The sequence below is a fragment of the Rhinoderma darwinii genome, chromosome 3, assembly GCF_050947455.1.
Source record: "Rhinoderma darwinii isolate aRhiDar2 chromosome 3, aRhiDar2.hap1, whole genome shotgun sequence".
NCBI lineage: Eukaryota > Metazoa > Chordata > Amphibia > Anura > Rhinodermatidae > Rhinoderma > Rhinoderma darwinii.
In genome coordinates, this window is record NC_134689.1 from 98,004,717 (window position 1) to 98,148,895 (window position 144,179).

General features: G+C 42.3%; 2 protein-coding genes and 1 long non-coding RNA gene across 4 annotated transcripts in view; 2 read left to right on the plus strand and 1 right to left on the minus strand.

Moving 5' to 3' along the window:
- The first annotated feature begins 1,742 nt into the window (after positions 1 to 1,742).
- CREBRF (CREB3 regulatory factor) lies at positions 1,743 to 60,631 on the plus strand. Of its 2 annotated transcripts, none has more exons than XM_075856508.1 (9): positions 1,743 to 1,871; positions 22,887 to 23,063; positions 29,428 to 29,553; positions 29,998 to 31,102; positions 33,895 to 34,089; positions 34,540 to 34,729; positions 47,359 to 47,432; positions 47,605 to 47,727; positions 49,264 to 60,631. In XM_075856508.1, the coding sequence occupies exons 2-9, from the start codon at positions 22,956 to 22,958 to the stop codon at positions 49,377 to 49,379; spliced, it is 2,037 nt and encodes a 678-aa protein (XP_075712623.1). In that variant the 5' UTR covers positions 1,743 to 1,871; positions 22,887 to 22,955; the 3' UTR covers positions 49,380 to 60,631. The 2 variants fall into 2 exon arrangements, with proteins under 2 accessions (XP_075712623.1, XP_075712624.1); XM_075856509.1 differs by lacking the exon at positions 1,743 to 1,871 and adding an exon at positions 3,894 to 3,967.
- A 28,617-nt stretch (positions 60,632 to 89,248) lies between these two features.
- On the plus strand, positions 89,249 to 108,959 carry BNIP1 (BCL2 interacting protein 1). Its single transcript, XM_075856510.1, has 6 exons — positions 89,249 to 89,347; positions 90,892 to 90,984; positions 94,354 to 94,445; positions 97,320 to 97,421; positions 98,084 to 98,202; positions 108,421 to 108,959. Exons 1-6 carry the CDS (start codon positions 89,264 to 89,266, stop codon positions 108,612 to 108,614), a joined length of 684 nt encoding a protein of 227 aa, XP_075712625.1. The 5' UTR covers positions 89,249 to 89,263; the 3' UTR covers positions 108,615 to 108,959.
- The window catches only part of LOC142749012 (uncharacterized), a 118,894-nt gene continuing 72,802 nt past the window's right edge, over positions 98,088 to 144,179 (minus strand). The window contains exons 2-3 of the long non-coding RNA XR_012882355.1: positions 130,196 to 130,376; positions 98,088 to 98,233 (exon numbers count right to left, since the gene is read on the minus strand). This is a non-coding gene — a long non-coding RNA (uncharacterized LOC142749012). The remainder of the gene's footprint in view (positions 98,234 to 130,195; positions 130,377 to 144,179) is intronic.

A 144,179-nucleotide genomic window follows, 5' to 3' on the forward strand; every position in this document is an offset into this window, starting at 1 on the left:
CGTTATTATTTATGCACTGTATAGTGGTATTATTTATGCACTATATAGCAGTATTATTTTTGCACTATATAGCGTTATTATTTATGCACTGTATAGTGGTATTATTTATGCACTATATAGCAGTATTATTTTTGCACTATATAGCGTTATTATTTATGCACTATATAGCGTTATTATTTTTGCACTATATAGCGTTATTATTTATGCACTATATAGTGGTATTATTTATGCACTATATAGCGGTATTATTTTTGCACTATATAGCGGTATTATTTATGCACTATATAGCAGTATTATTTTTGCACTATATAGCGTTATTATTTATGCGCTATATAGCGTTACTATTTTTGCACTATATAGCGTTATTATTTATGCACTGTATAGAGGTATTATTTATGCACTATATAGCAGTATTATTTTTGCACTATATAGCGTTATTTATGCACTATATAGCGTTATTATTTTTGCACTATATAGCGTTATTATTTATGCACTGTATAGTGGTACTATTTATGCATTATATAGCGTTATTATTTTTGCACTATATAGCGTTATTATTTATTCACTATATAGTGTTATTATTTATGCACTATATAGCGGTATTATTTTTGCACTATATAGCGTTATTATTTATGCACTATATAGCGTTATTATTTTTGCACTATATAGCGGTATTATTTTTGCACTATATAGCGGTATTATTTTTGCACTATATAGCGTTATTATTTATACACTATATAGCGTTATTATTTATGCACTATATAGTGATATTATTGGCGAGCTGTATAGCGGTATTATTTTTGCACTTTATAGTGGTATTATTTATACACTATATAGCAGTAATATTTATACACTATATAGAAGTATTTTTTTATGCACTATATAGTATTATTTTTGCACTATATAGTGATATTATTGGTGAGCTGTATCGCAATTTCATTCAAAACTCCATCAGATTGACAAATCTGATCCTCAAATATAATGTTATAACTGTTGGGTGTCCTGACTGTTAATAGCCAAGTTGATTGATTTGGCAGTGCATAGAATACAATGGCTCCTATTGTATTCTCTGGACTGATACGCCTAGGTTCTTAAATTCACCAAACTATAGATTTAGATAGATGTTAATGTGCATGTATTTATGTGCCCAGTGTTTTTGAACGGCATAAATGGGCAGAGCTTGGGTTGTGTGACTGGCGGAGAGAACGGTCAGTACTAATAATAGCGGTTCTAGAGAAATCTCCCATTATCTAGATAGAATGTAGCCCCCTCCCCCCTCCTCGCCATGTAAATGAATGAATTGTGACCCCTCCCACCGAGGGATTCCCCTTTTCACACACAGCGGGATCAGGTATGGCAGTGCCAGCATGCTGTAGGATAACACTTGGCATCTCGCTGGGGCAAATTACACTGCATATAATATTAGAGCACGGGTGTCTTTTACTAGCGCTGAACACACCTCCCCTTCCCCTAAACTGCTGCTGACGCATAACAGACGCACAATGTGAGGGAGCAGTGCGGGGCTGCTGGTGTGCACCGAATAAGGGTAAGTACCCCGGGATCTCTGCTGCCCTCTCTTCCTGCTCAGGACTCTGCTTCACTTACACCCCCCCCCCCCCTCCTTCCCCTTATATTTCCACCCCTGACAGCTGGACCGCTGATTGGACAGACTCTGGTACCAAGCGGCGTTGATTGGTTATCCTCCTGGTCACATGGGCAAGGAGTCACGCGCTTTCCGGGAACCCGTCAGGAAGGAAATAAACAAAACAAAGCAGAAAGCATGGAGACCGTCCGGGGGGATGAGCGGCGACGGCAGCAGAGAGGCGGCTGACAGGGCACACCGGGCACGGCCTGAACACCTCTGGCGACGGGTGAGTGCATATGATGGCGGTGCCAGTTACCTGCACGCTGGTAGGGTGGGGGCAGAGCGCGCAGTGTGACCCTGGGTCATGCATGTACTGGGTCTGCATGTAGGCACGGCAGGGAGGCAGCTGGAGTCAGGTGTAGGGGGCGTGGTGCACCATTCATAGAAAGCCACTGACGGTGCGGGTGACAGTGGTGTCTCTGGCGGGTTTCCCTGCATTCATTGCTGGGACTACCCGGGATAATGACCTCTGCACACAGGAGATGTGCTACTAGTGTGAACAGAACTCCACAGGGTTCTCAGGTGTGTTGTGTGCGCTTCCCTCTATATATGTGTATCACAGCAGGAGTCCCTAGGTACAGGGGTGGGCAGCTCATGTCAGGGCTCCCCTAGGTTGGCATGTTGTTGTGGGCGCCCGGCCTGTTGTTTACATGCAGTAATGGCAGTGCAGGGGGTGTGTTGCTGGGTAGAGGGCTCTGCATGTCCAGGGGGTGTGAGCTCTGAGGGGAGGAGCCTTGTGTTTTACATAACCGCCCTTGCTAGCTCCTGTTCCTGGCCCCAAGTTTGCTGTGATGATGTGGGGGGAGGAGGTGGCAGCGGCGGCTCTCCCCTCTCCCTCCCGCCCCTTACATTGAATGGAGCAGGAGATTGTTTATGTGTCGGCTCACAGTAACTTTGCTGTAAGGAAGAGGGCGGGAGCGTAGAGTTGATTGATCGTGTATACTGACCATTTGGAGTTCTTTCTGCAAGCCTGCCGTCCAATCAGCGTCCGCTTTAGGTCTGACGTTACGTTAGGCTGCGTCTTAGCTGGAGCTGAGGCCATGTTGGCTGTGTACACCAGAAAGGGGTGTGTATGCAGCGCTGCTTGTTATGTTTATGTCTCTGGGTCCGGTGCAGCATTGCTGGGCTCCCCTGTCATTTACAGTCATTCTTGTAATGCCCCAATCCGCTGGTTTAACCGCCCCTTGTGTATTATGGTCATAGATCTGCAGTGCCAAACTTACTGTGGTGGTCTAATATGCACCTAGTCCTTCTCCAATCCTATAGGGTATGTTCACAGCTGTGTAGTACTTGGCATGTTTCATGGTAAAGAAAAGGTTGCTCAAAACTAGCTGCCCTTATTGTGTCTGTATAGATTGTCACTTTCTAGTGTTGATATTATTGGTAAATATTTTGCTTTAGTTTGTTGTTCTTTACAATTGTCTAAACAACAACAAATAGTTCTGAAAAGGTCATCTAGAGTAAATACAAGCCAGTGCTCGATCAATGCAGTCATTTTACATTGTGATCCAAATAAAATGTGCATAATAGATCAGGTAAGAACCGTTACATCAGTATACAGTAAATGTCAAGTGTCGGGGCCCATACACCCAGCAGGACCATGTGTACAGAGCCGGTAGGGGTGGCACATGGAGTTCTTCCAATTTCAGACCTGTAGGCCTTGCGTGTGCCGCCGTGTGGTTCTTCTGCTCCCCAAGAAGTATGGCTTTTGTAAGGGCATATTCACACGTGGTGGATTTTGTTGCAGAAATATCTGTAACTGACGATCTGTGAAACCATCCCATTCAGATGAACTGGAATCGGCGTGAATTTTCAACCGTGTGAACATGGCCTAAAAGGAACCTCTCAGCATTATTGAGCCCTCAAAAATGCTGACAGCCCCATATACAAGGTGGGGAGCAGCATAACCACTGCTATTTTGTCGGGCATGCGAGTTGCACGACCAAGAAATCTACGTTGTGATGTCTCCGACACAGTGATCGCGATTACCACACTATGCTGAAAATGGCAGGTCTAGCGGTTTCCTGATTTAACGCTAGATCCGTCACTCAGAGGGGAGAGCGGAGTTCATTGGAACGCTAAACACTTGCGGCGACGCGGACGTTGAAGTGTAGATTTGTCAGTCGTGCGACTTGCTTGGCTGACAACACCGGTCTGGTAACGTTGTACTCCTTACCATGTAGATGGCGCTGTCTGCAGTTTTGAGGGCTCAATGCTGCTGACAGTTAACTTTCAAATTATCTACTCAGAAAAATGATAAATTTTATTTGGACTTTTTTTGTTTTTTAAATAAATTTGTTGACAGAAGAACAGGTTTACGAGGTAACAACCAATACAGGTGAACTTACTGTTGTCATTTTTGCAAAAATATCCTCCGTATGCAGAGGCGCAGCAGCACGGGCCAGGGGGAGCGCTCACCTGAAAACACTGGACTCCTAATGCTGTATTCTTTGATAGTTCCTCTTGCACACGACCGAGTTCGGGCCTGGAAAATCTGGCCGACACGGACCGTTTTTCACGGCCCGAACTCGGTTGTGTGCAAGAGGTGTTAGGCTACATTCAGACGAGCGTGTCCGATTTGCGCGTGTAAAAAATGCAGTGGTTATTTTTCTACATTTCATATCCGTGCGCTTTGCGTGTAGCATGAGTTTTTAACTTCTTTGCAGGCACTTCCTTTTTTTGTTTCTCTTTAAATTCTCTGCATTTCTATGTAATTGCTGCGTGAAACACGGACAGCACACGGATGTGCGTCCGTGTGCGGTCTGTGGTTTTCATGCACCCATTGACTTCAATGGGCGACACGGTGCGTGAAAATAGTTTTTAAGGTAAATCCTTGTATGACCTTTTCATAAGAGTGAGTTTTGGTGGATCTGACTGCTGCGACACCCCCTTCCCTTCTTTCTTTAGGCCCAGTCACACGACCGTAAAAAAAACTCCGTAATTGTGGACTGCAATTACGGACCCGCCCGATTCTATTGGCTGCGGACACCTTTCCGTACCGCTACGGATAGGTGTCCGTGATGTAGAACCGTGCCGGGAATTATGGAGCGTGTCCTACTTTTACTATGTATGGGAGCATGGCACGAAAATGCGGCCTTCGGAAGCCGGTCGTGCTCCCAATCGCGGGCCAGGATTACGGGCATGGCCGTGTACATGAGGCCTTACTCATGAGAATCCCGATTTTTGGTAGATAGATGGCTGCACCTGCATGATGACTCTCCATCGAAGTGTGTGGAAGTGACTGAAACTTCCAAGTGAGAGCAATAGGATTATGGAAGACGAGGGTGGATGACCGTTTAAATGGGTTATTTAAGTCATGAAACCTTATGGCCTAGATAACCGTTTATGGCACTTATTTTTATTTGTAAACTGTGTCGGAATTGGCGCCAAAAAATAGTCCCAAATCTCCCTTCAATGATTTCAATATTTATTTTTTTCCCCGGGATGTTTTTGACCTATCTCGGACCAAATTTTATTTTTTAAATAAATTAAAAAGCAACATGCCTTATCTTGGAGCGGTTTCCGTGGCAAAAAGCTCGACCTCAAAGGGGGTTTCCAGTCCCTAAAAATTGATGGCCTATCACTCTGGGTGCGACTGCCGGGACCCCCGCTGGTCTACTGTTTTGAAGGGGCCGCAGCACTCCTACGAGAGTTGCGTCCTTTGTTCCGGTCACTGCTCGTACTGTGAATCGCCGACACATCAGTTGCGGCGGTTCACAGTATTATATCCTCCCATTCACTTCAATGGGATAAGGTTATAATACTGTGAACTGCCGCTACTGCTGTGTCCGTGATTCACAATACGAGCAGTGACCGTAATGAAGGGGAAGCATAGCTCCTACGTGTGCTGCGGCCCCTTGAAAACCGCTGTCTTGGCAGTCGCACCCTGAGCGATCAGCTATTGATGTCCTTTCCTGAGGATACCACGAAAAAAAGATTTTCCACAGCACTGGACCACAAATGGGTCCACGCCTCGACTGGAGCTGGTCCACAGTCCTCAATATCAGGCAAACAGAAATAGACAGAGGCAGCACTTCCAAAAATAACAGCTTTGAACCATCCGTGTGATGTTTCAGTCCGACTGGACCTTTCTCAAGCTTGAGAAAGGTCCAGTCGGACTGAAACGTCGCATGGGTGATTAAAAGCTGGTGCTTTCCTGAGGATAGGCCATCAATTCTTAGGGACTGGAAAACCCCTTTAATAGACTAATATTCATCAGATCCCTTAGCAAAACTTTTTTGACTATAAGGCCTTATTCATACGGACGTGTCCGTTTTGCGTGCGCAAAGAAACGCAGCGTTTTGCGTGCTCAAAAGGTCCGGGTGTCATCAGCATATGGTGCCTGGGTGCGTGATTTTCGCGCAGCCGGCATCATGATGACACTCTGGTTTTCTGTTTACAAACCGAAAAGCACGTGGTGCTTTTCTGGTTTCATTCATAGCTTTTACTGCTGTTGCGCGAATCACGTGCAGCACCCGGAAGTGCTTCCTTGTGCCGAGTGCGATTTGCACGCACCCATTGACTTCAATCGGTGCGTGCAGCGTGAAACACGGCCAAATATAGGACATGTCGTGCGTTTCATGCAGCGGACATGCATACCCTTAAATGCTAATCCTGAAAAAAACAAGCCCTCGTATGACAATGTCAACAGAAAAAAATTAAAAGTGGTGGCTGTTGGGGTATGACTATGAAAAAAATTGCAGCGTCCTGAAGGCCAGAATAGGCTGCGTCCTTAAAGGGGTTTTCCAGGGACACACAATTTTTAGAGTAACGCCCTGTCTACTAATTGAATAAACTTCCTAATTTACAGTCTGTATTAAATACGGCAGCTTATCTTCCTATTGACCCTCCTGTGCCCGGCCGGAAGTTCTGCTTTGCATGCAAGTGGTTTTTTTCCTTCGACGCAGGCTGAGCTACACTGTTTCTGTAAGGCCTTATTCACATGAACGTGTGAGTTTTGTTTGCGCAAAAAAGCAGCGTTTTGCGTTCGTTGCAGTTCCGTGTGTCATCAGTGAATGATGCGTGGCTGCGTGATTTTCACGCATATGCCATGCTTATGACACGTGGTTTTGATGTTTAGAAAAATAAATGAAGGAAGTGCTTTTATTTTTTCCTTCATTTCTTTATCTACTGTTGTGCGAATCACGCGCGACACACAGAAGTGCTACCGTGTGCCCTGCGCGATTTTCACGCACCCATTGACTACAATGGGGTGCGTGATGCGTGAAAAACGCCCAAGTATAGGACATGTCATGAGTTTTACGCAGCGGACACGCTACGTGAAAATCACTGACAGTCTGAACGTCCTCATAGCCTTACATAGGTCCGTGCGACACACGTGATTCTCACGCGCGTATCACGGACGTAATACACATTCGTGTGAAAAAGGCCTTCGTATCATATAACTATGACCGTTACGGAAACAGCGTAGCTCGCATGCTACGCTGACACCGTAACTGGCATTCACTACTATGGGACTTACGGAAACAGAGTAGTTCAGAGATTCACACACTTCATCACAACATAGAGCAGTAGAACAGGGTTTAGGGGGCCCCGTTCTAGAGATAGGTGCGGGTCCCAGAGGTGGATTTATCATAAATGTCGCTGATGGGGAAAAACCCTTTAAAGGGGTATTCCCATGTTAGGGCTTGTCCCCACATAACGCAATTGCTGCAGAAAATTTCTACAGCAATGCCGCATAAACTAGCAGGATTTCTGTTGCGGAAAGACCGCACCATTCCCTGCGTTTTGTACTGCAGAAAATGGTTCAGATTTTGCTGCTTCTTTCTGAATTCTACGAGATGGTGACATCTCTTCTGCAAAACGCACCAATTCCGTTCACTTTCCGCAGCAGGAATTGACATGCTGAGGTACGAAAAACACGCACCGCAGGTACATTTTCTGCAGCTTGTGGGTGAGATTTGTTAAACCTCCCCACTTTGCTGCTACTGTATTCTGCTGCGTATTTTCTGTCCAATTCCAGACGGAAAAGACGCCGCAATTCCGCTTCGTGTTGCCAAGTCCTTTTTACATTTAGGATATGCCATAAATGTCTGATAGATGTGGGTTCCAGCTCTGGGACTCGCACCTATATCGAGAACGGGGGTCATCTGACCCCTGTTTGGCATGGTGTGTTTCCAAGATCTGGGCCCCCCATCTATCAGACATTTATGGCATATCCTGTTTGCCCGACTTAAGTCAACCGAAACAACTTTGGTACTGCGCAACTCTATTATGCGACAGTCATCCTTCCGTTTATTTTTAGCATTTGCAGAGACACAATTTATGATCACTTCCGATATAAAACAATACTTTTTTTAGAGGACCTGTAACTCTCTTGACAGAGCAACAGCACAGCGCAAAATTCCTACAAAAGGTACGTCAGCAAATTTCAAGGGGACTACAATTATTTACTAAAACCGATATCTCCGGAGAGCTTACGGGCGTTTTTCATGGCCAATTTGCATTTGTGCGGGACCAGTTTTCACAGATCCCTCATAGACCATGTCTGTATGTGAGAAGCGATATGAAGGGGAGTGTGAATGAGACATTAGAGAGTGAAGGTTGTGAGGAGGTTGAAACCTTGTGGGTGGAATTTCAAAGGAAGGTAAACACTGAAAAAATTACTTTTGGTGTAATCTATAGACCCCCCAATATAACTGAGGAGATGGAAGGTCAGCTATATAAACAGATGGAGCGGGCTGCACAGGCGGGTACTGTAGTGATAATGGGAGATTTTAATTTCCGGGATATTAATTGGTGTCATGGTTCAGCTTCAACTGCAAAGGGGAGACATTTCCTCAACCTGTTGCAGGAAAATTTTATGGGCCAGTTTGTGGAAGACCCGACTAGAGGTGAAGCTCTGTTGGATCTGATCATTTCTAATAATGCAGAGCTTGTTGGGAATGTCAATATTCGTGAAAACCTCAGTAACGGTGATCACAATATAGTTACATTTTACCTATACTGTAAAAAACAAACACAGGCTGGGAGGGCAAAAACACTTAGTTTTAAGAAGGCCAATTTCCCCAGGATGAGGGCTGCAATTCAGGATATGGACTGGGAAGAACTAATGTCAAATAATGGTACAAATGATAAATGGGAGATTTTCAAATCTACTTTGAGTAATTATAGTGCCAAATTTATCCCTTATATGTAACCAGTATAAACGACTAAAATTAAATCCCACATGGCTTACACCTTCTGTGAAAGGGGCAATACATGACAAAAAAAGGGCATTTGAAAAATACAAATCTGAGGGTACAGCTGTAGCCTTTGTAAAATATAAAGAGCTTAATAAAATCTGTAAAAAGGTAATAAAATCAGCAAAAATACATAATGAAAGGCAGGTGGCCAAGGATAGTAAAACAAATCCCCAAAAATTCTTCAAGTATATAAATGCAAAAAAGCCAAGGTCTGAACATGTAGGACCCCTAGATAGTGGTAACGGGGAGTTGGTCACAGGGGATCAAGAGAAGGCAGAGTTACTAAATGGGTTCTTCCGCTCTGTATATACAACAGAAGAAAGAGCAGCTGATGTAGCCGGTGCCAGTGCTGTTAATATATCAGTTGATATACTGAATTGGATGAATGTAGATATGGTGCAAGCTAAATAAAATAAATGTACAAAAGGCCCCGGGACCAGATGGGTTACACCCTAGAGTTCTTAAGGAGCTTAGTTCAGTTATTTCTGTCCCTCTCTTCATAGTATTTAGAGATTCTCTCGTGACTGGTATAGTGCCAAGGGACTGGCGCAGGGCAAATGTGGTGCCTATTTTCAAAAAGGGCTCTAGGTCTTCGCTGGGTAGTTATAGACCAGTAAGCTTAACATCAATTGTGGGGAAAATGTTTGAGGGGCTATTGAGGGACTATATACAGGATTATGTGACAAAAAATAGTATTATGTGACAGCCAAGGACCGAAGCTGTCAAACCAACCTGATCTGTTTTTATGAAGAGGTGAGCAGAAGGCTAGACAGAGGGGCCGCTGTGGATATAGTGTTTTTGGGCTTTGCAAAGGCATTTGACACTGTCCCTCATAAACGTCTAATGGGTAAATTAAAGGCATGGTGTTGCCCGAAAAACATGTTTTTTTTTTTAAAATTTAAACATTTAGTGTGTGGGTGATTAAACATTGTTCAAATTTTTTTTATTTTTTTCGCGAGTCAGGAAATATTATAAATTTTTTCTAATTTATAATACTACCCATTTTTGGTCACTAGATGGAGCTAGTTCCCAAAATTGCAGCATTGCAACATTGGGTTAAAAGTTCTCGCTCTAGTGAGCTCTCAGCATCCCCCCCTCCTTTATCCTGGCTAGTGCCGGGATAAACGAGGGGTTTGAAAGGTTTAACCTCCTACACTGTGTGTCGCCATTTTTTGAGGTATCCCACAGTGTAGTAGGTTTACATACAGTAGTAAACACACACAAACACTAACATACATTGAAATCTCTTACCTGCTCCTGCCGCCGCGGCTCCCTCCGGCCCGTCCGCTTCCTTTGCTGCCGCTGTTCCATGTGCACAAGTCCGGAAGCCGCGACCGGAAGTAGTAATATTACTGTCCGGCCGCGACTTCCGGTCCACAGGAAAATGGCGCCGGACGGCGCCAATTTCGAATAGGACTGTGTGGGAGCGGCGCATGCGCAGTTCCCACACAGACGCCGTACACGGCAGTCAATGGGACGGGAGCCGTTCGCAGTCCCTATGGGACTGTGGCTGCCGTATTCCATGTCTGTGTGTGTCGTTAATCGACACACACAGAAATGGAACAAAAAATGGCAGCCCCCATAGGGAAGAAAAAGTGTAAAAATAAGAAACAGTAAAACACAAACACACAAATGAATATAAACGTTTTTATTAAAGCACTAACATCTTTAACATATAAAAAAATTATTTGTGATGACACTATTCCTTTAAGGACTATAGGTTTGGAAAGTATAGTTTGTAATTGGATTGAGAATTGGCTCAAGGACCGTATCCAGAGAGTTGTGGTCAATGATTCCTACTCTGAATGGTCCCCGGTTATAAGTGGTGTACCCCAGGGTTCAGTGCTGGGACCACTATTATTCAACTTATTTATTAATGATATAGAGGATGGGATTAATAGCACTATTTCTAATTTTGCAGATGACCCCAACCTATGTTGTAATGTTCAGTCTATGGAAGATGTTCGTGAATTGCAAGTGTTGTTTGGGCATCCACTTGGCAAATTAAGTTTAATGTAGATAAATGTAAAGTTATGCACCTGAGTACGAACAACCTGCATGCATCATATGTCCTAGGGGGAGCTACACTGGCGGATTCACTTGTTGAGAAGGATCTGGGTGTACTTGTAAATCATAAACTAAATAACAGCATGCAATGTCAATCAGCTGCTTCAAAGGCCAGCAAGATATTGTCGTGTATTAAAAGAGGCATGGACTCGCGGGACAGGGATATAATATTACCACTTTACAAAGCATTAGTGAGGCCGCATCTAGAATATGCAGTTCAGTTCTGGGCTCCAGTTCATAGAAAGGATGCCCTGGAGTTGGAAGAAATACAAAGAAGAGCAACAAAACTAATAAGGGGCATAGAGAATCTAAGTTATGAGGAAAGATTAAAAGAACAAAACCTATTTAGCCTTGAAAAAAGACGACTAAGGGGGGACATGATTAACTTATATAAATATATTAATGGCACATACAAAAAATATGGTGAAATCCTGTTCTATGTAAAACCCCCTCAAAAAACAAGGGGGCACTCCCTCCGTCTGGAGAAAAAAAGGTTCAATCTGCAGAGGCGACAAGCCTTCTTTACTGTGAGAACTGTGAATCTATGGAATAGCCTACCGCAGGAGCTGGTCACAGCAGGGACAGTAGATGGCTTTAAAAAAGGGCTTAGATAATTTCCTAGAACAAAAAAATATTAGCTCCTATGTGTAGAAATTTTTTACTTCCCCTTTCCCATCCCTTGGTTGACCTTGATGGACATGTGACTTTTTTTTTTTTTTTTTTTTCAACCGTACAAACTATGTATGTAACCTGAGTCTTTTGAGGGATCTGTGAAAATGGGCAAAAATAGGACATGTCTTTGTGCGATTTCACCGTTTGTTTGAATAATACTTTTTACAAAAGTAAGTTTGAATCTTATGTAAAAAAAACAATGAGGGAGATTTATCAAAACTGGTGAAAAGGAAAAGTATATTAGTTGCCCATCAAATCTGGTTCAAGCTCTCATTTTTCAGAGGTAATTTGAAATATGACAGAAGCAATCTGGTTGGTTGCTATAGGCAACTATTCCACTTTTCCTTTGTACTAGTTTTGATCTCCCCCAATAAGTCACATGTGCATCAATGTTCTCCATAGCATCCAACCAGATTCCATCTTTCTTTCGTTTTCCGGGGTTAAAAATGAAAGCTGTTATCTGATTGGTTTCTATGGGCAACATTGCACCAGTTTATCTTCACAGTTATGCCTGAGGCCCTGTGTGTGAACCTGGACTTCTTGCCAGTGCTATATTCCAGGTAGCACAACTGCTTGGCTTGCAGGAGGCTGTGTACTTGGCCTGTCCTTTCTCTTCTCTATTATTCTCCCTGTCAGTAAAGATATGAAAAGGACACAAGTCAATAAAAGTGCCATTTTAAATCCTTGTAGAAATGTAAAGTAGTTGTCCCAATAAGACAAGCCCATTGCATATACCCTGTTAGGGCGCATGAACTTTTACCCCTAAATTAGTTGAGAGGAGAGTTGCTAACAAAGAGCATCTATGGCAGTTATTACTGCTTGAAGATTCAGGGTCAAAGCCTGCGGCTGCACTATATTCCTGCGTTCATACGGAGCGGAATTGATGTGGGTTTTCCTTCTCGATTTGTGGGCAGAAAATCTGCAGCGTATTACGTAGCGGCAAAGATGAGATTTTAACAAATATCATTCACACATTGCAGAAAACTTCCGTGTAGAATTTGACCTGCAATACAGATTTTTAAATCTACGGACTGATCAACTATCGCAGATTTTCAGCGTTTTTTGCCCACGGCTGTTGAATCTAATGCAAAAACCTCTTCAAAAAAACTTTCAAAATGAGCGCTGCTCTTTTTTTCTGCGAGCGGCCAATAGCCGCCAGGGGGAAAAAAAAAAAGCCTCTACTTCCCATTGAAATCAATGATAGATTATTTGTAAACCTTCCTGGGGTGATTTAGGTTGTATGATCAAGAATCCATGTTTTACTTCTCCCGATGCTGCAATCAAAGATGTCCAGGAGGCGGCTTCTTCATGTGTAGTGCTTTCTGCCCTGAAAGCTCCCCATCCTCTCCTCTCTGCTCTAAATGTTGGCTCTAGCTTTCGATCTGGAGACCACTAGAGGCATCACTCAGAGCAGAGGGGAGAGGTGAGTATAGTTTTTTTGTTTTTTTTTTGTCGGCTGTTATTTTTTTAAGCGTTAAATCCACCCAAAAATCGTTACGAAAATAAGCACGGTTTGGTGCAGAGTAGGCCATGCTATGGTATAGCAATAAATACTAAGGGGGGCATGTATTAACCTTTCTATGCCATTTTTCTAGCGTAAAAGAATTGCAAAAAGCCCAAAAGTTGCAATTTGGGAGGTAAATTGTGACTTTTGCCCATTTTAAGCTACTCACACTTTTGGAAAAGGAGGCATAGCTTCGCGAAAGGGGGCAGGGCCACCAACAGATTTACTATAATTTACACCAGAAATTGCGGAAATCTACACCTTGCTCCTAGCTAGTGTAGATTTTACTCTCTGGCTTATAGAAAGATAGAGGCCCATATCGGCCCCGTGTCTTGCCTTCCCCCGATCAGACTACCGACCCATCATACTATCCCCCTTCCCTTCCCCATCAGACAATAAAATTTGGAAAAAATAAATATGTACTCGCCTCACCGCTACACTTCTCCCATCAGGCTCTCACAGCAGGCCACTCTGGTACTGACGCCGGGCAGCGGCAGGACGTTATATGTGATGCAGCACTTAGGGCGTTGAGTTCTACATCACATATAAGGCCCTGACACTACTCCGAATACCTTGTATGAGCCACGGCCTGCTGTGAGAGCCTGTGGAGAGAAGCAGAGCGGCGAGATGATTGTTTTTTTTTTTTTGTGGATTGTCCCCAGCCGCGGTTGTGGCGCACTATTGACCGAAAGATATGTTAAAAGGTGTTTGCCTCTTAAGAAATGTGTCACATCTTACTCCAGCGAACTGTTTCATATGCCAGTCTTAATAAATCTTCCCCAAACTCTATTGTGACCTTGTCTTTATTCCTAGGCTGTACTCCTGTTATAATAAAGACTATTTTGGCATCATCGATCTAGAGCACCGTCTAGGAATAAAGACCAGCGTAATTGTTACGTTATCCCAATAGATAAAAACAACCACGGCTTTTAAGAAATTTGACTGTTATATACCATTACAGTCAATGGAGACTAAGCTCTGTTTTTATGAAAGTTATTCTGTTAATTATATGTACCCCGGGGCGTGGCTTTGGCATGGCGGTGTGAGGACGCATTTTCTTGAAGCTCCGGACTTGACCCACAGAAAAACACCCAAAAGGGCTCACTTACCCGGTCCTTGTGAACGATGACGAAGGGGAGGCATCGCAAGAGCCTCTCGGTCACTCCTGGCACCTCGTCCATCGGCAGGTTCCTTTGCTCCAGGCATGACGGATCATCTCCGCGGCGCTCCTCCATTCCACCTTCAGACCGCAGTCGGACCCCGCCAGCACGTGGGCGCTCGCCGACTTACTGCTCCTCCGGGCCGGCGAGTATCGACTGCCACTCCCAGGTCCACAACCCCATAATGGCGACTCCGGAGGTAGGTCAGGGCTCAGATGCAATGCCTGGATCGTCTCCTCCGGCCCTGGCGGATGACTTTCCCCCCTCCAGCCCGTCTATGCCAAGACAGGACGCTGACCGAAAGGCAGGGCGGTTCCGGCGCCATTTTCTTTTGCCGCCCCGTGGCAATCTCCCCCAGTGGACTGGATGGAGCTCAGTCAGGGGACGACAGCCATTTTGAGTGGGCCGCTCACGCCATCAGCGGTTTCGGGGGACCGTCAGACAGTCCTTTCTCCGGGTCCTCTCCCCTCCATGAAACGGACCCTGGTGGAATTTTGGGAAATGGTGCGGGTGTTTCCCACCAAATCTGAACTGGCTTTACGCCTCTCCTGGCTGGAAGAGAAGCATGATAAGGCTATTGGTGCTGTCTCACAGGAGGTACGTTCATTGGCCACACGGGTGGGGACATTGGAGCGCCAGAATTCTGTTTACTCCATGGACATCTCGGTCCTTTCTCAGACCTTGGACACTCAATCTACCCAAATGCGAGACTTTTCCTTACACTTGGATGATGTGGAAAACGGGGAGACGGAACAATTTGCAACTGAGAGGCATATCGGAATCTGTGCTTCCGGAAGGCCTATATGAAGCAGTGACACGTATCTTTAACAAGCTCCTGTATGGACCATGTGATATGGCCATTGAGATAGACAGGGTGCATAGACTGGCTGGCATCCGGGCCAGAGATGGTAACCACCCGCGGGATGTCATATGCAGAGTACACTTTTACAAACAAAAGAAAGTCATTGCACGGAGAGCCTGAGAGAAGGGGGCCATTCCCTTAAATGATTTCGAGGTTATCGTCTTGCCAGATGTTTCTAGATTGACTCTCTACATGCGTAGGGCTGTCTGCCCCTTGCTGGAGGCTACTAAAGAGGCGGGCGCTACCTACAGGTGGGGCCATCCCTTCCACATCATACTCTGCAGACCGTGGCATTCGTTTGCTGTTCGTTCTCCAGATGAGCTGGAGGAGGCCTTTCGGTTCCTGGAGATCTCCCCAGTGCGGCTACCGGATTGGACAGAGCCCCCAGCATCGCTCTTTCCCAGAGGCGGACCCTACCCTCATCCTGTGCGCCCGATTCTGCCTCGCTCCAGAGACAGGCCAGCCGAGATGCGGACCCCAGGGCGGAGTTCCCCACGCAGAGACTGACTTACCACATTATAACTGTATAGTCTAGTTCCCACCATTGGAGCCTCGGTCATGGTTTGAATGTTATTTGTGCTTATCATTTCTTTGCAGTATTACATAGTTACATAGTTACATAGTTAGTACGGCTGAAAAAAGACACATGTCCATCAAGTTCAACCAAGGGAAGGGAAAAGGGAAGGAAAAATTTCTACACATAGGAGCTAATATTTTTTTGTTCTAGGAAATTATCTAACCCTTTTTTAAAGCCATCTACTGTCCCTGCTGTGACCAGCTCCTGCGGTAGGCTATTCCATAAATTCACAGTTCTCACTGTAAAGAAGCCTTGTCGCCTCTGCAGCTTGAACCTTTTTTTCTCCAGACGGAGGGAGTGCCCCCTTGTTTTTTGAGGGGGTTTTACAAGGAACAGGATTTCACCATATTTTTTGTATGTGCCATTAATATATTTATATAAGTTAATCATGTCCCCCCTTAGTCTTCTTTTTTCAAGGCTAAATAGGTTTAATTCTTTCAATCTTTCCTCATAACTTAAATTCTCCATGCCCCTTATTAGCTTCGTTGCTCTTCTTTGTATTTTTTCCAACTCCAGGGCATCCTTTCTATGAACTGGAGCCCAGAACTGAACTGCATATTCTAGATGAGGCCTCACTAATGCTTTGTAAAGTGGTAATATTACATCCCTGTCCCGCGAGTCCATGCCTCTTTTAATACACGACAATATCCTGCTGGCCTTTGAAGCAGCTGATTGACACTGCATGCTGTTATTGAGTTTATGATTTACAAGTACACCCAGATCCTTCTCAACAAGTGAATCCGCCAGTGTAGCGCCCCCTAGGACATATGATGCATGCAGGTTGTTGGTACCAAGATGCATAACTTTACATTTATCTACATTAAACTTCATTTGCCAAGGGGACGCCCAAACACTTAGTTTGTTTAAATCTGCCTGTAATTCATGAACATCTTCCATAGTCTGAACTATATTACATAGCTTGGTGTCATCTGCAAAAATAGAAATAGTGCTATTAATCCCTTCCTCTATATCATTAATAAATAAGTTGAATAATAGTGGTCCCAGCACTGAACCCTGGGGTACACCACTTTATAACCGGGGACCATTCTGCATCTTCAAGAGATGCAGATGTTTGTATTGGTGGTGATCTTGAACGGGACTTTCTGTACAGTTTGCTGGTCTGGGGGTTTATTTATTGGGGGAATCTGCATCAGTTTAGGCAAGTAGGGGCAGAGTGGTCCACACAGTAGTTAGCCGGTTGAGTCCGGAGTTTCATTGAGCTTAATTTGATATTCCTAGTCTATTTTTGTAATTCTTTGAGGAACTGTTTCTTTCGCGCCGCTGTCATTCTTCGTTCCCCATTAGGGTTCCATGTTGTGTCGTGGTCAGAGGGTATTTTTCCTTCTGAGGACGAGATAACACATTACGAGTTGTTGAGGGGTTTTGTACTCCGCTACTAGTGGGGCTGTGTTGCTCCATTTCTCTGTTACGTCTGTCCCCTTTAAGGGGTCTTGTTCTTTCTACCTTCCCTTCCCACCTCCTGTCTTCTCCTCCCTCTCCTATTATGTCTAACATAACCATTGTCTCCCAGAATGCGCAGGGTCTGAATATCCTGGAATAGAGGTCCCCCATTCTCTGTTTTCTCTGGAAGAAAAAAGCGCAAGTGGCATTTCTTCAGGAGACCCACTTCCTGGCTGATTGTATACCGAAGCTTACGGACTCTCATTATACGGAAGGGTATCCTATTTTGTCCCCTGATTCTAAGACTAAAGGAGTCTCCATCCTGATTTCACGCTCTCTCCCTTGGGAACATGTGGAGACTCGCACAGATGGAGCGGGAAGGTATCTTTTCGTGAAAGGTAGGCTGGCTAACACTCTGTTCACACTGGCCTCGTATTATCTCCCGAACACTGGTCAGGTTGCCTTCCTGGAGAAGATGTTGGTGGAGTTGGATGACTTTCTGGAAGGTACTCTAATACTGGGAGGGGATTTAAATGTCCTCTTGGATCCTACATTAGACTCCTCACGCGGGCACACGTCATTATCTAGATCAGCTCGCCGCCGTTTACGTCGGCTGTTGCATGATCACCAATTGGATGATATGTGGCGGCTCATGCATTCATCGACAAAAGACTATACTTTCTTTTCGGCTCCCCATAACTCATATTCCAGATTAGACTATTTCTTTCTACGACATTCACATCTTTCTGGCCTCACATCAGCCTCCATAGATGATATCACCTTCTCTGATCATGCTCTTATCATTCTTACCCTCTCACTCCCAACGGTCCACCCTCGCTCCTGGCAGTGGCGCTTAGATGAATCGCTCCGGCAGGATTCGACGGTGGTGTTGGACATTCGCAGGGACCTCCAGGAGTATTTTGCCACAAATGTTTCTCCGGAGGTTGAACCGCTTTGCGTTTAGGAGGTGCTTAAGTGTGTAGTTCGCGGCTTCTTCATTCATATTGGTTCTAAACTAAAGAAGGAGCGGACTGCACACTTGTTGGATCTCTTGTCTCGCATACATATGTTGGAACAGTCCCAGAAGGCCTCCCTGGACCGGGTTGTGGGGGCGGAACTGGGGCAGCTGAGAGTTCAAGTTCGTTCGCTTTGCATTTCCAAGGCTAGGGCCTCCCTAGTTAAATTCAGACGGCAATTTTACGAATTTAGTAATCTACCTGGTAGGACACTGGCGCGAGCTCTTAGGAAAACCCGTTCTCGTACCTATGTTCCTCAAATTCAAGCTTCCCACAATAGATGTTTGCAACTTCCCCATGACATTTCGGAGGCCTTCCGTGCCTATTACCACTCCCTTTATAATCTTCCTCAGGCCTCTCCATCTCCGGATGGGGGGAGCCATATGGAGAGGATTGAGGAGTATCTCCGCTCCTCAATGATGAAATGTATACCCCAGGAGGCTATAGCTGTTCTGGAGGCTCCTATTTCACCGGAGGAGTTGTCGTGGGCATTTAAGGACTCGCCAGCGGGGAAGGCACTGGGCCCTGATGGCCTACCTTTGCAATACTATAAGGCCTGCTCGGACCTGCTCTCGCCCCATTTCCTACACTCTTTCAACTCACTTACTGAGGAGAGTCCCCTTTCTCCAGATACACTGAGGGCCTACATTACGGTGATACCCAAAGAGGGGAAGGACCCATCCATGTGCCAAAATTATCGCCCCATATCTTTATTAAACGTAGATCTAAAGCTGTTTGCGAAGATTCTGGCCCATAGGATGACTCCACTGCTACATAATGTTATACATAATGACCAGGTGGGCTTCATGCCTCTTAGGGAAACTCGGGATAATACCATGCAGGCAAGTAATTTAATATACCAAGCTGCTGCCTCGGCTCTGCCCACGTTCTTTCTATCCACAGATGCGGGGAAGGCCTTTGACAGGGTCAACTGGGACTTTATGCTGGCCACCTTGCGGCATATTGGACTGGGCACTCATAAGATGCAATGGATTTCGAGCCTCTACTCCTTTCCCTCGGCCCGGGTTAAGGTTAATGGTAATTTTTCCTCCCCACTCGCTACCTCTAATGGTACGAGACAAGGTTGTCCCTTGTCCCCCTTAATTTTCAGTTTATGCTTGGAGCCCTTTTTGTGCCATATTGGCTCCAATCCTGACATAGCAGGTGTATCTTAGGGAGGAAGGTCCCATAAGGTCTCAGCATATGCGGACGACCTTCTCTTTTTTTTCTTTTTTTTTTTTCTTCCTGCGCCCAGGATCTCCTTGCCCAATCTGATGGCGGAGATGAGTAGATACTCGAAATTGTCCAACTTCAAGATTAACTACCAGAAGTCGGAGGCTCTCAATATCTCGTTGCCACAGTCTCTGGTGGACGATCTGTCTGAGTCCTCCTTTAAATGGGCTAGAGATTCGCTTAAATATTTGGGGGTCCGGCTTTCCAGTGATCTGTCTCACCTTTATGTGAACTACCCTCCACTCCTTCAACGTGTAAAGAGTGATTTGGATTCCTGGACGACGGGCACCTTTACCTGGTTTGGTAGGTGTGCAATATTTAAAATGAACATTTTAAAGCAGATTTTGCACCTCTTCCAGGCCCTGCCGGTTCACATCCCCCGCCCTTTCTTTCAAGCACTGCTGTCTTTAGTCCATAGATTCATATGGGTGGGGAAACCAGCCCGTATAGCCCGTTCCATGCTTTTTCGTGCTAGGTGTGACGGCGGTGTTGGTCTTCCGGACTTTGTTTCCTACCATCAGGCCTCACACTTGTCACAAATTTTGGACTGTTTTAGACATACTGAGGTTTAACAGTAGGTGTCAATGGAACAGACCTTTCTTGCTGTCCCATTGCAGGCACTGCCTTGGTTGGGCAAACATGTCCGTCTATCGGCGCGGACTCACCCGACTATTGGACCCACATTGGCGGTTGGGTCCCGGCTCTTTCCCCGGAAAGAGATCTCCCCGTCTCCCTCCCCCTTGAGGGCAGGTAAGGGACATGCTGCTCATTTACAGGGTGGGACCTGGATGATTAGCCCACAGTTAGCGTCTCCTTTACCTCCTGGCAGGTCACTCAGTTGAGACATTTTCTCGCGTCCTTACCGAACCCCTCGGAATATACGCGGGATAGTTCCCCTTTCGAGCTTCTTTGCACGGGCACATTGCGTCACTCACTGTCCAGACTTTATGCTCTACTGATCTCTACATCCAATCTTCCCAAACCTTCCTACTTGCTTAGCTGGGAGAGGGACTTGGGTATAGCATTTACCTCGGAATATAAGGATCGATTGTTCACTATGACACATAAATCCTCCATGGCTAGCAGATTTCATGAGGTGGGATTTAAGATCTTGTCGCGATGGTATAGAGTGCCTTCCAGATTTCATGCGATGATCCCATCGATCTCACCGTTGTGTTGGAGATGTAGAGACCATGTGGGCACAATTTTACACATCTTTTGGGATTGCCCACAGTAGACAGATTTCTGGTCGGAGGTGTGGCGCATCTTCTCCAAATTTACGGATTTCCCCCTCCCGCGCTCTCCTGCCTTTTTCCTGCTCCATCTGTGTGATGTTCCATTATCTACGTACCGACGTTCATCTGGTGAATGCGGCTAGAGCGTGCGTTCCTGTGCTGTGGAGACAATCTGGTCCTCCGTCGGTGGGCATGTGGTTCGGCAAGATCCAGGAGATTATGAGAATGGAGGATCTCACGGCATCCATGAGTGGGACTCATACTAAATTCCTCAAAACGTGGCATCACTGTATCAGATTTCAACCTTCTGTGGAGTTTAGGACCATTATGGCCTCTTGAGTGGAATTCCTAGGCCTAGTAGTTTGTCAGGTTTTTCTTTCTTTCTCTCCTTTCTTTCTCTCCTTTCTTTCTCTCCTTTCTTTCTCTCCTTTCTTTCTCTCCTTTCTTTCTTCTTTCTTTCTTTCTTTCTCTCCTTTCTTTCTTTCTTTCTTCTTTCTTTCTTTCTTTCTTTCTTTCTTTCTTTCTTTCTTTCTTTCTTTCTTTCTCTCCTTTCTTTCTTTCTCTCCTTTCTTTCTTTCTCTCCTTTCTTTCTTTCTTTCTTTCTTTCTTTCTTTCTTTCTTTCTTTCTTTCTTTCTTTCTTCTTTCTTTCTTTCTTCCTTCTCTCCTTTCTTTCTTTCTTTCTTTCTTTCTTTCTTTCTTTCTTTCTTTCTTTCTTTTCTTCTTTTCTTTCTTTCTTTCTTTCTTTCTTTCTCTTTCTTCTCTTTCTTTTCTTCTTTCTTTCTTTCTTTCTTTCTCCTTCTTTCTTTCTTTCTTTCTTTCTTTCTTCCTTTCTTTCTTTCTTTCTTTCTTTCTTTCTTTCTTTCTTTCTCTCCTTTCTTTCTTTCTCTCTCTTTCTTTCTTTTTTTCTTTCTCTCCTTTCTTTCTTTCTCTCCTTTCTTTCTTTCGCTCCTTTCTCTCTTTCTTTCTCGATGCATAAGAAGTCTATTTCAATAATGATTTCAGCTCGGTGTGGTTGTTTTTCTCGTACTTACTGTAGTTGCATATACTGGCCTGTGAGCCGATGTCTGTGCTAGGTCTGCACTATCTTATTTGTGTTTTTGGAAAACGGAAAATAAAAGAATTTGAAAGCATATGTACCCCAAAATGGTACCAATAAAAAATACAACTTCTCCCACTAAACAAAAAAAAAAGCCCACTTACGGCTACATCCACAGGAAAACAGAGCTTTGATTCCCGGAATGTTGCGACACAAAGATTTTTATTTCCCATGAAAAAATACTTTTTTATTGTGCAGAAGTCTTTAAAAGATCAAATACTGTATAAATTCGGTGTCGCCTTATTCGCAACTCAGAATAAAGTTAGTCTATGTAAATGTTTGATATGGTGTGCGTGTTATTTTTATTTACTTTTTAATAAAATTGTATATGTGTGTTTTAAAAAAACTCTGAATACATTTTATTTAAAAATTATTTTTACTTTTTAAGATACAGCTGCTGTGTATTCTATATACAGAGGAGCTGTATCTAGCGCTATTCACTGAATACGTCGGTCCCGCGGACCTGACGGATTCAGTGACAGCGGTTGCATCCACCTGTAATCGATCACATTTAAGTTCATAACTGTCAGAGCCACTGAGGACCCGCTATTCACTGAATTTGTCGGGTCCGTGGGACTGACTGATTCTGTGAGTAGCGCTACATACAGCTGCTCTGCATAGAGAATACAGAGCAGCTGTATATTAAAAATAATTTTTAATAAAGTATTTACAAAGTTTATTAAGACACACTAACAAACATTTTACATAGATTTTAACATATGGAACTAAGGAACTCTGCTACACCAGTTGTAGGGGATGCTTTTCTTAAAAAAATATATTACAAGTTATTGATTCTAGATTCCGGAGATGGGACAATGATCCAGGGATTTATTCTTATTGCCATAATTAATGTCGGGGAGGAATTTTTTTCCCCCAAATATGGGGCAATTGGATTGTTTTTTTTGTTTTTGTTTTGTCAAGCTTATTAACTAAATATTCATGTTACTCATACCACATGGCAAATAGCGTAAACAAAAAAAAATCCCAAGAAACAATGGAGTATTTTAAATGTATATCTGAAAACTGCATGTCTCCCTTTTTCATACATTGAATAAAAACCAAAATACCCCTTTTTTGCTCTGCTATTCATGTTTTTGTTATCTTTTATTATTATTATTATTATTATTATTATTATTATTATTATTATTATTATTATTCTTCACCAAGAGTTCTTACCATAACCGTATTGTCACTCTTTTTTTTTTCTCTCAGGAGCTGTATGTGAAACAGGCTCTGGGTGAAGTGCCTGTGATTCCCTTGTAAATCGCTACTCTTCAATGTATGTATACTTTTCTTGATACTGAAAAGAAGCTGGTTAGAAGGTCTTCGGAGAATAAGAACACACATTTAGGACTTGGTCTGGAAGAACCTGACTTTGAGATGCCTCTGGTGAGTTTTTATTGTTGTATACACAGTGCAGAGGATTGATAACTCTATAGTACTATTATGGTGTCTTGTAATTTTAAGTGTGTAAAGTTGTCTATCCACTTATCAGATGTTGGGATGTATACACACACTTTGCGGTCATATCACCGGTTTTGCTGAGATTTTCACAAAACACCACGGTTGTGCTGTGATTTTGCATACTTGTATACTTAGTTAGTTTTAAAACTTCTGACTTGTCTGTGCTTTAAAAAAACCTCCATCTTGATTTCTAAGATTTCCCTACTTTCTCTTCCTCTCTGCTTTGCTATCAATCCCATGATTCTTCAGCACAGCATCACATGACCTGCTAAAGACAATACCATTTCTGCATACTGGGGGACACTAATTATCATTCTCTCTAAATTCTCCTAAATAAGCTGAGAAATTATAAGTATACAGACAGGGAGGCTGCACTATATTCTTCTACATTATACCTGTGTGACCGGAACCTGTTTTGAGTATTAGTGGTAGCTGCGTAGGTAGGGAACTGTTGGGAGGAAAGAAAAAAAAAAAGTATCAGTGGTAGCTGATGATAGAAGTTGTCGTCGTCCCCCCCCCCCCCCCCCCACCCCACTGTGCAAAACTAGTGTGGTACAGGAACTGCTGAAGCCTGTGATGGGTGACACATAGATCTCCATAGACTCAAGCAGAGAAAGCGTGTCACCGAGCCTGATACACACAGCTGCTAAGCAACCATCCCAGGTTGATATATAGAGCGAGAACCAGCAAGAAAAATAACAGGTGACAGACTGACACATGGAATACCATAACGGTACACATGGGAATGTTTTTAATTTTGGCTGCAGTGTGCCTTTACATCTCGATTCTGCGTGCCAGAGACACTCAGGACCCGCTGACACCGAACCGGTCAGTCGGACTGACCTGACGGATACAGGCCTCAGCGCACGATACAGCTGCTGTGTATCCCGGATACAAAATAGTCGTATCTGAAAAAGTTAAAATAATTTTTAATGAAAAGTAATTACAAAGGGGCAGCAAACGCACTGCTACACTTTTTTTTCTTTTTTTTTTTAATAAAAGGTATACATGGCCTTTAACCTTAGTTAAAGGGGGTGTCCCACAATGAAATATTACACTTTTCTGTTCGATCACAAAAATGTTTTAATTGAAATAATAATAATAAAAAACGAAAAAAATTCTCCTGTGTCACTCTAGATATTGCTGTTACATACTTGTTATGGCACCCCAGGGTATTCTTTTTATTACCTCAGAATGTCCACCTGATGTGTCCAGTACCGGTAGACACACAAGCACAGGCAGGTTATTTTATTGTGCAGACGAGCTAATAAGAATTGGTGCACTAGAAGAGGCTTCTTCTCAGCAGCACTGGACATATTTGGTGTATATTCTTAGTTATTAAAACAACACCAGGGAGCGCCATAAAAAGTATCTAACCGCAGCGTTTAGACACGAGCATTTTTACAAAATTCTTAAATTGAAAACTCCAATTGGAAAATTTATGTTTTGTGTGATCTAACAGATGTTGTCGTTGTGGAACAACCCTTTTAAGTACCACCCTACTATATAAAACATGACAATATTGACTTGTATTAGAGGAATGTAGATTAGTATATTTTTGTTTTACAATCTGTCTTTCTGGGGTTTGCCACATTTTAAAGAGAACCTTTTACCTGCCCATACACGTGCAGCATGTAGTGGGCAGGGCTGCACAAACCCTGGGGCACTTTAAATTTGTCTCCTACCCTCCTCCGTTATTTAGATATCGGTGCCGTTATATTTGGCACCCGATATTTAAATAACCCCCTGAACTGTCAACCGGGTGTGTAATAGCAAGGGGGTGTGTAACATTGCTGTGAAGAGAAATGTGCCGAGGCACAGAAGTCCCAGTTTCCCAGCCACCAGTCGATTAGTGTCAGTAAAGGCAGTTAAAATATAACTTTTATTAATGTATCAAACAGACAGACAACAATGAAGAGTTAAAATTGTATCAAGAGACGGCCAGTATGTATCACAGGAGTCAATGTGCATGCACCCAGCACGTCGCTGGACGCAGTGAAAGAGACTGATTCGGCAGCTGCAGACTGCCGTGCATAGGAACAGTCCCACACGAGTAGAGGCAATGACTGGGCCGTCAGTGATTTATTAAAATGGCGATAGCCCCCCCGACATGTTTCGCTGCAGAAGCAGCGTCCTCAGGGGATAACACGGGGCTAATGGGTAATTGGCATTAGCCCCGTGTTATCCCCTGAGGACTGTTCCTATGCACGGCAGTCTGCAGCTGCCGAATCAGTCTCTTTCACTGCGTCCAGCGACGTGCTGGGTGCATGCACATTGACTCCTGTGATACATACTGGCCGTCTCTTGATACAATTTTAACTCTTCATTGTTGTCTGTCTGTTTGATACATTAATAAAAGTTATATTTTAACTGCCTTTACTGACACTAATCGACTGGTGGCTGGGAAACTGGGACTTCTGTGCCTCGGCACATTTCTCTTCATTGTTTATTCATCCCTGCCAGCCACTAGGGGGTCTCTCTTTTGCTTTTTCATGTAACATTGCTGTGACACTGTCCAATCCGCTGCAGACAGTGCCACAGCAAGAGCTGGAGAGAGGAGAGTGTGAGCGCGCAGCTCGGAGCTGTGTGCACATGTGCAGGACAAGACAGTGTGATCTCTCGCGAGAGATCAGTCTTGTTCTTGCCTACCAAGAGCTGGAGAGAGGAGAACGTGTGCACACGCAGATGGGAGCTCTGCGCGCATGTGGTTGCACGCTGTCACTCACTCTTCAGCTCTCGGCAGACAAGCACAAGACTGCGATCTCTCGAGAGATCGCACAGTCTTGTCCTTGTCTGCCAAGAGCTGAGGAGTGAGAGCGTGCGCGCACAGCCCCAAACTCCTCTCTAGCTCTTGCTGTGGCACTGTCCTTATCTGATTGGACAGTGTCACAGCGATGTTACACGCCCCATTGAACGTTCAGGGGGGTTATTTAAATATCGGGTGCCAAATATAACCGCACCAATATCTAAACGGAGGAGGGTAGGAGAAAAATGTAAAGTGCCCCAGGGTTTGTGCTGCCCTGCCCATTACATGCACTCAGCTGCACATGTATGGGGAGGTGAAAGGTTCTCCAACAGAATCCTAGAGCAGTACTGTGCTTTGTATATGACTACAGCTGCTCACAATTGGAGCTCATATGTCCAGTCATATTCATTAAAGCTGAATGGAAAGCTAACATTTATCTCTAGTGTTTAGTTCCCTAGTTTATTGACCTATCTTGCACATTTTTTCTTGGAATTTTTGCGCTAAAGATGAAAATTGGTAAACGGAGTCAGAGTAGTTCACGAAAACTTTTCCCTGGCTGTAGCCCTTTATCTGCAGCACGGTTCCCACCGAAAAGTTTCGGCCTGGGGACTCAATATTCCTTCCCACACACGCGTGGGAAATAATGGCCGTACCCAAGCCGCAGGCATAGGGGGAGACCACATGATAGGGGAAATAGGAAGGGGAGGAGCCGTGGGACACGAGGCTGGGTTAGACGGTGCTTTGAGCGCTGGTCTCACCGGAAGGAGCAAGCTGAGCAGTTGTCCCGCCCTTCCACCTTAATTTTTGGTGCTTATCTTAATTTTGATGTGCTGATAGTCACTTGGGGGTGGGGAATAGTATAGTTTTTCTTTTGTTTATTATTGTGTGCTTTACTCTGTTTTTAGTATGGTGTCATGGCGGGTTTGGGGGTTCTTGGAGTTGGTTAAATTTGGTGGGGGAGGGATTCATAGTAGGGTTAGTCCCTCCAAAATTATGTTTATGGTGAATCTGGCTTATTTGGGCTCCTGCTCGGTGGGGTCCTGAGGAGTAAATACATTTTGAAGTCTAGCCATCTGCGCTTGGTCACAGTGCCCCGGCGCCTTTTCTGAGCTTCAAGGACCTCCTTCCCAATTTTGCCATGGAAGTGAATGTTCTCACGCGAATGAGGTTAGAATGGGCTTGCGTGAAAAGGTTACATTTTTGGTTATTTATTTTTGGTTATTTATTGGGTATGTTATTTATTGACTTATTTTTTTTGTTTGTTAATAAAATGGCTGCTGTGGCCAATTCAATCCAAGTGAAAGTCTGTGGTTTATTGGGCTAATTAGAGTGTTAAAGACCGAACTGAACTCTATTGTCCCTTGTCATGGAGCGCTCTGCCGCTTTTTTTTTTTATCTCTTATGCTAGTTTATTTCCAACCAAATAAATAACTGCAAAATAAAAACCTTTTCAACCCCTTAACGACGAGCGACCAATATATCCGTCACCAGCAGGTGTAAGATCCCGCATAGTGACTGATTGGGTGGGTACTGCCAGTGTACCCACGCGATCAGTGGCAGGCGCACGGCTATTATACACAGCCTTGCTCCTGCCGTAACTGACAGCGGCATCTAGTGTGTTTGACAGGGGGAGGGAGCTCCCTCTGTCACCACATCAGCGCCCCTGCAAAGAAATCGCAGGGTGCCGTTGGTTTTCCATGACAGCCGGGGCCAAACAAAGGCCCCCAGGTCTGCCTTCAGCATCTGCTTCTTAGCCCATGCCAGAGGCATGGCCTAATAGATTGCCTGTTTTACACAGACCGGCAATAATGCTTTGGTATACGAAGTATACCAAAACATTATATAAGCGATCAGCAGATCGCATGGTGAAGTCCCCTAGTGGGCCAAATTTTTTTTTTTATTTAAAACCGTTAAATAAAGTTGACAAATATTATTTTTTTTTTTAAAAACTTTTTCCCCAAAAAGTAGTTTTATTTAGTAAAAGTGTAAAAAAAATAAAAAAGTATGTACAGTGTCCAAAAAAAAACCACAAAAAACAATGGCAAAATTCCTTTTTTTTCTCCCATTACCGCCATAAAAAATAAAAGTTAATCAAGAAGTCCCATGTACTCCAAAATACTACCAATGAAAACGACACCTTGTCCCGCAAAAAAACAAGCCCACCCACTGCTACATCGACGGAAAAAAAAGTTACGGCTCTTGAAATGCTGCGATGCAAAAACAAGTAGATTTTTTTTTTTTTTTCTTAAAGGGTTTTTGTTTTGCAAACCTAGGAAAATATAAAACTTCTACTTATTTGGTTTCCCCATAATCGTGCCGACCCATAGAATAAAGGTAACATGTTATTTATGCCGCATGGTGAACAGTGTAACTTTATAACGTAAAAAACAATGCTGTAATAGACGCTTATTTTCAATTCTTTCCTAAAATAAAGTTTATAAAAGTTAATCCATATATTATATACACCCAAAAATTATGCAATTGAAAAATACAACTCGTCCCGCAAAAAAACAAGCCCTTATACGGCTATGTCAACGGAATAAAAAAAGAAGTTACGACTCTTAGAATGCAACAGTGAAAAAACAAAAAATAATGGTCATCGACGCACAAAATGATCTGGTCGTTAAGGGGTTAAAGAGGCTCTGTCACCAGATTTTGCAACCCCTATCTGCTATTGCAGCAGATAGGCGCTGCAATGTAGATTACAGTAACGTTTTTATTTTTAAAAAACGAGCATTTTTGGCCAAGTTATGACCATTTTTGTAGTTATGCAAATGAGGCTTGCAAAAGTCCAAGTGGGTGTGTTTAAAAGTTAAAGTCCAAGTGGGCGTGTATTATGTGCGTACATCGGGGCGTGTTTACTACTTTTACTAGCTGGGCGCTCTGATGAGAAGTATCATCCACTTCTCTTCAGAACGCCCAGCTTCTGCCAGATCACGCTGTGACGTCACTCACAGGTCCTGCATCGTGTCAGACGAGCGAGGACACATCGGCACCAGAGGCTTCAGTTGATTCTGCAGCAGCATCGGCGTTAGCAGGTAAGTCGATGTAGCTACTTACCTGCAAACGCTGATGCTGCTGCAGAATCAACTGTAGCCTCTGGTGCCGATGTGTCCTCGCTCGTCTGACACGATGCAGGACCTGTGAGTGACGTCACAGCGTGATCTGGCAGAAGCTGGGCGTTCTGAAGAGAAGTGGATGATACTTCTCATCAGAGTGCCCAGCTAGTAAAAGTAGTAAACACGCCCCGATGTACGCACATAATACACGCCCACTTGGACTTTAACTTTTAAACACACCCACTTGGACTTTTGCAAGCCTCATTTGCATAACTACAAAAATGGTCATAACTTGGCCAAAAATGCTCGTTTTTTAAAAATAAAAACGTTACTGTAATCTACATTGAAGCGCCTATCTGCTGCAATAGCAGATAGGGGTTGCAAAATCTGGTGACAGAGCCTCTTTAAAGAAGTTTGGAGTTTTTGTTTGCTTGTATTATTGACACTTTTTTTTTTTTTTAAATATTTTATATCCCTCTTTTAGCCAAGTGTTAGTGGAATGGATCCTCCTTTTGGGGACGCTTTTCGCAGTCCAGCATTTGCCGAGCAGACTTTAATGAGCACAGAACTTCTGGCTAACAGCTCCGACCCAGACTTCATGTATGAATTGGTAAGCTACAGGGATCCACTGCCGCCACTATCTGTTGGGTATGAAAGCCATTTTGGATACACCGCGCTAGGAGTGATTAAAATAATTTTACAGATGTGATGTTTAAATGAAATGTCTTTTACATACAAACTAATAGAATTGTATTTAATGTATTCATATTTACATAGACTTCTTCAGTATGCCAATTCTTGTTTCAATGCCTTGAAGCATAACCAGCCCTTCATTTGAACATTGTTTATGATTGTGATAGGTGATTTATGTTGATACTACAACTGCTAGTATGCCTCGTCAGCCAGAGGTTGGCAGAGCATTCTGGGAGCTGTAGTGTCATAATAGCTGGTGTGCCATAGCTTGCTTACTACTACTTTAAAATATACTTATGATAGAAATGCTCCAATGGGTAAGCCATATTCTTACAGATCTATGTCTTATGTTTCTCCTCAGGATCAAGAGTTGGGTTACCAACAGAGCCCAACAGATAACTTTCTAATGCTGGAAGACTGCAAAGATTTGGAAACCTTGGACTCTTTTGCTGACATCCTGGGCAATAGTCCAGCCCTATCTTCTCACTGGGAGCAGTGGGACACCTATTGTGAGGATTTAACCAAGTATACAAAACTTACAAGTTATGATATATGGGGCACCAAGGAGGTCGATTACCTTGGCTTGGATGACTTTTCAAGTCCCTATCAAGATGAGGAGGTCATCAGTAAAACGCCCACTCTTGCTCAGCTTAACAGTGAGGATTCACAGTCAGTGGTTGACTCCTTTTGTTATACAGAAGGCTTGCTAGGAGCTAAAGCTACATTTCTTCCAGGAAAGAAAGTGTCATCTGGAAGGGTTACAGCTCCAGTTAGCGCTTCTAAGACTTCTATTGCGGAAATGCCATCAGCTGATTGCCCCCTAAAAGCTGCCAAGGCAGCTGCAAGTACACAGATGGTGGCCAAGACTAATATTTCTTGTGAGGAGAAGATCAATATTCATGTGGAGTGCAAGGACTATGTAAAAAAAGCCAAGGTAAAGATCAGCACGGTACTTCCTACACGACCGACAAGCACAGTGGTTGCACTAGACGCAGCCAAAGAGAACACGTGTTTTTGTGGCGCAATGGCCAAAAAGCAGGAAAGGACAATTGGTGAGACCTCAGTAGGTCTCAAAAGCTGTGCCATCTTGCCTTTCAGAGAGACTCAAAAGCTATTTTGCCCACCTCAGAATGTGGTAACGATTAGTGCGGTGGAAGGGAATGTTACTGTCTCAGCTTCTGTGCCTGACCCCTCACAAAAGGAGGAACACAACTACTCTCTCTTTGTCTCAGAAGGACTTACAGAGTCAGTCAAGAGTGAAGGACCACAAGGTGAAGGAGAAGACGATGCGGAGGTTGATTTGGATGAAGAAGATCATGATGAGGGGTTTGGTAGTGAGCATGAACTCTCTGAAAATGAAGAAGAGGAGGAGGAGGAAGAAGAAGAAGAAGAAGAGGAGGAGGAGGAAGAAGAAGAAGACTTTGAGGATGATAAAGATGATATTAGTGACACCTTCTCTGAACCAGGTAATAAATCAGCTGTTCTATTTTAAATCTACATGTTAATATTCTGTCCTGAGAGAGATGGGAATACCCCATTAAAGGGTTTTCCAGTTACAAGAAACTGGTGGCCTATCCTCCGCTGTTTTGAAGGGGCCACAGCGCTTATGCGAGTGCTGCTTTGCCTTCTTTCCTTACCTGCTCCGTACTGTGAATTAAATGTCAATTGAATGGGAGAAGGCTGTAAAACTATGAACCGCCGCTACAAGTGTGTAGGTGATTCGCAGTAAGAGCAGTGGCTGGAATAGAGGGAAAGCAGTACTCGCTTAAGCTCCGCGGCCCCTTCAAAATAGCTGATTGGTGGGGGTATTTGATGAGATATCTGATGAGATATTGATGACCTATCCTGAGGATAAGCCATCAATTTCTTGTACCTTTTGAAACGTCTTTAATAAGACATTTATGACATCTACTGGGGATGCCATAAATATGTAATAGGTGCTCTGGTCACCCAATCTCCGCCCTTCCCCTGCTACTCCCCTTACAGACGCTTGCCTGATCCCTTGCCGGTCTCTGTTCTACCGGCTTCAGCGATGACTAGTCAACACTACATGTCATCACAGCAGCCAATCAATGGCCATAGTGGTGACTTCCGTAGTATTGACAGGCCACTGATACTGCCAGTGATTGGCTGCAGTGGTCTCATTATCGTTAAAGCTGGAAGAACAGAGACAGGCAGGGATCAGGAAAGAATCAGCACGAGAGTGATAGTTATTACTTTTTTTGTTACCATTATAGCCATTTATGCTGTTTGGCAAAAAATTTATTATATGATAAGTTCTAGGCTTAACATCATCCAACATACAATAAATTTTGTTAACTGCATAACTGTGTTTAAAGTGAGTGTGCAATACTTGAAATGGGTACCCTATAGGCCATATTTTATTGGTTCCTCAAGGAATGCAATTGCTCTAGACTCGAAATGATAGGACTTCAGAACTTTGTAAAGTTGCTATTTTTTAGATGCATTGGGACAATAAAAAAATAATTGGTTGTGAATGTGTACGTACCCTTTAAGTCATAACTTTCTAGTATCACTTTCTGCTTCTAACACCTATTATTGTAATAGGCACATGGTAGACATTACTAAGTTAGTGTTATTCTTTGTTGCATGATGCTCATTACCTGTCGTAGAATACCAGTTTTAGGATGAATTTTTTTGCTGAATATTTTAATGCCCATTGCCTACTATTAAAATAAGCACATTGGTAATTTCAATATGATGTGGGTGCCAGTGTATCCGGCCTTGATCCAGGGTCCAAGTCACACACACCATAGAAGAAACGATCGCATTACCCGTGTAGATAGATACGTTTCATCCCTCTCACAGGGACTTTCTCAAGAGAGATGAAACATTGAGAGAGATGAAACATTGCAAGTCTTCAAATTCCTGTAATGCTGCAATCTTTTCTTCTAAAATATATCTATTATACATTATATGGACAAAATTATTGGGACCCCTACAGAAGCTTTTATGACCTCTCATTCTAAAGCCATAGTTATTAATATGGAGGGCCTTTCTTCTAAAACTATTCCCACAAAGTTGGAAGCACACAATTGTCCAAAATGTCTTGGTATACTGAAACCTTTCCCTTCAATGGTACTGAGGGGACTAGGTCTACCCCATAAAAACAACCCCATAGAATTATTCCTCGTCCACCAAACTTTACAGTTGGTGCAATGCAGTCAGGTAGGTAACGTTCTCCTGGCATTTGCCAAACCCAGACTCTTCCTACAGACTGCCAGATAGAGAAACATGATTCATCACTGGACAGAACACGTTCCCACTGCTCCAGAGACCAGTGGCTTTGTGCTTTACAACACTCCATCCGACACGTGGCATTGTGCTTAGTGATGTAAGGCTTGTATGCAGCTGCTCGGACGTGGAAACCCATGCCATGATGCTCCCAGCACGCAGTTTTTGTAACGGGTGTTCATGCCAGGGGTGATTTGTAACGCTGCGGCGATTGGGTCAGCAGAGCGTTGGCGACTTTTATCCACTATATGCGTGAGCGCTTGGTGACCCTGCTCTGTAACTGTACATGGTCTGCCACTTCGTGGCTGAGTAGCTGTGGTTCCTAAATGCTTCCTCTTTTCAATAACCTCTCGCAGTTTATCATGGAATATCTAGGAGTGAAGAAATTTCACAAACTGACTTGCAATGATGGCATGCTATTACAGTACCACGCTGGCATTCAGTGAGCTCTTTTTAAAATGGCCCATTCTTTAACAAATATTTGTAAAGGCAGACTGCATGGCGAGGCGCTTGTTTTTATACACCTGAGGCAATGGGACTGCATGAAATGGCAGAATTTCATGATTAAGAGGTGTGTCCCAATACTTTTGTCCATATAGTTTATGTACGGCCATACATACACACATACATAACCTCTGTTCTGGAAACCCCACTCTGAGAACAGACCCAATTTGATCATCACTCAGTGCGCCTTTACCAGACCTCTGACTTGGAGATAAAGAACCATTATTTTAGTTTTGCCCCCACCCCCTTCCCATAATGTGGACTTTTCTAACGAAGTGAAGTGTGTGCCTTTTTAAACAGAAACTCTGTGAGGTGCAGCTTCAGTCAATAGCGGCAGCTGCTCTTTCCTATGGTGTTAAGGACCTATAGTTAGAAACTTGTATTTGAAGGACCAGACTGAAAGAATGGCCCTGGTATGTTATATGACCCCCAGTAGGTCTGTTTGGATGTATCTCCTGCTTTAACATACATTTTTATTTATTTTTTTATTTTATTTTAGGTTATGAAAATGATTCAGTTGATGACTTAAAAGGGATAACTGCTGTGTCATCGAGAAAACGAGGAAAACGGCGGTACTTCTGGGAATACAGTGAGCAACTAATGCCTTCTCAACAGGAAGGGATGCAGAGACCATCTGAGTGGAATAGAGAGACTCTGCCCAGTAATTTGTACCAGAAAAATGGCTTGCATCACGGTAAGTATTTTTGCCAGCAGTGTAGTACGTGCCTTCATCTTATCTAGTTTACCATTTCTATGGTTGTAATAGGCTGGGTCATGCCATTTTAACGTGCAATCATTGGTAGATGCTTAGAATTCTTATCGGGAAGTGATTACTGGAAAGCAGTGACAAACTAAAGATGTGGATTGTCTAACAGAATAAATGAAACCTATAAAATTATTATGGCAAAATTCGAGTGCCGGGTCTGTTAACATATAAGATGAGATCAGCTGATGATCGGGTGATTGCTGACCTGTTTACATTATGCAGTGATCGGGAACGAGCGTTGGCCCATCATTTCCCCGTGAAAGGGCCTTTTTTGTATTTCTGTAAGATTTTTATTCTTGACCTATGTTTGTGTGCAATGTATTTTCTGACCGGTGTACTAGTATTGTTCCTAGTGACCTTTTAGTGTTATGTTGACAGGCAAATACACTGTGAAGAAGTCTCGCAGAACCGATGTGGAAGACTTAACTCCCAACCCAAAAAAACTTCTACAGATTGGAGGAGAGCTCCGTAAACTAAATAAAGTGATAAGTGACCTGACGCCTGTGTCCGAGCTTCCTGTAACTGCCAGGCCTCGCTCTCGAAAAGAGAAAAATAAACTGGCTTCCAGGTAACCTATCCCGTAATGTACAGTAACTGAATATTATGTTGCTGTAATATAGTTGTTGTTTTTTTTTGTCAATTTATTTCTAGAACTTCAAGTTAAAAAAGGCAAAATAAACTATTCCAAAGAAACCTAGTCCATATAAATGCAAATTTGTAATTATCTCTTTGTAATTTCTGACTGGTAAAAGGAAGAATGTGGCTGTATGCAGCAGTGAAAGGGTAAGAAATAATACAACCATGTGGAATCCTTTGGAGTTCTCAAAGTGTATGCCGAAGTGAAACAAAAAAAGAACACGGCGCCAAACTTGCGGTATCAATATATAATGCGCGGAGAAAAAACAATATATGCTCACCTCCAAGGATGTAAATTACCGGCATGTAATTCGTGATAGAGAAGCTGCTGCCAATCCCAACGCAAACTCCCAAGGGGTTGCCAAAATGGTAGAAATACAGGAAGAAAAAACGGGATACACGGCGCTGCTTAATAAGAAAGGTTTAATGACGATAATTGCTACGCGTTTCGATACCGGACCGGCATCTTCATCAGGCATATCATGAGAGTAGTAAAAAAACACACATATATATACACAAAAGTACAAGTGAAAAGTAAGTTCATTGGACCAGTTCAGACCAGCCTCCTGGCCAAAAACCGCCAAAACCTGCAGGTCAAAGTTCAGAAATGTCAGAAAAAATAAAAACAGTAAACAATAAAATTGGAGTGAATAAAAGTCACAAATGGGTTGCTAGCAGATAATGAATGACATAAAATGACATACAGGGCCATATTTGCTACAGTAACTGGACGAACCAGGGGGTTCTGTTCAGTCACAGGGCAGCAGGGAAATGCTGCACTCAATGCAAACAGTATATTGTACATAAAGAGGTTTTATTTGTGGTATGCGGAAGGAATAAGTAGTCTGAAGTTGTAAGGGGGATAGTGAGCTATTGCAAGTGTCAAAAGAAAAAACTGTACGAGATCTTTCATAGCGCGCATACTGGCGCGTTGTCATGGCAACCATAAACAAATGCATGCCGGAAGAGAGGGGAAATGTGTTGGAACACATGGTGAAGCGCAGAGAGCGCAAGGGGGAAGTTATACACAAGGGCAAATTGAGCCAGCAATTAGCTGGAGTATATCTGCTACTTATATCATAAATACAGCTAATAGACATACTAGTAATGGTGTGTGCTGTATATATTTATAACATGACGGAATAAAACTAATAAAATGATAAAATGAGGAATATGTATAACCTCAACATCGGATAGCTCTGGAAATATTAGTGCATGTATAAATCTCAATGTGGATAGTACAATGCAAAAAATGGATGAAATATATGAAAATTTAAAATTAGGTTAATATAGACCTTAAGAAAATTAGTAATTAATACACCATCGAAGAAATTAGTAATTAATAAAAAACAATAGAATTAATAATTAATAGGCTGTCCATAAAATTGATAAATTACAACACATGGAAAAAAATGTTTGACATTAATCCAAAGCGGACTCCGTAATATCATTAAGGCCATTAGGAAATAAGGTCGCCAATTTATATATCCAATAATTTTCTCTTTGCTTTAATCTAATAAATCTATTAGATATATCAAGGGGTATTTTTTCAATGGGAGTCACAGTGATAGAATCAAAATTGCATTTATGTTCAGTAGCACAGTGGCGGGACACGCTATGTTTTTCGAACCCAGTCCTAACATTAAATCTATGTTTATTGACTCTACATCTAAGGGTTTGGGTGGTACGACCCACATATTGTCGATTGCATGCACATTGTAACAAGTAGATAACATAGTCACTACCACAGTTGAGAAAGCTTTTTATCGGAAAACTTTCATTAGTAATTATGGAAGTGAAGTGCGTTTTTTTGTTTGAAATATTTAGACAACAGAGACATCTGGATTTCCCACAACGATACGACCCGTTAATGATTAATGATGTTTTTGGATGGTCTTGGGTAATTTTATGCAGTTTGCTCGGCGCTATCATGTTTCTTAAAGTTTTTGCCCTTCTATATGTGATCCTAGGCCTAATGGGAAGGATACTTTTCATGTATTGGTCATTTATTAGGATGTGCCAGTGCTTTAGAAGTATAGAATTAATTAATTTACTCCCTTTATTAAAGGTAGTGATAAAATTACAATTAAAATCGGTTGGTTTCACAACTGCCCGGGATGTGGGGTTGATACATTCAGATTGTGTTAGCGCCTTTGCTCTAGACTCTGCTCCCTTGATTAAACTGGTTGGAAAGTTTTTTTGTTTAAATCTTTTTTTCAGAATATTACATTCAACGAAGAAATCTTTATCGCTAGTGCAATTTTTTCTTATTCGTTTGAATTGGCCAAACGGTACATTTTTTAGCCATGGACGGTAATGTGCACTTTTAAAATCTAGATAGCTGTTAACGTCAACTCCTTTAAAATGTGTCTTAGTATTTAAGAGGCGGCCATTTTTTTCAATTGTTAGGTCTAAAAAATCTATTCGTTCAAGAGACGAAGTATGCGTAAGTGTTATACCAAAATTGTTATTATTGAGGTGGCTTACCCAATCTAAAATCACAGTTGGATTGCCTTTAATGATGAAAAAAAGGTCATCTATATAGCGTTTATAGAAAATAATATTTTCCTTGAAATTATGGTCACCGTATATATAAAGGTCTTCAAAGGCCCCCATGTACAGGTTAGCGTACGATGGGGCAAATCTTGACCCCATCGCACAGCCCTTTACTTGTCTGTAAAATTTGCCCTCAAAAGTAAATACATTGTGTTTAAGTATAAAATCAATACAGTCCATTAAAAAATTGATCTGATTATTCGGGAAAAGGGGGTTAGAGGTTAAATAAGTTAGAGACGCTTGCATGCTGAGATCATGTGGGATATTTGTACAAAGTGATGTCACATCTGCAGTAAAAAACCATAGATCCGTAAAATCGTGGGTGGTTTGCAGTTTATAGAGCTCTCTGATTAGATGGGTAGAATCTTTAAGGTAAGACGGTAGTTTAACCACATGTGTTTGGAGGTGAATATCTATAAAATGTGATAGGTTGCTGGTTAATGACCCAATCCCTGAAATAATGGGTCTACCAGGGGGATTTGATAGGGATTTGTGAATCTTTGGTAAATGATAAAGAAATGGAATGGTGGGAAAAGGAACGGTTAAAAATGTTTTCTCTTTTTTATTTATAGTCTGATCGGTATAGGCCGTTTCAATGAGTGATTTATATTTAAGTAGAAATGTTGGTATTGGGTTGTGCTGCAGTTTCTCGTAGAAGTTTATATCAGACAGTAGTCTGTAGGCCTCATTGGTATAGTCATCACGATCCTGAATTATAATCCCGCCACCCTTATCGGCAGATCGTATCACTATTTGGTGATTTTTTTGTAAACTTTTTAGTGCAATGCGTTCAAACTTAGTGAGGTTGTCTATGGAGTAAATTGGTTGCTCTATGGTCTTGAAGTCATTACTGACCAAATTGTAAAATGTTTCTAGTGCCGGTCCACGATGGTGGAGGGGATAGAATGAAGATCTAGGGTGGACATCCACACTAACAGATTTGGGAATGTGAGTGGATGAGGTCAAATTTTGTGTGAGCTCTGGTGATGTCATTACTGGAGATAATGCGAAATGACGTAGAAGTGTGAGTCTACGCATAAACCTATTAAGGTCCATAAAAACCTCAAAGCCATCTGGTGCGGTGGTGGGACAAAAAGAGAGACCCTTGGAGAGTAAACTAGTCTCGTTAACATTTAGGATATATTTAGATAGATTAAAAAGTTTTACAGTTTCTGCTTGTATTTCTTTGGGAGAAGGGGGAGGTTTGTGTCTGCCCCCTCTACATCCTCTGACTCTTCCTCCAATTTTCTTTTTGATGTGATCTTTTGTATTTTTGGGAAGAAGGCTGTAATTGTTTGTGATTTTGGACTTTTTAAGATGGGCAGAAGGATATCTCGTGATTGGGAGATCGGGGTAATTGGAGGTCTGGTGAACTGTGGTGGAAGTCCTAAAAAAGACACTGTTGCCAGAGTGTTGTCAAAAATGGGCTCAGGGCCATCCGTGGTGGTATTATGTAGGAATGACACAACATGTGGACTAATAACCTGAACCAGATCGTCATGTGTGGTTAAATTCAACATGGATGATGGAAGTGGTGATGTAATATCAATTTCTATAGAGTCATTAAACAAGGGGGATTCAAATGACCGTTCAAAGGGAGTGTCTGGAACAAGATTAAAAAGTTTCAGATGTGCCTCTAAATTGGCGGATTTAAAAGCGTATTGGGGTATTGGTCCCAAATGATTGGTGCATGTAATTTTCGTCAAATTTGAATTAATTGAATTTTGAGGGTCTGTGCCAATTGAATGTATGGATTGTTGGTGATGTAAATGGTTAATTGGGATGGAGACAGGTTTGGAAATGTGGAGAGGGGTAAAGGGTCTAATGTTAGAACTAATATTATTGGATATATTGGTGTTTTTGTTTATGTTCATATGGACAGGTGGGGTTGGTACATTCATAATTGTATTTTTTATTTTGCTAGTGTCGGTCATAGATGTTAAATCACAATTGGCAACTTGTTTAGGTTTAGAGCGCTTGAATGAATAGGATGATTTGCCGAAAGGAGTATTTAGCTTATTTGCATGGGGGTCCATATGCGGACGCTTGATAGGGAGGGGTTTGGAGGTCCAATCACCCAATTTATTATCCATGTAATCCGCTCTATCTCTTTTTAGTTTTTTCATTTTTTTACCAATGATATCTCTTTCAAATACATACAAGCGATCAATGGTTGACAATTCCAATTTTTTGTAATCAGGAATATCAGAGAAGCGGCACAACTGCTCGCTTAGCTCATCAATCTTGTTAGATAATTCAGCACAAATACTTGTTCTCTTTTTGTGCAAACAATTAATAAACCCAGCATTGCTATGTTCCAATGCCTTGAGCCATTCAGTGTAAAACATGCTATCATCCAGGTATGGGGTATTGAAGCAGACCCTGAGGCCCCTAGGGGCTATTTTTTCGGACAGGTAAATGGAAAACGAAGGCAGCCAGTGTCAAAGGGTCTCCGGAACGAAAGCCCCAAAAATCCTCAATGGCGGGATCCAAGCCACCCAAATAGGGTATGAGGTACTATTTGGGTGGCTTGGATCCCGCCATTGAGGATTTTTGGGGCTTTCGTTCCGGAGACCCTTTGACACTGGCTGCCTTCGTTTTCCATTTTCCATTGCAATCATGATGAACTTTATCAATGAAAGAGCAACCACACGGGATTGTCTCATCGCACAGCTTACGACAATGGACTTCCCTGATGATCGTGCCACACCAGTGAGTAACACTACTACTAATATTGAGGATGTAAAGAAAATGACGGATTTATTTCTGCTATTGGAAGACACATTGAAAGAGGAAGCTTTTCTCAACATTGACTGTCGTTTCTTAGACATTTACCTGTCCGAAAAAATAGCCCCTAGGGGCCTCAGGGTCTGCTTCAATACCCCATACCTGGATGATAGCATGTTTTACACTGAATGGCTCAAGGCATTGGAACATAGCAATGCTGGGTTTATTAATTGTTTGCACAAAAAGAGAACAAGTATTTGTGCTGAATTATCTAACAAGATTGATGAGCTAAGCGAGCAGTTGTGCCGCTTCTCTGATATTCCTGATTACAAAAAATTGGAATTGTCAACCATTGATCGCTTGTATGTATTTGAAAGAGATATCATTGGTAAAAAAATGAAAAAACTAAAAAGAGAGCGGATTACATGGATAATAAATTGGGTGATTGGACCTCCAAACCCCTCCCTATCAAGCGTCCGCATATGGACCCCCATGCAAATAAGCTAAATACTCCTTTCGGCAAATCATCCTATTCATTCAAGCGCTCTAAACCTAAACAAGTTGCCAATTGTGATTTAACATCTATGACCGACACTAGCAAAATAAAAAATACAATTATGAATGTACCAACCCCACCTGTCCATATGAACATAAACAAAAACACCAATATATCCAATAATATTAGTTCTAACATTAGACCCTTTACCCCTCTCCACATTTCCAAACCTGTCTCCATCCCAATTAACCATTTACATCACCAACAATCCATACATTCAATTGGCACAGACCCTCAAAATTCAATTAATTCAAATTTGACGAAAATTACATGCACCAATCATTTGGGACCAATACCCCAATACGCTTTTAAATCCGCCAATTTAGAGGCACATCTGAAACTTTTTAATCTTGTTCCAGACACTCCCTTTGAACGGTCATTTGAATCCCCCTTGTTTAATGACTCTATAGAAATTGATATTACATCACCACTTCCATCATCCATGTTGAATTTAACCACACATGACGATCTGGTTCAGGTTATTAGTCCACATGTTGTGTCATTCCTACATAATACCACCACGGATGGCCCTGAGCCCATTTTTGACAACACTCTGGCAACAGTGTCTTTTTTAGGACTTCCACCACAGTTCACCAGACCTCCAATTACCCCGATCTCCCAATCACGAGATATCCTTCTGCCCATCTTAAAAAGTCCAAAATCACAAACAATTACAGCCTTCTTCCCAAAAATACAAAAGATCACATCAAAAAGAAAATTGGAGGAAGAGTCAGAGGATGTAGAGGGGGCAGACACAAACCTCCCCCTTCTCCCAAAGAAATACAAGCAGAAACTGTAAAACTTTTTAATCTATCTAAATATATCCTAAATGTTAACGAGACTAGTTTACTCTCCAAGGGTCTCTCTTTTTGTCCCACCACCGCACCAGATGGCTTTGAGGTTTTTATGGACCTTAATAGGTTTATGCGTAGACTCACACTTCTACGTCATTTCGCATTATCTCCAGTAATGACATCACCAGAGCTCACACAAAATTTGACCTCATCCACTCACATTCCCAAATCTGTTAGTGTGGATGTCCACCCTAGATCTTCATTCTATCCCCTCCACCATCGTGGACCGGCACTAGAAACATTTTACAATTTGGTCAGTAATGACTTCAAGACCATAGAGCAACCAATTTACTCCATAGACAACCTCACTAAGTTTGAACGCATTGCACTAAAAAGTTTACAAAAAAATCACCAAATAGTGATACGATCTGCCGATAAGGGTGGTGGGATTATAATTCAGGATCGTGATGACTATACCAATGAGGCCTACAGACTACTGTCTGATATAAACTTCTACGAGAAACTGCAGCACAACCCAATACCAACATTTCTACTTAAATATAAATCACTCATTGAAACGGCCTATACCGATCAGACTATAAATAAAAAAGAGAAAACATTTTTAACCGTTCCTTTTCCCACCATTCCATTTCTTTATCATTTACCAAAGATTCACAAATCCCTATCAAATCCCCCTGGTAGACCCATTATTTCAGGGATTGGGTCATTAACCAGCAACCTATCACATTTTATAGATATTCACCTCCAAACACATGTGGTTAAACTACCGTCTTACCTTAAAGATTCTACCCATCTAATCAGAGAGCTCTATAAACTGCAAACCACCCACGATTTTACGGATCTATGGTTTTTTACTGCAGATGTGACATCACTTTATACAAATATCCCACATGATCTCGGCATGCAAGCGTCTCTAACTTATTTAACCTCTAACCCCCTTTTCCCGAATAATCAGATCAATTTTTTAATGGACTGTATTGATTTTATACTTAAACACAATGTATTTACTTTTGAGGGCAAATTTTACAGACAAGTAAAGGGCTGTGCGATGGGGTCAAGATTTGCCCCATCGTACGCTAACCTGTACATGGGGGCCTTTGAAGACCTTTATATATACGGTGACCATAATTTCAAGGAAAATATTATTTTCTATAAACGCTATATAGATGACCTTTTTTTCATCATTAAAGGCAATCCAACTGTGATTTTAGATTGGGTAAGCCACCTCAATAATAACAATTTTGGTATAACACTTACGCATACTTCGTCTCTTGAACGAATAGATTTTTTAGACCTAACAATTGAAAAAAATGGCCGCCTCTTAAATACTAAGACACATTTTAAAGGAGTTGACGTTAACAGCTATCTAGATTTTAAAAGTGCACATTACCGTCCATGGCTAAAAAATGTACCGTTTGGCCAATTCAAACGAATAAGAAAAAATTGCACTAGCGATAAAGATTTCTTCGTTGAATGTAATATTCTGAAAAAAAGATTTAAACAAAAAAACTTTCCAACCAGTTTAATCAAGGGAGCAGAGTCTAGAGCAAAGGCGCTAACACAATCTGAATGTATCAACCCCACATCCCGGGCAGTTGTGAAACCAACCGATTTTAATTGTAATTTTATCACTACCTTTAATAAAGGGAGTAAATTAATTAATTCTATACTTCTAAAGCACTGGCACATCCTAATAAATGACCAATACATGAAAAGTATCCTTCCCATTAGGCCTAGGATCACATATAGAAGGGCAAAAACTTTAAGAAACATGATAGCGCCGAGCAAACTGCATAAAATTACCCAAGACCATCCAAAAACATCATTAATCATTAACGGGTCGTATCGTTGTGGGAAATCCAGATGTCTCTGTTGTCTAAATATTTCAAACAAAAAAACGCACTTCACTTCCATAATTACTAATGAAAGTTTTCCGATAAAAAGCTTTCTCAACTGTGGTAGTGACTATGTTATCTACTTGTTACAATGTGCATGCAATCGACAATATGTGGGTCGTACCACCCAAACCCTTAGATGTAGAGTCAATAAACATAGATTTAATGTTAGGACTGGGTTCGAAAAACATAGCGTGTCCCGCCACTGTGCTACTGAACATAAATGCAATTTTGATTCTATCACTGTGACTCCCATTGAAAAAATACCCCTTGATATATCTAATAGATTTATTAGATTAAAGCAAAGAGAAAATTATTGGATATATAAATTGGCGACCTTATTTCCTAATGGCCTTAATGATATTACGGAGTCCGCTTTGGATTAATGTCAAACATTTTTTTCCATGTGTTGTAATTTATCAATTTTATGGACAGCCTATTAATTATTAATTCTATTGTTTTTTATTAATTACTAATTTCTTCGATGGTGTATTAATTACTAATTTTCTTAAGGTCTATATTAACCTAATTTTAAATTTTCATATATTTCATCCATTTTTTGCATTGTACTATCCACATTGAGATTTATACATGCACTAATATTTCCAGAGCTATCCGATGTTGAGGTTATACATATTCCTCATTTTATCATTTTATTAGTTTTATTCCGTCATGTTATAAATATATACAGCACACACCATTACTAGTATGTCTATTAGCTGTATTTATGATATAAGTAGCAGATATACTCCAGCTAATTGCTGGCTCAATTTGCCCTTGTGTATAACTTCCCCCTTGCGCTCTCTGCGCTTCACCATGTGTTCCAACACATTTCCCCTCTCTTCCGGCATGCATTTGTTTATGGTTGCCATGACAACGCGCCAGTATGCGCGCTATGAAAGATCTCGTACAGTTTTTTCTTTTGACACTTGCAATAGCTCACTATCCCCCTTACAACTTCAGACTACTTATTCCTTCCGCATACCACAAATAAAACCTCTTTATGTACAATATACTGTTTGCATTGAGTGCAGCATTTCCCTGCTGCCCTGTGACTGAACAGAACCCCCTGGTTCGTCCAGTTACTGTAGCAAATATGGCCCTGTATGTCATTTTATGTCATTCATTATCTGCTAGCAACCCATTTGTGACTTTTATTCACTCCAATTTTATTGTTTACTGTTTTTATTTTTTCTGACATTTCTGAACTTTGACCTGCAGGTTTTGGCGGTTTTTGGCCAGGAGGCTGGTCTGAACTGGTCCAATGAACTTACTTTTCACTTGTACTTTTGTGTATATATATGTGTGTTTTTTTTACTACTCTCATGATATGCCTGATGAAGATGCCGGTCCGGTATCGAAACGCGTAGCAATTATCGTCATTAAACCTTTCTTATTAAGCAGCGCCGTGTATCCCGTTTTTTCTTCCTGTATTTCTACCAAAGTGTATGCCGACCTTTCAACGCAATTGTACATGCCTTTTATATAAACTTAATCTCCATAAAACGAATGTAGTAAATACATTGTATTACTATTTCATGCGAATCCTGAATTACAGCCTGTATTATACCCCATAGTGGCATTCACATTTCTTCGGGCTTCAGAGCTAAAACCTCTCTTTGCTTACTCGTTGCCTACACAGAGTTTGCTCTTGTGATCTTCATTCTGGAAAATTTAATTTTAATCACTTTCAAAGGCCTATTAAATTTTGTGACGCCTCTTTCTAACTGACTCTAATGCATTATAGGAGCTCCGCTAAGCATCTAGGGGTATATCTGTCAACTAGCTTGTCAACTGTTTCCAATAGCAACTAGCAGCATTTTAAATACTTTGCGCTATGGTTCAGGCTGTAATTAAGGATCAGAGTTGCTAAACTTTTTATATAGATTACATTAATATATAAACTCTAAAATGGTGATTAGTAGTGAATATATTCTTTTAAAGTCAATTTTGCTTTTGTCAATGAGTTAAATAAGCACATAGAGGATTTTGTTTCACATCACATGTTGGTTCACGTAAGTATGTATGTAGCTAATTTTTGTTAACCCCTTAGTGACCAGCCCATTTTAGGCCCTAATGACCAAGCTATTTTATTCGTTTTTCTATAGTCGCATTCAAAGAGCTATAGCTTTTTTATTTTTTCGTCTACATAGCTGTATGAGGACTTGTTTTTTGCGGGATTAGTTGTGCTTTTTAATGGCACCATTTTTGGGTACATATAATTTTTATATTAACTTTTATTAACCTTTTTGGGGGGAATTATAAAAAAAACCTGAAATTCCGCCATTGATCTATGCGTTTTTAAATTGACGCCGTTCACTATGCGACGTAAATAACATGTTACCTTTATTCTATGGGTCGGTACGATTACGGCGATACCACATATGTAGAGGTTTTTTTATGTTTTACGACTTTTGCACAATAAAAACACTTTTGAACTAAAATTATTTGCTTTTGCATCGTCGCTTTCAAAGAGCCGTAATTTTTTTATTTTTTCATCAATGTAGTGATTTTTTGGGCTTGTTTTCTGCGGGACAAGACGTAGTTTTGAATGGTACTGTATTGGGGAGCATGGGACTTATTGATTCATTTTTATTATGACTTTTTTGGGGGGCAATGGAAAAAAATGGCAATTTCGCCATGGTTTTTTGTGTTTTTTTTTTATGGTGTTCACTTTGCGGTTTAAATTACCTATTAACTTTATTAATGGAGTCATTACGGTTCGCGGCGATACCACATATGTGTACTTTTTTGTTTGTTTACACTTTTACTAAATAAAACCACTTTTTATGGAAAATAATGGTTTTATTTATTTTTTTACTGTACTTTTTATTAATAATCTTTATTTCACTTTGATGACTTATTTTATTAGTCCCACTAGGGGACTTTACTGTGCGATATTCCGATCGCTGCTATAATGCTCTGGTATACTTCGTATACCAGAGCATTATTGCCTGTCAGTGTAAATCTGACAGGCAATCTGTTAGGACGTGCCTCCGGCGCGTCCTAACAGGAATATGTCCAGGGCAGACCTGGGGGCTTTTATCAAGCCCACGGCTGCCATGACACCCCATCGGAGACCCGCGATTTCATTTGCGGGCCGCCGATGGGTGACAGAGGGAGCGCACTCCCTCTGTAAACAAAGTTAAATGCTGCGGTCGCTATTGACGGCGGCATTTAACGGGTTAAACGGCCGCGATCGAAGTAAACTTCGATCGCGGGCGTTGGAGCAGGAGCTCAGCTGTCATCAGACAGCAGAGCCCCGGCTCCTGCCTGCACGGGAGACCCGTGCAGGACTTAGACTAGGCTGACGTGAAAAGGCGTCAGCCTAGCCTAAAGCCCATTAGTGAATCACGTGAAAAGGCGTATTGGTGGTCACTAAGGGGTTAAATATCCATTTGTTAAAACAGTACGGTATGTATACGGAAGGATGGACCTCCCTATACCTTGCTAAACACCCCCCAACTGAGTTTCATAGCACTTTTATGCCTTAGGCTGGATTCACACGAGCATGTTTGGTCCGTAAAGGACGGAACATATTTCGGCCACAAGTACCGGACCGAACACAGTGCAGGGAGCCGGGCTCCTAGCATCATAGTTATGTACGATGCTAGGAGTCCCTGCCTCTCCGTGGATCTACTGTCCTGTACTGAAAACATGATTACAGTACGGGACAGTTGTCCTGCAGCGAGGCAGGGACTCCTAGCATCGTACATAAGTATGATGCTAGGAGCCCGGCTCCCTGCACTGTGTTCGGTCCGGGACTTGCGGCCGAAATACGTTCCGTCCTTTACGGACCAAACATGCTCGTGTGAATCCAGCCTTACTGTTGACGTGTTCCTGCATCTGCCCTAATGGTGTTCTAATAATCGCACTCCAGGATATACACTATGCTGTAATGTTCTCAGTGCATGTGGAGTGTGCTTTTCTCCTTTTTCTGACATACATTGAATTCATTTGTGATATGACTAGAGAATTTTTTTGCTATATTTTGCTCATCTTTCTAATGCAGAGCTTGCCGGCTAAAGAAGAAGGCACAGTATGAAGCCAATAAAGTTAAGCTGTGGGGCCTGAATACAGAATACGGTAAGTGCATAATACCATTGTATTGCAAATTGAGATTCTGAATAATACATTTGCTGTGTCTAGATCATTATACCAGACCGTAAAAATAACACAAACTGGATTTATTTATTTTTGATCAGTACGTTTGCACTACTGGATCATATATATATTTTTAATATATTCCATTTTACAGATAATTTGCTATTTGTGATCAATTCAATCAAACAAGAGATCATGACTCGTATGCAAATTCCATGGGAGGAATGGTCAGCAAGCATGGAACAGAAACTGGATAACCTTATTAAGGATCCTCTTGGTATGTGTCTGCCGGTATTTACATTTCACCCAGCAGTTTTTGTTTCAATTCAGACAAAAAAAAGGCTATAGTAGATAACCACATCTATTGCCTGTAGTTCGACTAAAGCATCACCGCCTCAGTAGATGCTGCCACATCAGCTGTAGCCGTACCGGTGTTTTGGACTGACCTGTTCACAATATCTTTGGCCACTATAGTCCGCTTCAATGGCCTCCAGCCACACTGTACCAATCCCATAAAGTGGCTATAGGCCATATTGGCTTTTCTGAGTCACTGTATTTTATAATGGCACTTTGGTAGGGATGTAGAGCATTGTAGTGTAAACAATATTTTATATTGAGGTAGAATTTTACCACCAAAGGTGTAGAAGAGTTTTCCAGTTCTACTTGTTGTTTTCTGACATTGTAAAGGTTGACTTTGATAGACATGTCCGTTTTTGGGTTGATAAAGAACAATTTTCAACAGAAGCTGCGCCTTGTAGACTTCTCACTTATTAGGATCATTCACTTTTTTACAGCCTCAAACTTTGTACCTCTCTCTGATATAGCATTTTCATATTCAGAGGTCAATAGAGAGTATGCCCGGAACATTACATTTGTCACTTCATTTATACTCAGGCTCCTTTAAAGGGATTGTCCAATTTAGAAATCCCTTCTTCATATACCCTATTAAGCAATTCAGAGTTAATAGAGTGGGTCCCCTGTTCAGGGTCCTCATCTCTTGACCAGAGTGGATAGCAGTTACCAAAAGCTTCCATTGCTTTCAGGAGAACCTGTCCTGTCCTGTGTTACACAGACAACCTATTGATTTGATAAGACCCTGTGTAATGCCTAATTTCCCCTTTGGTGGCAGTGCACGGAAATTGACTAGTTAGGCTTCGTTCACATCTCCGTCAGGGTCCCGTTGTGACTTTCCGTCTGAGCTTTTTGTCTGAACGGGACCCTGACTGAAACAAACGGAAACCATAGGTTTCCGTTTGCCTCAACATTGATTTCAATGGTGATTGATCCGGTGCCAATGGTTTTAATTTGTCTCAGTTATGCAAGGGTTCCGTCGTTTTGACATAGGAAACTTTATCTGCTTTTTTTTTTTTTAAGGCGCCCTTCTAACAAGTAGGGATTGTCCAAAGCCCTTTAAAAAAACAAAAAACTTTTCCAATAACTAAACTAGTCCCTGATTTACACATTTCTCTAATATGACAAATAGGTAATAGCTTTGAGCAGCGAGGGTGTAGTGATGACATTTGTATGATAATACAAATATTTAGTTGTGCAGATTTATTGGCCATTTATTTTTTTTCTCACCGCCTTCCAAGAGCCATAACTTTGGGGTACATGCAATTTATTTACTTTTTTTCCCATTTTATTCCATATTTTGAGGTGAGTCGAGGTGACCAAAAAAATGGCAATTTTGAGGTTTTTCTTTTTTTATGCAGAATAAATAATTTAAAATTGCAATACTAGGTATTTTTAGTAGAAGTGCAAACCGTGTTCAAAGTAGATATTGAATTTATAAAACTGTGTTGTTTTTTTTCAGGTTCATCAGTAGCAGGCCAGACATCTGAATTTGTAAATCAGGTTTTGGAAAAAACTTCAGAGGGTGATCCCACTGGTGGCCTAGTGGGACTCCGTCTACCCACTTCAAAGGTGTGACGCCTTCTCTTCACGACAAGTGCGGATGTCTCCTCATCCCATGTCTTCTTCCAAGTCTGCACTAAAAAAAACCCTATTCAATTTTGCATGTATATCCTCTCATCATCTGTTATGATTATATTTAGCAGGTTTGTTGGGTGGGATAAGCAAACTGACATGCTGACAAGTGCGAGCACCCATTGCATGGAACTCTGTGTCATCACTATGTCTGGTTGGTAGTGACTACTTGTTCATAGAGTACTATTGGCAGCAATTCTATCATTGCCATAGAATATATATTCAATTTATATGTGCAAAAAAAAAATAGGCAACCTGTATTGTTATTGTAGTGTTTTGTTTGTCTTAGAGTCAGAAACAGATTTTTGATTTTTTTTCTTTTTAAGTTCACATAGTTTTGAGCTAATGCCAAAATTAGCTGGATTAAGCTTCAGACACAAAATAAGCCACTATCTGAAATGGGGGTTAAAGACATTGATTCCTGTTCTAAATACAGAACTTTAATGCAGGTTCTCTGCACTAAATGATGCAGTAGAAGTGCAAATGTAAAAAAAGTGGCTTTACATAAAACGTGTATCTGTTGATAAAATAACATTGCGATAGCCGATAGTTTGTCGCAAGTGGAACTATGATCTTAAATGACTTATCTTTGTGCCTTGTAATTTGCGGAGTGAAAAATACTCTTCTACAGCTTAAAGCCGTTAAGGATTTTTTGTATGCTTTAAAATGTTCTAAGATATTTTAAACCTTGTAGTGTAGTGGCCTAAGATGCATAGTTTGGTGCATATTTATCGGGTTAAGCTTATATGTTAAAAAAAAAAATCCTTGTGACTTCCTCTTTTTTCCGAATATACATAGGAACATGTTGAAAATGTAGATATGTGCCACAGAGTCTGTGAATTGTAATAGAAACATAAAAAGGTAAAAAAAAAAAAACATTAAAAAAAGCAACAAAAGAGTAAAAAAAAAACAGAAAAAGGTGGCTCTTGAACTATAAGCCGCACTTTTTTTCCTTGTTCTTTTTCTTCTCTTTGGTACTTTAACTTGGAAAAGAGAGAAACAAAAATTGCACATTACTTTGATTGTTTTCTTTTTTGTTTTGTACCAAAGAAAAACACATTGAGGTGGCAGACTGCCAGTCAAAGTAAAGATTTGCACAGCTTATAAGATACTGTAATGAATGTAAAAAATATAAATATATAAATATAAAACTGAGGTCAGCGGAATTCTGGGATAGCTAGGGAATTTAATAAACTGTGAATTTTTTTGTTGTTTTTTGTAGTGGTCCAATTTTGAGTCTCAATACGTACATATGGAGGGTGCATTCACATTCTTGTGTCTACATTCAAGAGACTGATTTCCCTTTGTAGATAAACGAAGACTATAACTTTTATTAAGATATTGAATTTTCAGATTTTGGAGGATAGGTGGAGCTGCTACATTTCATTTATCTAGTTTAACTTCCAGAATCTGATATATTCCATCCTAGCCTATAACAAAATGAATATATAAATATAAATAAATATATCTATTTTTGCTATTGTAACATGCACCTGAATATATATTCTTCAGACTGAAGGGAAAAGAAAGAAATTTAGATATTGTAATATTTGCCAATTTTATTTTATTTTTCCTTAATGTTCTTGATCCTTCAGAGCATGACCTGATATGAAAGATTAAAATGTTTCAGAAGTTAAAAAAAAAAATAGATTTTATATTTTTGTACTAGTTCTGCAGGAATTGCTTCTTTGGATGTTAGGGGTTTGAATTTTATTTCATGTTAGTAAATGTGTATTTTTTTTTTCTTTTTTTTTTTTTCATTTTTATCCTGCATGTAGTATGTTTTTAGATGCATGGAGTGTAATAGTTGCATTAGGGGAATGGTTCATTAAACAAAAAAACAAACAAAAAAAACATTGAAGTCTTTTAGTTTAGTCTGTTCTGGCTCAGCCTGGATCAGTCTGTCATTTAGCTCACTAGCTCTACCAGTTCTCTTAGTTTGGATTAATCTCTGCCCCTTAAAGCAGAAGGCAGGGTCTGTGTTTCCATTTCAAGCCCATGTATCTTTAGTGTAGTTGCATTCTGTTCCCATTTAGTAGTATATATTATTGAATTATATGCCATAAAGGTTAAGTGATGTTGTGGATTATTTATTTTTTTCTTTAATATGATGTCCTATGGTACTGTGGTCGTTGTAACGCCAAAAAGAGAGATTGCTCCCTAAGATGTGCCTTACATATTTTGTAAATTTGGGGGTTCATTTTGTTTAAGATCTTAATGATGTCTTAATCATTTAATGATATGTGCTATGAAGAAATATCCATCACTTTTTTTTTTTTTTTTTCTTCTTCTTACATTTTGTTTGCCTTGTAAACACCAGGTATGTAGAATACAGGCGTGGTATATGATAGAGCTGGTATCAATATGTTAAACGAAGTATTCGGGTACATAGGGATAGTTGGTTGAAGTTTATCATTTTGCTTTCTCCTTAGTAAATGGTGCGTTGTGGTAATAGTGGACCTTGCAATAGTGATATCTCGATCAGTGTGAACTTTTGTGCCGCTGCACTTTAGCCATATAGCCATAGCAAGCTGTAGATCGAGTAAAGTGGTCTGTTGTGAGACTAATGTTCAGGTGAACTTCATTTTGGTTAATAATGTTTGGGTTCTACTTAAAGCTCGTTTTATACAGCAATATTTTTGGTCTGTTTTAGGGTGTATTCAAACGGTGCGGTTAAAACCGTGTAAACACATCCGAAAACCTCATTAGTTTTTTTTAGAGTGATTTGGAATCAAATTGAGGTAAAAATGCATGCGGTTTTAACAGCACATCAACCACAACGTTGGGAAGCACCCATAGGATCTTTTCACACCACAACCTGGATGTTTCAGTGGTATACGTCCAGGAACGTTTCCCAACGTATCTGCCGGACGCATATCCTTGACGTTTACAATTGTACACCATACAATTGCCTATGTCACCCATTGAGTATAGTATACAGCGTGGTATACGTTTCTTACAGGGTTCCTGTGTATTGAAAATCGGAGTTGGCTATGTTTTTCAATACATTGAAAAAATAAATATAAAAATCGGGGCCATTGAAATCCTAGAATATGTTCCGTGAATACATCAAGAGTATTTGCCGGCGTATACACCAGACGTACACCACAAGAGCCCCTTACCTTTGATGATATATTTTTGTTTCTAAAATGTGTTCGATACATGTGGAAACCAGCACGGATTTCCAGAATGAAAGGGTTCTCTAGAACCTTAAGCGCCTTTAGCATTGATCAGATTTCTGTTCCTAGAAATCAACACATTATAAAGAAATGGTCATTCACATCCGTGACCGCGGGCTTAGAAGGTGTTGTTCTATGGAGAGTCCTTTCATCTGGATTTCATCAGCGGTGGTCTGAAAACACAGGGTTCACCAAGATCATGATCTTCTATGACTGGATTTTCTCTTTAAGCATGTACTGATGGTGAAGAAGGATACACTGGGGTTGTATTCAAACAAATGTTTGAGCCCTCAATCCTGTGCCATGTTATGTGTCTACTACAGCAGTTGATGGCATTCACATCGCCTACCATATTGATACCAAAACCTAATGCACTTACTTTAAAAGTATTTTTTTAAACAAAGCCTGTTATTTTTAAGATTTACGGTGTTCTAAGTTTATGACCAATTCCTCTCCGAAGGCCCCAGGCTTGCTAGATGCAGGATAAAAGTTTTTTTGATGGTGCTCAGATAGTACAGAGCGAAATAGCTGACCATGCACAATGCAATGTTTCTCATGATTTGGCAACGTTTCTACTGTACCGACGGACATTGTTCACTTTCACATTGTACAAATGGTTGTTTCACAAGATCAGAATAGCCGATCTTACATGAAACTATTTTCCAGTACATTATCAATGCAAGCAATAATGTTCCATTGCAGGCAGTGGGCATTTAATCTATTGCTTCTACATACTTTAGAAACCAGCAACTGATAAGTAGTAACACAGAAAGGTAGCTGGAAAAATAGCATTTATGGTGCAGTAGCAACATCGCATGCGATAAATGTAATTGTAGTGGAAAAAATATTACAGTGCATGACCAGCTTAAACCGATCAGTCAAGTTTCCTATGCTACCCTACCTAAGGGCAGGGCAGGATAGAGGGGTAGATGCTGAGCTTAGGAATATATAGTGTTCTATGATTTTCAGTATTTTAATGTAAAACATAGTTTAGCTGTTGCCAGCACTCCTAAAGAAAGCATGTGAGTCCTGCTTCCCCCGCCCACACAGTGATTGACCGCTCTCCCTTGTATACACACTTGTAAAGAAACAGCTGCCAATCACTGTGTGGGCGGGGGAAACCGGACTCTCATGCTTTCTCTAGGAGTCCTTGCAGCAGCGAAACTGTTTTTTACATTAAAATACGGAATCAAATAAAAGAAAACTAAGCATTTCCTACTTATCTTATGCTGCTGGCATAAAAGACATGAGCCACTGTAAGTGTCAGGTCTGCGAATATAATAATTTTTTTTTATTTTGTTTAAATAACCGGCTTACTTATAAGTCAGTGTTGTACCCGGTTACAAAATAAACCAATAAAAAGAAAACGATACCTTTTTCATTTGTTTAGTGAATTTAAGAGGTTCTCGCAGGGGGGCTATGAAAGCTGGAACCACCACTCCTGTCCAGAACTACAGAACGGACGGGTCTCCACTCTGATTTTAATGGAGCGATAACTGGGCGTTCACTGCCACCTCTCTGTTTACATCAATGGGAGTTCTGAAAACCTGCTCACTCCTATTGAGTTCAGTGGAGATATTGATACTATCTCTCCATTAAAATTGGTAGATTGCTCAGTAGAAAAATGGCTTAACTTCAGGAACTTAAGTACTTTGCGTCTCCAGACACTGCACTGCATTTACGGTTAATGTAAGCAGCAAATACTGAAAGTCCCAGCCAATTTTCATAAGATCTCACATTGACCATTCACATGTTCTAATATGTGTGTGCCTCTTGGCCCACAAACTGAAGAAGTCCTCTTCAGTAGCTGCTACATTAATGCCCAACTGTGTATTGGGAGGTGCTCCTATTCTTTTGCACTTTGTTGTCCGATAGAAGGCCAGATCCTTCCTCATGACATTTCTGTTTTAACTTATTGGTGATTTATAGTTGGTGGAAATTTTGGAGTGCCTTATAACTAACTGGTGTTGCTTCCTCAAGGCCTACTTTCGAGGAAAAAAGGTTTCCTTCATAACATACAGAGTTGTTGAGTATACGTTCTTTCTGTTATTCTTTAGCTGCAGTTCTGTAGGCTTTTTTCATATCCTTCTTGACACAGAGGGCAAATAGATTATTGACATCCATCACTTGTTTGTCAGTGCAGCGCACAATTATAATGCCAAAGCCCTTGACCGTATTTATCTACGAGAGGGTATTCCAATGTACTGTATATTTCAGCCCTTTACTGCTGTAATAACACCCCAAACCATTTCAATAGTAAACGAACTTCAAGAAACATCACGACTTCCACAGATCCTATGCTTTTGGGTTTTGCATCTGCCATTTGATTTGACAAACGCAGGGCTATAGAAAACACTCCAACGATCTGACCGATAAACCTTGCTACCTACGCTTGTGTCCACACAAACCTGCTCTGGTGTCCTTAAAAGCACAAACGACTCAGGAAACCTGCTAATACAATTCAATATTTTGTTGGCTCTTCACACTACGTATGATATTTGTCACATATATATATAATTTGTTTAAAGGGAAGCCAGTATAGCTTGATGTTCTTAAGAAAACTATGTATCCTAGACTGCTGTTGGGCCGGAATGAGATGGTTGACTGCACTGCGTTGGTTTCCTCTTTGATGGGCCATCTGTTTGTATTGGCCGTTATGGATCATAATGGCAAAGATAGTGTTCATACGATTGCAGTGTTTTCTTTTACGTATGCCTTGTAGAGATTCTTTGACTTATTCATGCTTTACATAGACCAGGTTAGTGTGTAATGCAATGTATTGGGTTTGGTATGTGTGACCATCAAGAGTAAGTCACAGAAAGTAATTGTACTTTTATTATTGTGCATTCGTGTAGCGGAATTTGTAGTAGAATTTTAGGCAAAACGGGTGGCCTCATGTATCACCACTGTCCGATACAATTTTGCCTGGTTTCCCACAGCGACCAAACTGAGTCTGTTTTCTTTCTCCATTGCAGTTTGGAAATTCAACCAGATCTCTGGTTGCTGTATTTTTTTTATTTTTTTGATACATGAGGCCCAAGGATTATGTTTAGGGGCTAGTCACCGCACAAGTTGGCAAATAAACATATCGATGTACCCAAAATGGCCTCTACATGCAACTCGAAGCGTATCCATTCTGTCAAGACCTACAACGTTCTCACTCCGAGCACAGCATGAACTCTGTCTTTACAGTTGTGGACAGAAGAGTCCTCTTGGCTCTGGTTCACACTGGTTCTAAAATTGCTTACACTATTTAGCTTCATGGAATCGCATAACCAATGCGTCAAAAGATGAAAGAACCGCTGCAGTTTGGTAATTTTACTGGGAGGGATAGCCCAGCTTAAAATTAGTTATGCCTTTTCTGTGCAGATAAAATTGTGTACTTTTTTATTTGTCGTAGTCTGAACTGGGCCTCTTCTATGGATGTGTGTCTTCTTTTGTCGCTGGATAGATGAGCGTAATCCATTGCCTATATAACCGCAGAAGGGTTTCCTTTTGGCCAGAACCTTGCACCCAATGTCTCCATATATCTTTTTTTTTTATCAAAACCCCCCTCCCACCCCGCCCCCCCCCCCCCGAATCCATTCTCATCTCTCTAGCCCTTTTGGTATTTACCAGATACATTTCGCATTGTTTCTTCTGCCTCTTGAAGGCCATGCAGTGTTATTGCCAGCTTGTTTAGAGCGCATGCTTTAGAAGTTTTTAGGTTTTTCCAACTGACACTTTATATTGTAAGTATTTGTGTATATCAGATAAGCACTTTGTTTAAAAGTAAACTAAATAGATTTGTGTTACATGAATATATATATTCAGATATAGTTTCCTGCCATTTGCTGCTAACTCTGGACTGCTCTGTATGCTGCAGCAATACTTGATATTAAATAAATGGCGCTGGCAGTTAAGATACAGAGAGATGTTAAGCCTCAGGTTAGGTTGAATCACACGGTTGTCTATTTGACTTGTCATCGGGGACATGGTCAGACAGTCCTGAATTTTGATATTACTACTTTACAGGTCCTGAATGATGTGGTATTAACTCCTTAAGCGTTTTCTATGTTTTGCATGAGATTTTTTAAGAATAATGTGCAATCTTTGATTGTTGCTAATGAGTAGGTTGCATGTCAAATTACTTAAAACTTCTGTTTACCCCTTTGAACCTTAGTTTGCAGTTTTATATTTACAAATCTACATTCGAAGATGAGTAACTCTTAAGGCCCGATTTACACGGGCCAATTATCGGGCAAACGATCGTTCATAGAACGCACGTTTTCGATAATTGCCCTGTGTAAACAGGGCAGCGATCGGCAGATGGACGAGCAAACTCTTATTCATCCGATTTGTATCGTTTAAAATTAAATATCATTGACGCGCTGCCAACATGATGATAATGTATGGGGACGAGCGATGGGAGTAACGAGAGCTCATCCCCATTCATAGATCCTTTTGACAGGAGCAAACGAGCACCGACCAACGAGCTGTCTCGTTGATCGGCGCTCGTTGCGCCGGCCAAAATTGCCCAGTGTAAGAGGACCTTAAGTCTATTGCACTACTTCTCTTACTGCTTTCATTTGGAAACAGTCGACAGCAGTTATTAACACACATTTGTACCACCTTACTGAGCTCCTATAATGTGGTGATGGTTTTTCAAACATTAACTAACTTGCGGTATAGTGCCTGGTGGAAAGATAACTTGTCCTCATTAAAAATCACCAAACTATACAGAGATTGATAGTCATGTATGAAGCATGGCATACCAGTATGAGGCAGTGGCGTAATTGGTGCTCATTACCCGACACAGCCCACCCGATTGAACAATGCCAGGTCTTAAGAAAAGTAAATGCTCATGCTGAATGCCACATTTTCATTACAATTGGACCTGATACCTGGTGTGATTACCATGATCTACAACTCCCACTGAGTCTACAAGAAATGCTTGGTGATTTCAGATGAAAAACCTGTGGCATTCTGTCTACAGCTCTGGATTACACTATAGGCTGTTTCTTCGGTTCAATACAAGAGAAGTAATGCAATGTGTTTACAAAGTTACTTAACATTGTATGCAGATTAATTCTGAATATTTACTGTCAAATGGTGTTCAAAGGTGAACGTAAGCTTTAAGAGCAGGTACAAGAAGGGACTTTTTATGATCCTTTCCATAAACCGCATATGTGTAACCTTTTTTTTTTTTTTTTTTTCCTCTGAGGAGATACCTCCAAAGCTCTTCTCATTAAATCATCGGTATTAAATACGAGATGTTGGTGGAATTGTCAGATCATATAGAAAGCTAATACAAAGCAACACTCACGTCCTTTTCTCAGGCCAATCTAGTATATAAAAAGAATAATTACACAATTGTTGTAACCCAGGACCAATATGACTATAAAACCTTTCAAGTAGTAGACTGTCTGAGCCTGGCCCAGACCACCAGGAGCCACCGTGCACCCTCCACATAATGACACAGTTTCATAGGAAAGCTGTGCGGCTTTACACATTAACCAGGAGACTCTGTGGTATTTAAACAGTCTAGATATGGTTGTACTTTGATGCCAGTAATATTCTGCTTCCTCTATTGTCATTAAATCATATATACATATATTATATTGTCAATCTTCTAGTGTACTAAATGCTGTCGAGAAAAAAAAATCAATGTAACAACAATATATATGTTGATTTCTGCATTTTGTGTACATTACTTTGGGGATAGCCAGATTCCAGTTACGTATGGTGGCACAGCTGTTTGTTCAGTTTGGATTGGAGCATCCTGTATAACTCGCCTCTGTGTGTGGTTAACATGTAAGAACTCAACGTCTCATTTTGCACAGCATGCACACGTCACGCAAGGCTGAGGTATATCACTAGAAACCTTACTGGATTTTATACCTAGGAATGTTAACTCCTAAGGTTTTAGATCTGGTTACACTTGATAGGGCATTTGAGGGTTTAGGAATCTCCCTATATGGAAAAAAAATCCTGAATCGTAGAAACTTGTCACTTTAGAAGCAACCATCATGCCATTTTGTAATTTCTCTGTTTATCTTATGGTACTTGCCCATATTTGGCGCATTTATTATGGTGGTCTCTCGCTATTGTCCAAATTTGTGCTCTGAATGCCTAATTCTGAAGCCAACAACCAAATAAGGTTATTGGGCACAAACCCTATTCCAGTATTACTGTATTTTCTTTAACTACTTATTGACCGTCTGTTTCAGTAGACCCAACAGGTCTCAGAACTGTGTATCTTTTTTGTTTGGGTCGTCATCTAGAGCACTTATTAAGGAGACCTACGTCTTGTTTGTTACCCTTGCCTGTCGTGCGTGTGATGTAGCTTTTATAACTGTGCCTTACTTGTACATTCAGAATAGAAGTGGGCCTTGTTCTAGGCCCTTGTTGACTTGGACCATTAAAGACAAAAATTTTACAATGTGTGTTGTGGACTAAGAAAAAAACAAAACTGTATATTTGAGTGCCTCTCTCTCCTGTCATGGGCAATGCTTGCAAACAATCTCAGCGATCACATAATGAGTGTGATAAGGTATGAATACATGTAAGTTGTATGCCAGGTTCTGTTTTTCTTTAATTGGCTATGGCCACATGCATTTGTTATTTTCAGCTTCTCAATGTTTTCCATTGCTCATATAAACATGTTTGTTATTGTATATATTGTTGAAGGAAGGCTGAGTGGTTATCTAAACTTTTAAAAATGCTTGTGACAGCAGTATCGATGATGTACTTATGTTCTACCAGCCCAACTCTTGTTTTGTTTTTTCCCCACTTATTTGAATACCGGTAACCATCCAGTTTCATTGAAAAAAAATAAAATGTATGAATAAAAGTCTACTGAATTGTATTATAAATAATTTCTTAATATAATATCACAATTGGAAACTGGTCCCAGTTCTAAGCCAGCAGGGTTGGGGAAAAATCCTATTTTATGCCGCTTGCCTGCAGAAGAGATATGCATATAGAATTCCCTGAAAGGAGCTCTATGCATGTAAATGACATCTGCATTCTGCTTATGACACCTGCTAGGTATATGATATCTTTTAATATCTAAATGTCTTCCTCTCTCCCAAATAATATTATATTAGGAAATGACTCCTAATGCAATTTCCCTAATGTAAAAGGGCTCCAAATTTGAGCTTTTGTTTAAAGGATAACTCCATCTAAGTAAGAAATTTATTTGTGGCGATTTTGGAGTTTGGCAGTAGCATTACATGTGATCGTACTTTCTACACTCTGTTTCAGTCTCTTTCGCTCGTATGTGTTTTTTGGTTTTAATTTTGTTTATACTGTGGAATTTTTCCATAGAAAAGTCACTCGGAACTCCTATTATTTCCCTGTACTGGATAAACTCTGGAAGCTCTGTTTTGATGCTGCTACAAATCATTATACAGATGCATATGACAACATGCCCCACATTCTTAGTCGTTCATATTATTTTTGCTCAGGATTTGGCACTTTAATACGTTAGAAGTATGTTATAATGCGGATTCGTTCTATTGGGGTTGTCCCATAATTTAACTGCAAACTCTGTTACTGCTGTACTAGCTATTAACAGGCTGAATGGTGTCCATAATAGTTGTGTGGTGCTTGACATGGTAGATATTTAGTCTACTTCTTCCAGCGAGTGTCATTACTAAAGTCCTATAAGAAAAGCTTTGGTTTGTTTGTTTGTTACACTTGGCATTTGCACACTTTTCTTTGCTTGGTATAGCAGCCTTCCATTCCACGATAGGTAAAGTACTTATAAAGATTGACTTTCTCTTTTATTGTTTTTAATGTGCATGTGTCATCATTGAACCACTCACTGTAAGACTAAGACTTTAACCCATGGACTATAAACACACAGGAGGAGGATGTGTAGCTGGAACTGAATCTGGAGTTTGTAATACAAAAGTTAAGATACTGTATAAGATACTGGTATTTAAGTTTTTTTTTTTTTTTTGTTTTTTTTTTCAGTCTGTTATCTTCTGTTTGCCTTTTTATTTAATAAAGCTGTTTGTCTCTTCACAGACAGATTGTGTATGTACTTTATTATTTCTATCCACTCGTCTTTTTTTTTAACAAAATACAAAACAAATGCCCGTCTTACCATCTAACAACAAAATACAGGGACAGTAACATTTCCAGAGTAGGGACAATCAAGAACAGTCTGCATTTTACCAAATCGAGAATCCCTCTTAAAAAAGCAGTGGTGTTCAACCAGTACAAAACCGTTCTTTGTCCTGGAAGAGTATCCTCATTCTAGTTTCTAAAAAAAAAATAAAAATCACTTGAGGGCAGGTTGTCAACAAAACACACACACACACACACACACACACACACACACATGGATAGTTACATTTTACAGCTTTACATCCATTTCTATTATTGGTCCAATGCATCTAGAATAAAATAAATAAATAAAAAAGCAACTTCTCAAATCTTGATTTTTTTTAAAAAAACCTGTGTGGCTACAGCCCCTATGTAGACTTGTGTGTCACCATGATTACAGACTACAAACAAAGCTGTGTAGTCTGAGCCTGCAGTCATACTCTCGTTGGTCCCCTACTGCTTGCTAACATACTGAATGTGTGCTAGCATGATGGGATCTGAACTGTTTTGGCATTAAATATGGCATTCACATGGACTGGTCATGCGGCCATAAACATGGTTGCACTACAATAGAATTCGTCCTACAGGGAGTTCCCATTTTTGCCAAAAGGTATGGTGCAGTCTCTAAGTTACAGTGGGCAGGTAAGGCGTCTGCAGGTCACACTGTCGCCTAAAAACAAATATATGCAGGTTGAAAGGAAGGTGGAGACAAGAAGTAAAATCTATATGAACTATTTTGTGCATGTCTATAGAGTGCAGATAAGACTTTTATATTGGGTATCACCATAGATGGTAAGAAGTAGAATGGGAACTCTGTAAATAGAGGCCCATGATGTGAGTGAAAAATATACATGGACAAAAGAAAAACAAATGCGCAAAAAGGAAAAATAATGCACAGTGGAAGGGAAGAACCAAGCAAGTCTCGCGCTCGGCTGTACAACCCATCTGCCTTTCCCACCATATCGAGGTGAAGTTGCAGTAATCGGCAAATGGCAATGAGCTATGATGGATGCATATGCATGGGGGCAAGTTTTGTGTAGCCTCGACCTATGTAATCTACCAAAAGTTGGTTCTAAAAGACCCTCACAACGTGGTACAATAGGTACAGTGCCTCCCGTTTAAGAATAGAAGTGAAAAAAAGAGTTTCACCAGGTGGGATAAAGATGAATAAATCTTAAAGTGTAACTAAACTTCTAAAAACTTTTGACATGCCATAGTGAAATGTCAAGTTTTGTTCGGTGGGGTCCGAGCACTAAGACCCCCACCGATCGCTAAGACGATGCACTCGAGTGATCGCTGTGCCACTTAGTTTCTGCTCGGCTTTAACAGATGGGAACAAGCCACATCCACAAACTTCCCATAAATGTATGCATACCTCCCCAACGTATACGGATGTACGTCAATATTCAATGGACGATCTATTAGCTCAAGTAAATGCATCGATTAATTCATATGAATGAAAAAAAATTCACACTTTGTATATGTACACAGATATAATTAAGACAGTCAATTCATGAAACTATTATGGATGGCGGTAGCAAGTGGGCCCATGACTATTGGCTATAGAATCGGAAGTGTAAGACCGTTCAAATGGTATGCACAGTGAATGATCCACATCTACAAATTTCATATCTGTACACAGCTCACCAAAATGTATGGATATACATCAATATTTTGTGTATTAGCAAATATATCTGATACATTGATTATTCATGTGCATTGAAAAATTCATATTTTATATATGTACACTAATATAATTAAGACAATTCATGAAATCATAATGACTGGAGGTAGCAAGTGGGCCCTTGGCTATTAGCAAGAAGGTCATAAGTGGAAGACCCATCCGATTGGTGAGCAAGGGAAACCAGTACTGGCCAAATATAAATTGCAAGATAGGTGCCAACATAGGCATGTACATATGTAATGATCCTGTTATGGTTTAATAAATCGTGTCTACATGGTAAAACTATGTGGACAACCGGTACGTGTGTTTTCAATAAGAAAGAAAGCCACTGCCAAACTCCTTTACAAGCGGCTTATCTACTAATGAACAAAAGGATTAGGCATATTGAAACACAAAGGTCAGTTCACACGTAGTGTAAATACTGCGGATTTGCCGCAACGTAATTTGTTGTGTAAAAAACGCAGCATAATACAGTAGCAGAAAAGCGATGAGATTTGAACAAATACTGAGCGAAAAAAACGCTCTGAAATTGACATGCGGTGCAGAATTTTATTCCGTAGCATGTCAATTGTATTTGCGTAAACCCTGCTTAGATGTTGCGGGTTTTCCCCATTGAATTTAATGGGGAGGTAAAACCCGCAATAAATAGCAGTTGTTGCGTTTTTTTGCAGCTGATTCGCAGCGATTCCGCCGCAAAAATTGCATCTAAAAAAAAATAAAATCTTAAACTTACCGAGAAGTCTGTGTTTCTTCCAGGCCAGCCTCCTTGGATGACGTTTCATCCCATGTGACCGCTGCTGCAGCCAATCACAGTCGGTCTCCTGGGATGAAACGAAGTGCTGTAGTTTTCCACGGCGGACGTTCCGGGCAAAAAACCACCACAGTTTGGTGCGTTTTTCCCCCGAAATTCCCTGTGGCTACTGGGGTCGATACACTGTAACTTTACGCAGCGTATCCGCCCTGTGTGAACTCCGCCTAACAGTTCGCTCCTTATTTCCGTTGACATTTGATGTCGGGAGAGTTGAGATGCCACCATACACATTGAATAATTGTCTGGTCTAGCCGAAATTGGCGGGTTTGGTCGACATACATCTAATGTGTATGATTAGCTTAAGAGCAAGCACTCAACTGTGAGGCGATATGTGACACAAACTCCGAGAACGGGACCACTGACCAGCTGCTCACATGTAACCTCATACCTTCAAGAAATGGAAGAAATCAGTGTAGGATCATGGACCAAGAGAGTGTGCTATGCATTACTATACACTGTACAGCCGTAATATTAAAACCACCTGTCTAATATTGTGTAGGTCCCTTTTGTGCTGCCAAAATAGCTCTGACCTGTCGAGGCGTGAACCCTACAAGACCTCTGAAGGTGTCCTGTGGTATCTGGCAGCGAGATATTAGCAGCAGGTCCTGTAAGTGGCAAGGTGGATTCTCCATAGATAAGAATTTTCTTCCAGCACATCCCACAGATGCTCGATCAGATTGAGATCTGAAGAGTTTGAAGGCCAAGTCATCACCTTGAACTCTTTCGCATGTTCCTCAAACCATTCCTAAACAATTTTTGCAGTGTGGCAGGGCGCATTATCCTGCTGGTAAAGGCAACTGCTATTATAGAATGCCGTTGCCATTAAGGGGTGTACTTGATCTGCAACAATGTTTAGGTAGGTAGTATGTGTCAAAGTAACATCTGCATGAATATCCGGACCCAAGGTTTCCCGCTGTCTTGCCTTCTTCCCATAGTTCATCCAGGTGTCATCTTTTCCCCAGGTAAGTGATGCACACGCACCCATCCACCGACATGATGTAAAAGAAAACGTGATTTAGCACACCAGGCAACCTTCTTCCATTGCTTTATGGTAAATTTCTAATGCGCACGTGCCCATTTTAGGCTCTTTCAGCGGTGGAAAAGGGTCAGTATGGGTATTGACTGGTCTGCGGTTATACATCCCCATATGCAGCAAGCAGCGATACACTGTGTGTTTGGACACCTTTCTATCAAAGCCAGCATTAACCTTTTCAGCAATTTGTGTTAGGGCTTATTTAGACGAACGTGCAATACGTCCGTGCAACGCGCGTGATTTTCACGCGCCTCGCACGGACCTATATTTGTGCGTTGTTCGCGCATCACGCACCCATTGAAGTCAATGGGTGCGTGAAAATCACGAGCAGCACACAAAGCACTTCCGTGTGACGCGCATGATTCGCGCAACAGCAGTAAAAAGTATGAATGAAAATAGAGAAGCACCAAGTGCTTTTCTGTTTACAAACATACAAACAGTGTCACAATGATGGCGGCTGCGCGAAAATCACGCAGCCACACATCATACGCTGCTGACACACGGAGCTGTTATGGACCTTTTGCGCGTGCAAAATGCACACGCTCGTGTAAATCCGGCCTTACAGTAGCTTTTCTGTGGGATTGTACCAGATGTGTTGGCTTTCGCTCCCCTCTTAAATCAATGAGCCCATAACCCTGTGGCCTGTTCACTAGTTGTCCTTTCTTGGACTACTTTTGGTAGGTACTAACCACTGCATACCAGGAACACCCCACAATCAGGGGTGAACCTAGCCCCTCTGCTGCCTGAGGCGAACTATAAAAAGGCGCCCCCCCCCGCAAACTTCTCATGGCCGACGGTCCGCAGCTTTCAGCTGCATCGCTGGGTCTCCTAAGTGACCCAACAATGCAGCACTAGCAGCCGGGGGCCTCACTAACGACTTAAAATGTCAGGGGAAATAGCCCCAATACATATGTGTCCCCCCCCCCCCAAAAAAAAATGTGTGTATAGGAGACAGCATAGCATATCTATAGCACTACGACCCTATAAACTATTGATAGGATTAGATACATTGGCTCAGCAGACAGTATCACACATGATAGGATTAGATACACTGGCTCCGCAGACAGTATCACACATGATGGAATTAGATACACCGCTCAGCAGACAGTATCACACATGATAGGATTAGATACAGTAGCTCAGAAGACAGTATCACACATTATAGGATTAGATACAATGGCTCAGCAGACAGTATCACACATGAGGATTAGATACAGTGGCTCAGCAGACAGTATTACACATGATAGGATTAGATACAGTGGCTCAGCAGACAGTATCACACATGATAGGATTAGATACAGCAGCTCAGCAGACAGTAGCACACATGAGAGGATTAGATACAGTGGCTCAGCAGACAGTATCACACATGATAGGATTAGATACAGTGGCTCAGCAGACAGTATCACACATGAGAGGATTAGATACAGTGGCTCAGCAGACAGTATCACACATGATAGGATTAGATACACAGCTCAGCAGACAGTATCACACATGATAGGATTAGATACAGTGGCTCAGCAGACAGTATCACACATGAGAGGATTAGATACAGTGGCTCAGCAGACCGTATCACACATGATAGGATTAGATACACAGCTCAGCAGACAGTATCACACATGATAGGATTATATACAGTGGTTCAGCAGACAGTATCACACATGATTGGATTAGATACAGGACTCAGCTCGCTGACATTGCGGCTCCAGCGCTGGACCCAGGAAAGGTAAGATTAATAATTGTTTTGCTTTTTTATGTGCTACTAATTATTTTTGTGTGTTTGTGTTTTTTTACAGGTTCGGTTGTTGGACTTCGGATACGAGGACTTCAATGACAGCGTTTTTTTATTCTCAATAAAATGGTTAATGGGGCTTGTGTTTTTTTTATTTCAATAAAATATTTTTTCTATGTGCTTGTACTTTTTTTAAACTTTATTATTACCGCCTTAGTAATGGCCGACGGCTGATTGACCACCTCCATTACTAAGGCGAGGCTTAATGTTAGCAGGTGCAGAGGCCAACACTAAGCCCCATTATTACCCCGATACCCACCGCCACCAGGGGTACTGGGAAGAGCCAGGTACGAACCAGTACCCGACCATCTGTAGTAAAGGCTAGGCACCGGGGCGGCCACAGGCTGGTATCATTAGGCTGGGGAAGGCCAAAAACAGTGACCCTTCCCACCCTGGTAATGCTGCCTGCTGCTGCTGTATTGTATCTGGCTGGTTCTGAAAATTGGGGGGGACCCCACATCGTTCTTTCCAATTATTTTTTTTTATTTTTTTTTAAATGACGTGGGGTCTCCCCCATTTTTCATAACCAGCCAGATACAATAAAGCAGCAGCAGGCAGCATTACCAGGGTGTGCAGGGCCACTGTATCTGGCCTTTCCCAGCCTGATAATAGCAGCCTGCGGCCGTCTCATTGCCCGACCATCACTACAGATGGTCAAGTACTGGATCATACCCGGCTCTTCCCAGCACCCCTGGTGGTGGTGGGTACCGGGGTAAAAAAGGGGGTTAGTGTTAGCCTCTGCACCGGCTAACACTAAGCCCCGCCTTGGCAATGGATGCTGTCAATCAGCCGGCGGCCATTACTAAGGCGGTAGTAATATAGTTAAAAAAAAAAACACAAAGACATAGAAAAAATATTTTATTTAAATAAAAATAAACCACACAACCCTCATTAACCATTTTATTGATAATAAAAAAAGCCGTCATCGAAGTAGTCCTGGAATCCGACGTCGTCCAACGACCGAACCTGTAAGAAAACACACAAAAAACGATTAGTAACATGTGTTAGGCTTAGATACAGGGCCCATGTGTGATACTGTCTGTGGGACCCTGTATCTAAGCCTACCACAAGGTTGTGGAGTCCCTAAACATTGATGGCCTATCCTCAGGATAGGCCATCAATAGCTGATGTGTCGTTGTCCGTCTCCCGGGAGCCGGCCAATCAGCTATTTTGAAGGGGCCGCAGCACTCGTACGAGAGCTGCTTCCCCTTCATTTCCCAGACTTGCTCACACTGTGAATCGCCGACACGGATTCACAGTGTAAACCAGTGACCGTAATGAAGGGGAAGCAGCACTCGTACGAGTGCTGCGGCCCCTTCAAAACAGCTGATTGGTGGGGTCCGACTCCCGGCCAATCAGCTTCAGCAGACAGGGATATTAATCTTACCCTCCTCTTCAGCCGCGGCGGAAGCTCTGTCTTGACTCTATCCAGGATCACAATGTTGTGCGCGGCGCATAGCGTTGTGACGTCAGGACCTCCACTGCGATTCCGGAACCAGGAAGGCAAGTACTGTCAAGTACTATAGTAACAGGGGCCCGCGGCCCGAGTTACTATAGTAACTTTTTATTGATGTGGTGCGGGGGGCTGCGGGCCCCCCTGGCTTCGGGGCCGGTCGCAATTGCGACCGCTGCGACCCCTATAGCTACGCCACTGCCTATAATATTGCAACATACACTACAATACTGCTACACAGTCTACAAACACAATACCAGTATATACACTATATACTCTACACATCAGTTTTCCCACTATTTACACAAAAGCACAGCTAAAACAGTTTCTAAATTATTGCTGCAAAACTACAATGTGTGAATGTCCTTACAGTATCATATGTACACGAGAATCATATATATCCACATACACAGATTATATATACATATATATATACACACACATATATATATATATATATATATATATATATATATATATATATATATATATATATATATATATATATACTGTGAAGGAAATAAGTATTTGATCCCTTGCTGATTTTGTAAGTTTGCCCACTGTCAAAGTCATGAACAGTCTAGAATTTTTAGGCTAGGTTAATTTTACCAGTGAGAGATAGATTATATTTAAAAAAAAACAGAAAATCTCATAGTCAAAATTATATATATTTATTTGCATTGTGCCAAGAGAAATAAATATTTGATCCCCTACCAACCATTAAGAGTTCAGCCTCCTCCAGACCAGTTACACGCTCCAAATCAACTTGGTGCCTGCATTAAAGACAGCTGTTTTACATGGTCACCTGTATAAAAGACTCCTGTCCACAGACTCAATGAATCAGTCTGACTCTAACCTCTACAACATGGGCAAGACCAAAGAGCTTTCTAAGGATGTCAGGGACAAGATCATAGACCTGCACAAGGCTGGAATGGGCTACAAAACCATAAGTAAGACGCTGGGTGAGAAGGAGACAACTGTTGGTGCAATAGTAAGAAAATGGAAGACATTCAAAATGACTGTCAATCGACATCGATCTGGGGCTCCATGCAAAATCTCACCTCGTGGGGTATCCTTGATCCTGCGGAAGGTGAGAGCTCAGCCGAAAACTACACGGGGGGAACTTGTTAATGATCTCAAGGCAGCTGGGACCACAGTCACCAAGAAAACCATTGGTAACACATTACGCCGTAATGGATTAAAATCCTGCAGTGCCCGCAAGGTCCCCCTGCTCAAGAAGGCACATGTACAGGCCCGTCTGAAGTTTGCAAATGAACATCTGGATGATTCTGAGAGTAATTGGGAGAAGGTGCTGTGGTCAGATGAGACTAACATTGAGCTCTTTGGCATTAACTCAACTCGCCGTGTTTGGAGGAAGATAAATGCTGCCTATGACCCAAAGAACACCGTCCCCACTTTCAAGCATGGAGGTGGAAACATTATGTTTTGGGGGTGTTTCTCTGCTAAAGGCACAGGACTACTTCACCGCATCAATGGGAGAATGGATGGAGCCATGTACCATCAAATCCTGAGTGACAACCTCCTTCCCTCCACCAGGACATTAAAAATGGCTCGTGGCTGGGTCTTCCAGCACAACAATGACCCGAAACATACAGCCAAGGCAACAAAGGAGTGACTCAAAAAGAAGCACATTAAGGTCATGGAGGTCATGGAGGTCTCCAGACCTTAATCCCATTGAAAACTTATGGAGGGAGCTGAAGATCCGAGTTGCCAAGCGACAGCCTCGAAATCTTAATGATTTACAGATGATCTGCAAAGAGGAGTGGGCCAAAATTCCATCTAACATGTGTGCAAACCTCATCATCAACTACAAAAAACGTCTGACTGCTGTGCTTGCCAACAAGGGTTTTGCCACCAAGTATTAAGTCTTGTTTGCCAAAGGGATCAAATACTTATTTCTCTGTGCACAATGCAAAGAAATATATATAATTTTGACTATGTGATTTTCTTTTATTTTTTTTAGATAATCTATCTCTCACTGGTAAAATTAACCTAGCCTAAAAATTCTAGACTGTTCATGTCTTTGACAGTGGGCAAACTTACAAAATCAGCAAGGGATCAAATACTTATTTCCTTCACTGTATATGTGTGTGTGTGTGTGTGTGGATATATATGATTCACGTTTATATATGAGACTGTCTGCATTAGAGATCCTACATAGAAGGGAAGTGTGTGTATGAGTGTGTAAATGCGTGTGTTTTATATACAGTATATATATATATATATATATATATATATATATATATATATACTGTATATAAAACACACGCATTTACACACTCATACACACACTTCCCTTCTATGTAGGATCTCTAATTATATATATATATACTGTATATAAAACACACGCATTTACACACTCATACACACACTTCCCTTCTATGTAGGATCTCTAATGCAGACAGTCTCATATATAGACGAGAATCATATATATCCACACACACACACACACACACACACACACACACTTACCTTCTATGTAGGATCTCTCCTGCAGACAGTCTCATATATAGACGAGAATCATATATATCCATACAGATACACACACACACACACACACACACACACACACACACACACACACACACACACACACACACACACACTCACAAACATTTACACACTCATACACACACTTACCTTCTATGTAGGATCTCTCATGCAGTCTCCTGAAGCAGAAGGGGCTTTACAACATGTCCCATCCCAGAACAGCAGATGTAACAGGCTGCAGGCTGCGGAAGCTGGTCTGTTAGAAGAATAGGGGGACACAGCACACGAGAGGAGGGGGGCAGAGTAGAGGGAAGCAAGGGAACACAGGAGAGGAGGGGGGCACAGGAGAGGAGGGGGGCACAGGGGAGGAGGGGGGCACAGGAGAGGAGGGGGACACATGGGAGGAGGGGGGCACAGGAGAGGAGGGGGACACAGGGGAGGAGGGTTATACAGGAGAGGGAAGCAAGGGGATACAGGAGACACAGAAGAGGGACACAGGGGAGGACTAGACACGGAGATTCCTCTCTGCAGACGCTGAGGCTGTGAACTCTCCCCTCCCCCTCTTCTCTGTTCCGACTGCTTCAGACGAGAGGGAGAGGAGGTAGTTTGTAATTACAGCAGTCCACCGCTCACCTCATGCGTCTCGTCACTTGTCATCTTGCTTGAGGAGAGAGCGCTCCTCCTGCAGACCTGCTCCTCTCTGGCGGCGCACACGTGCTGTGTACAGCGTCAGTGAGGAGGAGGAGGAGGAGTGTTCTCACAGACGTGCCCATCATGTGGCACGTCTGCTAAGTAAAATAAGCCCCCTCCCCCGGTCCAGTCGGTCCCTGGTGCAAAATACTGCCCCCCCACTTTCGGCTAGGCTGCGCCGCCTGAGGCTGTCAGCTCACCTTGCCTCATGGTAGATGCGGCACTGCCCACAATATTTACTGTTTTGGAGTTGCTCTGACCACAATTTGGCCCTTTTTAAATTGCCAAATCCCATTTTTCCTGCTACCAATACATCAACTTCTTGAACTGACTTTTCACTTACGGTTTAAGGCCAGATTCACACAAATGTGGGGAAACTCAGACGTGGAAAACGTGACATTTTTCACATCCGAGATGCCCCCATGTGGGTTCCGCTTTCATGTATCCCCATAGACTTGAGTCTATGGAGGGATCCGTGAAAACGAAACAAAATAGGACATGTTCTATTTTTCAATGGACCCTTCACACGGTCCGTTGAAACAATGGCCATGTAAACGGCCCCATTGAAATACATGCATCCGTTGTTTTAACGGCCATCACTCAGACATACCGTACGTTTGTCTGAATTCGGCCTAATGCTGAGATTCCACAAGGCGTTTTTAATGCATTTTTACTGCAGTTTTGTAGGGATTTTCATTTGCTTCTTAATTGCTGTGAAAAACTGCATGCATTTTGCCATGAATCTCCGTGCTTTTGTGATGCGGTTTTTGCCTGTGTGGTTATTACAGGTGAAGCACATGAATTCAAAAGCCAAAAACTGCATTGCAAAATGGCTGCAATTCACGGTAAAACTGATGGGGTTTTTACCATGCATTTTCACAGCAATTACAAAGCACATGAAAATCGCTACAAAACTGCGGTAAATCGCAATCAAAAGGCCCTGTGTAATCTCATCTTAATATATCCCACTACTTGACTGGTGCCATTGTATCGAGATAATCAATGTTATTTCCACTACTTGTCAGTGATTTTAACCCCTTTCCTGCATTATCACATACATGTAGGGTTAGTTCTCCGCATCCATACATACATGTACGTGATAATGATCAGAAGCTGTGCCCGCGCAATCACCCGCTGGAGAATGGTGTGATTGACAGCTTCTCTCCAGCACTAACGGCCAGGACCGGAGAAAACTCAGATCCCGGACATTTAACCCTTTTTGAATCACGATCAATACAGATAGCGGTGCAGAGAAAAGGAGGTGGCAATCGCAAAGGTCCCCAGAGGTGTCCAGTATAAACCCATGTTAGGATATGCCCTAAACGATGCCTGTGCATTTTAAAAGGCTTTAATGTAATGTTCATATGGACATGACATTACTTTACAGTTGTTTAAAAGCAAAAGTGGGACTACAAAAAAAAATGCTAAATATAATTAAATGAAGGTTGCGATTAAATAAAATAGCGTTGCAAAAGAAAAATACAATAAATAATTTTCTTTTTTTTAATACATTTTATTGACTAAAAATGATTAAATAGTAAAACAAAATACATATTAGGTATCCCCGAACTTGTAGGGACCCTTACAAAAAAGTTACTTTATTAATTATTGTACATGGTAAAAAGCATGAAAAAAAAAGAAAATATGGTGGAATTGCATTTTTTTATGCATTAATCTTAAAGGGGTTGTCCACGCACAGACAACTGATGACCTATCCACATGATAGGTCATCAGTATATGATCGGTGTGGGTCCGACACCCGGACCCCGCACCGATAAGCTGCTCATGCTGCCTCCGGGCACCGGACGTCCATGCCGGAAGCAGACGGCTCCAGTCACGGAATAGCGGCCGAGCTACAGTACTGCAGATCTGCTCCTATTCAAATGATCTGCTCCTTTCAGCTCCGAATACTGCATACCCTTCATAACAACCGGCGCCTGGAGGCAGCCGGAGCAGCTGATCAGTGAGGGTGTCTGACCCTCACCCATCATATACTGATAACTTATCCTGTGTTTAAAACGCGCCAAAATACACGTCAAATACACACCGTGTGAACAGGACCTTACAAATACTGATAAATAATACTGACCAAAATCCGCAAGTGTGAATGAGACTTAAAGGGGTTATCCGGGGACCAAAAATTGCATTGCATTAATATTTTTATGTAAAAAGAAGTCACTTACTAATGTACTTTAATTTAAAATTCGGTACTAAATGGTGCAGTTCAAACCCGGTGAATTGTTCCCGGAAGTCCTGTAGCTTTTGTAATATTGATGACCCGCCGACACGGCCCCACGTGACTGAGGGCTTGCTTCCTGTGATGTTCATGTCGGCATGTTATCAATGAGGCTGTCACATTGCCTATTGCTGGTGTCCTCGAGCAGAGCATCAGCTAGCGCTTTGCTCGGGACTCCAGCACTGCTCCCGGCGTCACTGTCCATATTTGGTCAGTGACTTCAGGGGTTTCCTATCGCTGGAGTTACCAAGCAGAGCATCAGCTTATGCTCTGCCCAGGGACTCCAGCACTGCTGCCAACGTAACTGTCGCTGTCCATATATGGACAGTGACATCGGCAGCAGTACTGGAGTCCCCGACCAGAGCATCAGCAGATGCTCTGCCTGGGGACTCCACATTGCTCCCGACATCACTGTCCATATATGACAGCCCCTTGTGGTTATGCACTTAATATCACGCCGACACGAACAGCACAAGAAGCAAGCCCTCAGTCACGTGGGGCCGTGTCGGCGCGTTATCAATATTAGATAAGCTACAGGAGTTACGGGAACAATTCACTGGGTTTGAACTGCACCATTTAGTACCGAATTTTAAATTAAAGTACATTAGTAAGTGACTTCTTTTTACATAAAAATATTAATGCAATCCAATTTTTGGTCCCCAGATGACCCCTTTAAGACTAGCAATCTGGGCACCAAGAGTGTACATGACATAGAAGCAGCCCATGTAGCTGCTATTGGACCCCTGTAGAGTAGGGCCCAGCTCTGTTAGGTCGGTCCTGTCCTCTGCTATTAAGTGGCAAGAATTTGTGCAGGACTCTCCACTACACAGAAACGGCAGTGTTAGCAAGCCAGGGGATGGGGAATTTGCCTAAGGCCTTATTCACACGAACGTGTTATAAGTCCGTGCTACGTGTGCGATTTTCACGCGCGTCGCACGGACCTATGTTAATGAATGGTGCCGCACTTGATGCACGCTACAGTAGTAAAATAAATGAATGAAAACAGAAAAGCACCACGTGCTTTTCTGTTTGTAAACATAAAACCAGAGTGTCATCATGATGCTGGCTGCACGAAAATCACGCACCCAGGCACCATATGCTGATGACACACTGACCATTTGCGCGCGCAAAACGCATCATTTTTTGCGTGCGCAAAACGGACATGTCCGTGTGAATAAGGCCTAAGGGTAATGCAAAAGGTGTGGAACGGGAAACAAACTTTATGCCTACTTGTCCTGTGTGGCAAAACCCAGGACTATAATGAAGGGCAAAGGCGACACAAAAACATGATTTAAAAAAACAAATGGTTTTATTGTGTAAAAGTAGTAAAGCATTAACCCGCATTTGGGCGTAACTGTACGTCCGAAAACCAAGTGATTTCCCGCAGACGGGCGTACAGTCACGCCCTGTAGATAAAGCGAGTACAGGAGCTGTGCGCGCTTTATCTTCAGCGGCTGTCAGCTGTTATACACAGCTGACATGCCGCTGCAATGGCTGCGATGGCTGTTACCGCCGATCGCAGCCATTTAACCCCTTCAATGCGGCTGTCAATGACGTCCGCCGCATTGAAGTGGTTTACAGAGGGAGGGAGCTCCCTCTGTACCCCCCGGGCCCCCCCACGATGGATCGCGGGTGGCGATTGTTGCTATGGCAACCAGGAAGCCGATACTAGGCTTCCTGGTTGCCCAGGTACGGTAGCCTATTAGGTCCTGCCCGAGGCAGGACCTAATACGCGAACTGTCAAATGAAAAATATGACAGTTACGATGAACTGCACTACATAAGTACATACATAAGTAGTGCAGTGCATCGTAGCGGGGATCAGAAGACCAGATCTTCATGTCCCCAGGTCAGTGTAAAAGAAAAAGTAAAAAATGTAAAAAAAAATGTGAAAGAAAAATAAATAAATGTTAATAAATAATAAAGAAATAATAAAAACAACACTTGCCCTGTTTCCCTGATCAACTCCTTTATTATTAGAAAAAAAATGAAAATATGAAAAACAAACTATACATAATAGGTATCGCCGCGTTCGGAACGGCCTGATCTACAAAAATATCACATTATTTTTACCGCACGGTGAACACCGTAATTTTTTTTTATAAAAAACAATGACAGCATTTTATTTTTTGGTCATCTTGTCTCAAAATTTTTTTAATAAAAAGTGATCAAAAAGTTGCAAGTAACAATAGAAACTACAGTTTTGTCACGCATAAAACAAGCCGTCCCGCAGCGATATCAACGAAAAAATAAAAAAGTTATGGCTGTCAGAAAATGGCGACACTAAAACATGATTTTTTTAGAAAAGAGTATTTTTATTGTTGGAACGTAGTGAAACGTAAAAAAACAATATAAATTTGGTGTCGCTGTAATCGTCCCGCCCCGCAGAATAAAGTTAACATGTTGTTTATACTGCACGGTGAACGCTGTAAAAAAAAAAGATACGTGCTGGAATGGCTGTTTTTTGGTTTCCTCATCTCCCAAAAAATGGAATAAATAGTGATAAAAAAATCGCATGTACCCCAAAATGGAACCAACAAAAATGACAGCTCGTTCCACAAAAAACGCGCCCTCTCACAGCTCCGTCACTGGAAAAATAACACGTTATGACTCTCAAAACGCAATGATGCAAAATGATGCTAAATTACGGCCCAGACTAATTTTTAGGTCCAGTAGAATTTCACTAAATATCCAACATCGTCATTTGCTGGACCCCACAGGTGGACCCTGTAGATGCAGCAGAGATGAGAAAACTTTAGGGCCTTGTGCTGCTTATAGGGTTAGTGAAGAAGTCAAAGATTAGGCAACACTGGAGCGCAGATATTTTGTATAATACCTAATAACCCGGCCTGTGTATAAAGGATTGGTTCAAAGCGACCACACCAATCCATGGATTATTCATTCTCCCCATTATTACATCATCCTATTATGCCCTGATGCACTCCGCCCAGTTTACATATACCCTGATGTACTCCGCCCAGCTTACATATACCCTGATGTACTCCGCACAGCTTACATATACCCTGATGTACTCCGCCCAGCTTACATATACCCTGATGTACTCCGCACAGCTTACATATAGACTGATGTACTCCACCCAGCTTACATATATCCTGATGTACTGCGCCCAGCTTACATATACCCTGATGTACTCCACCCAGCTTACATATGCCTTGATGCACTCCGCCAAGCTTACATATACCCTGATGTACTGCGCCCAGCTTATATATACCTTGATGTTCTCCGCCCAGCTTACATATGCCTTGATGCACTCCGCCCAGCTTGCATATACCCTGATGCACTCCGCACAGCTTACATATACCCTGATGTACTCCTCACATATTACATATACCCTGATGTACTCCTCACAGCTTACATATACCCTGATGCACTCCCCCCATCTTACATATACCCTGATGTACTCCGCACAGCTTACATATACCCTGATGTACTCCGCACAACTGACATATACCCTGATGTACTCCTCACATATTACATATACCCTGATGTACTCCGCCCAGTTTACATATACCCTGATGTACTCCCCCCATCTTACATATACCCTGATGTACTCCGCACAGTTTACATATACCCTGATGTACTCCTCACATATTACATATACCCTGATGTACTCCTCACATATTACATATACCCTGATGCACTCCCCCCATCTTACATATACCCTGATGTACTCCGCCCAGCTTACATATACCCTGATGTACTCCACCCAGCTTACATATATCCTGATGTACTGCGCCCAGCTTACATATACCCTGATGTACTCCACCCAGCTTACATATGCCTTGATGCACTCCGCCAAGCTTACATATACCCTGATGTACTGCGCCCAGCTTATATATACCTTGATGTTCTCCGCCCAGCTTACATATGCCTTGATTCACTCCGCCCAGCTTACATATACCCTGATGCACTCCGCATAGCTTACATATACCCTGATGTACTCCTCACATATTACATATACCCTGATGTACTCCTCACAGCTTACATATACCCTGATGCACTCCCCCCATCTTACATATACCCTGATGTACTCCGCACAGCTTACATATACCCTGATGTACTCCGCACAACTGACATATACCCTGATGTACTCCTCACATATTACATATACCCTGATGTACTCCGCCCAGTTTACATATACCCTGATGTACTCCCCCCATCTTACATATACCCTGATGTACTCCGCACAGTTTACATATACCCTGATGTACTCCTCACATATTACATATACCCTGATGTACTCCTCACATATTACATATACCCTGATGCACTCCCCCCATCTTACATATACCCTGATGTACTCCGCCCAGCTTACATATACCCTGATGTACTCCGCACAGCTTACATATACCCTGATGTACTCCTCACATATTACATATACCCTGATGTACTCCGCCCAGTTTACATATACCCTGATGTACTCCCCCCATCTTACATATACCCTGATGTACTCCGCACAGTTTACATATATCCTGATGTACTCCGCACAGCTTACATATATCCTGATGTACTCCGCACAGCTTACAAATATCCTGATGTACTCCGCACAGCTTACATATATCCTGATGTACTCCGCAAAGCTTACATATACCCTGATGTACTCCGCCCAGCTGACATATACCCTGATGTACTTCGCCCAGCTTACATATACCCTGATGTACTGCGCCCAGCTTATATATACCTTGATGTTCTCCGCCCAGCTTACATATGCCTTGATTCACTCCGCCCAGCTTACATATACCCTGATGCACTCCGCACAGCTTACATATACCCTGATGTACTCCTCACATATTACATATACCCTGATGTACTCCTCACAGCTTACATATACCCTGATGCACTCCCCCCATCTTACATATACCCTGATGTACTCCGCACAGCTTACATATACCCTGATGTACTCCGCACAACTGACATATACCCTGATGTACTCCTCACATATTACATATACCCTGATGTACTCCGCCCAGTTTACATATACCCTGATGTACTCCCCCCATCTTACATATACCCTGATGTACTCCGCACAGTTTACATATACCCTGATGTACTCCTCACATATTACATATACCCTGATGTACTCCTCACATATTACATATACCCTGATGCACTCCCCCCATCTTACATATACCCTGATGTACTCCGCCCAGCTTACATATACCCTGATGTACTCCGCACAGCTTACATATACCCTGATGTACTCCTCACATATTACATATACCCTGATGTACTCCGCCCAGTTTACATATACCCTGATGTACTCCCCCCATCTTACATATACCCTGATGTACTCCGCACAGTTTACATATATCCTGATGTACTCCGCACAGCTTACATATATCCTGATGTACTCCGCACAGCTTACAAATATCCTGATGTACTCCGCACAGCTTACATATATCCTGATGTACTCCGCAAAGCTTACATATACCCTGATGTACTCCGCCCAGCTGACATATACCCTGATGTACTTCGCCCAGCTTACATATACGCTGATGTACTCCGCACAGATTACATATACCCTGATGTACTCCGCCCAGCTGACATATACCCTGATGTACTCCGCACAGCTTACATATATCCTGATGTACTCTGCACAGCTTACATATACCCTGATGTACTCCGCACATCTTACATATATCCTGATGTACTCCGCACAGCTTACATATACCCTGATGTACTCCGCCCAGCTTACATATACCCTGATGTACTCCACAGTTTACATATATCCTGATGTACTCTGCACAGCTTACATATATCCTGATGTACTCCACAGTTTACATATACCCTGATGTACTCCTCACATATTACATATATCCTGATGTACTCCACAGTTTACATATACCCTGATGTACTCTGCACAGCTTACATATATCCTGATGTACTCCGCGCATATTACATATACCCTGATGTACTCCGCACAGCTTACATATAGCCTGATGTACTCCACACATATTACATATACCCTGATGTACTCCGCACAGCTTACATATATCCTGATGTACCCGCACATATTACATATAGCCTGATGTACTCCTCACAGATTACATATACCCTGATGTTCTCCGCACAGATTACATATACCCTGATGTACTCCTCACAGCTTACATATACCCTGATGTACTCCGCACAGCTTACATATATCCTGATGTACCCGCACATATTACATATACCCTGATGTACTCCTCACAGATTACATATACCCTGATGTACCCGCACATATTACATATATCCTGATTTACTCCTCACAGCTTACATATGCCCTGATACCACATATGGGGTATTCTGGAGAACCCGCTTAACAATTTATGGGATGTGTGTCTACGGTGGTACAAGCTGGGCACAACACATTGGGCACTGAAATGGCATATTTGTTGAAAACAGCCATTTTCAATCTGCAACATCTATTGTTTACTCATTTTTGCAAAACACTTGTGCGGTCAAAATGCTCACTACACCCCTAGATCAATTCTTTGAGGGATCTAGTTTCCAAAATGGGGTAATTTTTCGGGGGGTACCACTGTACTGGTACTATAGCTCAATGCAACATGGTGTCAAAAAACGAATCTTATAAAATCTCCACTCCAAATACTAAATGGCGCTCCTTCCCTTTAGAGCCTTGCTGTGTGTCCAAATAGCAGTTTATGACCACATGTGGGGTATTTCCGTACTCTGGAGAAGTTGCTTTACAAATGTTACGGTGCTTTTTCTCCTTTATTTGTTGAGAAAATGAAAAATGTTTAACTAATGCTGCGTCTTATTGGAAAAATATTGTAATTTTTCATTTTCACTGGACATTTCTAATAAAATATATGAGACACCTGTGGGGTCAAAATGCTCACTACACCCCTAGATGAATTCCTCAATGGGTGTAGTTTGCCAAATGGAGTCACTTTTGGGTAGTTTCCACTGTACTGCTACCTAAGGGGCTTTGCAAAAGCGACATGGTGCAGAAAAACCAATCCAGCAAAATCTGCTCTCCAAAAGCCAAATGGCGCTCCTTCCCTTCTGAGCCCTGATGTGTAGTCATACAGTAGTTTATTACCACATGGGGTATTTCCGTACTCTGGAGAAGTTGCTTTACAAATTTTACGGTGATTTTTCTCCTTTATTTGATGAGAAAATGAAACATTTTTACCTAAAGCTATGTCTTAGTGGAAAAAAATTAAATTTTTCATGTTTACTGCCCAATTCTAATGAAATCTATGAAACACCTGGGGGCGTCAAAATACTCACTATACCCCTAGTTGAATTCCTCTAGGGGTGTAGTTTCCCAAATGGAGTCACTTTTGGGGGGTTTCCACTGTACTGGCACCTTTAGGAGCTTTACAAATGTGACATGGTGCCGAGAAATCAAACCAGCAAAATCTGTACTTCAAAAGCTAAATGGCGGGCCTTCCCTTCTGAGTCCTGCCGCTTCCCCAAACAGCCGTTTATGACCAATGTTGGGTATTTCCGTACTCTGGAGAAGTTGCTTTACAAATGTTGGGGTGCTTTTCATCATTTATTTGTTGAAAAAAATAAAATTTTTGAGGTAAAGCTACATCTTATTGGAAAATAATGTAATTTTTCACTTTCACTGCCCAATTCTAATGAAATCTATGAAACACCTGTGAGGTCAAAATGCTCACTACACCCCTATATGAATTCCTCAAGGGGTGTAGTTTCCTAAATGGAGTCACCTTTGGGGGGTTTCCACTGTTCTGGTACCTTAGGAGCTTTACAAATGTGACATGGTGCAGAGAAATGAATCCAGCAAAATCAGCGCTCCAAAAGCTAAATGGCGTGCCTTCCCTGCCGAGTCCTGCCGCTTGCTCAAACAGCAGTTTATGACCACAAGTTGGGTATTTCCGTACTCTGGAGAAGTTGCTTTACAAATGTTGGGGTGCTTTTCCTCATTTATTTGTTGAAAAAAATAATAATTTTGAGGTAAAGCTACATCTTATTGGAAAATAATGTAATTTTTCATTTTCACTGCCCAATTCTAATGAAATCTATGAAACATCTGTGGGGTCAAAATGCTCACTACACCCCTAGATGAATTCCTCAAAGGGTATAGTTTCCCAAATGGCGTCACTTTTGTGGGGTTTCCTTTGTTTCGGCACCACAAGACCTCTTCTAACCTGACATGGTGCCTGAAATATAATTTAAGAAAAGGAAGGCCCAAAAATCCTCTAGGTGCTTCTTTGCTTCTGAGGCCGGTGTTTCAGTCCAGTAGCGCACTAGGGCCACATGTGGGATATTTCTAAAAACTTCAGAATCAGGGCAATAAATATTCAGTTGTGTTTCTCTTGTAAAAACCTTCAGTATTACAGGAAAAATGGATTAAAATGGAATTTCTGCAAAAAAAAATTAAATTTGCAAATTTCCCTTCCACTTTGCTTTAATTCCTGTGAAACGCATAAAGGGTTAAGAAACTTTCTAAATGCTGTTTTGAGTACTTTAAGGGGTGCAGTTTTTAAAATGGGGTGATTTGTGGGGGTTCCTAATATATAAGGCCCTCAAAGCCACTTCAGAACTGAACTGGTCCCTAAAAAAATAGCCTTTTGACATTTTATTGAAAATGTGAGAAATTGCTGCTAAACTTATAAGCCTTGTAACGTCCTAAAAAAATAAAAGGATGTTCAAAAAATGATGCCAATCTAAAGTAGACATATGGGGATGTTAGCTAGTAACTATTTTGTGTGGTATAACAATCTGTCTTACAAGTAGATACATTTGAATTTAGAAAATGCAAATTTTTTGCAAATTTTCTCTAAATTTTGGTGTTTTTCACACAAAAATATTGAATATATCGACCAAATTTTTTCACTAACTTAAAGTACAATATGTCACGAGAAAACAATCTCAGAATCACTTGGATATGTAATAGCATTCCGGAGTTATTACCACATAAAGTGACACATGTCAGATTTAAAAAATGAGGCTGTGTCATAAGGTCTAAAAGTGGCTGCGTCCTTAAGGGGTTAAAAAAAGATATAACTTAGGCCTGATTTACACGAGCGTGTGCGTTTTGCGCACGCAAAAAACGCGGCATTTTGCGTGCGCAAAAGGCACTTAACAGCTGCGTGGGTCATCAGTGTATGATGCGCGGCTGCGTGATTATCGCGCAGCCGCCATCATTATCACACTCCGTTTGGATGTTTGTAAACAGAAAAGCACGTGGTGCTTTTCTGTTTACATTCTGAGTTTGACAGCTGTTGCGCGAATCACGCAGTTCGCACGGAAGTGCTTCAGTGCGGCATGCGTGGTTTTCACGCACCCATTGACTTCAATGGGTGCGTGATGCGCGAAAAACGGCAAAATATAGAACATGACATGAGTTTTACGCAGCGGACTCACGCTGCGCAAAACTCACGGACTGTCTGCATGCCCCCATAGACTAATATAGGTGCGTACGACACGCGTGAAAAGCACGCGCGTCGCACCGCACCTATATCACGCACGTGTAAATGATGCCTTAGGTATCGTTTTAATCAAACTGACCAGCACAATGAAGGTAACATGTTCTTTATACCGCATGATGAACCCCTTAAAAATGAATCATAGCGGAATCTTAATGGTACAAAGAGCTGTCTGTTTACATCATACAAATGGCATTGTGTAAAGCTTATTTGCTATCCTGGTCTGCAGGTCAGATGGAAATTTTCTCTTAGGCCTCATGCACACAACCATAGCCATGTGCACGGCCATGATTTTTGGGGTCGGCCGGCAGCGGACTGTCAGCCGCGAGCCGCACGCAAATCGCGGGCCATGCACATGGCCGCGGCCATTATTTTCAATGAGCCCGGACCTCAGAACACGGGCGTAATAAGACATGTCCGTTCTTTCTGCGGTGCGGGCTCCCGGGCCATGCACGGACCGTAAAAACTACAGTCGTGTGCATGGCCCCATATAAATGAATGGGGCCGCAATTCTCCCGTGGATTCCCGGGGGAATTGCAGCCGCAAAAGCACGTTCGTTGCATTAGTTTTAAGTGGTGGTTATCAAGGCCCTTATATTTGGGAACCAGGAAGAGGAGGGCCCAAACACACTTTTCCAGCAAAGTTCCTCAAACTTAATGTGGCAGGGGCCCAAAAAAAGGTGCAGAGTGTGTTTCAAAAGGGGGATGAAAAAATACACTATTTATCAGTGCGACACCCGCCCTGAAAAAACTGGCCTGTGCATAAAGGATTGCTTCAAAGCGTACCACACTTCTATGGATTATTAATGTTATTCTTTTTTTTACCGCATTCTTATACCACCTTATTATGCCCTGATGTACCCCACACAGCCTACATATGCACCCACATTATAAAATTAAATACCAGTAAAACCCCAAACAAAACTACTACAGAGCAAAATCTGCGCTCCAAAAGTCTAATGTCAGTCCTTTCGAACATGTGGGGTATTATCACTATCATACTTGGGAGAACCCGCTTAACAATTTATGGGTAAACATATTAGGCACTAAAATGGCAATTTTCACTATGCAACATCCATTAAGCACTAATTTCTCACTACACCCCCAGATAAATGCCTGTCTAGGTGTAGGTTTTAAAATTGGGTCACTTCTTGGGGTTTTCTTTTACTATTTCACCTCAGAGCCTCAAATTGTGGGCCAATGCTGTGTAAATCACCAAATTAGGCCTCAAATGTGCCTGGTGCCACACACACTGTAGATAGCGCCACATACACCCCCTGTAGATAACGCTACACACAGACCCCCTGTAGATAGCACCACACACAACCCTGTAGATAGCATCACACACACCCCCTGTATATAGCGCCACACCACCTCCCCTGTAGACAGCATCACAGTTCCCGAATAGACAGCGCCACACAACCCACCATGCAGAGAGCGCCACACCCCTCTTGTAGATAGTGCCACCCTGTAGATATCGCCACACAGACCCCTGTAGATAGCGCCACACAGAGACCCCTATAGATAGCACCACACAGCCCTTCCCCTTATTGTAAATAGTGCCACACAGCCCCCCTTATATATATAGGGCAACTCTGCCCCTCCTTGTATATAGTGCCACACAGCCCCCCTTGTATATAGTGCCACACAACCCCCCTTGTATATAGTGCCACACAACCCTCCCCTTGTATAGTGCCACACAGCCTCCCTCCCTTGTATATAGTGCCACACAGCCCCCTTCCCTTGTTTATAGTGCCACACAGCCCCCTTGTATATAGTGGCACACAGCCCCCCTCCATCGTATATAGTGCCATGCAGCTAGACACCTTGTATATAGTGCCATACAACCCACCCCCCTTGTATATAGTGCCACACAGCCCCCATTGAATATATAGTGCTACACAGCAATCCCCCCTGTACATAGTGCCCCCAAAACAAAATATATTGTAGTTACCTTTACTCCGTTTCCGCAATGGACAGACAGAGCACTGCACAATCCGTCAGGCGAGAAGCTTGCGCAGACCAGCATCACACCTAATGTGGCCTGCAGCCTGTAGTATTCATTTGTATCTGCGTCCTGAAGACTCAGATTCAAGTTACTGTGACTGTCGCTAGCACCGGTGCCCCCTCTAGTGGTGCGCGCACGCTCTTGCCCGGCCTTAAAGGGCAAGCGCACACACATTAATTATATCACAAATTAGCCCTAATCACTCTGGACTATAAAAGGGGCCCTACCCTTTCACTCCCTGCCTGAGCGTTGTTCGTATTCCTCTGTTAGTCTGGCAAATGGTCTCTTAGTGTTATCCTGCTCCCGTTGTTCCCGTGCCCTGCTACCTGTATCCTATATCCCGTGTTATACTTGTTCCTGTGCCCGCTATAGTATTGGAGTCGAGTTCTGCCATCGGCCACATCTGCTGCGTTACACCACGTCTGGTGTCATCTATCTTGTTTGCATCACCTGCATACAAGATCCCATCTGTGCCAAGTCGTTGCTACTGTCTGGACTATCACAGGTACCCTTGTGCTTGGACTATATATATATATATTGACTTGGTACACTATAGTTTGGCCAGCTGCCATCCCGCTACGGCGGTTCGGCCCAGTGGGTCCACACACCCACAGATTTTAATTTATTTTCTAAAACATTTTTTTTTACTCTTCTTACTTTTCATTTTAGTCCCAGTAGGGGATTTGAAGGCCTGATCTTCTGATTGCAGGTATAAAACATTTCACTATTTATGTAGTGCAGTGTTTTATAACTGTCAGTTTTACACCGATAGGCAGCGTATTTGGCCTTGCCTCTGGCAGGGCATAATTGACTTCCATACATGCCAGACAAGGAGGCTATTGTTTGCCCTAGCAGCCGATCGGCTGGGGTACAGAGAAAGCCCACTCCCTCTGTCAACCACTAAGAAGCCGCTATAGCTATTTACTATGGGATGTAAGGGGTTAAATGGCCGGAATCAGCTGTTTGGCATTTCGCAGGAACTGCTTCCCACCCATGACATAACTGTATATAAGCCTTATAAAGTCCAAAAAAAAATAAAATAATGATTTCTACATACAGAAGATATATTGTTATATTACAGAAGATATACTGTTAACCTTACTTATTTACTAATTTGTGTGGTATCATTATCCATTTTAGAAGCAGAGGATTTCATATTTAGTAAAATTTAAACATTTCCAATGTTCAGATTTATTTAACAATAAAGAGAAAACATATAAACCGAAATGTATCACTAGCATGTGACAAAAAAAAACAATATCAGAATCACTTGGATAAGTAAAAGTATTACAGAGTTATTACCATATGAAGTGACACGTGAGATGTGAAAAATGGGGCTGTGTTCCAAAGTCCAAAATAGGCCTTGCCCATAGGGGGTTAATTGCGTTCAGGCCTCAAACCAGTTGCCTTAATTAATTTTAGACCCCTGACCAGAACCCGCGATTAATTTTAGATCCCAGACCCCTAAGATAAGTTTAGACCCCAGACCAGACTCCTCTATATACTTACCTCTCCTGGCTTCTCTTCAGCTCTTGGCCCTGACCCTGGAATTAGAATGCTAAATGTAACATAGGACTTACCACCCAACTTCAGTGCCCAATAACACTAATGTACTTCCCAGCAGTTTGGAGGCTGTTAAAGTAGCCAACGCGGAACATTGATTTCAATGGTTGGTGTGCAATGCTTCAGTGATCCTAATGGAGCAACCTGCTAATCATTGGGGAACTCATATTGTAGATTAGGTTTATCCAAATCAGACCCTTACTGCCCATAGTAGATGGTGAACAACAGGGCCGTCTCTAATACTGGCAGGGGATACGATCGCCCAGGGCGCACACTGCTTGGATAGGATGGAGGCCCCAGCAAACTGCTTTAGACTTTTTTCTATTTAAGATCCCTGCATTGATGCCACTGCTGCAGATGATAACAGAGACAGGCATAGACCCCGACGCAGGGATCAAGTAAAGTGCCAGCACGGACCAGGATCAGGATGCGCTGCTGTGTCTCTGAGACCCCCACCAATTGCTAAAACAGAGCGTCAGAAGTGCTTGTGTGAGCGCTGAGCTGCTTAGTTTCTGTTCGTCTTGTTCCAGAAAGACGATGTATCGGAGTACGGCTCATAGACTTTCTATTGAGCCTGTACACCGATACATTGATTTCCATTGATTGTCACTATGACATGTCAGAATTTTGTTGAACGTTTAGTTACCCTTTAAAGGAGGAGTCAGAGAGGGGTAGTAGTACTGGTAATTGTGAGTTAGTTTATGTTCACACGACAGCGCAAAATACGTCTGAAATTACGGAGCTGTTTTCAGGCAAAAACAGCTCCTGAATTTCAGAACTAATTGCTCGTACTCGCGTTTTTCGCGGCGTCCATAACGGACGTAATTGGAACTGTTTTTCAATGGAGTCAATGAAAAACGGCTCGAATTACGTCCCAAGAAGTGTCCTGCACTTCTTTTGACGAGCCGTCTTTTTTGCGCGCCGTCTTTTAATAGTGACGCGTAAAATGACAGGTCGCCGGCACAGTACATCGTAAAACCCATTGAAAGTAATGGGCAGATGTTTGTCGGCGTAATGAAGCCGTTTTTTCAGACGTAATTTGGAGCGTAAAACGCCCGAATTACGTCTGAAACTTGGTCGTGTGATCATACCCTTACAGTACTTACTGCTACTAGTAGTGCACCTGCAATCTCCTATGTCCTCCCTTTAACGCTTTTTATTCTTGTTAGATGTCACAACAAAATAAAGTTTAAGAGCCAAAACGGGTGAGTGCCGCATTTTTCATCCTTCTCACTGTATGAAATCCTCAGACTGTTTTTCTCTAAGCTGAGCACCACCCAAGGTCTTTTGGCTAGGAACTCCTTTCCTCGTTTGCATTTGTTTACCTGCTCCTTACTACAGAAACAACGACTGGTGCCAACTTCTCTCTACCGTACTCTATGTCCAGTATATGCACTCAATACTTGATCGGGGCTCCTTTTGCATGAATTACTGCATCAATGCAGCGTGGCATGGAGGTGATCAGCCTGTGGCACTACTGAGGTGTTATCAATGCAGCGTGGCATGGAGGCGATCAGCCTGTGGCACTACTGAGGTGTTATCAATGCGGTGTGGCATGAAGGTGATCAGCCTGTGGCAATGCTGAGGTGTTATCAATGCGGCGTGGCATGAAAGCGATCAGCCTGTGGCACTGCTGAGGTGTTATCAATGCGGCGTGGCATGGAGGTGATCAGCCTGTGGCACTGCTGAGGTGTTATCAATGCAGCGTGGCATGGAGGCGATCAGCCTGTGGCACTGCTGAGGTGTTATCAATGCGGCGTGGCATGGAGGCGATCAGCCTGTGGCACTGCTGAGGTGTTATCAATGCGGCGTGGCATGGAGGCGATCAGCCTGTGGCACTACTGAGGTGTTAAAATGTGGCGTGGCATGGAGGCGATCGGCCTGTGGCACTGCTGAGGTGTTATGGAAGCCCAGGTTGCTTTGATAGCGGCCTTCAGCTCGTCTGCATTGTTGGGTCTGGTGTCTCTCATCTTCCTCTTGACAATTCCCTATAGATTCTCTATGGGGTTTAGGTCAGGCGAGTTTGCTGGCCCATCAAGCACAGTGATAATGTGGTTATTAAACCAGGTATTGGTACTTTCGGCAGTGTGGGCCGTTGCCAAGTCCTGCTGGAAAATGAAATCAGCATCCCCATAAAGCTTGTCAGCAGAGGGAAGCATGAAGTGCTGGAAAGTTTCCTGCTAGACGGGTGCGTAGGCTCTGCACTTGATATAACACAGTGGACCAACACCAGCAGATGACATGGCTCCCCAAACCATCACTGACTGTGGAAACTTCACACTGGACCGCAAGCAACTTGGATTGATGCCTCTCCACTCTTCCTCCAGACTCTGGGACCTGGATTTCCAAATGAAATGCAAGATTGACTTTCATCTGAAAACAGGACTTTGGACCACTGAGCAACAGTATAGTCCTGTTAAAGGCTTAGGAAACCTTTGCAGGTGTTTTGTGTTGATTCGCTGATTAGAGTGTGACACCACGAGTCTACAATCTTACATATATATATATATATATATATATATATATATATATATATATATATATATATATATATATATATATATATATATATATATATATATATATGTGTATACATACACATACATTTTTTTTTTTGAGGGGGGGCATATGTACTGGGGCTATTGCTTCTGATGTTTTAAGACCTTAGTGACACCCCTGGCTGCTGGTGCTTCATCGTTGGGTCACTTAGGAGACCCAGTGATGCAGCTGCAAGATGCGGTCTGTCGGCCATGAGAAGTTGGGGGGATGCAGGAAGGACTTTTGCATTGGGGCCCATGAGCCTTTAGCTACACCCCTGGGGACTGTCATGCTGGATCCCGGACAGTTGGCATGTAAGATGATGTTCTGCAGCTGCTGACATATGTATGGAGTTATCAGTAAGAAACATATTTATTTGCCTGGCACATTATTGACGTTGAAAGAATTTTTGGATGTTGGCTAAATTCCCCAGCAACTACCTTCGTAAACCAGCACAGGCAGATGTGTCCCTTGGGTTGTCCTCTGACCCTGTAGTGTATATAAAACATCTGATCTGGATACTATATACTCCTGAAATCAAACTAAAGAGGAATACACTCATGATGCCTAACGTATATTTATTTAAAAGCCTTCAAGCACGGATTACAGGGAGATACATTTTATCCCATTATATTTCCAGTTTTCTTTGAATTGCATGCCTCATGTACCGCTGCTTTCACAGCACATTGGAGCATTTTCACATTCACTACTGCATACAACAGTTCGCACGCTAGGCGGCAGTAGAGCACAAGGTTGAAAAAGGAACGCTGAATGTTTGTGCCACATCGCGCTCCGTAGCAGGCAGGACAGCAGTGATGGCGACTTCCCGTGATGTCCACGTAGAAATCTGTCACCAGGAAATTGTCAAATATGATCTGGAGATCAAAGCCCTGATCCAGGTACGGAGGCGGCTAGTGGGCGCTCATAGATGAGGTGTGGGGGCTCTCCCAGGTGGCAGCTGTCACCCGGAGGTCATGATCTGATATAGTCTCCTGTCCAGTATAAAGCATTTAAGCCTTGCAAATAAATAGTTCTTATTATAAAGCATTTCTACCTAATGTCAAACAACTATAAGACCTTGAGTTCACTTATTCAGCTTCCACTTGGTTAACAATTCTCCTCCACCATTTCTTATCTTATGTTAGTTCTATATGTTTCTGGGAAAGCTGGATGACCACTAGTTTAACTGTCATTATAACTACCAAGGTAATTGTTACCCATCTATACTGGAAAAGCCAATCTGCCTAGTTATGCGGTGATACAGGTGAAGTAGACTGAAAAGGTTTTTACCAATTTGGCATATGGATGTCATAGAGAGGGGTCCCCGAGTCAGACGACAGAGCCGTTAAGCAGCGCGACTCTCACTCTGGCAGATTCGAGAAGTCCATGCAATACATATATGTGTATATATTTTGGTTATTTGGCACACTACTCTTTCTCTGTGCCTATGTGAGTTACATGACTGTGGACTGACTGCAGCGTTTACACTAGAATGTGGCCTGACCGGCGGCAGCGTTTACACTAGACTGTGGCCGGATCGGCGGCAGCGTTTACACTAGACTGTGGCCGGACCGGCGGCGGCGTTTACGCTAGACTGTGGCCGGACCGGCGGCGGCGTTTACGCTAGACTGTGGCCGGACCGGCGGCGGCGTTCACGCTAGACTGTGGCCGGACCGGCGGCGGCGTTTACGCTAGACTGTGGCCGGACCGGCGGCGGCGTTCACGCTAGACTGTGGCCGGACCGGCGTTTACACTTGTTATAAGCAAGCGTAGATTTGCAACAAAGTTTGTGCAATGTTCTGGCTTTAGTATTAATAAATCTGTCCGGTTAAACTCTTCTTACATTGCCGATACTTTTCAAAACTGCCGAGTGCTGAAGAAAACAGCAAGTGTTTGCATAAATGTGGCGTGCGCCATGATTTGTGACTATAAAATAAATAATAAACCGCTACAAAGCTATTGATACATCCGCCTCAATGTGTTCTATGTCCTGCTACCTGCAGCTGCCACTAGGTGGAGCGTGGGAACTTACTGCATACTGTCCTACATTGACCACAATAAGAAGACCGTATGCAGATACCTGCTCCCGGCATAACGTTATGCAGCAGAGCTCTGGGCTAAAAAATCACTTTGACTCCTAAGTCTAAAAATGTCGGAATGATGTATTTTTGGGTCGCGTTTAGAACCATTTTAGTCGCCATCTGGAGCCCTGACTATAATATGTGACCAGTGTCAGAAACATTTTAATTTCGCCAGGTAGGGTATGTGCAGAAATAGGAGAGCGGCAGTGGGCGCCAAGAAAAACTCTGTATGCCTGGCATCATAGACAAGTGCTTTCATACCTACATTTCCTCAGTATAGCAAGCACTGGAAAATTGTGTTATTACAGACCTACTTACTGTTTTGGCTATAATGAGATTTTGGTCATGTCTGCTGTTAACAGGATATCCGAGAATGTACAGGTCCGATAAGTACACTGAACGATTTCAATGCACAAGTGAAAGACAAGTTCCGTCTACTGAGGTTAAGGATTCAGGTAGGATGGGAATCAATTAATAGTGAGTTTCTCCACCTAATTGTTTTTCTCCAAAAATCTAATCAATGCTACAGCCTGAGGCCTTCCACATGGAGCTTCTCCAGGGCCAAAGTCCATGTGCGGAGCTCTTCAGATGCTCTACCCGGGCACTCCGACATTGGGAAGCTACTGACTTCACTCTACATGTATGAACAGTGATGTCGCGAGCTTCCAGATGTATATACCTGTGACGGGTGCCATATAGTGACCTCCATCACCCCTAGGCTTCTATGTTAAAAAAACGTATCCCGCGCAGTAAATGTTTTTTTTTTTTTGCAGGATGGAGTAGTGTCGTCCATAACGCTATTGTATCCTAAAAAAAAATGTATATTTAAGTAGCCGAGGCCAAAAGGAGACTCTTCTGGCCTCCTTCAGGCTTATGGAACCTATGGACACATTTATCGTATACGTCGGGAGCTTTCCAGACGTATATGATAAGTGTAGGGCAATAACGTGATGTGAAGGGGGACTGAGCTGAAAAATAATAGCATGGCTTGACTGCTGCCAAGCTGTTTTCCCCTTCTCTGCAGTGACAAACCAGCAATGAGCTGAACAGTCATGATTGACAGTCTGGTTGCTAGGGACATACTGCCTAACAACCACAATCTCTGTAATTGGGTTGCAAGGCAGCACTTTCCTAGTAACCGGTTTGTATCAGATCTCAAGCTCAAGGAAAAAATTGTTAGTAAACAGAGTAGAGAATTGGCTAGGAAGGTTGACTAGTCTTCATTCACACTGCTGCATTAGTTTTGAACAAACAAATGTATAATGTCTTTAAATGTCAGATTTGAGATTTGTTTACAAGCACACATTGGGGAACATTTTTATTAATGTAGTAGAGCATTGGAGACATTTATTTTAAAGGATAGTTGTGAAACCGCACCTTTTATGTAGGTCCCAATATCACTGATATAGAGCAGCGATTTCCAAACTTTTTAAAACCAGGGTACCCCAAACCAGTTAGACGACATTTAAGAACCCTATACTGTTGTCCATGTGGATGACACATCACCAGATTGCGGTGGTTTGTCTTCTGTAGTGACTTCACGGCTGCGCAGGAAGCAGTTGGTGCTGAATGGAGGGGAGCGCTGCTTCTGCAACACAGTGGGTAACAATTACTCATACCGGCAGAGCCACGAGAGTTACTAAAAGGTGGGTGCAGTGAATACACCATATTATTGAGCCGCATCCTCCATGCGGCTGTGGGTGTCTGCCATTAGCAGTCCTGGTTGTAAGGAGTTAAAGGGGTGGTAGTCACTTTTATTGGCTTCAGGGTTAACACCTAAAGGGGCGATGTGCCTTTAAACAACCATTTAGCATATGCTTCCCTGCCACCCAGCCCTCTGTTAGCCGCCACAGATACAGTGAAGGAAATAAGTATTTGATCCCTTGCTGATTTTCTAAGTTTGCCCACTGTCAAAGACATGAACAGTCTAGAATTTTTAGGCTAGGTTAATTTTACCAGTGAGAGATCGATTATATATTTAAAAAAAAAACAGAAAATCACATTGTCAAAATTATATTTATTTATTTGCATTGTGCACAGAGAAATAAGTATTTCATCCCCTACCAACCATTAAGAGTTCAGCCTCCTCCAGACCAGTTACACGCTCCAAATCAACTTGGTGCCTGCATTAAAGACAGCTGTCTCACATGGTCACCTGTATAAAAGACTCCTGTCCACAGACTCAATGAATCAGTCTGACTCTAACCTCTACAACATGGGCAATACCAAAGAGCTTTCTAAGGATGTCGGGGACAAGATCATAGACCTGCACAAGGCTGGAATGGGCTACAAAACCATAAGTAAGACGCTGGGTGAGAAGGAGACAACTGTTGGTGCAATAGTAAGAAAATGGAAGACATACAAAATGACTGTCAATCGACATCGATCTGGGGCTCCATGCAAAATCTCACCTCGTGGGGTATCCTTGATCCTGAGGAAGGTGAGAGCTCAGCTGAAAACTACACGGGGGGAACTTGTTAATGATTTCAAGGCAGCTGGGACCACAGTCACCAAGAAAACCATTGGTAACACATTACGCCGTAATGGATTAAAATCCTGCAGTGCCCGCAAGGTCCCCCTGCTCAAGAAGGCACATGTACAAGCCCGTCTGAAGTTTGCAAATGAACATCTGGATGATTCTGAGAGTGATTGGGAGAAGGAGCTGTGGTCAGATGAGACTAAAATTGAGCTCTTTGGCATTAACTCAACTCGCCGTGTTTGGAGGAAGAGAAATGCTGCCTATGACCCAAAGAACACAGTCCCCACTGTCAAGCATGGAGGTGGAAACATTATGTTTTGGGGGTGTTTCTCTGCTAAGGGCACAGGACTACTTCACCGAATCAATGGGAGAATGGATGGAGCCATGTACCGTCCAATCCTGAGTGACGACCTCCTTCCCTCCACCAGGACATTAAAAATGGCTCGTGGCTGGGTCTTCCAGCACAACAATGACCCGAAACATACAGCCAAGGCAACAAAGGAGTTGCTCAAAAAGAAGCACCTTAAGGTCATGGAGTGGCCTAGCCAGTCTCCAGGCCTTAATCACATTGAAAACTTATGGAGGGAGCTCAAGATCCGAGTTGCCAAGCGACAGCCTCGAAATCTTAATGATTTACAGATGATCTGCAAAGAGGAGTGGGCCAAAATTCCATCTAACATGTGTGCAAACCTCATCATCAACTACTAAAAATGTCTGACTGCTGTGCTTGCCAACAAGGGTTTTGCCACCAAGTATTTAAGTCTTGTTTGCCAAAGCGATCAAATACTTATTTCTCTGTGCACAATGCAAATAAATATATATAATTTTGACAATGTGATTTTCTTTTTTTTTTTTTTTCTTTTATATAACCTATCTCTCACTGGTAAAATTAACCTAGCCTAAAAATCCTAGACTGTTCATGTCTTTGACAGTGGGCAAACTTACAAAATCAGCAAGGGATCAAATACTTATTTCCTTCACTGTATATAGCCAGAATTTCTGATGGGCACAAACTCAGGTCCTGTTCACATGTGCTCAGAATCTCTGTTAGGATCTTCCACCGCAGATTCCATCGTTCTTGCCAAAGTAGCGGAAAGCCGACCGAACACGTTGAAGTCAATGGGTTCCGTTGGGCGCTGTTAGTTTCCGTCATGCTATGGGTTCAGCGCTTCTGGTATTCTTGTTGTTCTGCTCCTGTGACAGAGCAGAACTTTGGGAACCAGAATGCAGATATGGACCGTGCCGTATTTGGTTCATTTAGTGGAATTTTTTTATGTATACCCTATTGTTGGCCCGGTCCTACTGGTAAATTGTGATATTTATCAGTTTGTGTATTTCCTGAAAGGATCTGGAGCAGATGGCCAAAGAACAGGATAAGGAGTCTGACAAGCAAACATTGCTGAAAGAGATGGAGTCTCACAAGAAGCAGATGCTCAGGTGTGTATTAGGTTTGTATCATGTAATTATCTTAGTGGGCAGAACCTCAGATGGTAACACAAATCTGCTTTACTAAGGCGGGCAAAGCGCTAGGAGGAGCTGCGAGGGGAGAGTCCCGGTGGTCAGACCTCGCTTATTATATATATATATATATACACACGGTATATCTGTATCGATCTGCCATAAATGTTTTTTTTTACGGGAAAAGTGTTTTTTTTTTTTTTTTTATATACCATAGTGTAAGAGTATGTGCGCACACACACTAATTACGTCCGTAATTGACGGACGTATTTCGGCCGCAAGTACCGGACCGAACACAGTGCAGGGAGCCGGGCTCCTAGCATCATACTTATGTACGATGCTAGGAGTCCCTGCCTCGCTGCGGGACAACTGTCCCATACTGTAATCATGTTTTCAGTACGGGACAGTTGTCTAGCATCGAGGCAGGGACTCCTAGCATCGTACATAAGTATGATGCTAGGAGCCCGGCTCCCTGCACTGTGTTCGGTCCGGTTCTTGTGGCCGAAATACGTCCGTCAATTACGGACGTAATTAGTGTGTGTGCACATACCCGTACACTTTTTACTGCCTATTATGAAATTGTTTTAGAGTTATTTTCTAGTATATTTTTTCATATCTATCAGTATACCTCATCTTTTTTTTTTTTTCTGTTCGTTTTACAGTAATAGCACGTGACCTACATTTGCTATATACTAGTCCTTCTCAATGAATGAGAATATCATCAAAAAGTTAATTTATTTCAGTAATTCAATTAAAAAAGTGAAACTCATATATTACATAGATTCATTACACACAGAGTGATCTATTTCCAGCATTTTTTTTCTTTTAATGTTGATGATTATGGCTAACAGTTCATGAAAACCCACAATTTAGTGTCTCAGAAAATTAGAATATTGGGTAAAAGTTGAAGATTGTTGACTCATGGTGTCACACTCTAATCAGCTAATGAACACAAAACACCTGCCAAGGTTTCCTAAGCCTTTAACAGGACTGGTCTGATGCTCAGTGGTCCAAAGTCCTGTTTTCAGATGAAAGTAAATTTTGCATTTCATTTGGAAATCCAGGTCCCAGAGTCTGGAGGAAGAGTGGAGAGGTGTCAATCCAAGTTGCTTGTGGTCCAGTGTGAAGTTTCCACAGTCAGTGATGGTTTGGGGAGCCATGTCATCTGCTGGTGTTTGTCCACTGTGTTATATCAAGTCCAGAGTCATCGCAGCCGTCTAGCAGGAAATTTTAGAGCACTTCATGCTTCCCTCCGCTGACAAGTTTTATGGAGATGCTGATTTCATTTTCTAGCAGGACTTGGTACTTTTGGCAGTGTGGGCAGGTGCCAACACCTGGTTTAATAACCAAAGTTTCACTGCGCTTAATTGGCCAGCAAACTTACCTGACCTAAATCCCATGGAGAATCTATAGGGTATTGTGAAGAGGAAGATGAGACACCAGACCCAACAATGCAGACGAGCTGAAGGCTGCTATCAAAGCAACCTGGGCTTCCATAACACCTCAGCAGTGCCAGAGGCTGATCACCTCCATGCCACGCCGCATTGATAACACCTCAGCAGTGCCACAGGCTGATCGCCTCCATGCCACGCCGCATTGATAACACCTCAGCAGTGCCACAGGCTGATCGCTTTCATGCCACGCCGCATTGATGCAGTAATTCATGCAAAAGGAGCCCGACCAAGTATTGAGCGCATATACTGTACATACTTTTCAGTAGGACGACATTTCGGTATTAAAAATAATTTTTGAAATTGGGCTTCTTTAATATTCACATTTTCTGAGAGACTAATTTTGGGTTTTCATTAGCCATAATCATCAACATTAAAAGAAAAAATGCTGGAAATAAATCACTCGGTGTGTAATGAATCTATAGAATATAGGAGTTTCACTTTTTGATTTGAATTACTGAAATAAATAAACTTTTTGATGATATTCTCATTCATTGAGAAGAACTGGTACATTGGGCTCCTGACTTACGGACATATCCACAACCTATGCGGCTTAGTCCACACACTCCAGACTTTTTCCACATCGGATTTCATAGCAGATGCGCATCTAAATCCACGTTAGGCCTGATTCAGACGAACATGTCTGTTTTGCGTTCGTAAAAACGGACCGTATTTCATGAATTTCAGTTCCGTGGGGCATCGGTGTTCCTTTTTTTTTGTTTTTTTTTCTCATCATTACTTTAGCAACTGGTGCATGAAAAACACAGACAACACACCGATGTTGTCCGTGTTTTTCACGCATCCGTTGACTTCATTGGGCGACGTGGTCCGCAAAAACGGACCAAAATAGGACATGCAGTGAAAAACGGACACGCTGCTTGAAATATCACGCATGTGTGAATAGCCCTATTGATTTGCATGGGTCCATATTCTGTCTGTTATTTCAACGGACAGCGCACGGACGTACTTAACGTTCGTCAAGAATAAGGCCTTATGTGCAGATTTCACCCTATGCTTTTCGAACGGTGAAATCCACAGTAAAAATCAGCAACAACTCCACAACAGAAACCCGCAGCATGACTTCAATTCTGCGCAGATTTTTTTCTGCTACGTGTAGCTGGGATTTTTTTAAGCCAAATCCACGTGTATTATACTGTAAATTGCTGTGTATTTTCAGCCTTAACATAATTCCGATCCCGGCCGTTGCAGCTGACTGTCAACTGTTTGTTTCAGCTGAATTTCGCCGCTGATGGTTGCTTCTGAGACGGCGCTATCCCCACGCCGTAAATTTACGGCTTTGTTAGGGATCTACACCCCATCTATGCCGTTAACGTGCTGGTGAGGGGTTTATTTCTCACAATCTGCCCTGTATTTAATGACTTATTCAACATCTTCATTTCAGCAATCAGAGTGTGTGGAGGAAAGCAAATCTTTCTTGTAAGCTGGCGATAGATAATGCTGAAAAGGATGAACTTCTTGAAGGGGGTGATCCCACAAGACAGAGGTATGCGCCCTTTATTTCCATGACAAAGGAAGCTTTTTAACCTATTAGATTTAAGATGGCCACAATAAACATTGAAGAGCGTTCTCCATTTTTTTTGTGACAAAAACATTTGTTTGGAAGAGGCATACACAAATGGAGAATCAAACGTATTGCGGGAAATACTATGGGGGAATTTATTAATTTATTATTCGTTCTACGGCATCAAAACTCGCAGTTTGTGGAAACCATTTATAAATGATATGTCTATGTAGGAGATTTGAAGATCTGCACCAGAAACATGGGACTCCAACCCTATAAACTGGCACAGAACTAGAACCTATTTAGATACAAATAGTGATATTCAAGAGCGGACATTCATTCTAAACGTACAACGGCTGAATCTATATTTTCTTGATAATTGGATGTTTTAATAATACCCAGCTTGCCCACTACTCTGCAAACACAGTTTAGAAGCTTTCCTGATTTAGGTTTCAAGTTTTGGAACCCGAAATTGAAAGCTCTGTCATGCAAATATCATTTTATAAGGATTTTTCCTGTTTTGTTTTTTTTCAATTGATATTTGCGTGTTAGAAACAAATAAAATGTGATTTTATTTATTTTTTTTGTGTTTTTGTTTTTTTATTTTTTTTATATTTACTTTTTTTTTTTTTATTCTCCAACAGAAAAGTAACAAAAGAAAACATGGCTCAGTCCACATGTGGCATCACAGAGAGTTTGATGAGCATCAGTCGGCTGATGTCCCAGCAGGTGCAGCAGAGTGAAGTAACCATGCATACTCTAGGTATGATCACGGTGTTGGTTCTGTTGTAAATCTAGAAAAAAACAAAAACATTCCAGTTAGTTTGTACTTGAAATCTAACAGAATTCTATAATGAGGACGATTCCTCTTCATATGCCATGTTCGGACATATGGATGTCATATAAAGGGGTCCCTCGCCCGGGGCCTGGTGGATTGTAATGCTTTGTGGCCAGCTGCAACTTTTCCCCATAATAGCAGATCGCCGGGGCAGCTTCCTTCCGAAAAGGGAGTAATGTATCAAGACAAACCCTTCTCAGGTCATGCAAGTCTTTATAACATGGTCTGCTACACAAATCACTAATACTTCTTGTCCTGCATTTCGTACTCTTTGTACGTATGTATAAAGTTTCTGTAGTACCGTTTTTATTTTTTGAAGGCTGAGAATTTTAGGGTATATTCACATGGCCAGAGTTGGCAATCGCTGAGGATTTCCAAGAAGATCCGCAACTGAAACTCTGATTTCTGCTATGGATTGGCATGCGGATTAGCTCCATTAAGGTTCCAACAGGGCGGATACGCAAAATCACGCAGCGTGTCCGAACTAGAGCTCGCAGTACATTCCGTCTGAAAAATTGAACTGAATATCTGCTGCATGAGAAAGCACCCATACTTACCCCCACTCTCCTCTGAAGTCTGCTCTGGCCTCCCTGGATGACGTTGCAGGCCATGTGATGCTGCAGCCTGTGATTGGCTGCGGCGGCCACTTGGGATGCAGCGTCATCCCAGGAGGCCAGACAGCAGGAAGAAGCAGGGCGTTCTGGGTAAGTATAATTTTTTTGTATGGAGTTGCGATTTTCGCAACATAAACGTTGCAATTACGCCACTAAAGTAGCAACACTTGGCTTTCTGTTGCGGGTTTTGCATCCCCCCCATTGAATTGAATGGGAAAAACTCGCAACAGTAAATCAACAAAAACGCAGCATAAATTGACAATCTGCGGATTTAAATTCTACACCGCAGGTCAATTTATTAACGTTTACGTTCCGTTTTTCTTTTTGTTTTTTTCCGCAGCGTGGGCATGAGACTTTCTAAATTTCATCCACTTTGCTGCTACTGTAAACGCTGCAGGGTTTTCAAACACAATTCCGTTGTGGAAATTCCGCTACGTTTACGCTATGTGGGAACCCGGCCTAAAGGTCAGGGGAATGAAGTTGCAGCTTTTCCGCGTGAATAATCAAAATGTTGCGGATTATAATATCTAAACCTATATAAATCACACGACCAAAGTTAGCCACCATAGGTATTTTACTTCTTCTTTGCGAAGTCTTTGGTTTGATCTAATATCCGTGTTTTATTACTTATTATGTATCGTATGTATGATTAATTACATTTTTTGTAAATCTTGTGATTTATGTAGGTTTTGATTTAAATGTTGCGCATGAACGTATCTTACTATATGGGTTTTTGCTAGGTTGGATTATAAAATCTGCGGCGTGGTGTTTATTACGCACAGATTATTTACCGTAGCATGTTAACCCCTTCCCGCTCCTTGACGTACTATTACGTCATGGCAGCTGTATCGTTCGCGCTCCATGCCATGATAGTACGTCTCGGGAGTAACGGCCGTTTCGGCCGTCCTCCCGACACATACAGGAGCTGTGACGCTGCTGTCTTGTTCAGCAGCTGTCACAGCTCCTACAGCGGGGACCGATCGCTGTGTCCCCGCTGATTAACCCCTTAAAAGCCGCGTTCTATAGAGATCGCGGCTTTTTAGGGGTTAAGCTGCCATCGCCGGCCTGCTACGCGATAGCGGCCGGCGATGGTGACTATGGCAACCGGACACCAAACAATGGCGTCCGGCTATGCCATAGACGGAAGCCTAGTGGGTCCTGACAACGTCAGGACCCACTATGCTTGCTGTCAGTGAGTAGCTGACAGTTCTAATACACTGCACTACGCATGTAGTGCAGTGTATTAGAATAGCGATCAGGGCCTCCTGCCCTCATGTCCCCTAGTGGGACAAAGTAATAAAGTAAAAAAAAGTTAAAAAAAGATGTGTAAAAATTAGAAAATAAAAGATTTAAAAGTAATAAAAGTAAAAATCCCCCCTTTTCCCTTATCAGTCCTTTATTATTAATAAAAATATATAAACAAACAAATAAACTATACATAATTGGTATCGCCGCGTCCGTAACGGCCTGAACTACAAAATTATTTCATTATTTATCCCGCACGGTGAACGCCGTAAAATAAAATAATAATAAACCGAACCACAATCACAATTCTTTGGTCACTTCACCTCCCAAAAAATGGAATAAAAAGAGATCAAAAAGTCGCATGTACCTAAAAATGGTACTGATCGAAACTACAGTTCATTACGCAAAAAATAAGTCCTCGCACGGCTTTATTGATTGAAAAATAAAAACGTTATGGCTCTTAGAATATGGTAACACAAAAAGTGAATGATTGTTTACAAAACGTATTTTATTGTGCAAACGCCATAAGACATAAAAAAAACTATAAACATCTGGTATCGCCGTAATCGTATCGCCCCGCAGAATAAAGTGAATATGTCATTTATAGCGCACGGTGAACGCTGTAAAAAAAACCGAAAAAAAAACAATAGTAGAATTGCTGTTTTTTAGTCACCACGCCACCTAAAAATAGAATAAAAACTGATCAAAAAGCCGCATGCACCCCAAGAAAACTACAATGGATTCCTCAAGGGGTCTAGTTTCCAAATTGGGGTCACTTTTGGGGGGTTCCCAATGTTTTGGCACCACAAGACCTCTTCAAACCGGACATGGTGCCTAATAAAAAAGAGGCCTCAAAATCCACTGGGTGCTCCTTTGCTTCGGAGGCCGGTGCTTCAGTCCATTACCGCCCAAGGGCCACATGTGGGATATTTCTCTAAACTGCATAATCTGGGCAATACGTATTAAGTTGCATTTCTGTGATAAATCCTTTTGTGTTATAAAAAAAATGGTATAAAGAGGATTTTCTGACAAAAAAAAAATGTAAATTTCACCTCTACTTTGCTCTAAATTTTTGTGAAACACCTAAAGGGTTCATAAACTTTCTACATGCTGTTGTGAATACTTTGAGGGGTCTAGTTTCTAAAATGGGGTATTTGATAGGGGTTTCTAATATATGGGCCCCTCAAAGCAACTTCAGAACTGAACTGGAACCTAAAAAAATAAATAAATGAGGCAATACTTCGCTTCTTACATTATACTGATAATGAGCCGTGCCCACCCCGAGATTACCCCAGTTTTGACCGTTTGTCTAAACGGAGACCCCTATTAGACCGTTCCAGTGCCCGGTTTTCCCAAGCATACACCCCCGAGAAGTGTATTTCTATTGATGAGTCCCTGGTACATTTTAAAGGGAGGGTTCAATTCCGCGAGTACCTGCCGGGTAAGAGGGCAAGGTATGGCGTGAAGATGTATAAGCTGTGAGAGTGCATCAGGGTATACCTACAGGTTTAGGATATATGAAGGAAAGGCCACCCCCAAACCAGACTGCATCCTGGACTACAATAGGTACATGGGAGTGATGGACTTGTAAGATCAAGCCCTGAAGCCCTACAGCGCCATGCGGTGTGGTATAAGAAGCTGGCCGGGAACATCATATAGATGGCTTTGTACAATGCGTACGTGCTACGTCGATGTGCAGGCCAGACGGGAACTTTCCTGGAATTTCAAGAGGTGATTATCAAGAACCTAATCTTTAGGGACCAAGAAGGGGGGGCACCCAGTACTTCTGGAAGCGAGCCCACACGCATCGTACCAGGGCAACACTTTCCAGGGGAAGTTCCCCAAACTGGCAAGAAGGGAAAAAGTCAAAAGAGGTGCAAAGTCTGCTATAAGAGGGCGATAATGGATGACACAATATATCAATGTGACACGTGTCCCGAATAACCAGAGCTCTGTATGAAAGTGTTTTAAAATTTATCATACATCCCTTGGTTTATAATTTACCCCAATTTTACTTACCCTGATGCACTCCGCACAGCTTATCCCCCCTCGTCTTTCCCCTCTGGGCCCTGCTGTGTGTCCAGGCAGCTGATAACAGCCACATGTAGGGTATTGCCATACCTGGGAGAACCCACATTACAGTTTATGGGGTGTAGGTCTCCGGTCAAAATGGCCACTACACCTCTAGATGAATGCCTTAAGGGTGTAGTTTTTAAAACGGGGTCACTTCTTGCGGGTTTCAACTGTACTGGTACCTCAGGGGCTTCTGCATACATGACTTCGCACTAGAAAATCCCAAGTAGGCCAAATGGTGGTCCTTTCCTTCTGAGCCCTCCCATGGGCCCAAACGGCAGTTTATCACAACAAATGGGGTATTGCGGCACTCAGAACAAATTGCGCAACAGAATGGGGTATTTTTTTTCTTGTGAAAATAAGAAATTTTCAGCCAAAACTACATATTATTTGACAAAAATAATTTTGTTTTCATTCCCAGCCCAATTCAAATAAGTTCTGTGAAGAAACTATGGGGTCTAAATGGTCACATTACCCATAAATGAATTCCTTGAGGGGTGTAGTTTCCAAAATGGGGTCACTTCTGGTGGGTTTCCATTGCTTTGATACCTCTGGGGCTCTGCAAATGCGACATGGCACACGAAAACCAAACCAGCAAAATCTGTACTCCAAAGAACACACAGCGCTCCTTCCCTTCTGAGGCCTCCCATGGGCCCAAACGGCAGTTTATTGCCACAAATGGGGTATTGATGCACTCAGGAGAAATTGGGCAACAAAATTGAGTATTTTGTTCCCTGTGAAAATAAGAAATTTTGGTAAAAAATTACATCTTATTGGAAAAAATGACATTTTTTTAATGTCACAGCCCAATTGAAATAGGTGCTGTGAAAAAACTGTGCGGTCAAAATGCTAACAACAACCATAAATGAATTCCTTGAGGGGTGTAGTTTCCAAAATGGGGTCACTTTTGGTGGGTTTCCATTGCTTTGATACCTCTGAGGCTCTGCAAATGCGACATGGCACCCGAAAACCAATCCAACAAAATCTGGACTCCAACAAACATATAGCGCTCCTTTCCTTCTGAGCCCTCCCATGGGCCCAAACGGCAGTTTATCACCACAAATGGGGTACTGCCACACTAAGGACAAATTGGGCAACAAAATGGGGTATTTTGTTCCCTGTGAAAATAAGAAATTTTGATCACAAATGACATTTTATTGGAAAAAATGACATTTTTTTCATTTCAGAGCCCAATTCAAATACGTGCTGTGAAAAAAATGTGCGGTCAAAATGGTAACAACAACCCTAAATGAATTCCTTGAGGGGTGTAGTTTACAAAATGGGGTCACTATTGGGGGATTCCTACTGTTTTGACACCTCAACACCTCTTCAAACCTGGCATGCTGCCTAAAATATATTCTAATAAAAAAGAGGCCTCAAAATGCACTAGGTGCTTCCTTGCTTCTAGGGCTTGTCTTTTAGTCCACGAGCGCAGTAGGGCCACATGTGGGACATTTCTAAAAACGGCAGAATCTGGACAATACATATATAGTAGTGTTTCTCTGGTAAAACCTTCTTTGTTACAGAAAAAAAAATGAATAAAATTGAAATTCAGCAAGAAAAATGAAATTTGCAAATTTCACCTCCACTTTGCTTTAATTCCTGTGAAATGCCTGAAGGGTTAAAAAACTTTATAACTGCTGTTTTGAATACTTTGAGGGGTCTAGTTTTTAAAATGGGGTGTTTTATCAGGGTTTCTAATACATAGGCCCCACAAAGCCACTTCAGAACTCAAGAGGTACCTTAAAAAAAAGGCTTTTGAAATTTTCTTAAAAATATGAGAAATTGCTGTTTATGTTCTAAGCCTTGTAACGTCCAAGAAAAATAAAAGAATGTTCAAAAAACGATGCCAATCTAAAGTAGACATATGGGAAATGTGAACTTGTAACTATTTTGGGTGGTATAAGCGTCTGTTTTACAAGCAGATGCATTTAAATTCTGAAAAATGCAATTTTTTTCAAAATTTTCTCTAAATTTTGCAATTTTTCACCAATAAACACTGAATATATCGACCAAATTTTACCACGAACATGAAGCCCAATGTGTCACGAGAAAACAATCTCAGAATCGCTTGGGTAGGTTTAAGCATTCCGACGTTATTACCACATAAAGTGAAATATGTCAGATTTGAAAAATGGGCTCTGAGCCTTAAGGCCAAAACTAGGCTGCGTCCTTAAGGGGTTAATGAGGCATAAAATACTCTATTCACATGCATTGGCGCTGGGCATATTGATTCTGTACTGATTTTAGATGCATAATTCCATCTAGAAACCACAATGTGTGAACATGGCCTTAGGTTGGCATATCCGATTATATTATACACCCCTCAACATTGAAATTGTAATCCCAAGAAGGGCAAGCCAAAAGGTTATGCAAATCGAGGAAGTTTCAGGTTTTTCTAAGGTCTGCAAATTATCAAATTTTCAAGCACCTAGATCCAATCTGTGGGAGGGACAGAAAAACCAGATGGAAGCAAAGTTTGTTTTTTTTTCTATTCATATGAAACCTCCAAAATCAGATCAAAGTATGTGAGATGATTGTGTGATGCCTCATCGACGTGCCAGTTATATCGCCACTTGTCGCAAACTGAGAGGGACAAAATCCTTGAACTGAGAGACCTTGATTTATCACTCCGGCAGATTGCTATGCGCTTGGGCTCAGATGCCAGCACTGTTCATCGTTGCATGTCCCAGAGGTTGGGAGAACAACAACGAACAGGAATTACAGCAAGAGGTGCACGGATGCTAACCTCTGCACGGACGGATCGACTGATTGGAAGAATGGTGAAAAGTGATCCGTTCTGTACTAAAGTGAAATTGGATGTGTCAGCCCAAGCCTAGGGTGGCAACCAGTGTTGACGCAAACCATTAGAAGGCGTTTGCATGAGATTGAGCTATGAGCCAGATGTCCAGCTACAGGTGTTCTAATAACCACATGCCACTGCTCTCAAAGTCTATCACGGTGCACAGCAATACGGCAATGGCAGCTGGAATGAAGGACTGTCCTCTTCAGCGGAGTCCCGCTTATTTTCTTGGACACAATAATAGCCGGAAATTGGTCTGTGGGACCACGTGGGCAACGCCATGAAAAGGCCTTCACAAGGGAACGTCACACCGGTCCTACTCATGGAATTATGGTGTGGGGTGGCATAGTCTTCATTTCAGGTACAATACAGCTCGGCATAACATTGATTTGGTCGTGGAACCAGTGGTAAGGCTACTTCTCCAAAGTGTCCCAGAAGCTGTTTTTCAACAGAGCAATGCCAGGCTACGTATTGCTCGTGTTACTGTGAGGAGTCTGCGTGGCCTAAACATTCTACCATGGCCTGCGGCCTCTTCAGACTTGTCTCCCATTGAGCACATCTGGGACATCATTGGTCGGCAATTGCAAAGGGAGCTGCCAGCAGCCAATCTTGATGATTTGCGTACCTAAGTGCATTCAGCATGGCATAACATTCCTCAGACAACCATTAATAACCACATTGATAGCATGCCAAGGCGCGTAAGTGCGTGTATTACTGCGCGTGGCATTCATACTTCAAGGTAAATCAAGATGTTTTGGAATATTTTTTTTCCATTTATTTTTTATTTTAATTTTATCATTTGTATATAATTAACATGTCTTTCGATCCTGTGATATCCACATTTCCAAAACTTTTCCTTTTTGGTGTTGCAATTTCAATGTTAAGGAGTGTATATTCGTGTTCTGTGCATATAAGCTTGTCGAGAACTTTCCAACTTATTAAAGTAGAACTACCTGAAGAAATTACTTAAGGGGTTATCCCACAAATAGTATTATTTAGAAACTAATAGAATGTTTTGTGCTGAAACCTCTTACATTGGTATCAGTAAGGGTATGTGCACACGACCTATTTTCAGACGTAAATCAGGTGTTTTACGCCTCAAATTACGCCTGAAAAGACGGCTCCAATACGTCTGCAAAGATCTGCCCATTGCTTGCAATGGGTCTTACGATGTTCTGTTCAGACGAGGTGTAATTTTACGCGTCGCTGTCAAGACGGCGTGTAAAAAGACACCCGCGTCAAAGAAGTGCAGGACAATTCTTGGGACGTTTTTGGAGCCATTTTTCATTGACTCCAATGAAGAACAGCTCCAATTACGTCCGTAATAGACGCCGCAAAAAACGCGAGTACATGCAAAAACCTGAAAACGGCTCCGTAATTTCAGACGTATTTTGCGTTTGCGTGTGAACATACCCGTATAGTGTCCCTATTGTGCATTGATTCATCAGGCATGTGGCCCATTCATTCTGCCTATGATTCTTCTCTATTTGTCAGAGGAGAATCCGAGCATGCACAGTTCAATTCTCCTTCTCCGACCGCGCCGATGAAGACCCTTTCCGTCGTGTCAGTCAGCAGTGGCTCTAATATGGCTGGAGGAATGCAGCCGAACTAAGTTTTTGCTTCTGGGAGGCGGCGTTACAATTAGGGTATGTTCATACTGCTTATTTTCGGCCGTTTTTCGGGCCATAAACGGCCGAAAAATCAGAAGCAGAAAGCCTCCAAACATCTGCCCATTGATTTCAATGGGAAAAACTGCGTTCTGTTCTGACGGGCCGTTTTTACGCGTCCGTTTTGAAAAACAGGCATGAAAAATAAGTGCATGTCACCATTTTCATTGACTCTATAGAAAAACCACTCCAAAAATGGCCGTGAAAAACGCGACTTTGAATAAAACATTTCTGAAAATCAGGAGCTGTTTTTCCTTGAAAACAGCTCTGTACTTTTAGGCTATGTTCACACGGAGTATTTTGGGGGAGGAATATCTGCCTCAAAATTCCATTTGGAACTTTGAGGCAGATTTTCCTCTCCCTGCACGCCGATTTTCGCACCGTTTTTCGCCCGCGGCCATTGAGCGCCGCGGGCAAAAAACAGCGCGAAATACGCTTTCTCTGCCTCCCATTGAAGTCAATGGGAGGTCAGAGGCGGAAACGCCCGAATATAGGGCATGTCGCTTCTTTTTCGCGCGAGGCAGTTTTACTGCTCGCGGGAAAAAGACGCCGACGCCTCCCATTGAAATCAATGGGAGGCATTTTCTGGCCGCTTTTGCCGAGCTTTGCGACGCGGTTTTCGCGTCAAAAAACTCGGCAAAATACCCCGTGTGAACATAGCCTTAGACGTTTTTTAGTAAGCGTTCGCACATACCCTTCGCCTAACCACACAGCACTCCTAGGAGAAGCAGCACTTGGGGGGCTACACGGTGTGGTGCTGCTGCCTGCCCACATAACGAACGAAGCTGAGGTAGACTGAAGAGTGTTTTTTCTTTTTTGTTTTCTGGTTTAGTGAGAGCTGCTTCAAAAAGACCTTTACGGTCTAAACAAATAAATGTGATAATTTGAACATGCAGACCCAAACTGAGGCTGTACTACTGAGTGATGACATGACCCCTTCTTCTTGACGTCTGGTGCAGTCTTCTCATGGAGACCTTGAGTCAATTAAAATCTACGTCAATATCTACACCTTAACTGGCTTAAATAGTTACAAATATGTGTGGTCCTGGGTGGTATGAATGGTGCTTTGAATTCCCTCCATACAAAGTCCCCATGACAACATGGCATTGACTGAATATCTCCCTTTTGTCAACAGGATCTGGTAGTAGTGAAGCCTGACACTGTAGGCCTGTGACTTGAAATGATCATATAGCAATATAGAATTACAATCTTTATAAAAAAAAAATTTTTGGGCATTTCTAATATAAACTAAAGAACTACATCTGAAACTCGATTTCTGCCACGGATTGGCATTAGAGATACTCGTGGATTAGCTCCATTGTAATCGAGTAGAGCTAATCCGCATCCTTTCAGTGCGACAATAATGAACATGCTGCAGGTTTCGAAGTCCGCGACGCCTTTATCAATCTACGTGGATTTTTTCCGGCGCGTGTATTTGTGGCATAGAGCACCCCATTGACCTACATTGCCGGCGGAATAATAGCAGATTGTCAGGATATAGGTGTGGAATCCACGCCTAATGTGGACATGGTTTAGGGGTGCTGGGATTTTTTTTTATAACTACCAGATTATTGCTGTCCGGTTGGGTAATCTAATTGGTTGCTATAGGCAGCACCTCCATATTTCCTTCGTGGTGGCTGCGTTTTTTCTACCATGGGAGAAATTTTATATGGTGCTAATTTTTCTATATCTTGCAAAGCTTCGGTGATATTTTAATATTCCTTTTATTCTATCTTCTTAGGCACCTCATCCAGAACAATCCAAGAAGCCAATGAAGAGTTCAAATCCATGTCTGGAACCATTCAGCTCGGCCGAAAACTCATAACCAAGTACAACCGTCGTGAATTGACAGACAAACTGCTAATTTTCCTAGCACTCGCCTTGTTCTTAGGAACCGTACTTTATATTGTAAAGAAAAGGCTGTTACCTTTCTAGCAGCCGCTATGTGCTCGCTCATTTCCAGGACCATGGCTGCTAGCAGAAGCCGGCGAGCTTGTTCTGAGGATGTACAGGAGGTGCCCCGGAGCCGTGCACCCAAAGTGGATCGTATCTACCACAGATCACTCATGTTTTATTCAAAGATCTAAGTGGCAGCAAAGAAATCTGGAGTCCTCTCAATCTCTACAAGTTGAAAGTGATCAGGATTAATTTATTTTTATTTTTAAATACATTTATTTTAATTTAACATTGACTAAACTATTGAACTTTTTCTGGAAGTATTTACGCTATATACCTGCTAAGAGAGGTGACAGCCGTATAAAAAGCAAATGTTTTATTTTGTTCCACCAGTTATATTATTGTCTATTGTTTCTCCATGTTTACAAACCTCTCAGGTTACTTTTATAGATTTCTAAAAGGGACACTAAACTGTAAAATAAATTAGGAGAATTTTGGATTTTTTTTTTTTTCCCCCGTGTACTACTTCCTGCTACAGAAATCTGGCAGAGAAAACCCGAATCCTTGTCCTCCTTGGACACCTTCATCTTTGGCTGGTGTCAAGACTTAGGTTGTCAGGTCTCCACTGCAGATAGGAGGAGTGGAAGGTTTCTGCTGCAGCATGCTGCCTCCAAACCAGAGACAAAGCCACCTAAGGCGGTCCCATTTTTACAAACTGAATGAGTAGAAAAAAAAAAAAAATGGAGACCTCAGGACACGCATGTATTATAGAAGACAAATAGTGCCAGAGTCAGCCTTTTTTTAATTTATTATAACAACTGTATGACGTGTACAGATTAATATGGGAGAATATACTGATAACAACACATATGGAGATCTAGATACAAAACACTGAAAGAAGGCAAAACTGACATACTGATGCAACACTAACATAAATGTGTAATTTTTGGAATAGAATGACAGATGTAAAATTTTATTGCTATTATTTTTTCCTACAAAATGTATTACATAAGATGCCTTATGTTCTTCTGCAAGTTTTGTGCTCTTTGTGATTTTATTACAGTAATTTTAATAATCTATTACATATGAAAAAATAATTTGTGCTATTTTATTGCATATTGTCATGCTGAATGGTTTCTCGTGTTTTAACAACCTATAATATTAGGCAAAGGAAATCAGAGTTTTTGCATAACATAGTTCTTCAATAAATGCAGTAATAAAGGAAAACGTTTATCGAACACCATATCACCCATGCAAAAAAAGTACTGCCCTTCAGCTTAAAACTTATTGTACCACCTTTTTAGTAGCAAAAATACCAACCAGATTCTACCTGTCATTTAATATCAATCTTGCATCTTTTGATGAATGACAACTTTTCGCAGCACTGCTTTAAAGGGGGTTATCCCGGATGTAAATATTTTTTTTTTATTAGGGCCTACTACAGTTCTTTTGAGAGTGTGTTTTTTTTTTTTGGGAGATGTCTTGTGGGGTTGAGTTGTTGCTGAGCTTTGGCTACCAATTCGGGAAAGATTTCCCCACTATTCTTCTTTTGGAGATAATGGGTCTCTCTGAGGTTGAATTGAGCCCCAGGTTCTTAGAAATAGGATTGAAACCCTCTCCCGATTGGTTAATTGGTTGAGGGAATAGCTTAAAGGGGGTCCTCAGTTTTGGACAATCCCTTAATTGTTAGAAGAGTCCATTGACTATAAGCTCATCCTAAAATGTCTCCATGGTGGGGCCCTAAGCCATCAGCTGTAATCTATGGGAAAATCTAACCTCAAATGGCCCCATGCTCACGACTAGTGTTTTTCACTGACCGCAAATACGGTCCATAGTGCATGTGTATTTACGGATCCGCAAAAAAGGGAGGCTACAAATGATGTCACCAACATGACCCAACCATCTGAAAAGGTCACATGATCGCTCAGGCGCCATTTTCTTGGGGAATCCCCTGCCGTCGCATTGCAACGTTTCCACAATTATGGACGATACAGATGAATATCCTCAGCTGTCCAAAATTTTGCATGTGCCCATAGACTTCTATGGGCAAGTCCATGATGCAATTGCAGACAAGAATAGGACATGTTCTATATTTTGAGGATCGTTTCTACGGTCTGGACACGTCCGTAAATATACGGAAAGGTGTCCAAGGCCTATAGAAAAGAATGGCTCCGCAGATTATCCTTAATTTACGGATAAAAACTACAGTTGCGTGCCTGGGGCCTTAGTGTTTATTTTTCGTTAGGTTTTCTAAACTTGACGACCCCTTTCGGGAGTAGGTAATTTTTTACATGGGTGGTACGTTGTGTGATATACTTGCCTGTTCTCCTGAATCCTTGTGAGCATTAACGAAGTACAGTTTCTGTCTTGTAAGCTCAGCATTTTGTCAACTAGACTTTTCTTGCCTTTAGTGTATGGGAGAGAAAGCAGCTTTCTGACATTTATCAATTTCTGTTGTATTGTCACTCATAGGACTGCTTTTTCTCTAAATTTTTTACCATTTACGCAGAGGAGTAGATAGAGGCTCGTGAACCCCGTCTAACTTTTCAGCTGCATCAATGCCCCTCTCAGTACACAGTAATAGTTCTCCACACAGTACTAGTGCTCACTTTTTATACCCCACAAAGTAATAGTGCCTCCACACTAATAATACCACCTTTTGCACCCTCGGCAAAGTAATAGATGCATCCTTTGTGCCACACAGTAATAGAGGCTTTCTTTATTTGCCTACATTGTAATAATGCCCACTTTATTGCCCCCATAGTAGTAATCCGGCTTTGTGCACACCACAAGGTAATAGTGCCCTCAAAGTAATAATTCCCCTTTGCTCCTACCAAAGTATAGACCCCCCAGCATGAGCCCCCCCAACATGAAACCCAGACCCCAGATCAGATATTAATTTAAAAAAAAAAAAGAAGCCTAATGTGGCAACCTTTGGTAATCCAGGGTGACCGTGATGGGGCACACTCTGGCGTTACAGTAACGCCACTGAATGGGACCCACTGTGTAAGTGGGCCAGGGCCACTGGCCCCTTTGCTAGCAATGCCTCAGCCGATAAGGTTCCCTCTTTCTTTTCTCAGGTCATCCTTGATATCAGTAAGTAAAAAAACCCTACCCTTCCCATCTTTCAAGGTGCAGAAATATACTTAATTGAATCTATGGTTCCAGACTAAAACATGGTCTGCTATTAGTGATGAATGTTCATTTGTCCACAAAGGATATATTTGACAGACCAGATTTCTTACCATATTTTATATCCTATAAGTTTCCAAGTTTTTGTTTCTCTGTATTACAAGAATACATTAGTGATGGAGAAAAAAGAACCCCACCTACTTGGTTATGGCAGCATGGGATGACAAAAACACCTGATCCAACTGGAACGTCTGCATCCCCTATAGTTACGCTCCTTTTAATATGTGATATCTGGATGAGGTTGTCGCTGTAGCTTGAAGCTCAATAGATGCTGTCATTTATTGGATTCTGATGGTACCAGGTTTGTAGACTAACTAATTTGAAACCGCTGTGAAAACTAAAATTGGTTGTCCATGGTTTGTGTCTGGCATATTAGCTCAGCTTCATTAACCCCTTAAGGACGCAGCCTAGCTTGGGCCTTAAGGCTCAGAGCCCATTTTCCAAATCGGACATATTTCACTTTATGTGGTAATAACGTCGGAATGCTTAAACCTATCCAAGCGATTCTGAGTTTGTTTTCTCGTGGGACATTGGGCTTTATGTTAGTGATAAAATTTGGTCGAATATATTCAGTGTTTATTTGTGAAAAATTGCAAAACTTAGAGAAAATTTTGAAAAAAAATTGCATTTTTCTGAATTGAAATGCATCTGCTTGTAAAACAGACGGTTATACCACCCAAAATAGTTACTAGTTCACATTTACCATAAGTCTACTTTAGATTGGCATAGTTTATTGAACATTCTTTTATTTTTTTCTTGGATGTTACAAAACTTAAAACATAAACAGCAATTTCTCATATTTTTTTAGAAAATTTTAAAAGCCTTTTTTTTAAGGTACCTCTTCAGTTCTGAAGTGGCTTTGAGGGGCCTATGTATTAGAAACCCTGATAAAACACCCCATTTTAAAAACTAGACCCCTCAAAGTATTCAAAACAGCATTTAGAACGTTTTTTTTAACCCTTTAGGCATTTCACAGGTATTAAAGCAAAGTGGAGGTGAAATTTGCAAATTTAATTTTTCTTGCTGAATTTAAATTTTATTCTATTTTTTTTTTCTGTCACACAGAAGGTTTTACCAGAGAAACACTACTAAATATGTATTGTCCAGATTCTGAAGTTTTTAGAAATGCCCCACATGTGTCTCTAGTGCGCTCGTGGACTAAAACACAAGCCCTAGAAGCAAAGAAGCACCTAGTGCATTTTTGGGCCTCTTCTTTTTTTTATTAGAATATATTTTAGGCAGCATGCCAGGTTTGAAGAGGTGTTGAGGTGCCAAAAAAGTAGGAATCCCCAGAAAGTGACCCCATCTTGGAAACTGCACCCCTCATGGAATTCATTTATGGTTGTTATTACCATTTTGACCCCACAGTTTTTTCACAGCGCATATTTGAATTGGGCTGTGAAATTAAAAAAATGTAATTTTTTCCAATAAAATGTCATTTTTGATCAAAATTTCTTATTTTCACAGGGAACAAAATGCCCAATTTGTACTGAGTGCAGCAATTCCCCCATTTGTGGTGATAAACTGCCGTTTGGGCCATGGGAGGGCTCAGAAGGAAAGGACCACCATTTGGCCTACTGGGGATTTTGTGGTGCTAAGTCATGTATGCAGAAGCCCCTGAGGTACCAGTACAGTTGAAACCCCAAGAAGTGACCCCGTTTTAAAAGCTACACCCTTAAGGCATTCATCTAGAGGTGTAGTGAGCATTTTAACCGGAGACATACACCCCATAAACTGTAATGTGGGTTCTCCCGAGTACGGCAATACCCTACATGTGGCTGTTATCAGCTGCCTGGGCACACAGCAGGGCTCAGAATGGAAAGATGAGGGGGAAAAGCTGTGTGGAGTGCATCAGGGTAAGTAAAACTGGGGTAGATTAAAAATCAAGGGATGTATGATAAATTTTAAAACACTTTCATACAGAGCCCTGGTTGTTAGGTACACGTGTCACATTGATATATTGTGTCCTTCCTTCTCCCCCTCTTATAACAGACTTTGCACCTCTTTTGACTTTTTCCCTTCTTGCCAGTTTGCGGAATTTCTCCTGGAAAGTGTTTCCCTGGTACGATGCGTGTGGCCTCGCTTCCAGAAGTACTGGGTGCCCCCCCTTCTTGGTTCCTAAAGATTAGGTTCTTGATAACCACCTCTTGAAATTCCAGGAAAGTTCCCCTCTGGCCTGTACATTGATGTAGCACATACACATTGTACAATGCCATCTGTATGATGTGGACGGCCAGCTTCTTATACCACACCGCATGGCGCTGTAGGGCTTCGGGACTTGATCTGACAAGTCCACCCCTCCCATGTACCTGTTATAGTCCAGGATGCAGTCTGGTTTGGGGGTCTCTGTACTGGTACCTCTTACTGGTACATGGGTACTGGTGTGGCCATGTATTGTTGTCATTACAAGGACATCTCTCTTGTCCTTGACACACAATATGTTGCTGCTAGAATGTGCCCTGCTCTCACCCCTTCTGAGTATTTGCCCAAGCAGAGTCTTAGGGAGGCCTCTCAGATATCTTCTAGCAGTGCCGCATGCCGCAGTACTTCTGGAAGCGAGGCACTTGAAGACTGGGACACTGGTTTTAAAATTATCCAGGTAGAGGTGGTGACCCTGGTCCAGCAGTGGGTGCACCAAATCACACACAATTTTTGCATTCGCTCCCAGCAAGGGGGGGGGGGCATTGTGGGGGCTGAATACTGGTGTCCTTCCATTCATATATCCTATATTTGTAGGTATACCCTGATGCACTCTCGCACAGCTTATACATCTTCACGCCATACCTTGCCCTCTTACTCGGCAGGTACTGGCGGAATTGAAGCCTCCCTTTAAAATGTACCAAGGACTTATCGATAGAAATACACTTCTCAGGGGTGTATGCTTGGGGAAAAAAGGGCACTGAAATGGCCTAATAGGGGTCTCCGTTTATACAAACGGTCAAAACTGGGGTCATCTCGGGGTGGGCACGGCTCATTATCAGTATAATGTAAGAAGCGAAGTATTGCCTCATTTTTATTTATTTTTTAGGTTCCAGCTCAGTTCTGAAGTTGCTTTGAGGGGCCCATATATTAGAAACCCCTATCAAACACCCCATTTTAGAAACTAGACCCCTCAAAGTATTCACAACAGCATTTAGAAAGTTTATTAACCCCTTAGGTGTTTCACAGGAATTTAGAGCAAAGTAGAGTTGAAATGTAATTAATTCATTAAATTTGATTTATTAGGCACCATGTCCAGTTTGAAGAGGTCTTGTGGTGCCAAAACAGTGGAAACTCCCCAAAATGACCCTATTTTGGAAACTAGACCCCTTGAGGAATTCATTGTAGTTTTCATGGGGTGCATGCGACTTTTTGATCAGTTTTTATTCTATTTTTAAGAGGCGTGGTGACTAAAAAACATAAATTCTACTATTGTTTTTTTTATTCCATTTTTTTTTACAGCGTTCACCGTGCGCTATAAATGACATATTCACTTTATTCTGCGGGGCGATACGATTACGGCGATACCATATTTTAATAGTTTATTTTATGTCTTATGGCGTTTGCACAATAAAATACTTTTTTGTAAAAAAACATTTTCTTTTTGTATTGCCTGATTTTAAGAGCCAGAACTTTTTTATTTTTCCATCAAGAAAGCCGTGCGAAGACTTGTTTTTTGCGTAACGAACTGTAGTTTCGATCAGAACCATTTTTAGGTACATCCGACTTATTGATCTCTTTTTATTCCATTTTTTGGAAGGTGAAGTGACCAAACAATTGTGATTCTGGTACGGTTTATTATTATTCTCTTTTATGGCGTTCACCCTGCGGGATAAATAACGACATAATTTTGTAGTTCAGGCCGTTACGGACTCTGCAATACCAATTCTATATAGTTTTATTTGTTTATTTTTATTAATAATAAAGTACTGATGAGGGAAAAGGGGTGATTTTTACTTTTATCACTTTTAAAACTTATTTTTACACAACTTTTTTTTACTTTATTACTTTGTTCGACTAGGGAACTTGAGGGCAGGAGGCCCTGATCGCTGTTCTAATACGCTGCACTATATGCGTAGTGCAGTATATTAGAGCTGACATCATAGGAGCACTATACTCGCTGACCGCAAGCATAGTAAACCACTAGGCTTCCGTCGATGGCGTAGCCAGAGTCCATTGTTAGGACTCTGGTTGCCATAGTAGCCATCACCGCCCGCTATCATGTAGCGGGCCGTCGATTGTGGCTTAACCCCTAAGAAGCCGCGATCGCTATTGAACGTGGCTTCTAAGGGGTTAATCGGCGGGGACCTCCGCGATCGGTCCCTGCACACTGAGCTGTGATAACCTGCTGTCGGAAATAGCAGGTATCACAGCTCAAACACGCGCCGGGGAAAGATGGCGCCGTGTTAACTCAGGTCAGTACTATTGGGGTATGTTCACACGACCTATTTTTGGCCGTAAACGGCCGAAAAATCGGAAGTAGAACACCTCTAATCATCTGCCCATTGATTTCAATGGGAAAACGGTGTTCTGTTCCGACGGAGCGTTTTTAGCTGTGTTTTTTTACACATAAAAAAACGGCCGCGAAAAAGAAGTGCAGGACACTTCTTGGGACGTTTCTGGAGCAGTTTTTCCATAGAATCTATTGAAAAAAGCTCCAAAAACATCTGTGAAAGACGCTGCGAAAATCGCGAGTGGCACAAAAAACTTCTAAAAATCAGGAGCTGTTTTCTATTGAGATTTTGAGATGTTTTTGACTCTGCGTGTGAACATACCCTTACTGAGTTGAGCGGGAACTATGTGTTCAGCGCGACGTAATAGTACTGAGCTGAGCGGGAAGGGGTTAAAGAGAGGGTTTGAGCTGCAATACTACGCATAGCCTGTGGATAGGTGTGGCACTATTTTTGGAAGAAGGCAGACCATTTTTTTTTATAATCCTGTACAGCCCCTTTTAATGGTGCTGTGTTTCAAGCAATTGTTCATGTACAATTGATGTAGGTTTACTTTAAGTGAACATATTTCATGTTCGTGTTTCAAGTTTTCCTTTTTCATATTTTTTTTTAGCTCAAAAGGGAATGGAGGAAGAGCAAAATGGAAAGAGCCAATATTTTAAGGTTCCTGCTCTTACAGGGTTATAAAGGTCAGTTTTTGCAAAGCTTCCAAGCAGCAGTTATAAGATTAGAAATGTGGTCCATGAAGAAACTGCTGGATTCCTAGGGAAATTCTTCCTTGTGCGGCAGCTCTATATTAGCAGGACCTCTCAATTTCCGATTAAAAATAGAAAGGCTGTTAGGAGAACAAAGACATATTGTAAATAATGTATTCATTTGGCAGAGGGCACGTCTTGTTTTCAACTCCCATTTTACTTACAATTTATTCATGATTTAGAAAAGCTGTTCTTTATATGTCGCTCCATGGGAAATACCATATAATATTTAAGCGCCCATCCAATAGAGGGACATGGGGTCAGATTTCCTCTGTCTAAAAGGACAAACTCTTTTCTCAAAGAATTAGTAATCTCCTGATTCTCAAGAAAAGGTTTAGTGCCTATCTTTTGTCATACTGCCTACTGTATATAATAGATGATATCTGTTATGTATGTCTACAGTTTTAATACCTTATGAAGTAATGATAGTTTTCTAAATTTTAATGCCTGTATTATTTGTGCAAGATCCCCCGGCTTTACTGAAACAAACTAAGATCACCATTGAATCCTATAGTAATCTAAGTTCAGTTTAGTAGAACTGTGGTCATAAAAAAGATGTTAAAATGTGAGCGTATTACAGCTGTGCGAAACAGGCCTTATGATGTAGTAGCAGTGCCAGTTGCCACCTCTTGTGGGAATAAAGCTGACCATGGTCCTAAAGAAGCACACCAGCCATTCCTTTTTTGCCTTTTTAGTGCTGCATAGTTTATTATTAGAGAATTACTTAGAGCAGGGGTCAGCTACCTTCAACACTCTGTTGTGAAGCTACAATTTCCAGCATGCCATAACAGCCAGGGTTGCCAACTGTCCGTAAATTCACAGACAGTCCGCAAAAACTGGTGTTTTTTTTTCTGCCGTCCGTAGTGTCAGGCAGAAAAAAAACACTGTCCGGGATTTATTCTCTTTTTCCCGAAATATTGCACCAAAACGTACAAGCACAGTGCAAACAAGGCTGGGCCAAGTAAATAATGGTCTGAGTGAGGTCGGTGCTGGGAAACTGACCTCACGTCAGTGACTGCACTGGCTCACTCCTGGGCCAGTTCGCCCCGTCCGCCCTCCGGCTCCTTCTGGACAGGTCATAAATGTAATTATGTGAGTGACATCAGGCAGAGCAGAGAGCGATAGTGGTAGGCTACCGCTCTCCGCTCTGGTGGCTGTGTGGCACTATGTACAAGGGGGGGGGGGGGTGTGTGGCACTATGTACAAGTGGGGGGCTGTATGGTGCTATCTACAGGGAGTGGGGCTGTGTGGCCTTATCTACAGGGGGCTATGTGGCCTTATCTACAGGGGGGATGTGTGGCACTATGTACAAGGGGGGGATGTATGGTGCTATCTACTGGGGGGCTGTGTGGTCTTATCTGCTGAGGGGCTGTGTGGCACTATGTACAAGGAGGGGCGGCTGTGTTGCGAAAAACGTGGTATTTCAGCTGCCACTGGTAAGTGGTACATCTCATATTGGTCAATTTACATTTAAAATGCATCCTTGTGACTCGCTGGCACCACCCCCAGAAAAAGGCTTTCCAGCCGAAACGCGCGTCCATATATTTATGAGAGATATATTTAATTCTGATGAAGGGGATAGTGGTTGTCCTCCACGTTGGTACATTAAAAAAAACACTAAAACCTTGTCTGAACCTAGCCCTAGTAAGGCTGGATCTACACACACATTTTTCATGGCGTTTTTAATGGCATTTTTTGTGAGCTTTACATTTTGTTTTTTTTCTATTGTGGCCAGATGTTACATTAAAGTCTAGTAAATTATCAAATACGCTACACGCAACTTGGTTTGTGATGTTAATGAGGCAATCAGAGCAGTCACAGACAGCTGCCAATCATAGCTTGCCAGCCCAGGACTAATCAGAACAGTCTTGGGTTGGCAATTGCTCCAGTTGGTATATGAGAATTTCACAAACCAGAGTACAGGGGAGGGCAGGAGTCTGAGTTGGTGACACCACTCCCTCTGATCGCTTCATTTCTGTTAGAGAAGCGTTCAGAGAGAGTCATTGTCGCTCAGAGCTTGTCACAGCCACTTTTAGATAGATCATCACAGCCCCCCTCCTGTAGATAGCGCCATACAGCCCCAGCGATATGGAGAGCGAGGAACCAAAAGTCCCCTGAAGTGCTCCATGAAAAGCATGGGACTTCCAGGGTCTGGGTTCGGCTTGTTTGTCCGGAAGTTCCATAGAAATGAATGGAGCGCCGGCCACGCATGCACAAAAGCCAACTGTAGAAGATGCCACACCCCCCTGTAGATGATGCCACACCCCCCTGTAGATAGTGCCACATACTCCCCCTGTAGCTAGTGCCACATATTCTCCCCTTGTAGCTAGTGCCAAATACTCCCCCTGTAGGTAGCCCCCATCCCCTCCCTGTAGATAGAGCCATTGTTCCCGGAATCCCAGGCATAGCGTCGGCAATGCTCTGGTCGCTGATTCCGCTGCAGGAGGTGCCCCTCACGTCGCAGCCCTTATTTGGACAGTGAAGTCATGGGCTACTCCTGGAGCGAAATCCCCAGTCAAAGCGTTGCTGACGCCCTGGCCGGGAATTCCGCTCATAGAAAGAGTCCTCCTGCAGCGGAAAATGGGGCAAATGCTTATGGTGGGAGAGAGCAGAGCCCTTTGTAGCGACAAACTCTGCACTTGTTATAACACAGTGAACCAACACTGTTGCTCAATGGTCCAAAGTCCTGTTTTTAGATGAAAGTAAATTTTGCATTTCATTTGGAAATCAAGGTCCCAGAGTCTGGAGGAAGAGTGGAGAGGCATCAATGCAAGTTGATTGCGGTCCAGTGTGAAGTTTCCACAGTCAGTGATGGTTTGGGAGCCATGTCATCTGCTGGTGTTGGTCCACTGTGTTATATCAACTCCAGAGTCAACGCAGCCGTGTAGCAGGACATTTTCGAGCACTTCATGCTTCCCTCTGCTGACAAGCTTTCTGGAGATAATGATTTCACTTTCCAGCAGGATGTGGCACCTGCCCACACTGCCAAATCTACCAATACCTGGTTTATTAACCACAGTATCACTGTGCTTGATTGGCCAGCAAACTCGCCTGACCTAAACCCCATAGAAAATCTATGAGGTATTGTCAAGAGGAAGATGAGAGCCACCAGACCCAACAATGCAGACGAGCTGAAGGCCGCTATCAAAGCCACCTGGTCTTCCATAACACCTCAGCAGTGCTACAGGCTGATCACCTCCATGTCACGCGGCATTGATGCAGTAATTCATGCAAAATTAGCCGCGACCAAGTATTGAGGGCATATACTGTACATACTTTTCAGTAGGCCAACATTTCGGTATTAAAAAACATTTTTGATATTGGGCTTATATAATATTCTAATTTTCTGAGACACTAAATTTTGGGTTTTCATTAACTGTTAGCCATAAATAATCATCAACATTAAAAGAAAAAGATGCTGGAAATAGATCACTTGGTGTGTAATGAATCTATAGAATATATGAGTTGAACTTTTTGAATTGAATTACTGAAATAAATTAACTTTTTGATGATATTCTAATTCATTGAGAAGGACTAGTGATGCATTTGAGCTTTACAGAAGTGCCGGCACAGGTGGGAAATTTCTTGATTTTTCAAGAAAATTTAATAATGGCCCGTAGGAGGCAGGCCCCAGTACAGCTCCAACAAGTGAGGCCTCAAGGATAGTGTACGGACAGGACTTTCCTAATGAAATTCCCCCAAACGCAAAAAAGAGTATGCTGACAAAACGATGCCGTGTGTGTTAGGCTGGATTCACACGAGCGTGTGCTTTTTGCGCATGCAAAAAACGTGGCGTTTTACCTGCGCAAAAGGCACTTAACAGCTCCGTGTGTCATCACCATATGATGCGCGGCTGTGTGCTTTTCGCGCAGCCGCTATCATTATGACACTCCATTTGGATGTTTGTAAACAGAAAAGCACGTGGTATTTTTCTGTTTTCATTCATCCTTTTCACTGCAGTTGCGCGAATCACGCTTGTCCCACAGAAGTGCTTCCATGTGACATGCATGGTTTTCACGCACCCATTGACTTCAATGCGTGCGTGATGCGCGAAAACGCTCAAAGAACGGACATGTTTTTACGCGTTAGTCCGCTGCGTAAAAGTCACGCAACTGTCTGCACGGCCCCATAGACTAATATAGGTCCGTGTGACGCGCGTGAAAATTACGCGTGTTGCACGGACGTATATCCCGTTCGTCTGAATAAGCCCTTAGGGTATGTTCACATGCTTAAACAAAAACGTCTGAAAATACGAAACTGTTTTCAAGGTAAAACAGCTCCTGATTTTCAGAAGTTTTTTAAGCCACTTGCTTTTTTCGTGGTGTTTTTCGCGGCCATTTTTGGAGCTGTTTTCTATAGAGTTTATGACGGATCCAAAAATGTCCCAAGAAGTTACCTGCACTTCTTTTTCGCGGCTGTTTTTCTAATGCGGCCATTTTTCAAAACGACAGCGTAAAAAAACGGCCCGTCGTAACAGAACGCAGTTTTTCCCATTGAAATCAATGGGCAGATGTTTGGAAGCGTTCTGCCTCCAATTTTTGGGCCGTTTACGGCCCAAAAAACGTCCGAAAATAAGCTGTGTGAACATACCCTTACAAAAAAGGCAACAGAAAGGAAACTCGCTACCACTGTGAAACGTGTCCATCACAACCTTGGCTCTGTATAAAGGAGTGCTTTAAGACGTACTATACTACTTTGAATACCTACATTTAGGGTATGTTCACACAGATTGTTTTCAGGTGTATTTGGGGGGGGGGGGGGGGGGGGTTATGCCTCGAAAAACGATCGGAAAAAACAGAAACAGAAAGCCTCCATACATCTGCCCATTGATTTCAATGGGAAATACCGCGTTCTGTTCCGACGGGGCGCTTTTTTATGCCACGTTTTAAGAAATCGCACGTAAAAAGACGCCCGCGAAAAAGAAGTGCATGTCACTTCTTGGGACGTTTCTGGAGCCGTTTTTCATTGACTCTAGAAAAACGGGCGTAAAAAACGCGAGTGCCTTAAAAAACTTCTGAAAATTAGGAGCAGTTTTCCCTTGAAAACAGCTTTGTATTTTCAGATGTTTTGGTTAAGCGTGTGAACATACCCTTAATACTTTATTTTTCATGAACATCCTCTTTTATCCTTTATCATGTTGACAAATAAGAATTAATTATATTTTCTGGAAAATGTAGCCCATTTTGTCCAGATAATACCAATTAAAACTAAATTTGCCCACGTTATTGTACAATTTAACCGGTTAAGGACTAGGCTGTTTTACAGCTAAATGATCAGAGCAAATTTCACAATTTTGCTATGCGCTTCTTTAGATGACTATAACTCTGCAGGTGTTCATCTTTGATTTTTACACTCTTTTTAAAGGACAGATAGGGCTTTGTTTTAGTGGCATTTGTCAGTATGTACCATTTTTATTTTTTTCTCTATAGTGGGCAAAATTGGAAAAAAATACAAGAATTTAGCAAATGCATCAGTTTATGCTAGCATTTTTCACACACAGTATGGACCACGGACAAAATTATTCTCCTTTCACATTCTTCCACTTCTCCCGTGCATGGGGATACCAAATATGTGTGCTTTATTCACTGTGCGGGCATGTGCCAGGGCTTGGCATAAAAGGAGGCTTTTTGACCTTTTCGGTCCAGGAATTTTGCATTTGATTTTATAGCCGCATACTGTATTCTGGGGGGCCTTATGCTGCTGAAACATTAGAAACACCCCATAAATGACTTCGTTCACACAAGTAGACCCCACAAGGTTTCCTTCAAGGGGTTTATCATATTTCTAGAAAGTCCAGTTTTCTTCTGAAAGTTTCGTGAAGAAGATGGAACAAAATAAAATCAGCTTTTTTTTAGCAAATGCGTCGATTTATGCCAGCATTTTTCACACACGGTATAGACCACGGACAAAATTCATCTCCTTTCACATTCTTCCACTTCTCACGTGCATGGGGATACCAAATATGTGTGCCTTATTCACTGTGCGGGCATGTGCCAGGGCTTGGCATAAAAGGAGGCTTTTTGGTCCAGGAATTCTGCATTTGATTTTATAGAAGCATATACGGTTTTCTGGGGGGCGTAATGCTGCTGAAACATTAGAATCACCCCATAAATGACTTCATTCACACAAGTAGACCCCACAAGGTTTCCTTCAAGGGGTTTATCATATTTTTAGACAGTCCAGTTTTCTTCTGAAAGTTTCTTGAATAAGATGGAACAAAATAAAATTAGCTTTTTTTTAGCAAATGCGTCAGTTTATGCTAGTATTTTTCACACACGGTATAGACCACGGACAAAATTCATCCCATTTCACATTCTTCCTCTTCTCCTGTGCATGGGGATACCAAATATGTGTGCCTTATTCATGGTCATGTGCCAGGGCTTGGCATAAAAGGAGGCTTTTCGGCCTTTTCGGTCCAGGAATTTTGCATTTGATTTTATAGCCGCATACTGTTTTCTGGGGGGTGTAATGCTGCTGAAAGATTAGAATCACCCCATAAATGACTTCATTCACACAAGTAGACCCCACAAGGTTTCCTTCAAGGGGTTTATCATATTTTTAGACAGTCCAGTTTTCTTCTGAAAGTTTCTTGAATAAGATGGATCAAAATAAAATTAGCAATTTTTTAGCAAATGCGTCAGTTTATACCAGCATTTTTCACACACGGCATAGACCACGGCCAAAATTAATCTCCTTTCACATTCTGCCACTTCTCCCGTGCACGGGGATACCAAAGATGTGTGCTTTATTTATCACATAGAGAAGTAGGAGGGCGGACGATAGAAGAAGCTTATTTCACAAATCGCTTTTTTTCAAAGCTGGTTTTACAAAACTCAACAGAGTTTCTATAACACTCCCAAAATATCTGCTCTTGAAGCAGAAATCCCAAAATATTCATCTAGGGGTATAATGGGAATTTATTTTTTGGGGTTTTCTAAAATAAGAAATTGCAGGTTTATGCAAATGGAGCTCTCCAGCAGATGAACTTTAGAGAATATGCAAACATGACATCCACCCCCCACCCACCCATTCCCTCCCTCACCCTTGGAGTAAAATCAGGGGAAAAATAAAAACGTAATGTAGGGCAAGTATATTTTTAACGAATTAACTAAAATCTAATAATGCAGAACAGTGTGGTATTTTTTAAAACATGGCTCAATGCACAGGCCTAGTTGTGAGGGACATGATGGACAGAAATATCGGGAATCTTTGTGGTGCCCGTCTTTTCTGCAGATGCGGCACTTTTTCTGGGGGTTGCTTCTGGTTGGTGTTGGGGGAATCCGACTGATGAAGTGTCTTTCAGTCAGTCGCGTGACATCCTCAGACTGGGGGCATTCTCTGGTGTCCTGAACATCAAATATGAGGCCTTCAATAATTTTTTCCTGGAAATCCAGGTATGTGTCTCTGCCTCTGTTTTTTTTATACAGCACAAATGAATTGTGGATGGCCACCTGTAACAAATAAATGGCCACTTTTTTGTACCAGGTTTTAGTTTCTCGCTTTACTAAATAGGGCTGTAAAACCTGGTCGCTTAAATCCACCCCCCCCATGTACTTGTTATATTCGGACACGCTCACTGGTTTGTGCTTGTCCGATGTTGCCCCCCTTTCCATCACTGCCACTGTTCCTGCGGTATGAATCGTGCTTAGCACATACACGTCTTTGCGATCCCTGAACTTGACCGCCAGCAATTCCTCAGATGCATAAGCACAGGAGTTTCCCTTTACCATGCGCTTCCCCACTAGTTGCTGTGGAAAACCAATTTGGTTTTTGCGCATGGTACCACATGCCCCAGTCCTTGCATATTGCAAATGCCTAAACAGGGGCACACTAGAATAAAAATTGTCGCAGTACAGGTGGTACCCCTTGTGAAGCAGAGGCTTCATTATCTCCCACACAATTTTACTGCTGGTGGAAAGATCAGGGGGCATCCAGGAACATTTATGGAGCGGTCCCGCCCTTCATAAATCCTGAAGGCGGTGGTATATCCTGACCCGCTTTCACACAATTTGTAGAGCTTAACGCCATATCTTGCCCTTTTTGAAGGTAGATATTGGCGAAAGCTAAGTCTGCCATGAAAGTTGAGGAGGGATTCGTCCACACTTACATTCTGCTCAGGGGTGTAGAGTTGCAGAAATAAATTATTCAGGGAATTTATCAGTGGTCTAATTTTGAACAACCGATCCCGGTTTGCATCGGTACTTGGGGGGGCCTGTGCGTTGTCGTTGAAGTGGAGGAACCTCATTATTGTCTCATAACGAGACCTGGGCATTACTGCAGAATATACTGGGGTGGCTTGGGCTGGTCTTGTTGACCAGTAAGACCTAATGGAGGGCTTTTTGACAATACCCATATTTAGGGTGAGCCCCAAAAAATGTTTTCATTCCTGCAAATTGGTGGGCGTCCAATCTCTGGCATGGGTGGATGGAGGTTTCTGCCTTATATATTGAGTGGCATATAAATTTGTTTCGTGGACAATCTGATTTAGGATGTCGTCCGTTATAAATAAATTGAAGTTCTCCATTTGGACAAAATTTGTATTGTCCACGGCTATGCCAGGAGTGGCAGTAAATCCGTGGATTCTAGGCCCAAAAGATGGGGCAGGTGCCCATACAAGAGCCTGGACTGGAGGGACCAGGCTGTCCCGTGCTACAGCACTACTTGGCCCTGCACTTTCATGTTCTGCAGTTTCAACTGCATCAGGGACAACGTCCCCTGAAGATGAACCTGAAGTGACGCTATCATCGTCACTGCCCAAAACAGGTTCCATCTCTGACGCCATCTCTGATGCGGTCTCCGACTCAGACCACAGCATGGCGTATGCCTCCTCGGCGCTAAACAACTTCCTCGCCATAACGTCACTAACACTAACACTAACGAAACAAATTTTTTTATTTTTTTTTAAAATAAAACACACAAACTAACTGGTATATATATCTACACTACCGCTAACAAAAAAATAAACCGCTATTGCTATATATATTATATATATATGTGGATATATATATATAATTATATACTCCCTACCTGCCTATTCTAATAGAATAAAAGAAAGAAAGGTAGATAGAAAAAAAGATAGATGGATAGATTGTATAGATAGATAGAAATCTATCTATACAGAGAATGTTTTACAGTGTAACACTTTTTTTTCACTGTATTCTTCTGGCAGCAATTCTCCCGAGTCTCTTCTTCTCCTCAAACTGAAACAATGTTTGAGGAGAAGAAAAGAGGCAGGAGATTTACTGCCAGAAAAGTCAAAATAAAACAAATGTGGTCGCTGTGATAGATTTTCACAGCGACCACATCTTCAGGGACCATCAGATTGGTCCCTGATACTCTGCCCAGTGCCCAGAGCTGTTGGTAACAGCGTGGGCACAGGGCTGTGTGCACGCGATCGCGTGCACACTGTTTTATACGTACAAATGCATGTGATCGCTGTGATTGGTTGTCACAGCGATCACATGTTCAGGGGCCAAAAGATTGGCCCCTGACATTCTGCCCAGTGCCCATGGCTGTTAGCAACAGCCAGGGCATAGAGCTGTGTGCACGCGATCGCGCGTGCACATTCTCTGAAGTGCCGCCGTAATTAGTCTATACGGCGGACTTCAGAGACCCTGACCGCTGGCCGTATAAATACAGCCAGCGGTCGGGAACCTGTTAAAATACAACAAAAATTCCCATTATACCCTTAGATGAATAGTTTTTAAAAAATTGGTTATTTTTGGCCATTTTTTAACTGTGCTGACATAAAACCTCTGCAAACATGAAATAGTGTCTGAAAATCACTCAAGCAAGAATTGTGCTCATAAAGCCACAGGGTGCTTCTTATATTTTGGACCCCGCTTTGTGGCCAGGAATCAGATTACTGCTTATGCAGGGGTATTTCTTAACAAAGGAGAAATAGGGCAATAAATATTGGGGTGGTCTTCTGTAATTTTATCTGCTCTGTGCAAAAAAATATGTCCTATAAATGATGCATTTATAGAAAAAATTTAAATTTAAATTTTTCATAGCAGCTTTGCATTAATTCATAGAACAAAATATGATTTTTTTTTTTTTTAATTCGTTTTTTTTATTAAGGAGTTGCAGTACAAATGCATTCAAGAAGCAATAAAGAATGAAATACGATTACAAGATAAATAGTTGGTACAAATCGGGTTAACATCACCAGAATAGACAAAGAATAGTGATTACATGTTGAACATCCCAGTCACTAAAAGGCAGGGAGCATTACAAACTGACGTTTTTAGGAAATAGATGTCAGTAAACGCTCTGTTACATGCCACATCGGCACATGTGTACTCCACAGTCAAGGCTGGTCAATTCCTCAGGATGAGGCGGATCTGCTCATCAGAAACTAAATTTGAGAAGCAATCCAGAGACTTAGAAGAAAGATTCCGGGAGAGAGGATATAGTCGTAGGTGTATCAAAGATATACAGGGTGGGCCATTTATATGGATACACCTAAATAAAATGGGAATGGTTGGTGATATTAACTTCCTGTTTGTGGCACATTTGTATATGGGAGGGGGGAAACTTTTCAAGCTGGGTGTTGACCATGGCGGCCATTTTGAAGTCGGCCATTTTTTTATCCAACTTTAGTTTTTTCAGTGGGACGAGGGTCATGTGACACATCAAACTTATCGAGAATTTCACAAGAAAAACAAAGGTGTGCTTGGTTTAACGTTACTTTATTCTTTCATGAGTTATTTACAAGTTTCTGACCACTTATAAAATGTGTTCAAAGTGCTGCCCATTGTGTTGGATTGTCAATGCAACCCTGTTCTCCCACTCTTCACACACTGATAGCAACACCGCAGAAGAAATGCTAGCACAGGCTTCCAGTATCCGTAGTTTCAGTTGCTGCACATCTCGTATCTTCACAGCATAGACAATTGCCTTCAGATGACCCCAAAGATAAAAGTCTAAGGGGGTCAGATCGGGAGACCTAGGGGGCCATTCAACTGGCCCACGACGACCAATCCACTTTCCAGGAAACTGTTCATCTAGGAATGCTCGGACCTGACACCCATAATGACATAAATAACTAATGAAAGAATAAAGTAACGTTAAAACCAAGCACACCATTGTTTTCTTGTGAAATTCTCGATAAGTTTGATGTGTCACATGACCCTCTTCCCATTGAAAAAACTAAAATTGGATACAAAATGGCCAACTTCAAAATGGCCACCATTGTCAACACCCAGCTTGAAAAGTTTCCCCCCTCCCATATACTAATGTGGCACAAACAGGAAGTTAATATCACCAACCATTCCCATTTTATTTAGGTGTATCCATATAAATGGCCCACCCTGTAGACGAGCTAAAACCACCGAACGTGAGCATCTATTGCACCCTGTAGGAACTAAAAATGAAGATACGGGCGAGAACACTATCAGATTCATTTCGACATTCAATAATCAATGGCACTCAATGAGGTCCATTTTGAAAAGACACTGGCCGATCTTGCAGATGGAACCCACTCTAGCAACCACCTTACCAGCAAACCCCCAAATGACAGCTAGGAGGAGCAAAAATGTGAAAGATATTCTGGTCAAGACCCACTATGTGTACCAAAACAACAAAACCCCTTTTCATTAAGAGGGCCAATTCAGGGCTGTTATCCATGCGGTGACTGTGTGGCATGTGCTAACATAACACGGGCAACTACCTTTAAGTCGGTGATTGACGGACGGTCTTTCAAAATTTTGCATTACATATCCTGCAGTACCACTTATGTGATCTATTATGCAACATGTGGGTGTTCCAAAGTGTATGTGGGACTAACATTGAGGCAATTGTGAATCCGCATTCGGGAACACGTGTGGGACATTGTTGCTGCGAAGGAAATCAATGATCTGACTCTATTAAAGACTATCCCCAAGCATTTTAAATTATATCATGGGTGTGACCCTAAGGCTGGATTCACACGAGCATGTTCAGTCCGTAAAGGACGGAACGTATTTCCGCCGCAAGTCCCGGATCGAACACACTGCAGGGAGCCGGGCTCCTAGCATCATAGTTATGTACGATGCTAGGAGTCCCTGCCTCGCTGCGGGACAACTATCCCATACTGCAATCATGTTTTCAGTACGAGACAGTAGTTCCGCAGTGAGGCAGGGACTCCTAGCGTCGTACATAACTATGATGCTAGGAGCCCGGCTCCCTGCAGTGTGTTTGGTCCGGGATTTGCGGCCGAAATATACGTTCTGTCCTTTACGGACCGAACATGCTCGTGTGATTCCAGCCTAAGACCTTTAAGGCCTGGGGGATTGACAGAGTGCACTGTGGTGTCAGAGGAGGAGATGTGAGGATTAGATTGGCTCAAAAAGAGTGTAGGTGGATCACTATCCTGGGTACGATGACCCAGTTTGGCCTCAATGAGAAGCTGAGTTTTGCTGCTTTCTTATGAGTTTTCCCTGTTGTTCCATAATTTTCCCCCTCCTTTTTTTTTTTTGAAACTATATTCTTTTAACCACTTTTTATTGTGATTCGTAATAAATTGTTACTAATTTTTGGTCTTTGTTCGTGTTCGGATTTTTGACTTTAGATATTGTGGTACCGGGACCTTCTGGTGTATTTGATGTTGCTCTATCTACTTGGACCTATGGACAACACTCAGTTCGAGTGAAGTTCTCATCTTCCCCAGAGATTACAAAATTAAATCCAGTGGTTGATTAAATGGATTGTTATGATCAGTTCCATATGATGTGTTCTTGACTCTGTGCATATGCATTCATCCCCTCCTATTTTGTTCGTTCACTTTTAATATATTTTGTATTATATATATATTTTTTATGTGTTAACATATGCATCTTTGCACGGTACTTTGTTTTGTATTTTGCATCTTGTGTTTTTCACTTGTGTTCGCGATTTATGTTGCGATTATAATCACTTTTGATTATTAGTGTCACTGTTATTGTGTGATGTACCACTAATATTAATTAATAATTAATTCTTAATTTTTATTAATCTTCATTAATTACTTTTTCTTTACACGGTCTATATATTTAATGGACTATTTTGTACACTTATTTTCATTTTTCTATCCATTTGAGACAGTTATGTATTTCCTTGGCTGTAAAGTCATATTGTGCATAAATTACCATGTGCCGATTCACTCCTTCTTACATCACATTTTTGCTGTCACAGACTAATAGGAAGGGGCTTCAGGATGATCACGCCTATAAAACTATACACATCATTTTGGATATCCTAAACAACTCTCCCTGGATGTACTTACAGTATAGGATTCTCGCAGGGGTTGCGCATGAGCGGCGATGTGGGGTGTGGGACTCCTTCGCTGGTCGTCATCTTGGGCACTCTGCGCCATCTCCCTAGTGACACGTCCTGGGACCTGCGCACGTGCAGTAGTGTCATGGTGACTGGTGACAGGCGACGCTGTTGACCGGTGTCCTGATTGGCTGTAAGCACATCACCTGATTACTTCCGTTTGTCATTTAATCTGAGCATAAACATACGATCTGCACCCCTTGAAAAAGCTGCATATCGTGAAACGCGCTGTCTCATTCTTTTTGGCCATTGTTTTACCACTGTAAATTATATGGATTGTGTATTTCTATACTAAAAACTTCTGTGGTGTTTGTACTATTATATACATGGCCCTTTGGTTCCTCTGTAGTTTTTTTATATTTACTCATTTTTTAAATAGATATAATAAAATTGATATATTCTACTTTTTCAATAGTAGTGTTTGACTCCTTTTTCTCTGTGTTTATATATGTCATTGAGTTTCTATTTCTGTAAGAATCTTTTGCGACCTTTTGGAGGTGGTAAACATTACATTGGTATCACCCAGCCATTTACCTGACCTGTGAGATTTGTTGTTATTACTAAAATTAATACGCAGATTCCTGTACAGGCAGAAGTATACATACCAAGCACATGCGATCAGCATAGGGAGAAAAGAAAACAACTAAATATCTTACATTAGACAGTGTGATACATATCAAGTCTGTAACAATGTATCCCTCGTATCATTATACCGGTGTGCAGTTTATTGGGTAAGTAGGGAATTACCCCAGGCCTCCCATATCCTAGGGAATGCATTAGTACAACCTCTACTTCTATAAAGTATACGCTCATAAGGAAGGATTGAGTAAACTAGAGATTTCTACTTATGGATTTTAGGAGGTCTAGGGTCCATCCACCTGAGTGCAATAGTGTTGCGTGCCATGAAGAGTACCTCCCTGAGTAAAATCCTTGTATAGTGAGGCCACTGAACCTCAGGTAGTATACCAAACAGACACACCTGCGGGGTTAGGGGTACCGGTATGTGAGTCACGTTAGTAACAACCTCAATCACCTCTTTCCAGAAGGAGTAGACCACCGGACATGTCCACATTATGTTGCAAAAATCTGATCTCGAAAATCTGCATCTATGGCATTCTGTGCTTGGATGCCGTCCCATTTTATACATTCTCACCGGTGTGAGATAACTTTGATGTATTATCGATATTTGTATCATTTTATTATTAGCAGCAGGAGACACTGTAATTAGAGAGGATAGTATCTCCCCCCGCTCGTCTTCCGACAGGTTCACAATTTGGGCAGCCCACCTGTCCTTCACAAGCAATTGTACACCAGCCAACTTAGACTGGATGAGAGATGTATAGATGACGGAAATCAAACCTCTCGATCCCTGGGATTTGAAAATCCCAATCAATGGGAATTGTGAGAATTTAATCTCTGATGATGGGAATTGTCCCCTAAGTGCATAGCGCAGTTGCAAATATCTAAAGGTTGCCTCTCTAGGCAAATCATATTCGGTTTGCATCTGTGTAAAGGTTTTCATTACATTTCCAGCATACATATCCCCTATAGTGCTTACTCCATATCTGAGCCAAAAGGTAGGAGCTAAATCATAATATATATGGGAAAGTATTAAGTTATCCCACAAAGGCATGTCTGTGTGGATGTCAGAGTACCCATAAACCCAGAGTAACCATACCTGTGTCGCTATTCTGTGGATGGGTAACAGGTTTGTAATGGTACCCAAGGGACTTTCCAGAACCGGCCATAGATGGGAAAGATGCAAATAAAATGCTAAGTGAGGTTCCCTGTTTGGAAGGGGTGTATTAGCAACCCATACCCTCAAATAACATAATTAACGTGCGACATAATAGAGATATAGGTCTGGTAATGCCACCCCACCCAGGGTTTTGGGGTGTTGCAAAGTGGACAAGCTAAGTTTAGAGCGGTTATGTCCCAATATGAACGTTGGAAATAAAGCATGGATTAGTTTAAAAAAGGATTTATACACTGGGTTGCAGCATGTTTTTAATTAATACATTTTTATTAAACTTTTGTAACATATTACAAAAAATCAAGCAATGTAAATCGCAGACATAAGCAACAATGACAATTAGTAATGCATAAAAGTGTCATACATCTGTCAATGTCAAGTCATACATATACAACAGGAAAATAAATTAAATAACATAGCACATATCCATTTATCATAACACAATAAAAATGGTTTGACATGTCAATTAGCAGACTAATGTTCCGGCAAGCAAATGTGTTCCCCTCCCCTATATATTCCTGAGCCCCTTCGCATATCGGTGTAAGCCAGCATCAGTTGATGCAGTTAGAAGCACTGCGGACCCATGGACCCCATACCTTCTCAAATTTTGTATAAGTATGATCCTTGTAAGCTACCATTTTCTCATGGGAGCACGTACTGTTAACCTAACTGATAATTTCTTGAAGAAGAGGAAGCTCTGTACTCTTCCAATACCTAGTAATTGCCAGCTTAGTTCCAAGAAGAATATGTGCTGCCACCACTCTGTGTCCAGTGGGGATGAGGTCCAGGTTCAAAAAAAGTAAAGCTAGAGATGGGGACATGGGAACCCGTGCACCTACTATTCGAGAAATTAGTCCAAAGGAGGACTTCCACAAAGTAACTAGCATTGGGCACTCCCACAGGATATGTAGAAGCGTACCCCTAGCCCCACACCCCCTCCAACAAAGATGAGATGTGGTTGCAGCATGTTTTAGTACATACAGGCATTTCGGGAGTATGACCATTTTGATAAGATTAATCCTACCAGCTACCATTAGTAGAAGCGTACCCCACACTCTAAACTTAGATTTTATATATTCTAAAATGACAATGCATTGGCGGCGTTATCCATGATTTCTATTGATAATTATGCCCAAATATTTAAACGTCGACACTACCCGAAGGCCATGCACAGTGTCCGACCATCCCATCCCCTGTGATGGCATAAAAAAAGGATTTGCTCCAATTAATATGCAGTCCAGAGAATTGTCCGAACTTGAGCAACATATCTATAGCCAGCGATAAAGAAACATTCGGACGTGACATATATAAAAGCATGTCATCAGCACACAAGCTGATTCTATCTCCTCTCGTCCCCATTATTATGCCTCTGTATTCTGGGTGATGTCTTATGCGTATGGCCAGAGGTTCTATAGCAAGTGTGAATAGCAACGGGGAAAGGGGACAGCCCTGCCGAATACGTCTATAAAGAGAGAAAAATGGGGACTTCACACTATTTACCAAAATTTGTGCCCTCAGTCTCTTATATAAAACGGATATCCATCTGATAAACTGAGGACCAAAGCCAAATCTTTTCAATGTTTCCAGCAAATAAGGCCATTCGATTGAGTCGAAGGCTTTCGCAGCATCTAAAGACGCTATAGCCCAATCTGCCTTTGTAGCCACTCCTATCTGCATAAGGATTTGTACCTTTCTAATATTTTCCGGAGGTAGATTTCCCAGGCATGAATCCGTACTGGTCCCCATGAATTACCTGTAAGATAACCTTGTTAAAGAGGCTCTGTCACCACATTATAAGTGCCCTATTCACAATCCCTGCACTTCGTTAAAGTTTTTTTGGTACTTACAGCAGAGCAAAGCGTGATCTCACGAGATTAAGCTTGCTCTGCTGTAAGTACCAAACAAACGTTAACAAAGTGCAGGGATTGTGAATAGATATCCTGTCCTGTCTGGAAGGAATGTCTATTCACTGCCTAAGGCCTCATGCACACGACCGTAAAAACACCCGTTATTGCGGGTCGTAATTACGACCCGCAATAACGGGCTCATAGACTTCTGTTAGCCACGGGTACCTTCCCGTTTTCTCACGGGAAGGTGCCCGTGCCGTTAAAAAAATAGAACATGTTCTATTTTACGGGCCGTGCTGCTATACTTTATAATGGCAGCACGGCTCGGAAAAGCGGCCGGCTGCCTGTGGCCGGCTGTGCCCGGCCGTGCTCGTAATTACGAGTCGTAATTACGAGCACGGTCGTGTGCATGAGGCCTAAACACTTCAGTAACGTTAATATGTCAGTATAAGACAGCATATAGTGAATAACGCAGTGTCACTATGCGCTGTCTAAATGAATGGAGAGAAGTGCATGACGCTGATTGGTCAGCGTCATACACTCCTCTGTACAATGTCCACTTGGTCTAAAGTAAAACCACGCCCACTTGGGCATTAAGAAACTAATTGGCATAAAGCTAAAATCGCTCCTAATGTGGTGAAAATAGATCGTTTTTCTAAATAAAAAGCATTACTGTCACCTACATTATAGCACCCATCTCCTTATGTAGGAGATAGGCCACTTATAATGTGGTGACAGAGCCTCTTTAAGCCTGTTTGCCAGTACCATTGTAAGTTATTTGTAATCATTGTTTAGCAACGATATCGGACGATATGAGAGGCATTCAGCAGGGTCTTTATCAGGTTTCAATAAAACTATTATAGTGGCATCATTTTTTTCAGAATTGTTTTTATTAACATTTTCCAATAAGGGGTACAAAAAGTAAAAAGGGGGAGGATGGGGGCTGAGAAATATACAAGACATCTAGAATGATCAAATAATGGGATAAGGCAATGAATAAGACAAATAAAAATAAATAAATAAATAAATAAAAAAAAAATAATATGGGGGGGGGGGACAAAAACATAACAGTCATAACCGTTACTATTAAGATCATTATATCCATAATTCCAATAAGTCAGGTGAGGGGATCTACATATTAGGCAAATGCAGGCTCTCCCCTCCTCATCGGGTTTTCAACCCCAGCGTGACGATAGCATGGGCATGGAACCAGCCAAATACCCTGTGCCAGTCCCACCGATATGTTATCTAAAAGCTTTCTCCGAGAAGCGAGATCGCCAATAAGCAGATCAGAGGCGTGACCCCCGCAGGCATCATAAGAATCCAAATCCCCGACAACTCATCAACTCGCAGTGAACACACGTTACAATATAGGTGCGTCCCCCAAAAGTAGCTGTTCGTTAAACCATATAGTGGAGTCAAAGCAGTGTTTTATTTTCATTTGCACATTCCGCGGGAGGAGTGAGATAAAGGATTCCCAAGTATCGAAAAATTGCTTGACCTTTTGCTCTTTATGGAGAGATGCCTCCATCCAATCCATCTTCATCAGATAGGAGAGTTTGTCAAGAAACATTTTGAAAGGTGGGGCCTGATCGTGAAGCCAGGTTTGCAGGATAGCCTTTACCCCCGCTGCCGCCACGTAGTGCAATAGTCTGTGCGCCCCGGGGGAACAGTGGTGTGTGTCAGGGTCCAGGTACCCAAAGATTGCCCATAACGCTGTGTTAGGAACAAAGTTTGTGAGGTGTTCAGAGGTGAATGATTGTATTCTGGACCAGAAAGTTTGGATATTTGGGCAGGACCATAGACAGTGATAGAGGTTAGCCTCTGGTGTGTGGCATTTGAAGCAATGCGAGGTGTGATAGACGCCTATTTTGTGCCCTATATGCGGTGTTAGGTATTACCTATGGGAGACTTTCAATCTCATCTCCAGGAAACGTGCCGAAGGGAGAAATTTATGTGCCTGTGTCAAGGCCGCTAAAATGGTTGTGTAGGTGAGCGTGTGGTCATCTGTTTGCCATTTGGTTAGGGGGGTTTGGGTTTGAGAATAATCTAAGGGAACGTGTATAAATTGGTAATTACGAGTGATTTGACCCCTGAGGTAGTTGTGTTTTGAAAAATGATGTCGCAGGCATGTGTTCCATTCTTGGTCAGGTAGCGATGGTAGTATCTTTGTTAAGTAACTTTTGACTTGCATATAGCTAAAGAGATCAATCTGGTGATCCGTAAACTTAGAACATAACTACGTAAAGGAAAACATCCTACGCTCTTCTATGTTCACAAATTGTCCCACAGAAGTGAGCCCCAGCCTGTACCACCTGTGGAAGACGGCAGCAGGGTTACCACTCTGAAAGTCAGGGTTACATACCAAGGGCATATGAAGAGATAGCAGAGGAGAAAGATGAAAGAGAGATCTTATCTTCTGCCATGCCTTCCATGTAGTAAATAGTAAGGGGTTGGCCCTCGTTTCCCTCGTCAAGCTCCCATAAGGAAGATTCAAGAGTCCTGATAAAGCGTTCCCCATGAACAATGCCGAGTCCAGAGGTAAGGAGGTGTATACAGAGGTGTTGTGGATCCAGTCAGAGATATACCTATATAGAGCTGCCAAGTTGTAGTGCTTAATATTGGGGAAGTTTTCCCCATTACCCCTGTGCTGTTGCAGGATGATATAGGCTATTCTGGAAGTTTTCCCACCCCAGATAAAGGTTCTATAGAGATAATTGATTCTGCGCTCGTCTTTGGGTGTGAGGTAAATTGGGAGAGTGTGGAAGAGGTACAGGAGGCGTGGGAATTCTGTCATTTTGAGTAGGTTAGCCCTGCCCAGATACGAGAGTATAAAGTGTTTCCAGGAGAGGAGCGTCTTCTCCAGTTCCGTTATATAGTGCGATATGTTGGTGCTATAGAGTGCGGACGGGCGTTTCGTGATTCGAACTCCTAGATATGTGAGGGCCTGAGAGTTCCATTTAAATGGGAATTTGCGTGACCACAGGGGTGTGGAGGGGCCTTTCAGCAACATCGCTTCTGTCTTATCCAGGTTCAGAGTGTAACCAGACAATCGCCCCACCCCCTCCAATTCACTCAAAAGAGGGTCTAGGACCTGTTTGGGGTTAGATACTGCTAACAAAATATCGTCAGCAAAAGCGGCCACTTTTAATTCTATATTACGTAGTTTAATGCCCTGAAAAGTAGATGTCTGGGAGAGATGACGCAAGAGGGGGTCTAAAGCGAGATTAAAAAGGAGGGGGGATAGGGGACAACCCTGCTTGGTGCCTCTGAAAATATCTATTGGAGCCGTGTTATGCCCATTGACCGTCACACTAGTTGCACACCCAACACGAAGAGATTGCAGGAATTGTGTAACAGTCGATCCAAGGTTTGTTCGCTCCATTACCTCATCAAGAAAAGGCCAGGGGACAGTGTCGAAGGCCTTCTCAGCGTCAAGGCTCATCAGCATGTTAACTGGTTGATCCTGCTCCTGCGCCATAACTGTGGCGGCAACAGCTGATCGTATATTCTTGATACTAGTCCTGCCTTGTGTGAAACCCATTTAAGCTTCGCATAAAAGGTCGGGGAGAACAACCTGGAGTCTGTCAGCCAATATTCTTGCCAGTAATTTATAATCTTGATTGAGTAGTGAGATTGGCTGATAAGATTGGGCCAAAGACGGGTCTTTATTTGGCTTTGGTAAGAGAACTGTGTGGGACTCTGTGAATCGGTCAATGGGCATTTGGCATATAAAGGCGTCGTTAAATAAATTAGTGAGAGTGGGGATTAGTGGCATCATTTATAATGTCCGGCAATTTACCTATTCTCAGGGCATGAGAATACATAGGGCAAAGTGAGGGGATGAGATGATCGGAGTACCTGTGATAAACCTCCACAGGGATCCCGTCAGGGCCTGGTGCCTTCCCCTTCGACATACCCTTCAATGATTGTAAGACCTCATCTATCGTAATATCCAGTGGCGGATTAAGTTGACGATGGGCCCTGGGCTGTTACCCAAACTTGGGCCCCCCTTGCGCACCGCCGCCCTGCCGCAACGTAACTATTTTTAACACTACCTATTTGGGCAAGCATTAACAAATGGGTGTTACGGATTCCCCTTGTCACAGGGCTGTGTCCCTACATACTGACAGTATCACACTGTGCAGGGACACATCCTCCTGACAAGGGGAATTGTCTATCAGTCCTGGACTGCACAAAGACTTTTTGGGAAATACAAGGATTTCCTATAATAAACATGTCAGGAGAGGTGACAGATTCTCTATAAATCTAGTGACTCACATGTGACGACATCTCAGATTCTAGTAGGTTTTTTCCTCTTTTCTTCTCCTTCCGGTCCAGAGCACATGACGACGTCTCCCGGCCATGACTGATTTCTGCAGAATTTGCCACTCAGATGTCTTCGACTCCTCACTTTTCCAACATTTCCACACCTATAAATGAAAATAAAGTTATCATGGTGCCACATGCTGTACCCCTAAATATAATAGCACCAAACACTGCACGCCTGAATATAATAATACCACACACTGTAAAACACCACATACACACAGCCCCCTGTACATAGTGCCACACACAGCCCCCTGTGCATAGTGCCACACCCAGCTCCCTGTACATAGTGCCACACCCAGCCCCCTGTACATAGTGCCACACACAGTCCCCTGTACATAGTGCCACTCACAGCCCCCTGTACATAGTGCCACACACAGCCCCTATGGATATTACACCCCCCCCATACATAGCGCCACACACAGCCCCCTGTAGATATCACACATCCCCCCCATAGAGATCGTTACAGACAGCCCCCTATAGATACAAATGAATATCCCCCCAAACGGAAATCTTTAGCAAAGTTTCCATCACCATTGAGATCAGTGGCGTAGCTATAGGGGTCGCAGCGGTCACAGTTGCGACCGGGCCCCTAAGCCTGTGGGGCCCACGGCCCCCGTTGCCATACAGCATGTTTCCTGAAGCCGGCACTTCCTGGCTACGGTCACATGGTACACTTAGTGTACCATGTGACCGTGTTGTCACGCGACACGGCTTCCAGACCGAGCAGAAGAGTCGGTGCGGAGGACTCCAGGTAAGCTGCAGTGTAATGTAATGTATTGTGTTGTAATGTTATGTATTGTAATGTAATGTATTGTGTTGTGATGCCTTGTAATGTATTGTGTTGTTTGCGGTGGAGAGGGGGGGGGGGCGTTAAATCACAGCCCCCCCCTCCTCCACCGCAAACTGCACAATACAACACAATACAGAATAGTAACACGTGACTATGAGAGCGGGGCTGCGGATGTGTAATACAGTCACTGCCCCGCTCCTGAGTCCTGACATGTGCGCGCCGTCAGGATGATGCGATGCGGCCGGCGCTGCACTAATGATCTGTCGCACTGAAGACAGAACATGGCGGGCGCGCTACAAAACACCCCCATGTTCTTTCCTCAGTGCCTGCGCTCATTAGTGCAGCGCCGGCCACATCTCCTCATGCTGACCACGCACGCACTTCCTGTCAGGAGCGGGGCAATGTCTGTATTACACAGCCGCAGCCCCGCTCCATAACGGCGGAGATCAGAGAAACCTCTCATCTCCGCCGCTATTCTCCTGAATGCTGCGATCAAAGCTGACTGCAGCATTCAGGGGAAAATTAGAAGGGGGGATGCCCCTTGGATCGCGTCACAGGGAATTCCTGTGACGCGATTAAGGGACATACCATATATGGCCATACAGCCCAGGGTCTATTGAAGGACCCCAGGGCTGTCTTACCATATTTCCTGTTGTTAGGGCATACTGAGGTATGACCTAACAACTGCCTGTTTACTATCAGTACACAGGCTAATGTACTGGCATATAGATATATGCCAGTACATTGAAGTTTAAAAATAAAGTAAAAACAAAGTAATGTTAAATAAAAAAAATACACATACACCTTTTTTACAATAAACATTAAAATAAGTCTCAATACATAAAACATACACATAATCGGTATTGTCGCGGCCGTAATAACCTGCATAACTATTTTTTTGCATCATTTATGATGTGTACTCTGTAAAAAAATAAAATAAAAATTGCTTTCTATCACTTAGGCCCCATTCACACGACCGTGCCCGCAATCACGGCTCGCGATTGCGGGCACGACCGGCCGCCGACTGCCACCCGCATTTTCGGGCCGTGCTCCCATACAAAGTATGGGAACACGGCCCGCAAAATGCAAATGGACGGACATGTTTCATAATTTTCGGAACATTTCTACGGCACGGTCACCCATCCGTAGCGCTACGGAAATGTGTCCGCGCTCAATGAAAGTGAATGGGTCAATTTTTGCAGGCCGCAATTGCGGTCCGCAAAAACGGAGGTTATTTACGGTCGTGTGCATGGGGCCTAATTGTGAGGCACAAGGTGCGATGATGAATTTAACCTCCATGTGCCTCACATTAATAGTAATTAACCCCATCATGTACCTTACATATTAACCCATTATGACTGAGAAACATGATGGGGTTAATTACTATTAATGTGGGGCACATTCAAAATTCATCATCACACCTCGTGCCTCACATTAGAAAATGAAATAACTTTTTTTTATTTTTATTACTGTTGGCAAAGTAAACGAAGTATCGGTATCGAAGTCCAAATTTTGGTATCGGGACATCCCTACACTGTGGGTCGCGTCCCCCTGGGGGTTCGTGAGTCACTCATCGAGGTCCCGGTTCCAATCAATGCTGGAGCAAGGAGCTGACATCTCCTTGATCTAGCATTCCCTGTGCCCTGAGCGGCTCGACGCAGGCAGGCGGGATGTAGCGACATGATCGCGCCTACCTGCGCTGAGTCACTCATAGCACACACCGAAGGAGGCGAAGGATCCTCCACTCGAAGTGGGAATGGGGATAGGTAAGTAATTATGCACATACGGGGGCATTATACTATATGTGGGGACTGATATTGTGGGGGGGGGACATTATACTGTATGGGGGGCTGATATGGGGAGCATTATACGGTATGGGGCTGTTATAGGGGGCATTATACATTATGGGGCATTATACTGTGTGGGGGCAGCTATGGGAGCATTAACTGTGTGGGGGCATTATACTATGGGGGCTGTTGGGCAAGGCGTCTGGGCATAGGAGCGCGCAGGGGTCTGATGATGATGGTGGTGCTGGGGAGGGGTAGGGGGGGCCCAAGCTGAATTCTTGCACCCGGGCCCATGAGCCTTTAGCTACGCCCCTGATTGAGATTAATGGTGATGCAAACGGAAGCTAAGATTTCCATTTGCCTTTCCGTTGAGGGGTTAACCAGATGGAACCCCTCAACGGAAGGGCAGCGGTGATGTGAACAGGGCCTTAGATACAGGGCCCATGTGCATGTGTGATACTGTTTGTTGGACCCTTTATCTAAGCCTAATGTAGGCTTAGATACAGGGTCCAGCAGACAGTATTCTTATGCAGTATAATCTGGGGCCCTGTATCTAAGCCTAACACATGGTAGGCTTTAAAGGTTGTCCAGTCCCTAAACATTGATGGCCTATCTTCAGTATAGGCCATCAATAGCTGATGGGTTGGGGTCAGACACCCGGGACCCCCGCCAATCAACTGTTTTGAAGGGGTTGCAGCCGCTCGTATGAGTGCTGCTTCCCCTTCATTTCCCTCACTTGCTCACACTGAATCGCTGACATGAGAAAGTGACCGGAATGAAGGGTGTCTGACCCCAACCCATCAGCAAAACAATAAAACTAAACTTACCTCCTCTTCGGATGCAGGTCCTCACTCCATCAACTGTCGGGACGCTGTGCGCGGCGCTTAGCATCGTGACGTTATGCGCTGCGCACAGCGCTGTGACGTCACAACCTCTGATGCGCTCCAGGAAGAGGAGGGGTAAGTACTGTCAGTTCCTATAGTAACAGGGGCCCGTGTAGTTTATTACATAGGCCCCAGTTACTATAGTAACTTTTCATTGATGTGTGAATGTGGCTGCCGCAAGCAAAACTATTTTGAATTTGGTAATCAGTAAAGTAAACTACTAGCACAATTAATACATCAAAATTCACAAAGCCCAGTCACTGAAAATTCAAGATGGTTCAGGTGATTATCTGACTGACACACCTAGAATAGCCGAAAGGTTTGCACACTTTTACCAGGATTTGTATTCCTCCCAGACCTCCTGTGATATACCAGACTTTAAACTCCTATATGGATGGTATAGCATTTCCTACTCTTGATGAGACTAGCCGGGAAGTGTTGGACTTGGATATTACCAGTGGCGGATTATCATTAGGGCGGTTCGGGCGGCTGCCCGGGGCCAAAGGCTCCCGGGGGGCCCATGGTCGTCCGAACCACACGCGATTGAACGGCCCCCCTCATGCCTGGTGTGGCGTCGCTAGTACAGCGAAAATTTGTCAGAAACGGAAAACACGGAACGGGTACAAAACGGATGCAAAACGGCCGTCAAAAACGGACCTAGATTGCTGTTTTTAACAGCCGACACCGGAACCCTGTTGTGTGATTCCCTGCGTGGTTTTGGATGGGTAGGAGATGCAGGGTGGTTTTGGGCAGCTGTAAATGCGCCAAAAACTATCTATTCCCTGAAGTTATGGCTAGTGTTTGGGATCTTTTCAGGCTCCCATGGCTGCTTCGAAGATTTGATCTGAGGTCAGTGGACAGCAGCTGCCTTCTGGGCTCTCTCTCTTGGCTGAATATGACACATGTGACATTACAATGTGTGTGTCAGACTTCAGTGTAGCGCCAAGGCCGGAGCAGAGAAGGAGAGCCCTGACATGGTACATAACAAGTATCTAATCTATTATGTATCCAATCTATCACAAACTATCCATCACTCTTCTAAAATTTGCACATTTTCAGACTCTAGACAACCTCTTTGGTGGACCTTTGTGTTAAAAATTGATGTTAAAAACGGATGGTAAAAACTGATGACAACTAACGACAACTGATGACAACTGATGGTTTTGTAGTAAAAATCGTGAAAAAGCCTGATGGCAACTGATACAGTTTTGCATCAGTTCTTGCATCAGTTGTAATCGCTTGAGGGACAAAAAAAACTGTTGCTGATATTAGGGCCTGTTCACATCAGCGTTGGCTTTCCGTTCCGGGGATCCGTCAGAGGTTTCCGTCGGGTGAACCCCGCAACGGAAATTCAAACTGAAACCACAGCTTCCGTTTCAGTCACCATTGATATCATTGGTGACGGAAAAATTGCTAATGGTTTCCGTTCGTCACCATTCCGGCAGGTTTCCGTTTTAACGACGGAATCATTAGCGGAGTCGACTAAGCTATTAATTTTGTCGGAAAAATGGAAACCTGCCGGAATGGTGACGAACGGAAACCATTAGCAATATTTCCGTCACCATTGATATCAATGGTGACTGAAACGGAAGCTGTGGTTTCAGTTTGACTTTCCATTGTGGGGTACACCCGACGATAACCTCCGACAGAACCACGGAACGGAAAGCCAACGCTGATGTGAACAGGTCCTAATATATGTGTATATACAAGAACCCTATTTCCCAACTATCCCTAAATAATTAATATCAACTTTATTGTGCTATTAAAGCAAAAAAACTAACCACATGTACAGTATGTTTAAAAATGTAACATGCATGCTGTTGGAGGATTAGTACCGTCGGACATTGCCTATATAGTATGCGGTACACAGTACTAAAGATGGCCAACGGCTGCAGGACGCCAAGCCTGATCAACAGTATGATTGTAAGAACCAGCAGCAAAGCACGTTGTTTTTAAAGTATTTCAAACCCCCCCCCCTGACATGTGTCCTCAGGGGTACTGGGGCTAATGACAGCGCGCCACAGATTTTCTGAAATTATATAGAAACCGGAAGGTTGCAACGGATAGAGAATCAGCCAATCAGGTTCAGACAGCGAGGCCGAGCCTCCTGTTATATGACAGGCACCTGAGCAATCCAATCAGGATGCTGTGTCATTGGCCTATAGAATCATTCAGAAGCTAGCCAATCTAGTCCAAGCCGAGAGGTCGAGCCTCTCGCCGTATGACGGACATAGGGATTGGCCAATAGGAATGCAATTTCATTATCCTATAGGATCATATTTCCGGCGCATGCACATATGGGGCATATAGCCGTGAATAACGAAGTCTCTGTACGGGCACATAGGGATAAGACAGTTTCTCCTGCGCATGCGCAGAGATCATTGTCCCGCTATGGGGGTTTGAACAGAAGCCATAAAAGTGGCCTTTAGTACAATATTAAAGGGATTATAGTATCCAAAAAGCCCTTGGCTACTATGCATTAATGCAAATTTATATACTAGATTATATCGATCATGGTATATAGATACAAAGAGTAAATAT

Coding starts and splice junctions, on each gene's coding strand:
- CREBRF (XM_075856508.1), top strand. CDS start 22,956: ATGTATACTTTTCTTGATACTGAAAAGAAGCTGGTTAGAAGGTCTTCG. Junction 31,103..33,894: donor TGACACCTTCTCTGAACCAG/GTAATAAATCAG, acceptor ATTTTATTTTAG/GTTATGAAAATGATTCAGTT. Junction 34,090..34,539: donor GAAAAATGGCTTGCATCACG/GTAAGTATTTTT, acceptor TTATGTTGACAG/GCAAATACACTGTGAAGAAG.
- BNIP1 (XM_075856510.1), top strand. CDS start 89,264: ATGGCGACTTCCCGTGATGTCCACGTAGAAATCTGTCACCAGGAAATT. Junction 94,446..97,319: donor CACAAGAAGCAGATGCTCAG/GTGTGTATTAGG, acceptor TCTTCATTTCAG/CAATCAGAGTGTGTGGAGGA. Junction 98,203..108,420: donor AGTAACCATGCATACTCTAG/GTATGATCACGG, acceptor CTATCTTCTTAG/GCACCTCATCCAGAACAATC.